The sequence below is a fragment of the Tachyglossus aculeatus genome, chromosome 4, assembly GCF_015852505.1.
Source record: "Tachyglossus aculeatus isolate mTacAcu1 chromosome 4, mTacAcu1.pri, whole genome shotgun sequence".
Lineage (NCBI taxonomy): Eukaryota > Metazoa > Chordata > Mammalia > Monotremata > Tachyglossidae > Tachyglossus > Tachyglossus aculeatus.
Window position 1 is genome coordinate 124,361,547 of NC_052069.1, and position 103,888 is coordinate 124,465,434.

At 51.5% G+C, this 103,888-nt stretch overlaps 1 protein-coding gene across 2 annotated transcripts; it reads left to right on the top strand.

The window, feature by feature from the left end:
* Positions 1-22,093: 22,093 nt before the first annotated feature.
* NIBAN2 (niban apoptosis regulator 2) lies at positions 22,094-91,044 on the top strand. Of its 2 annotated transcripts, XM_038745321.1 has the most exons (14): positions 22,094-22,274; positions 59,712-59,842; positions 70,555-70,683; positions 71,316-71,421; positions 72,037-72,204; positions 80,532-80,647; positions 81,516-81,620; positions 82,635-82,797; positions 83,957-84,144; positions 85,467-85,622; positions 87,647-87,763; positions 88,857-88,964; positions 89,632-89,743; positions 90,294-91,044. In XM_038745321.1, exons 1-14 carry the CDS (start codon positions 22,220-22,222, stop codon positions 90,947-90,949), a joined length of 2,310 nt encoding a protein of 769 aa, XP_038601249.1. In that variant the 5' UTR covers positions 22,094-22,219; the 3' UTR covers positions 90,950-91,044. The 2 variants fall into 2 exon arrangements, with proteins under 2 accessions (XP_038601249.1, XP_038601250.1); XM_038745322.1 differs by lacking the exons at positions 22,094-22,274; positions 59,712-59,842 and adding an exon at positions 62,248-62,320.
* Positions 91,045-103,888: the final 12,844 nt, after the last annotated feature.

Below are 103,888 nucleotides of genomic sequence, written 5' to 3' on the forward strand. Positions count from 1 at the left end.
CGCTTGGGAAGTATAAGTTGGCATCATATAAAGATGGTCCCTACCCAACAAAGGGCTCACAATCTAGAGGGGGGAGACAGACAAACAAAACATGTAGACAGGTCTATTAAGGGGTCCCTCAGTGGACCAGTGGCGGAAGCAGGCGGAATTAGAACCCAGGTCCCCCTGCCTCCGAAGATCCCCACCGCTCCGTCCCTCCCTTCCTCTCTGCCCCCGCCCCGGCACCTCGAGGCTCTCCAGCCGGTCCTTGCGGCTCTGCATGGTCCGGCTCAGCTGATCGATTCATTCATTCATTTTATCGCATTTATTGAGCGCTTACTGTGTGCAGAGCACTGTACTAAGCGCTTGGGAAGTACAAGTTAGCAACATATAGAGACGGTCCCTACCCAACAGCGGGCGATGACCTGGCCGGGCTACCGAGGCAGGTCGCCCATGGTGTCCTTGCCAAACTCCCTCCTCCAGGGCCCGGGCGCCTTTCTGCCGTGGGCCCCACCGCTGGCCAGGCTCTCGCAGCGGGTCAGCTTGCCAGTCAGCTCTCTGATGTCCCATCGCTGCTGGCTGATGGTCTCCCGCAGCTGCAGCACGGCAGCCCTCAGCTCCTCCTCAGGGGTCGGGCCATCCCCCCAGGGGCCCCCGGAGGTGACCGAGAACACGAGGCCAGTGGCCAGAAGGGCCAGCATCTCTCCAGGACCCTCCCGGGCGGGGGTCCAGCTCCAATCAATCAACAAATCAATCATATTTATTGAGCGCTTACTGTGTGCAGAGCACTGTACTAAGTGCTTGGGAAGTACAAGTTGGCAACATATAGAGACAGTCCCTACCCAACAGTAGGCTCACAGTATCAGACCGCCCCCTCCTTGCCCGGCGAGCTGGGCATGGGGGCAAAGTGGGGAGCTCAGCGGGGGTCGCTTCTTTCTCCCCCGACAACCGGACAGCTGGGCTCCTGCGCGCCAAGGCTCTAGTTTGCTGGCTCTCTGTGCCGGGCACCGTCCTGGCTGGGTCTGGCATGGCCGGGTCTTCCATGATGCATCTGGGGCTCAGGCTTCTTCCTTGGCCTTAAGGATACACGTGGTCAGGTCTCAGGGCACCCTTGCTCTGCACCCCTTCTTGGGTCAGGGGGTGCTGAGAGCAAAAGAGAGAGCAAGAGAGAACAGCGGCCTCACAATCTAGTGTTCTGCCTTGGGGTGACAAAGAATATTTACTATTCTATTTATTTTGTTGATATGTTTTGTTGTCTGTCTCCCCCTTCTAGACTGTGAGCCCACTGTTGGGTAGGGACCGTCTCTATTTTGCCAACTTGTACTTCCCAAGCACTTAGTACAGTGCTCTGTACACAGTAAGCGCTCAATACGAATGAATGAATGAACACGCCAGGTAGTCTGGATTTCCCATGACTAGAGTCTTAGCCCCTGCAAACCCACTCCCGAACACACCCACACACCCAGTTCCCCAAGGTCTTACCTTTAAGCAGGGTTGATTGGAAGACTTCTCCAGGTGGCAGAAAGAAGGTGGACTTCTGCCTTTTCCCCTCCTGCAGCCAAGTCCCTGAACACTTACTTACCCAGTGCCAATTTGGTCCTTTACCCCTGCTCTTCCTCCACTCCACCACCAACAGAGCCCGAACGGTGCATTTGACCCCAAATTTGGTCTGAGTTGAGCCAGACCACACCCCTTTAAGCACCCTCTTTGGCAAGATGGGTGGAGGAGACACAGCCCCTGCCCATTGGGAGCTTAAGTCAATCAGTCAATTGTATTTGAGCTCTGTGTGCAGAGCACTGTACTAAATCCTTGGGAAAGTATATGAGAACAATCTAACAGACACATGCCCTGCCTACAGACGAACTTACAGTCTACAGGGGGAAGCAATGACTTCAGAACAACATGGTACAAATGTGTCAAAGAGTTCAACACTACACAGCATACATGGCCCCTACTCTGAAGCAGTTTTCAGGCTACGTGATAGACATTAAAATTGAGTTACACACAGGTGGAATGGCATCTATGAGGTTGGTACATGAAGCTGTGTATGCTGAACCCCAGGTAAGCTTGAAAAGGCAGTATGAGTATACAAAAAAAAACAAAACACCGAGTAAATCAGTACAAAGAGCAAAGGGTGGCAGTATTGCATTAAGATAGCAATAGTAATTATTGAAGTTTCTTGGACAGAGCACTGTACAACAACACGGTGTGGGTGAGAGGCCTCAATTGTTAAAGGATGCCCGTGTCAGTCAGTCAGTCGTATTTATCCAGCACTTTCCGTGGGCAGAGCACAATATCACAATCAACAGACTGATTCCCTGACCACTATGAGCTTACAGTATAGAGCGGGAGATAGACATTAATAGAAATAAGTTACACATATTTCATTCGGAGCCATGATGCATGGAGGGAGAAGTCATCTGAAATCTTCTGCAGAGTATGTTCCGAGTCGGCTTCCCAGTTATTCGGTATCTATTAAATACTCAATGAATGCTGTTGGTGATTCCGTTTCTGCTGCTACAACCGCACCTCGAGTCAGTCCGTCATATTTATCGAGCGCAGAGCGCTATATGAAGTGCTTGGGAGAGTCCAATATAACAAGACACGCATTCCCTGCCCACCACTAGCTTATAGCCCCACATGGGTAGGGCTGCTGAATCCTAAATCATTCCCGGGCTTCTGGTGAACTATAATGGAGTCCCCTGGGAAATGCTATCATTATTATTAAAGGGGAAACGTATCTTGGGGTACAATAATTGGGAAGCCCAAAAAGAGAGAGTCCCCAGACAGCCAGCTGAGGTCGGCACAATGCAGCCCTCGAGGGACTTTCAGTTTTAGAGCCTTTGAGAAGTGCATGAAAGTATCACCACCCCTCCCCCGGCAACGGGTCTCAGATCCTGTGCCTGGGGGTTCACAGTCTGATATCCCGATACTAATGATTCTGGGACTGACCCACGGCGGTGCTGAATCCAACTGCACAAAGGGACACACAAAAGGTGTGTGTGCATGAAAGGGACACAAGATGGCTGAATGTGTGCCCCCTTGGGGATGACAGGGGACACAAACTTTGCAAAAGCAGCCTCTCGCCTTCTAGCGCATTTGAGGCCCAGGATGCAGTGCTGAGATTGTGGAAGGTCACTGGCCTTGGTGACTTTATGGTTGAGTGGGAAAATTCTAGCTAACAAGGGGCTGTCAAGAGCATAAGGAGAAGGGCACAGTGACAAACACAGAGAGACAGTAAGCATGCACACCCATGCACCCCATGGTTTCTGCCCCAGCCCTTTCTCTCCCCTACCAAAATCCTTTTCTCCAAACCCAAGCACCAATCATTTCCCCTACAAATACACTTTGTAGCATCACAACCTCTTAGCTTCCTCCGCTCCAGAAATATTTTGTTGTCCCAATCGGACACTTATCTTCCTGGATCACAGACTTCTCCAATGCAGCAAAAACCAAAGCCTATGTCTCCTCTGGCATGTGTACTGTAACCAGAATCAGAGGCTAAGCCACAAACACTGTTACCCCATTCATCAGTGTCCAATCTGATTGCCTTGTACCTACCACAGCACTGGGAACAGTGTTTGATGCATGGTAAGCCCTTAACCGGTGCCATTATCACCACATCAGCAATATGGACAACTCAGGGGTATCAAACACATTCCTCAGACCATGCCTCAACGCTCTCCACAGCCACACATCATTAATGCAGTCGACATTGCCTTTGCAGCCCTCGTTCCACCCCCAACATACCAACTCCAGCTTCCCAGCGCTTAGAACAGTGCTGTGCACATAGTAAGTGCTTAATAAATGCCATCATTATTATTATTTCTCCACATTCTCCTGGATACCAGTTTTCCCAGCCCCATGTAACAATAATAATTATATTATTTGTTAAGCGATTACTATGTGCCAAACACTGCTCTAATGCTGGGGTAGATACAAGATGATCAGGTTGTTCTACACAAGGCTCACAGCCTTAGATTATCAACCCAAATCTTTCCCCCCTTCTAGACTATAGACCCGTTATGGGAAGGGATTGTCTCTCGATTGTTGTACTGTCCCTTCCAAGTACTTAGTACGAGAAGCAGCATGGCTCAGTGGAAAAGAGCCCGGGCTTTGGAGTCAGAGGTCATGGGTTCAAATCCCAGCTCCACCAATTGTCAGCTGTATGACTTTGGGCAGGTCACAACTTCTCTGTGCCTCAGTTCCCTCATCTGTAAAATGGGGATGAAGACTGTGAGCCTCCCATGGGACAGCCTAATCAACTAGTAACCTCCCCAGCGCTTAGAACAGGGCTTTGCACATAGTAAGTGCTTAAATAAATGCCATCATTATTACGGTGCTCTGTACACAGTAAGCACTCAAAGATGATTGAGTAAATGAATGGTATCAAAGCACACCCAAACTCAGTCATATTGGTGGAGTACTTAATGGGGGTAGAATTCTGTATTGAGCACTTGGGGGAATACAATATAACTCCCAACTGTAGCCCCCTCCCACCACTATTTCAATTACCCACACACTTAGGTCTCCCCTTCCCATCTTCAACCCCTTAAGACCAGGCCATTCTTTAACCCCCTCAGTCACCATAATAAAATAACCAAGTATCCAAACCTTAAGCACCCCCAAGAAGCAGCGTGGCTTAGTGGAGAAAGGACGGGCTTAGAAGTCAGACATCACTGGTTCTAATCCTGACTCTGCCACTTGTCAACTATGTGACTTTGGGCAAGTCACTTAACTTCTCTATGCTTCAGTTACCTCATCTGTAAAATGGGGATTAAAACTTTGAGTCTCACTTGTGACAACCTGACAACCTTGTATCTCCCCCAGTGCTTAGAACAGTGCTTGTCCCATAGTAAGTGCTTAACAGGTACCATCATCATTATTATGAAAAGTACAGGCTTGGGAGTAAGAGAACTTTGGTTCTAATCCCTGCTCCAACTCTGGTCTACTGTATGACCTTGGGCAAATTACTTAACCTCTCTGTGCCTCAGTTACCTGACCTGTAAAATGGCTATTAAAAATGAGTTCCAAAAGGTTCATCCTGATAACTTTGTATCTACCCCCGTGCTTAAAACAGGGCATGGCACATAGTAAGTACTTAACAAGTACTGTAATAATAATAATAATAATTATTATTTAATTATAATTATTATTTAATTATAATTATTATTATTAAGCAACCACATCAGCATCCAACTCATTTGTCAGTCATCCATATAAAACCAATTTCCCCCACAATGCATCCCATCACCAATGTAGATATCAATAAGCCCAACCTTAAGTTGCCCCTGCAAAGCACCAACCCAAATTACTACTGAGCCATCAAAACTAACCTATCTCCACAAAACTCCTCAGCACCACCAATTCAAAAGGCACCAACTAACATAGCTAAACCAAAGAGAAGCTAACCCAAGGCCCTGCTTACTAAACCTCCCAAGGAACATATTCCATCTCTTCTCCACAGACCTACACAAAACAGCAACCATGGGTCCTGTATGGGGAAAGGGAACATCCACCAGCCACTGGGGCTTTAAAGGGGCAGTGCCACTTGCCCCAATGACGGGCACCTAATGGAGAGATTGGGTTCCTGGGGGTGGGGCTGTACAGTCAAGGAAGGAAGAGGCAGAAGGAGATTAAGGAGAAGGGGATTTGCAGCTGCCCATCGTTAAAAGTATTTGGAAAAACATCCTTAATTATATACACCTGCAAACCATTCACATACTTCTTGAGGATCAGGTCTAATTCTCATCTAGTGCTTTTCCAGAGATTAGTACAGTGCTTTGCACCCAGGAGGATACTCAATAAATAAGAATCAATTAATTAATTAATTAGTGATGGCATTTGTTAAGCACTTACTATGTGCAGAGCACTGTTCTAAGCACTGGGGGTGGATACAAGGTGATCAGGTTGTCCCACATGGGGCTCACAGTCTTAATCCCCATTTTACAGATGAGGTAACTGAGGCTCAGAGAAGTTAAGTGACTTGCCCAAGGTCACACAGCAGACATGTAGCAGAGCCATGATTTGAACCCATGACCTCTGACTCCAAAGCCCATGCTCTTCTCCACTGAGCCACGCTGCTCCTCTAATAATGATAATAATGACATTTATTAAGCGCTTACTATGTGCAAAGCACTGTTCTAAGCGCTGGGGTGGTTACAAGGTGATCAGGTTGTCCCAAGGGGGCTCACAGTCTTAATCCCCATTTTCCAGATGAGGTACTGAGGCCCAGAGAAGTTAAATGACTTGCCCAAAGTCACACAGCTGACAAGGGGCAGAGCCGGGATTTGAACCCATGACCTCTGACTCCAAAGCCCGTGCTCTTTCCATTGAGCCATGCTGCTTCAATCAATCAATCAAGTAATGAATGAACTCAAGCTCTTCACTGAGGCCTCCCCAGTCTCCAAGCCCCACTGTCCCCCCCCATTTTGTCTCCTTTTTCTTTTTTGTTTCCTATTTAATGGTATTTGTTAAGTGCTTTCTCTGTGCCAGGCACTGTACTAAGCACTTGAAAAGTACAATTCAGTAACAAATAGAGATAATCCCAGCCCACAATGGGCTCTCAGTCTAGAAGCAGGGAGACAGACATCAAAACAAGTAAACAGGAATAATAATAATAATAATAATGGCATTTGTTAAGCACTTACTATGTGCAAAGCACTGTTCTAAGCGCTGGGGGATACAAGATCATCAGGCTGTCCCACATGGGGCTCACAGTCTTCATCCCCATTTTACAGATGAGGGAACTGAGGCATGGAGAAGTAAAGTGACTTGCCCAAAGTCACATGGCTGACAAGTGGCAGATCTGGCATTAGAACCCATAACCTCTGACTCCCAAGCCCGGGCTCTTTCCACTGAGAATTATAGATATATACACATCATTAATATAAATAAATAGAATTATAAATACATATATATACATAAGTACTGTAGGGCGGGGAGGGGGTAGAGCAAAGGGAGAGAGTTGGGGTGATGGGGAGGGGAGAAGGAGCAGAGGAAAAGGGGGGCTCAGTCTGGGAAGGCCTGTTGGAGGAGGTAAGTACGCTAGTTTGGCAGATTTGAGGAGGGAGGGCATTCCAGTCCAGAGGTAGGACGTGGGCCAGGGGTCGATGGCGGGACAGGAGAAAATGAGGCACAGTGAGAAGGTTAGCACCAGAGGAGTGGAGTGTGCAGGGTGGCATGTAGAAGGAGAAAAGGGAGGTGAGGTAAGAAGGGGCAAGGTGACAGAGATCTTTGAAGCCAATAGTGAGGAGTTTTTGTTTGATACGGAGGTTGATAGGCAACCACTGGAGATTTTTGTGGAGGGGGTGGGTGACATGCCCAGCACGTTTTTGTTGAAAGATAGTCCGGGGAGTGGACTGAAGTGTAGACTGAAGTGGGGAGAGATAAGAGGTTGGGAGATCAGAAAGAAGCCTGATGCAGTAATCCTCTCCGGACAGGATGAGTGTACTAAGGTGGTAGAAGTTTGGATGGAGAGGAAAGGGTGGATTTTGGTGATGTTGTGAAGGTGAGGCTGGCAGGTTTTGGTGATGGGTTGGTTGTGTGGGCTGAACGAGAGAGCAGAGTCAAGGATGACACCATGGTCACAGGCTTGTGAGACAGGAAGGATGGTAGTGCTGTCCACAGTGGTGGGAAAGTCAGGGAGAGGACAGGGCTTGGGAGAGAAGATAAGGAGCTCTGTCTTGGACATGTTGAGTTTTGGGTAGTGTGAGGACATCCAGGTGGAGATGTTCTGAAGGCAGGAGAAGATATGAGCCTGGAGGGAGGGAGAGAGAACAGGGGAGGAGATGTAGATTTGGGTATCATCTGTGCACAGATGATAGTTGAAGCTGTGGGAGCAAAAGAGTTCACCAAGGGAATGTGTGCAGATGAAGAATAGAAGGGGACCAAGAACTGACCCTTGAAGAACCCCTACAGTTAAGGGATGGGAGGGGGAGGAGGAGCCTGCCAAGGAGACTGAAATGAATGGCCAGAGAGATAAGAGTATCTTATGTTGGGTAGGGACTGTCTCTATATGTTACCAATTAGTACTTCCCAAGCGCTTAGTACAGTGCTCTGCACACAGTAAGCGCTCAATAAATACGATTGATTGATTGATTGATAAGAGGAGAACCAGGAGAGGACAGAGTCATTGAAGCCAAGGTTGGATAGTATGTTAAGGAGAAGGGGATGGTCGACAGTGTCAAAGGCAGCTGAGAAGTCAAGGAGGATTAGGATAGAGTAGGAGCCATTGGATTTGGCAAGAAGAAAGTCATTAGTGACCTTTGAGAGGGTGCTTTCAGTGGAGTGGCGGGGTCGGAAATCAGATTGGAGGGGATCCAGGAGAGAGTTGGAGGAGAGGAATTTGAGGCAGCAAGTGTAGATGAGTCGCTTCAGGTGTTTGGAAAGGAAGGGTAGGAGGGAGATGGGGTGATAACTAGAAGGGGCTGTGGGGTCAAGGGAGGGTTTTTTTAATCCCCATTTTACAGATGAGGTCACTGAGTCCCCGAGAAGTGAAGTGACTTGTCCAAGATCACGCAGGAGACAAGTGGTAGAGCTGGGATTAGAATCCAGGTCCTTCTGACTCCCCTGCTCATGCTGTATCTACTAAACCATGCTGCTTCTCTTCAGATATGGCTTGGGGCATTCTGGGAGGGTCCCAGGACAGTGAGGAGCCTGGGGGTGATCATGGCCAAGTCTGCTTTTGTGCAGCCACCTCCACACAAGATCCATAAAGATGTCGGAAAGCCCCGAGGTCATGCCCAACATAGGGGTGAGGGGACAGGAGCAGTGGCAGAGGCCTCAGGCTGAATGTCCTAGGGCAAACAAGGAGGCCTCAATATGGAAGTTTCTAAAATGAACAAGAGGAGAGTGAAATGGTGCAGGACCAAGGGAGGGCAACAAATACAAACTTTCCAGAGGTGCCAGGATAACTCAATACCTCTCTGCCCTACATACGGCCAACTTGGCCCAGCTTGGCCAGAACCTGATAGAGTGTGAGAAGGGTGACCAGGATGGGGCAGCTTCCAGATGAAGTGAGACTGAGTGAGACTGAAAAGGTTAGGACTCTTCAGTATGGAAAAGTACAGTTGAGAAGGGACAGGATTGACGTACATAGGGGAGCCCTTCTAGACTGTAAGCTCGTTGTGGGCCGGAAATGTGTCTGTTTATCATTGTATTGTACTCTACTCAGTGCTCTGCACACAGTATGCGCTCAATAAATACAACTGACTTACTGACTGACTGACCCACTGCAGCTTGAAGGTTATAGGTTCAGAGCAAATTGAAAGGGAACATGCCTTCACCCAGCTGAGTCGGGGAGTGTGAACAGATGGAATGTGTTCTCATAAGAAGTTGTGCAGCTGAAACTAGCGATAACTCCGAAAAGGGCTTGGCTAGATGAATGGGTGAAAGATTCATAATGGATTACTAGGAGGGAGGCTAAGGGTGTTGGCTGGCTCCTCAATCAATCAATCAATGGTATTGAGCATTTACTGTGTGCAGAGCAGTCTACAAAGCGCTTGATAGAGTACACTACAAAAGAATTGGTTGACATGTTCCCTGCCCATGAGGAGCTTACAGTCTAGAAAGGCTCAGCCCTAACAGTATGGATGTGTCCATGATGGAGACCCTTATGTCAAGCGCTGTGTGGCTACTGCTGGAAACAAGAAACACAGGAGATCCTGGGTCAAGCTGGGTGGGTAGCATGAGTCACTGAATAGTAAACATAATCCCAAACTCTCACAATAAAAAAAATTAGTTTCAACCTTCTTCTTCACCATTTTTGTCAGGGCTATTAAGAAATACAAAATGGAGCCAGACTACAGTTGTCATTTGCCCACAGACTCATTGATGATGACGTTGAAGGCAGAAAGGGGCCATATGGACTAGCAGGAAATAGTGGGCAGTTGGTAGATGCTTAGGATGAGACCACATGGTCAGAACAGCCAGAAAGGAAGGGGATTTGTACCAGGATAAACCCTCCACAGAGCTCCCACTTTAAACAGCGATGCTTCAGCTGTATTGTATTATACTCTCCCAAGCACTTAGTACAGGGCTCTGCACAAGTGCTCAGTAAATGCCACTGAATGATTGATTGATTGAGTTGTCTCTTGGTCTTGATTGCCTCTCCCTTTCCCTTCACATCTTCATCCCTCTCCTCCAGTTTACATCCCCACTTCCCAGGTCCTCCAAAGCACCAGAGCAGGAAAGACGATAGATTGAGAGGACTTCAAAAAGATACTTTCATTTTTTCAATGGTAGTTGTTAAGCACTACCAAGTGCCAGGCATTATACTAAGTGCTGGTGTAGATACCAGGTAATCAGGTTAGACACAGTCCCTGTCCCAAATGGGGCTTACAGCCTCTCCATTTTACAGATGAGGTAACCGAGTCCCAGAAAGGTTAAATGACTTGCCCAAGGTTACAAAGCAGACAAATGGCAGAGCCAGGATTAGAACTCAGGTTCTCTGACTCCCGGACCAGTGCTCTTTTGACTAGGCCACACTGCTTCGTCTCCAGCACCAATAGGGTGGAGGCTGTTGGAGCTGACTGCCAGAACCACAGGGGGTAGAAGAGCATGAGGGTGGGCTATTGATTTTGTAAATCTAACTGCAAAATGACTGCCCCGCCCATAACCTAACCCAGACTCCTCCAGTAGTGCTGGGGTCTTAATCACTGAGATCTATCTGGGGAAAGAGCAGAGGGGTTAGGAAGGCTAGTGTGCTTCATTTGGAAATGACTCTGAGTCACTAGCATGTGAATGTCAAACCAGTGACCACAAGCCTCCCTACAGGAAGCCAGGCAGTTTGTCTTTGAAAAATAATTCTGGGAGCAGAAGACTTTCCTAATCAGCTAAGGATGCTGTCAGTAACCAGATTACCAGAGACCTGAGTGCTAGAAGAGTAGTAATAAAGCACAAATCCGGGAGACTAGTAAAACAGCAGGGGAACAAGAGAAACTGGACAAGAGATGGAACTCCACCAAATAAGGGCTTCCTGATCTTTAACATGCATTGACACTGGCTGTCAACTGTGCCTCCTTCTCATCAATCAATTAATGGTATTTAGTAAATATTTACAGTGTGTAGAGTACTGAACTAAGTGCTTGAGTGTACATTACAACAGGATTATCTGACAGGGTCCCTGCCCACAATGAGCTTAGAGTCATATCTCTCACCTCTGTTCCTTTGCTTACACCCTCCCCTCTGCCTAGAAAATCCTTCCCCCCACATCTGGCAGACCACTTCTCTCCCCATATTCAAAGCCCTTCTGAATCAATCAATCAGCCAACCAAGTGTATTTATTGAGTGCACAGCATTGTTCTGAGCGTTATGACAGAGTTGATAGACACAGTCACTTCCCACAAGGAGCTTACGATCTAGAATCTGAAATCACGTCTCCTCCAGGAGGCCTTCCCTGATTAATCTCTCATCTCCCCACCGCATTTAAGAATAATAATATTAACAATAATAATGGCATTTATTTAGCACTTATTATGTGCAAAGTACTGTTCTAAGCGCTGGGGAGGTTACAAGGTAATCAGGTTGTCCCAGGGGGGGCTCATAGTCTTAATCCCCATTTTACAGATGGGGTAACTGGGGCCCAGAGAAGTTAAGTGATCTGCCCAAAGTCATACAGCTGACAATTGGCAGAGCCGAGATTTGAACCCATGACCTCTGACTCCAAAGCCCGGGCTCTTTCCACTGAGCCAAGCTGCTTCTCTTGGCTCTCTTTCTCCCTCCACTGCCACCTCAGCATCACCTAAACGCTTGGGCACTCCTCCACCTCAGACACTTTGCATTTATGTGCATACTGTTATATCCTATTCTTTCCTGCTACCCATTTTAGAGCCTGTCTTCCCCACCAGGCTGTAAATTCCTTGAGGGCAGTGATTGTGTCCACCAACTCCATTGTCCTCTTCAAGGCACTCTAAGCAGGGCTCTGATCAGAGCTAATGCTCAGTATATACTATCGATTGTTTGTGGGCAAACCCTAGTCTCGGTTCTGTTTATTTGTTTTAAAAAAGACTCTGCCTCATAGGAGCTTAGAATCTAGTCAGCAGAAACTGTGACAGAGCAAGGAGAATTACACAACTTGTTCCAGTGTATTCCATGTACTTGTTGTGTATTCCACGTACTTTTGTTGTGCTTTGTTTTGAGGGGGGATTCTGATCCGGGGAGAGTGGGGTTGGGGTTTGGGATACATATGGGTAAGGGGAGTGGCAGACAGTGACTACTCAGTGCCCCTGCCTTCTTTCTCCACTCCTCCAGCCCCTCTGCTCTGCTCTAGGGGTGGGTGGGGCAGGCCACTGAGACAAACCCGACCATCAGCCTGGTGTAGCCACTTCCTGCTTGAGGAGAAGCCAGTGACTCAGGGCTGTAGGTGGCAATTCCCTTACAGGGAAGGGAGGGGAACTTAGGAGAAGGAGGGGAGAAAGGGAAAGGTGCTAGTACAGATAGCAACTCCCACCCCTCCCAGAATGGAAAACAGTTGTTTTCCCTGCTTCAGCATCTAGAAGTTCCCAAGCTAGTGTCTAGGCCATCCCCAGAAAGAGAAGGAGGAGTACTTATTGAGCACCCACTTGGGGCAGTTCACAGTGCTAGGAGCTTGGGAAGGACAGAATAACAAAGTAACCCATTCCCTACCCACAAGGCACAAACCCACACTTAGACTTAGCTCTCCCACTTATTCATTCATTCATTCATTCAATCATATTTATTGAGCGCTTACTGTGTGCAGAGCACTGTACTAAGCATTTGGGGAGTACAAGTTGGCAACATATAGAGACGGTCCCTACCCAACAGTGGGCTCACAGTCTAGAAGGGGGAGACAGAGAACAAAACAAAATAACAAAATAAAATAAATAGAATGAACATGTACAAATAAAATAAATAGAGTAATAAATACGTACAAACATATATACATATATACAGGTGCTGTGGGGAGGGGAAGGAGGTAAGGCGGGGGGGATGGGGAGGGGGAAGAGGGGGAGAGAAAGGAGGGGGCTCAGTCTGGGAAGGCCTCCTGGAGGAAGTGAGCTCTCAGTAGGGCCTTGAAGGAAGGAAGAGAGCTAGCTTGGCGGATGGGCAGAGGGAGGGCATTACAGGCCGGGGGATGACATGGGCTGGGGGTCGATGGCGGGACAGGTGAGGATGAGGCACGGTGAGGAGATGAGCGGCAGAGGAGTGGAGGGTGCGGGCTGGGCTGTAGAAGGAGAGAAGGGAGGTGAGGTAGGAGGGGGCGAGGTGATGGAGAGCCTTGAAGCCGAGGGTGAGGAGTTTTTGCCTGATGTGTAGGTTGATTGGTAGCCACTGGAGATTTTTGAGGAGGGGAGTAACATGCCCAGAGCATTTCTGGACAAAGACGATCTGGGCAGCGGCATGAAGTATGAATTGAAGTGGGAAGAGACAGGAGGATGGGAGATCGGAGAGGAGGCTGATACAGTAATCCAGACGGGATAGGATGAGAGCTTGAACGAGCAGGGTAGTGGTTTGGATGGATAGGAAAGGGCGGATCTTGGCAATGTTGCGGAGGTGAGACCGGCAGGTTTTGGTGATGGCTTGGATGTGAAGGGTGAATGAGAGAGCGGAGTCAAGGATGACACCAAGGTTGCAGGCTTGTGAGACGGGAAGGATGGTAGTGCCGTCAACAGTGATGGAAAAGTCAGGGAGAGGGCAGGGTTTGGGAGGGAAGACAAGGAGTTCAGTCTTGGACATGTTGAGTTTTAGGTGGCGGGCAGACAACCAGATGGAGATGTCCTGAAGGCAGGAGGAGACGCGAGCCTGGAGGGAGGGAGAGAGAGCAGGGGCAGAGATGTAGATTTGGGTGTCATCAGCGTAGAGATGATAGTTGAAACCATGGGAGCCAATGAGGTCACCAAGGGAGTGAGACTTACTTACTAGACTGTAAACCCCATATGGGACAAAGACTGTGTCTAACCTGATTATCTTTTATCTACCCCAGTGCTTAGTACAGTGTTTGGCACATAGAAAACACTTAAATACTATAATTTTCATGATGATGATGATGATGATGATGATTGTCCCCTCTATTGGGGGGAGGCAAACTTAAAAATATTTGCAATAGAGAGGTCTCTCCTCTAGACTGTAAGCTCGTTGTGGGCAGGAAACAAGTCTGCCAGCTCTGTTGTACCGTACTCTTTCAAGTGCTTAGTACAGTACTCTGTACATAGTAAGCGCTCAATAAATATTATTGGTGATGATGATGATGATGATGATGATGGTAAAAATAAGTAGACTAAGAAGCCACTTAGATCTGAGTGCTAAGGAGGGTGAAAACAAGTTCATAAGTGCTAGATCTGGGTGATCGCTTAGGGTTGTGTTAATGGAAAGAGGCCAAACTGACTTGTACCTGCTACCTTATCGCTAAGCAGATCTCCCCAGGCCACTCTGATTCAACTGTCTTCCCCCACAGGGGGACTTGGAGAGGAAAAACAAAGGAGGAAATGTCTGGAGCATCTTTTCTTACTCACCTGGTACCCACTGTTTCTGTTTTGGGAGAGCAGGCAGGATGCTATGTCTTTAGCTGAGCTCCATGTTGTCTTCGGGATTGAGTAGGGGAACCCTGCTGCCAGAACTGGGGAGGACAGTAAGAAGAAGGAAGCGGGGACATGCTGGGAACCAAGAGTTTGGCTGGACTAAAGATTTCAGCAGAATGAGGAAGAGCTGAGTCCAGGAGATGGGCAGCAGGAAGCAGCTGCAGGATTCAATAAAAATCCAGATTGGAGGGCTGCAGTTTGCTGAGAAATGTTAAGTTTGAGCCCATGGTTTCTCTGGTGGGTTGTGCCATACTGTTCCCTGACAAAGGAAAGTGGGGTGGTAGAGAGGGACTTGTGGGGAATACAAGCCCTTCTTTCTTCACTGCTCTGATTTGCACTATCAAATACTGCCCTATAAATAATGTTGGTGATTGGGTCTACGGTAGTCAAAGGCCTGGATCAATTGGGCTAAAGGGGAGGCTGACTTAGATCCTTCTACTCTCAGGGGCCCTGAGAAATAATAATAAATAATAATTGTGATTTTTTAAGCACTTACTCTGTGCCAAGCACAATACTAAGTGTTGGGGGTGCAGATAATCAGGTTGGACACAGTTCTTAACCCACACAAGGGTCACAGCCTAAGTAAAAGGGAAAACAGGTATTGAATTCACATTTTAGAGATAAGGAAATTAAGGCACAGAGAAGTGAAGTGGCTTGCCCAAGGTCAGACAGCCTGCAAGTGGCAGAGTCAGGATTAGAACCCAGGTCCTTTGACTAGGCCTTACTGCCTCCCAAATAATTAGTCAAGGGGACTCATCATAGCCATCCCAAACACAATAACATATACCCCCCCACACACGCACACACATGCACACATGTACACATACACATACCCCTCTCCCCGCTGAGATGACTGTTGAGTAAAAGTAGTTCCAACAACACTGAGGAAGGAGTCCAGGAAGGGTAGCAGGAACTCAAAGACAGGAGAAGGGCAGAATTTGGCTCTGGAACAATTATAATACTATTTGTTAAGTAGGAAGGAAAACTGGTATTAAATCCCCATTGTGTAGGTGAGGGGAATGGGCACAGAGAAGTGAAGTGATTTGCCCCAGGTCACACAGCAGGCAAATGGAAGAGACATGATTAGAACACAGGTCCTTTGACTCCCAAGCTCAGGCTCATTCCACTAGGCCACACTACTTCCAAACTGCTTGGAAGTCTAGAAGTGAACAGTCATCAGGCAACAGTGGAATGTGCCTTTCCACAGGTTTGGCAGAGCTGGATGAATCAATGTTTGTAAAGTGCTCCAAGTTCCTGAGATGAAAGGTGGACGATAAGTGAGAACAAGTGCTTATTCTGGGGCTGTTTTCTCAGCTGGCTCCACCAGAGCTGGGCAAATCACTAGACCTCTGGGCTTCTCTTTCCACATCTGTAAAATGGGGATAATATCCCCAGCCTCTCCCTATCTCTCAGGGATTTTGAAAAACAGGGCAGGGCCGGACAGGGCTGGCAGTTGCCGTAGATTAAATGTCCCAGTGGGGCTACTGACCAGAGATGGAGGTCTGTAAAATACATGCGAAGAGACAAGTGTGAAGCAGGCAGTAGAGGAAGGCTGAGAAATACAGCTCTCCTTTTAATACTTAAGGATTTGGAATATTTAGGCAGGGCCCAATAGGCCCCGATATTAATTCCAGGCAGTCTCTCCTGCCGCTAAGCTTGCTGTGGGCAGGGAACGTGTCTACCAACTCTGTGGTATTGAACTCTCTCAAGCACTTGGTAAAGTGCTCTGCCCACAGTAAGCACTCAATAAATACCATTGTTGATATAACACTAGGGAGTAGAGTGAGGAGGTCTGGGAGCAGAAACTCTATTGTTTCAACGTCATTCTCTTAGCTGTTTTCAAGTTGTTCTTTGTTACAGCAAATTCTAAACAAGCAGAACCTGAGACAGGCATGGTCCCACCCCATGAGAACCAGACCACTGGTTTTTATTCTGTGATCAATCGATTACTTGATTAATTGGGAGTCCAGTGGGCCAGTTCAGCCCTGTGACTCCATGTTTTCCCTCCTGAGAAGATGAATTAGCTCCCATGAATGATTCTGAGAATCATGAGTTTCTGGGAAAAAAAGCATCTTCTGCCCTCATTTATTCTTCTCCCTTCTGTGTCCCTCTTGTACTTGTATTTACACACTTTATTCACTCCATCTTCAGACCCACAGCACTTATGTACATAGCCATAATTTATTTATTCATTCATTCTCTTTTTCAGTCATATTTCCTGAGCGCTTACTGTGAACAAAATTTATGTCTGTCCCCCCTCTAATAATAATAATAGTATTTGTTAAGTGCTTACTATGTGCCAAGTACTGTTCTAAGCACTGGGGTAGATACAGGGTAATCAGGTTGTCCCATGGGGGCTTACAGTCTTAATCCCCCTTTTATAGATGAGGTAACTGAGGCACAGAGAAGTTAAGTGATTTGCCCAAAGTCACACAGCTGATGAGTGGCAGAGCTGGGATTAGAACCTATGATCTCTGACTCCCAAGCCCGTGCTCCTTCCACTAAGCCATGCTGCTTCTCCAGACTATAAGCTCGTTGTGGGCAGGGAACGTGTCTACCAACTCTGTTATGCTGTATCCTCCCAAGCTCTTAGTACAGCATCTTACCTCCTTCCCTTCCCCAGAGCACCTGTATATACGTATATATGTTTGTACATATTTATTACTCTATTTCTTTATTTATTTTACTTGTACATATCTATTCTATGTATTTTATTTTGTTAGTATGTTTGGTTTTGTTCTCTGTCTCCCCCTTCTAGACTGTGAGCCCACAGTTGGGTAAGGACTGTCTCTGTATGTTGCCAGCTTGTACTTCCCAAGGGCTTAGTACAGTGCTCTGCACACAGTAAGCGTTCAATAAATACGATTCATTGATTGATTGATTGATGAATGATTGATTATGGTGAGGTAAGTCAAGATTCAGCAGACAGCAAGGAGGAGAAGCAGGAATTTAGGAAAAGGGTGGCAAAGAAGAGTACTCCAAGAATTAGGAATCCCAAAAATAATTGGGTCCCAAGACAGGAGATTGTTGTTCCTTGGGGATACAGATCATGTATTTTGATTTCTGATATACTTTCCGAAATGCTTAGTGTAGTTCTTTGCACACAGAAAGTGCTTAAAAATGGGGATTTATTGATTTGTTGTGAAAGGGTAGAGGAGGAAGGTATCTCCTTTTGTACTAGGGGAGATGGGAATTTCCCAAGGGAACAATCAGGTAAGGGATGATGGGATTGGGAGGGAAAGGGTACCTGAACCGGAGAGTAGCTGTCCCATTAAAATAAATCTGTTAATCAGTGAAAAGCAGTGAGGCCTAGTGGATAGAGAATGGGTCTGGGAGTCAGATACCAGTCTAATCCCAGCTCCGCTACTTGTCTGCTGTGTGACCTTGGGCAAGTCATTTCACTTCCTCTGTGTCTTAGTGACCTCATCTGTAAAATGGGGATTAAGACTATGAGTCCCGCGTGGGACAGGGACTGTATTGAACCTGATTAGCTTGTATGTACCCCGGCTCTAGGTACAATGCCTGGTACATAGTAAGTACTTTAACAAATACCATAAAAAAGGGACTAAGCACTTGGAGAGTACAATATAACAGAGTTGGTAGACCTGATCCCTGCCCACAATGAGTTTACGTTAAAAGGGAGAAGGCCCAGGACATGAAGAGCCTCCCTGGGGGAGATCAGGAGGCCTGCACTGGGGCTAGGGTGGACCATTCCCTGATTTCATAACACACACAAATTTTCACACAGCTTGTTCCCTGTCTGGTACAGTTTCAGCACCCGAGCTTTTATGTCAGGTATTTTTCTTTGCAGCCCTCAGCCTCCCTCACCCATGCCTCCCGCTGCAAAATTCCAAGATTTGGAAAGGCACCTGTGACATCATCTTCCATGGAGTGTCCAGGATAATGCACGTGACATCGCAGGTGTCTCCTTGTCCAGAATAATCGAGGACCATCAGTCATACTTTGGCCAGGGCACGGTACTCTACAGGAGAAAGGAAGGGAGAAGGGAAGTGTACCCTCTGAGATCAAGTCCACAGGCCTTACATGAGGCCTGAGGGCATCTCCAGTATGGCCTAGTGGCAAGAGCACATGGCTGGGAGTCAGAGGACCTGGATTCTAATCCAGCCCTACTGCTTGCTTGCTGTGTGCCCATGGGCAACTCACTTAACTTCTCTGAACCTCCATTTCCTCACCTGCAAAATGGGGATTCTGCATCTGTTCTCCCTCCTGCTTCAACTGTGAGCCCTGTGGGGCAGAGGGACAGTGTCCCACCTGATCATCTTGTATCTACCCCAGTTTATTACAGTGCTTGGCACATAGAAAGCACTTAATACCACAGCTACTATTATCAATCCCAGAGTCCACCCCAAGTTCACAGAGGGAGGATACGTGTCCCCCGGTGGGGACCAATTCCCCAATCTTTGGTTGTGTTTGCAGCCCATGAAAGCTGCCGTTTCCGGGGAGGACCAGGCCCTTTGACGGGGGTCCCCTTTCTTTCTTCTTCATGAGAGTCCTCTGACCTTTCCAACTCAACCTTTTCCACATGCTCAGTCCTTTGGAATAATGAAAGGTTTTTTATTGGGTTTTTTCCTTTTTCAATTCTCTGCTGATGTGCAGTTGCTTGGAATGTGACCACCCATGGAGAATGACTTGATTTTTTGGTATGTGGAAGGCTACTTTCTAGAGGCAGCTGGTTTGGTCCTGGGGAGTGAGGGAGACTGAGGGGAGAAACTCAGGGGGACAAGTCTCATCGCCTTGCCCTGCTAGGGGGGGGCTATCTCTGGGGAAGCCCCTGAAGCAGGTCTATGAAGATTGCCAACTGAACCTTGACTCTAAGATCTCTTTCCTTCTAAGGTGGAGGAGAGACCACTCACAGAAGCAGAAGCAGTGTGATCTAGTGGGAAGAGCACGGGCCAGGGCTCTAGCCCCCCGAATCTGCCACTTGCCTGCTGCATTACTTTGGGCAAGTCACTTAACTACTCTGGGTCTCAGTTACCTCATCTGTACAATGAGAATTAAATACCTGTTGTTCTTCCTATTAGACTGTGAACTCCATGTTGGAACGGGACTGCACTCAGCTTACTTATCTTGAATCAACCCCAGCACTTAGGACAGTGCTTGGCACACAGTAAGCACTTAACAAAACCACTTTTATTATTGTTACCTGCCACTGCATCACCTGCTCAGGTGTTCCAGGTTCAGCCACACCCAGAAAACAGCTCTGGAAAGGCCCAGCTCAACAGGGAGAACAGCATTCTGCCTCTTATGAGGCAGGAAGTTGGCATCAACTTTTCAGGTCCAGGACTGCCAAAAACGAGCTCCTCCTTGTTAACTCTTTTGGATTAGATTTGCCCCAAGTGGGACAGGGTCTCAGATGTTAAGCTGAGCCCTCAATAGCTTCTGAATGTAACTGTTACTTTTCACTTCTCTGACAAATCAGGCTCTTTACCCATCACAACGCATGCTATGGTAAAGGTGAGTTAGATCAAAAGGGCTTGAGAAAAACAAGCTTGGAGTCCTAAGAAGAGGGGGCTGGTGTTCACAAGTCTTGACTTTTCTTCCACTAACATTGGGCCACTTCCCCATCCCCTTCTCCCTCCCACATTCCAACGCCCTTTCTTGGATGGAATCCAAGATCGAATCAGCTAGATTATAAGATCCTTCAGACCACATTTCTTTACTCTACTGTACTCCCCTAAGCACTTAGTATAGACCTCTACATCCAATATGCGATCAACAAATACTACTGATTGATTGAACAACTGTGTCTCCACATGCCTCCTTCTCAATCGCTGCTCCTCTGCTGCCCAGATGTGGGACGAGGAGGGTTAGTACCAATCAGCAACTAGACCCGCAAACTGATGGGGCCACATATGAGAATCACCCTAGACCCGCAAACTGATGGGGCCACATATGAGAATCACCCTTATAAGCGTGGTGAAAAGGTGCCACTCCCCCCGTGGTCCTCACACAAACCAACCCTTCAGGCGCCTCTTGCACTTATGTATTTATTTATGCCCATCCTCAGCACTTAAGTAAATATGTATATATGAGTGAACATTCAATTTCATTTATGCTGATTCCACTGCTTGTGAATATTTCTGTGTCTCCCCCAACAGAGTGCCTGCTCCTTGTGGGTGTAAAATATGCCCTGAGCTTCAGTCATGCTTCCCACCCACAGAGCACAGCACATCTCATTCAGTAGGTGCTCAATAGATAGCATTAACTATACTGCTACTACTATACTATACTATATATACTATACTAATACTGCTACTATTGCAGAGCCATAGGCGTACTGGGAGATGTAGACTGTAAGGTTCTTGTGAGCAGAGAATGTGTCTGTTATATTGTTGTGTTGTACTCCCCCAAGCGCTTAGTACAGTGCTCTGCACACAATAAGTGATCAATAAAAATGATTGATTGATTAATGTAGACCTAGCACCTGGACTAATAGAGAGGAGAACCAGCAACCCCAAAGGCTGGTTGGTCACTAACAGGCCCTGAAAGCTGTGGGCTGGGGGTCTGCCCAGCTGAAAACATGCAATTTCAGAAGTTTCCAGTGCTGAGGTCTCAGGCCTGGAGAAACCAGGAGTTCGGCTGGGTCTGACCCAGCTGAGGGCCGGTCCCCAAAGCCTCGGTCCCCAAACTGTCCCTTCAACTTCCTTGAACCCAATCCCAGATTTGCCCTCCTTGAGCCTCTGTTTGGCCTCCCCTGAATCAGGGTGAATAAAGTCTAAACTCCAGCAAAGGCAGCAGGTTTCTGTGGGGCACTCTCCCTACCCTGCCCCTCTCCACAAATCTGGGTTTTGCAAGGAACACCTTGGGACCAAGGTAGGACAACGGCCAGATCCCAGAACAGGGAGAGGCCTGGCCGGCGGAGGAGGTGTTGTCATACCTACTGGAGAAATTTTAAAAATAAATATATACAGTATACAAAAGGCCAACAAAGAGCCGCTTGTGTTGATGGCACGGGGGCTGTGCCAGTGACGGCAGACTTCCAGGTTCATGCTGGCAGACTCCCCGGGCTGATATGGGGTTGAGGGGTGGGAGGGAGGAAGGATGAACACAGGCGATCCTCCCCACCCCCAATCCCATGTCCTATTTACGGGCTCATCTCTCCTCATTTCAAATGCACGGCCCGGCTGGATCCCGGCCTGCCCAGCCCTGTTGGGCACGTGAGATCAGGTGGGTTTGTAGGGGGAGAAGCGCTAAGCAGGACCTCAGTAACGGATTGGGTCTCCCCCAGCTGGGCAAGGGGGTGGGGGCTGAAGGAAGAATGGGGGACCCTGAGACAACATCTTCAACCGGAGCAGCTCCCAAATCGCCCGGCCTGCCAGGCCCTCTCTTACTCGCCGAGAGAAAGGGCAGCAGGGCGAGGCGGGGAGGGGGAAGGGGGCGTCCTGGAGGGAAGGGGCGGGGAGGGGGAGGGACCTGGTCGTGTCTCGGAGGGGAAGGGGCGTGCCGGGGGCGTGTCTCGGCTGGCCTGGGCGCGCCCGGGGGACTCAGTCGCCCTCCTCCGAGGCCCTCGGGGTGAGAAGGCAGCGGCGGCGGAGGCGGTGGGGTGCCCAGGACGTCAGCTCCGAGGCCCGGGCTCGGGGGCAGCGCGCACCGCCCAGCCCCGCTCCGGCCCGGCCGGAGGAGGCTACCGTGCGCCCCGCCCGTCCCGGGGGGTCCGGCTCCCCCGTGTCCGCTCCGCCATGGGGGACGCGCTGTCCACGCACCTGGACGAGGGCCGGCGCCAGCACATCGCAGGTGAGCGGGGCCCTGGGCCGGCCGCGCATCCTCCCTCCTCTGCAGGGCGAGCCCCAGTGGGCAGCACGGAGCCCACCACATCCCACCCCACCCCTGCCTGCGGCTTGGGCTTGGGGAGGGCACGGGCACCAACAGGCCCGAGCCCGATGTAAGCGCCCTCCGAGCCCTTCCTTTCTGATCTCCGGACGTGGATCTTTGATTTGCGGCGGCTGGTTTGCGGTTGGAAAAGCAGCCCGATTCTCGACCCGACTGCGGAGTCGACTTTCCCCTTCGCCCGCTGGAAGGGAGGGCTCCCTAGTAATAATCAATCAATCAATCAATCGTATTTATTGAGCGCTTACTATGTGCAGAGCACTGTACTATGCGCTTGGGAAGTACAAATTGGCAACACATAGAGACAGTCCCTACCCAACAGTGGGCTCACAGTCTAAAAGGGGGAGTAATACTAATAGTAGTCTTTGTTAAGCGCTTACTATGTGCCAAGCACTGTTCCAAGCACTGGGGAAGATAGGGGATAATCAGGTTGTCCCACGTGGGGCTCATAATTTTAATCCCCATTTCCCCAGATGAGGTAACCGAGGCACAGAGAAGTTAAACGGTTTGCCCAAGGTCACACGGCAGTCAAGTGGCGGAGCCAGATCAGAACCCACGTCCTCTGACTCCCAAGCCCGTGCTCTTGCCATTAAGCCACACTTCCTCGCTTTCGCCCGAGGACCCCACCCTGTCTGAACATGCATCTCCCACGACGGCCCTCGGTGGCTCTCCTCCCTCTTCCCCTCTCCCACAACGCCCTCCGAGCCCCCTCCTTCCTCCTTTTCTCTCTTTCCCCCCCGCACCAAACTTTCCCCTCTCCGGCCGCTCGGAATGCAACTTTAGTCTGTTACTTGCTTTGGGGTTTCTATTCTTGTGAGCGTGTGTGAAAGAGGGAAAGATCCAGCTCGCATCGGAACCGCCTGGAGGGCAGGGAGGGAGCTTGCCTCACCCTGCCCAACCCCACTCACGGCCTCTTCACAAGCGCCTATGTAGGGAAGGGGATCTTTTGCAGGCCTGCTGCTTCTCGAGGGACAGGCTGATTCCTGCCTTGTGCATTGCCCTTAAAAGTGGATGCTTTGGGGGGCTGGGTTGGGGAGATCAATCAATCGTATTTATCGAGTGCTTACTGTATGCTGAGCACTGTATACTGTGTGCAGAGCAACTGCTTAGGCGAGTACACTATAGCAGAGTAGGTAGACACGGTTCTTGCCCCCTATGGGTTTACAGTCTACATGAGAAGACCTCAAAAAACTGAGGCCAGGTGGTAGATTTCCTCATCCCCTCCTCTCTCCACCCCCTCGAGGCTTTAAGGCAGCCCAGGGCAGGGTGGGCCTGGGAACAGGGCTGTTGGAAGAGTGGAACTACCCAGAGGTGTTGGGGTACTAAACATTCCATGCCGGGCCTTGTTGGGACTGTGAGAAGCCCCTCCTCTACTTACCCACCCCGGGAGAAATCCAATATCCTGGGCACAACTTGCCACATCCAGCTAAAGTTGGTAAACCCCAAAGCTGGAAGAGCTCTGTGGTGGTGTTCGCCACCAAGATGGCCAATTTGGGGAGTCTGTCCTCTAACTACAGATTGCCCCACCTCTTCTCCTCCCCACCCTGCCCAAGTCAGGGAGGCCGTTGGAATCCTGCTTTATTCAGAATCTTTCCCCCTCTTCTGACTCCAGGTCAACTAGGAGGCCAACTATTTCTCTGTTTCTCCCTCCTCCCCCGCCCCCCTTTTTCTCCTCTTGACATTAAGGGCCTGTGGGGCACTGTTCTTCAAGTGCTTCTCTGCTATTAATAACATGCTTTCAAATAACTTAAATTCCTGGTCCCAGCCAGACCTGGGGGGAGATTCTGAAGGGGTTGTAGAGGGTCCTTGGGCAAGCTGAACTGTTAGAAATGCATCTTGAGTAGAGAAGGGGGTACAGTTTGGCCCTGGAACTCTGCTATTGACCCCTGGTTTTCCTGAACTCTACCCTGCCGAGGAGCTGTGGACACAGCAAACCAGTGATTGACAATTAAGATCCCGGGCCACTCATTGCTACTCTGCCACTCAGCAGAACCCCGGCATCGACCAATAGCCGGTCCCTTCTGATCCTCACAAACCATCCTTTTGAACATCCCTTGCCATATTGTCCCAGCATAAGCTTGCGTGTGGTGTTGTGTAGTTTGGCTTTTACAATGAATTTGGCCCACACGTGTGATTAAGCAGGTGGAAGCCAATTGCAAGTCCTAGCAAAGGTCAGCAGCTTTCAAACTGATATTAATGTTCTGTTTATTTAGAACCTTTCATCTGCTGGATTTCAAAGTACTCCTGCAAGTGCGGGCTTGCTCACCCATCACCAGCACCTCGCCTAGTGTTTACAGAACCAGGGCTGGATGAGGCTTCCAAATGGGCATTCCTCACTCCCTCTCAAGCCCATCAACCAACTGATGCACCCTAAACTCCAAGTTGATATTGTATGTGTGTATGTTGTCCCTCTATAATGCAAACCCCTTAAGGGCAGGAGGTAGGAGGTGTACACGTTCTTTTCTGCTGTACAGTAGTATTTGTGTATGTTGTCCCTCTATAATGCAAACCCCTTAAGGGCAGGAGGTAGGAGGTGGTACATGTTCTTTTCCGCTGTACAGTAGTATTTTCTGGTAGCTTTCTGGAGTTCAAGACTTTCACCCAGGATCTAGAGATACACCATGGAAAGGGCAGAATGTGACTATGGCATCTGTGAGTGTGTGAAACAGAGACCAGTGCCCTCAGCATCTAGTGGAGCAGTTGGGTTGGTACACAGTGGCTTTGCCACCTGAGGTCTTTCTGTCCCAGGGGGTCAGGTAAATCTTGCAATTCATTGGAGCCTTTCTGTGCCAAGCAACCTAAATGCAGACTAAGTTCAGAGTGAGGTGGCTGGTGGATGTGCCGGGTCTTCTGGGAAAAAGGAAGAGGTCTTAGCCCCCTGGAAGCTCCGGAGGTGTGCCCGGGCACAGAAATCTGTATGCCCAGAGGGTCTGCTAAACTGCAAATCCAAAGGGAAACCAAACCTGAGCATATTCAGTACACCCCTTGAGAAACAGCATGGCCTAGTGGATAGAGTGTGGCCTTGGGAGTCAGAAGGAACTGGGTTCTTGTCCTGGCTCTGCCACTTGTCTTGGGCAAGTCACTTCACTTCTCTGTGCCTCAGTTACCTTATCTGTAAAATGGGGATTAAGAGCGTGAGCCCACTGTGGGACAGGGACTGTGTCCAACCTGATGATCTTGTGTCTACCCCAGCTCCTTTGAGAAGTTTCTGGCACGTAGTAAGCGATTAACAAATACCATAAAAAAAAAATAGGTGACACATTCCTTGGTCTAGTCTTTACAGAGCCCTACCACTGAAATATGGGAATGAAGCAACCTCTGCTGCCTTGGAAAGGTGCCTTTAGAGAAGCAGCTATGTCTAGTGGAAAGGAGCATGGGCCTTGAAGTCAGGGCCTGGGTTCTCATTCTGGCTCCACCACTTGTTTGCTTTGGTATTGAATAGACCTATTGAATAGATATGGCAAGTCACTTAGCTGTAAAATGGTGATTCAATACCTATTCTCCCTCCTACTCAGACTGTGAGCCCCATGTGGGATAGGGAGTGTGCCCTACCTGACTACCTTGCATCTACCCCAGCTCTTAGTACAGTGTTTGGCACATAATAAGCATTTAACAAATGTTGTTATTATATAATATAACAATAATAAAGGTGGGAAAGAGAACTAGCCCCGTTGCAGTGAGTGGCCTCCGGTTGTTTGTGGTCCGTGGGATTGTGGGCTGGTTGTTACAGGTTATCTATCCCCAATCCAACCGTCGTGCTGGAAGGAAGGTCAACTCAACATTATGTGGGGCACGTGGTACCCTCTGAGGCCCCTTCAGCTTTGACATGTGGAATGAAGGGGTCCTAGAAGTTCTCAGAGGAAAACTCCCACTGTCTGAGATGGATGGATGACCTGGAGAGAATGCAGGGGTGGGTTAGTGGGGGGCAGAAGGGAGTGGGGGGGCCCCTGGCCTCTCCAGATGACTTCAAAAATTCCCCTTTGTGGTGGAGCTTCCTATTTGGGTCCAAAGCAGGGTCTGATGATGGAGGTGGGTCTGGGACTACAGTCAAATTGTCTGGGCAGCCACTCTGGCCTCTCAAAAGTTGGAGCAGCCCTGAGAACAGGGCAGAGATTTGTCCCAACACTGCCATTTCTCTCCAGGGTTCGGTACGGGCCAAGTGTCCTTTTCGGGAGAGGGTGGGGCCTTGAGGCCCTAAAGCCCCAGCTCCTTTCTGGCCCTGGTACTTGGGAAGAGAAGGACTTGGAGGCCACATCTACCCTTGTTCAGATGCCTACTCGGTAGACTGAAACTGGGAGGTCAAATTGGAGGTCAAATGAGTGAGGCACTGGTAACAGAAATACTTTAGGCCAGTGGAGCGAGGGCAGAGACTCTCATGCCTCCAAATCACTTGGATTGCACAAATATATCCCTGCTCACTCTGCTTATTCATGTCTGAAACTTACCAACAATCTCCCTTTGACCGCTGCTGTTCGCCTTTGACACTGCCCCTTCCCCCTCTGGCGTCATCCCCTCATGAGTCATTTCTGTTCGGGTCACCCCCCGGCCTCATCCCGTGGTTTCAGACATTCCTAAGCTGGGTTTTTAGACTGTCTCTTTCCCCTTGTCCCTTCCACTCCCTCCCTGCAGGAGGAGGGGCTCCTGCAGACCATCCAGCCCAATGAGCAGAGAAGAATCATGGGAAAGCCCGTTATGTTAAATCCCTCTGGGCCCTGCCAATCCTTCGTGCAGCCCTCCTGGACATGGAGATGGTGGTGGCAGGTTGGCCCACCTGCATGACTCCGCCTCCATCAGCATTGCCGGGGGGCGTGTGCCGGAGGTTCTGGGGTTGGAGCTCAGGATTTGGGACACACATACACACCTTAATAGTGGATGTAATATACAAAAATCCACTTGCTGGGCTATACCGAGCCTTGCCTTTTCTGAAAAGAGGACCGCGAGATGACAGGTCTCCTGGTTTCTCTAACCTGTCCAGAAAATGTGGATGGACTGTGTATGTGCAGAGGGCATTGGTGAGTAATGGGGTGCTGCACAGAAAAGGGGAAAGAGTCAGCCAGTGATTAGGAAGTGCCCCGAGCCTCCTCCCTCCCCATATCGAAACTGCGGGTGCCTTCTCTCCACACTCCACCCCACCGCAACTAGCAAGTACTGCAAGGCTGACCTGTTGGGCAGGGGGCAGTGAAGCGGACAGGAGCCCAGGCAAACATGGAAATAGTCTTCCTTGCTTGAAGGAGGTAGAAAAATTTGAAACCCACAACAAACTATTTTTTATTATGGTGTCCAGTGTGTTTGTCTCCACCCAGTGTGCCACTGGGCGATGCCAAGTGGGCAGCTAGATGGTTTATGCAAATTGCCTTTTACCTCTTTAGAGTGCCTAGCAGGGCTGGGTCAATACAGTAACCCTGAGCTGCTGTTCACAGGAGCCCACCAAGCCCCCTCCCCCCACACCCGGCACACTCTCCTCCCCACACTTCATGCTGCTGTGCTGGGCTAAAAATAGCCCTGGTTATCCTGGGAAAGGAAGTGAGCTGCTCACATGGAGGTGGGGGCATAGGGTGGCCGTGTACGTGTGTGTGTGCACATGTGTGTGTGCACATATGTATGCAAGAGAGGGAGCCAACTTGGGTGAGCGATCTGGCCCATTGAAGCCCAAGCCGGCCGCCGCCACCCTCTGGACTGGGATCCATCCTGGTCTTGCCCCAGCCTCGGTGCTAAAACTCTAAGCAGGTTTTACTTAATATATGGGCTCTGCCACCAGGAGCTTCCTCTGGATTTTGGCACTCACTTCTCCCAACTGGTCCGCAGGCAATCGGCCTAAAAACCAGCTCTGACCACTGTGTGGGGAGTCCTGCATCCAGCCTTTCCCTTCTGTGGCTTCAGGTCTGGGTTCTTATTTTGCCCCAAGCCTAAAGTACTCACAGTGGCTGGTGGGGAAGGGCAGTCACCAGGGAGCAATCCTGTTCCATCCCCTGACAGTGACTGTGCCCATTGTCTCAGGGATGTTTATGGGGCTGGATAATAGCAGTATTTGTTAAGTGCTTACTTTGTGCTAAGCACAGGGGCAGGTGCAATACAGTCAGATGGGACACAGTCTCTATCCCACATGTGGCTCATAGTCTAAGCAGGAAGCAGAACTGATAATTTAATCCCTATTTTCCAGGTGAGGAAACTGAGGCACAGAGAATTTATTTGCCCACAGTCACCCAGTAGGCAGGTGACGAAGCTGATATTAAAACTTGGCTCCCTGATGCCCAGACCTGTGCTCTTTCCACGAGGTCATGCTACTTCCCAAATGGTGGAGTGGGTGCCAGGGCTGGGGTGGATGTTTGTGGATCTGCTCCTGCCCTCCCTACCCCTGCTGGGACCAGCACCCTCTGCTGAAAGATTAGGCAGCTCGGCTCCTAGGTCCCAACCTGTCTGTGCATCCTTTCCTCCACATCGGCCATCACTTTTCCTTTGGGTTTCAACCACCCACAGAAGCAGCGTAGCTCAGTGGAAAGAGCATGGGCTTGAGAGACAGAGGTCATGGGTTCTAATCCCGGCTCTGCCACTTGTCAGCTGTGTGACTTTGGGCAAGTCACTTAACTTCTCTGGGCCTCAGTTACCTCATTTGTAAAATGGGGATTAAAACTGTGAACCCCACGTGGGACAACCTGATCACCTTGTATCCCCCCTCAGCACATAGAACAGTGCTTTGCACATAGTAAGCGCTTAACAAATGCCATCATTATTATTATTAGATCCTGTGAGTGGGTGTTCCATGTGTAGTGGGAGGAGTAGGAGGAGGAGAAAAGGATGTCTGAAGGATTCAAGCAGGCTTGGCCAGGATCAGGCCCGAGCTTGTTAGGGGGCAATCACATGTCCGGAATAGAATGAGGATGCCACAGCTCAGTCTTCCCTGGTGAGGGAGTCTGGGAGGGCACCAAAGAGTTAATGCTCCCTGGAGAAGCACCCCACCTTCCAGGTTGAGTGATCAGCCAATAAGAGCTTACCCCTGGGGCCAGTTAGGCTTAATTGGCTGAGTGGTTGTCTCTGTCTCTTCAGAGTCTCTTCAGAACCAGGTGGAGCTTATATCCTACTAAACAGGTTCGGCTGTCCCCAGCTCCATTGTAGCCATGCTGGGCAGGGGCAGGTAAGCTCTCTTGGCATCAGTCCTGTGGCAGACACCGTCTTTCTTGGGGCCGGTCACTTACAGTGCTCGGTTTGACTGGGCTTGGAGAGTGGGAGTGCTGACCGCTGCCGTTGTCCCTGAACTACTGTTCTGGAAGGGTCTATGGGGAAGGCAGAGCATCTGCAGAAATGAGTCCAGGGGTGTCTCTGATCCCCAGATGAAGCCTCAAATAACTTGTGCTTGTAACACAAGTTCACAAAGCAGCCCCCCGGCTGAGTTCTCCTTGTGGAATCAAGAGAAACTTTGTCCCTGCCCCCAAAGGCATCGGCCTTGGGAGGAGGCAGAGCTGGCGCTGGCGGCAGCATGCACGGACTGGGTGGGTCCCACATGCACAGGGAGGTGTCTGGTCGGATGCTGAAAAATAGTCGCTTTCTGGGGTTGCTGTTTTTCTTTTCTTCCATATTTAGGATTGGTGGCGGGATAGGAGGAAGGAGCAGAGACGTGGGGAGGGTGGGGCTGGTGGGAGACTAGGTGTATTGAAGTTGTTTGTGCTCGGAGAACATTTTCTTCATCACTTTAAAAAAGGTACTTTCCCCTGTGGCTTTCCCCTCTTGCGTGGTGAGGACTCTCCTGGGATGGGAGGAGGAGGATGGGGTTTCTAGCCTGTTTTTGGCTGTCAAAGGAGTTTCAAGTCCCTTTGCCCCACTGGGAGTCCAGCACAGATTGCCAGCTGAGCAGTGCCTTGGGCAGGATTTAAGGGACTACGAGTCCCCTAGTAGTAGTAGTAGTAGTAGTAGTAATAATAATAATAATTATGGTATGTAAGTGCTTAATATGTGCCAGGCCTGTTCTAAGCGCTGAGGTAGATATAAGATAATCAGGTTGGACACAGTCCCTATCCAACACAGGGCTCACAGTCTTAATCCCCATTTTACAGATGAGGGAACTAAGACACAGAGAAGTGAAGTGACTTACCCAAGGTCATGCAGAAGACATGTGGCAGAGCTGGGATTAGAACCCATGACCTGACTCCTAGACCTGTGCTTTATCCACTAGGCCATGCAGCTTCCCCCAGTAGTAAGTACCTACTGTCCGCAGTGCAATGTACTAGGCACTGGGAAGAAAAAACAGGTGGGAATTAGACAAAGTTGCTTGCCTTCAAGCAACTCACAGTTTCAGACTAAGGGGGAGCTCGGGGTAGGCACATAAGAATAGATGAAGAAATATAGGCAGCAAGTACTAGGTTTATTATAAGAGCATTATGGCTGGAGGAACAGTTTCAGGCTCCTTAAGGCTGAGTTCAACAGTTCTCCACTGCAACCTCAGCTTTCCCAATGATCTAAACATTTGAGAAGGCCTCATGCTGCCATAGGCTCTCTTCCCCATTCTCCTTCCAGGCCAGAATGGGAGCTGATGCGATTCCTGGTGGCAAGGGGTTGGGGGACCTCTCTGCCCCCCCCCAGGGTGCGGTCTAGTGTTAAGGGATTGGTTGGGGGCTCAGTACCCTTGCACCAAGGGGAGGCCTGAATCCTGGTTGCAATTAGTGTTTCCAGGTTGACCAGTCCCCTTTTGGCAGCTTCCCGGGGTGGGGCCCACCTTGTGGCTCTGCTGCTGATGCCAGTCCCACCACAGGCTCCCACCCGGAGCCAAGGGGAAGGTGGGGAGGGAAGCCTAAACATTAAGGATTTTAGGAAGTTTGTCTTGCTTGTCTGGCACTTCTGGGTGAGGTGTAAGATCATGGGCGACACTTCTATTCCCCAGTTCAGGCCAGGGTGGGGCAGGAATTTGGGAGTTCTGGCATAAAAATAAGTGCCAGCCCATGGGCCTGAGGCCTTGTGAGATACGGACAGGGAGGGCCAACGAGAACAAGAGTAGGTGCCGCCTTTTTGTCGTCTTCCAGTGTCTTCCTTTGGGGTTTCTTGAGAATCTGTGTGTTGAGGGGTGTGCGCGAAGAGTGGTCAGAAGAGGAGACTAGGAGTGTTGTTACAGGTGTGCCGACCAGATGTAGAAGGTGGGATTGCCCAGTGGGAGAGGGTGGGGGCCAGTGCAGGGTGGGATGGTAAACTTTACAAGACCAAATTTGTGTTGAGGCAGTTGCTTTTGAGTGTCTCCAAGGTGATGTGGTTGTCCCCACATAGTTCATGTCTAAAAGGCGGCAGAAGTTCCTCATCTTCTGGAGCAGAGCCAGATGTGGGGTGAGGGGGGGAGTGTCTGGCGGGCCTGTGCCTGGACCCTCCTCCCATCTGCCTTTAAGACATGGTGTTCTCACATAGGTTTGCCTCCTTCCCTCCCAGCTGAATGGTGAGTGACTGAACTCTGACTCACTGGTATGCATCCCTTTGTTTGGTTCCCTGGCTGGATCTGGAGCCTAGCAGTGGGAAACCGGGCAGGGTAGGCTCTTAGGCTCTATTGTCCCCGGCTGGTGGTTTTCCAAATTTAGAGCATAACGTTCCAGACACACTTGCCCCTTGCTAGGGCCATAGGCTGGTTCCCTCCGGGCTCGTATACCTCATCCTTGAAACCACTAGCCCTGGATTTCACTTACTCTATCGTACTTTCCCAAGCACTCAGTACTGTGCTCTGCACCCAGTAAGTGCAGAGAAGCAGTGTAGCCTAGTGCTTAGAGCACGGGCCTAGGAGTCAGAAGCACCTGGGTTATAATGCTGTCTCTGTTACTTGCCTGATTTGGGACCTTGAGAAAGTCACTTCACTTCTTTGGGTCTCAGTTCCCTCATCTGTAAAATGGAGACTAAGACTGTGAGCCCCATATGAGGGACAGGGACAACCTGATATAGCTTGTATCTGCCCCAGTGCCTACTATAGTGCCTTGCACATAGTAAGTGTTTAACAAATGCCATTTGAAAAAAGGGGCTTGGTAAATTCTGTTCACTGGATGCAGAAGGCTTCAGCCCTTTGATTTGGTGGGTTCCTGAGGCTGTCCAAGGAGTGTCCTCACAGGCTAAAGATTGTGCCTCACAGGGGGAGTCCAGTTGATGCAGCATATGGGAGCTGAGACAATGGGGCCTGTTTGCTGGGTGATTATGTGCCAATGGGGTCCTTCCTTCTTAGTCTAGAGATCTGTCTCCCTTCCCTCAACCCTCAGCCAAACCTGCCTGGACCTCAGGGCCAGCCTGAGGGAGGGCAGGACTGGGGGCTCCAGCCCCAGATCAAGCAAAGAGATCAACAAAGGGGTCTCTGCTCAGAGGTATGCAGTGTAGTGGAAGAAGACTGGTGTCAGCAGGTGGTACAGATTCTATGACTCCCCCTGCAACGTCCCACTATGTCTCTGGACCAACTAGTCATGCACTCTGGCTGCTTCTGCAGATGGCTACAAAGTATCCCAACACAGCAGCTGCTTACTTAGCTGAGGACTGGAAAATGCCAGTGTGAGAACTGTGTTGGGACCCCCCAACCCGGCCTCCATGCTCAGGATGGAGAGTTGGCCACCTGTAAACTCCAGGCCAGAGTGATGAAACTGATAAACTAAGGTTTGAATCTGATCCAGAGCCTAGGCAAAAATCAATCAGCATTAGGGCAAAACAAGGAATGCCTGTACTCTGTGCTGCTGAGAAAGATGGTGCCCTTTTCCTGTCCTCTCTGCCCACCCCCCTCCCACCCAAATAATCAAGTTAAACTCTCACTTCGCAGGGCTGGCGCTGCCTCTCGGACCACGTGAATCCGATGGCTCATTCTGGAATCTGGCAGTGCCGTCCGTGTCTAACATTGAAGGCTCTCATGTGGAGGCTCTTGGAACAGCTACAGTTTCTCCTTTCAGGACGTTCCCTTCTCTTCCCACCCTCGGCCACAGTTGACTCTGGGCCAAGAATCGGAATGAGGAAACTGAAATCCTCTTTCTTTCCTCTGTGGCACTCTTCATTTTCCACTTCCCAACATACCTGTTGGGCCTGTTTTGACCCAGCAGCCATATTTACTGAAGATCTGCTGTGTGCTGGGCACTGGATTGGGCCCTTGGGAACACACATCAGAAATAAAAGCTGCAGTCTTTGCCCTCTTGCTGCCTCTTGCCTTCCAAAGGCAAGGGAGTTGAGATTGCTGGATTTTCTACTCAGTTCTTATCCTGCCTCTCCCAAGCCCCTTTAAACACAAGGAGATTAAGTGATTTTTGTTTTGTCTTATTATGCTTTCTGCCACCCCATTTTACAGGTAACAGCGCATCAAACCAGAAAACTGTTGTTCTGACAGCCGAACCTCTCACCCACTACCCCCCACCCCCTTTCGAAATTGTGTTTAAGCAGGTTTTGATCTTCAGGGGTGAGGGAGGAGCAGTTATTGCGGCTTATGAAGTGTGCTGAGAGCAGGGTGGTATTCAGAGTCCTGAGGGGTCGTTCTAACAGATCTAAACTGTGAGCCGATTGTTGGGTAAGGACCATCTCCATATGTTGCCAACTTGTACTTCCCAATCGCTTAGTACAGTACTCTGCACACAGTAAGCGCTCAGTAAATACGAATGAATGAATGAATGAACAGAGGAGGTACAAGGATGTAGTCAAAACCATCCCCTGGCCCCAAGATGGGAGGGGGCACTGAAGAGCATGGCCTACTGGATAGAGGATAGGCCTGGGAGTCAGAAGATTCTGAGTTCTAATCCCGGCTCCGCCACATGTCTGCTGTGTGACCTTGGGCAAGTCACTTCACTTCTCTGAGCCTCGGCTACCTCATCTGTAAAATGGGGATTAAGACTGGGAGCCCCATGTTGGACAACTTGATCACCTTGTATCCACCCCCAGCGCTTAAAACAGTGCTCTGCACATAGTAAGCACTTAACAAATGCCATTATTATTATTATTATTATTTGACTTCTAACCCTGTTACCTAATCTATAAAATGGGAATGAAGACTGAGAGCCTAATGTGGGAGAGGGACTTTGTCCAACCCGGTTACCTTGTATCTACCCTAGCATTCAGTACAGTGCCTGGTGCACAGTAAGCGCTTAAATGCCACAATTATTAAGACAGGCCCTAGGGAAGCAGAAGCGGGTGCCTACAGCGGGAAGAGCCAACCCCATTGCAACAAGATGAGTAAGCAGCATCTGCCCCTGCTGGAGGGAACCGTCCGTGGGCATCTCGCTGCTCCAGGCAGGGCCGGCCCCATCCTGCCTCTCATAGTTGGGAAATTAGGTTTCTTTCTGCCTATCCTGCTTCAGTGGCCCAGGTCTTTGCCCGGGCTAAAATGGGGAGACCCAGGCTGCTTGACTGCAGCCCCAGCTACTGCCCCTCTGGTGTAGCTCAATTTCAGGTGGTCTGAATCCATCAACCTGATTTCCCTTGTATAGCTGTGGACTGAAACAGAAGTCCTGGAGATTTAAATGACATAGAAAGGGAGTCTTCCTTGAAAGTTTTCAAAACTATGAAATGTACTTTTCTAATTTTTTTTAAAACAGGTTATATTTTCTTGAGATGTGGGGTTGGCTTCCAGGTCACCCAGCAGGTCTGGGGAACAGCCTGTAAAATACCAAAAACTGGGGTGTCCCTTACTGCTGTACCATACTATTCCGATCTCCCTGGACAGCCAAGGGTAGCACAAATATCTTGGGCCCTCAGCCATTTACATCTGGGATAGGCAGTTTGGGGGACCCAGGGTAATGCTCCCCCAGAGTGCCCCAGTAGTGTGCCACCACCATCCTGTAACTCACCATCCCCCTCTCCCCCCACTCATCTCAGATCATCATGGGACATATCTTGGGTTCGATTAGCTATTCTGGTGTTTCTAAAAGCTGGGTGCAAAGACTTGCAGGAGGGCCAGTCCTCTCCCTGCCTCCCCCACCATGGTAGCAAGTCTCTAAATGAATATGTTTCATGGCCAGATTACAGGACAGCCCTGTTTATGAATAGATAACCCGTATTTACTTCGATAAGGATTTCAGTGCACAGTGCTTGTACAGCCGTACATCAAACAGGATCCAAGAATATCTGCCTAGCTGATTAGGCACTTATCCCTAACCTATCCTGGGGCTAATCAGCTCATTGAGCTCACTGCTATGCCTCCCGCAGCTGCTTCTTGGTGAGTGCACAGACCTCCCCCAGATCTGTCTTTCTTGACCATTCTCATGGCTGTCCCTCAGCTTTCCTGGGGAACACCAACTTTCCACAGGCACTAAGATGGAGACCTCTCCTGGGGAATCTGGGCTTTCTCCTCCTGGCCCAAATCCTCCCGTCATGTAGATGGCACTACCATCCTTCCCGTCTCACAAGCCCGCAACCATGGTGTCATCCTTGACTCCACTCTCTCAATCACCCCACACATCGAATCTGTCACCAAAACCTGCCGGTCTCACCTCCACAACATTGCCAAGATCTGCCGTTTCCTCTCCATCCAAACCGTTACCTTGCTGGTTCAATCTCTCATCCTATCCAGACTGGATTACTGCATCAGCCTCCTTTCTGATCTCCCATCCTCCTGTCTCTCCCCGCTTCAATCTATACTTCACTCTGCTGCCCGGATAATCTTTGTATAGAAACACTATGGGCATGTCACTCCCCTCCTCAAAAATCTCCAGTGGTTGCCTGTCAATCTTCGAATCAAGCGAAAACTCCTCACACTAGGCTTCAAGGCTCTCCATCACCTTGCCCCCTCCTACCTCACTTCCCTTCTCTCCTTCTACAGCCCAGCCCATACACTCTGCTTCTCTGCTGCTAACCTCCTCACTGTGCCTCATTCTCACCTGTCCCATCGTCGACTCCTGGCCCACGTCCTTCCTCTGGCCTGGAATGCCCTCCCTCCACACATTGGCCAAACTAGCTCTCTTCCTCCCTTCAAAGCCCTACTGAGAGCTCACCTCTTTCAGGAGGCCTTCCCAGACTGAGCCTTCCTTTTTCCTATCCTCCTCCTCCCCTCCCCATCGCCCCCTTTTCCTCCCTCTGCCCTACTCCTTTCCTCTCCCTACAGCACTTGCATATATTTGTAAATATTTACTGTATTTATTTTACTAATCATGTGTATGTAGCTATAATTCTATTTATTCTGATGGTATTGACACCAGTCTACTTGTTTTGTTGTCTGTCTCCCCCTCCTAGACTGTGAGCCTGTTGTTGGGTAGGGACTGTCTCTATATGTTGCCGATTTATACTTCCCAAGCACTTAGTACAGTGCTCTGCACACAGTAAGCACTCAGTATAATTGAATGAACGAATGAATTGGCTGTGCTCCAGCTGATGTCGCAAGGCATGACAGCCTATGCAAATGAGCTTTCCTGGTCCTAGGGTGGGAGGACTGAGGAATTAGCAGCCCATCTTTTCTTCAGGAAACTCCTGGGTCTTTTCCCATTAACACTGTGTGGGGTTAGCCTAGCTCGGACCATTTCACTTCCTCTGGTGGAATCGGACACAAGTTGGGGGTGGAATCGCAATGTGTCAAACAGGGCAGTTGGCAGGGGGAGCCCTGGGGACTTGGGGGGGGACCTGTTTTTCTAGGGGCTGGGTGTGGTGAGAAATTAGAGGGTGGGGTTGTGGTTGATGGGTGTTGTGCATAGAAGACATACCTAATAAGTGACTTCAGGGCTTCACAGAGTCCCATCCCCATCACCTTGATAAGGCAACCTCTTCATTAACCAAGGACTGGAAACTTCCACACTGGAGGATTCTGGGCGATGCTTGACTTTGTCGGAATGCCCATTGTGAATGGACAAATGCATTGGCCCCCTTCCCGTCCCCCAAATCCCAGCACCTAATTTCTCATTATTGTTTTGGGAAGAGCCCTCTGCAGAGGTTTGTACCCAACTTCATTATCAGCCCTCCATGCCCTTCCTGCTACCCTCCCAGTGGTCTACCTCGGTCTGGGTTGCCATCATTTCTGAATTGTGTGGGGCTAGCCCTCCGGCCCTGTCATCTCTGACTCTAGGTCTGCTCCAGGTCAGAGGGGAATCTCTGTTTTCAGCCCAAGTTGCATTCATTCGATCGAATTTATTGAGCGCTTACTGTGTGCAGAGCACTGTATTAAGTGCTTGGGAAGTGCAAGTCAGCAACATATAGAGACGGTCCCTACCCAACAAAGGGCTCACAGGCTAGAAGGGGGAGACAGACAACAAAACAAAACATGGACAGGTGTCAAAATCGTCAAAATAAATAGAATTATAGCTATATGCACATCATTAACAAAATAAATTGAATAGTAAATATGTGCAAGTAAAATAGAGTAATAAATCTGTACAAATATATACAAGTGCTGTGGGGAGGGGAAGGAGGTAGGGCGGGGAGATGGGGAGGAGAGGAAAAAGGGGGCTCAGTCTGGAAAGGCCTCCTGGAGGAGGTGAGCTTTCAGTAGGGCTTTGAAGGGTGGAAGAGAGCTAGTTTGGTGGATGCGTGGAGGGAGGGCATTCCAGGGGAAGGACGTGGGCCGGGGGTGGATGGCAGGGCTTCCCAATATCCAGGAACAAGCACAGGACTGGGAGTCAGGAGACCTGGGTTCCAATCCCAGGTCCACCCCTTGCCTGTTGTATGACCCTTGGCAAATTACTCAGCCTCTCTGTGCCTCAGTTTCCTCATACGTAAAATGGGGATTGTAGCTGTTCTCCCTACCCCTTAGGCTGTGAGCCCCATGTGGGATGGGGACTGTGTCCTACCTCTTTATATTGCACTTGTCTCTACGTTTAGCACAGTTCTTGGCCCATAGTAGGTGCTTAAATCCTACATGTTATTATTTGAATCTGTCATTGGCTTACATGTCCTGGAAGAATCTCCAGCTTTCAAGCTCTTGCTGTCTGTCCAGCCTGGCTGGGTTTGGGAGTTCTCTCTTTTGACTGCTTTGGGCTGCTGGTCAGTCCTTCCCAGCCTGCAGCTACAGAAAGTAGGAGACCCAGACTAGTCTCCATGACTTGTGAGGTAGAGACTGGTTTGGCCCCTATCCGAGCTGAGTCTGGTGAGGGCCTGGTAAAAGCGTTAAACCCAAGGAGGCCGGTCAAGAGGTTGGAGTCAGGGAAGAGGTATGAAGTTGCAGTTTTCAGCAGGGCTAGGAGATTGAATTACAGTTTAAGGAGCATTTTACACAAAGTACTTTATAATTCATTATTCCTCTCAACAAAGTGGTGAAAGCTAGTATTATCCCTGTTGTATGGAAGAGTAAACTGAGGGACCAAAAGGTCTGATAAATCCAAGGTCACGGTGCAGGTCAGCAGAGTTCTGGGTCCCAACTTACATGACTGGTTCCTATCCCTCTCATGCCTGAGGTCTTAGTTCCAGGCTGCCTTGTCAGGCCCCTTTTTTAAGAGTATGTTGCACTGGGTCCAGCTAACCAACTGCATCCGAGAGCTGACCTTCCTGCCCCTTGGCTCTCCCATCTGCAATCCAAACTTCACTCTACTGCGGTGATCATTTTTCTAAAAGAAAAATTCAGTCCATGTTTCCTTACTGCTCAAGAACCTCCAGTGGTTGCTCATCCCGCTTTGTATCAAACAGAAACTCCCTTTTCTTAAAGAAGTTTTAAGGCCCTCCACCAGCTCTCCCCTTCTTACCTTACCTTTCTGATTTGCTACTACAACCCAGCCCACACACTTTCATTCATTCATTCATTCATATTTATTGTGCGCTTACTGTGTGCAGAGCACTGTACTAAGCGCTTAGGAAGTACAAGTTTGCAACATATAGAGACGGTCCCTACCCAACAGTGGGCTCACAGTCAAGAAGGGGGAGACAGACAACAAAACAAAATGTATTAACAAAGTAAAATAAATAGAATCAATATTTACAAATAAAATAGAGTAATAAGTACGTACAAACATATATACATATATACAGGTGCTGTGCGGAGGGGAAGGAGGTAAGGCGGGGGTGATGAGGGGGACGGGGAGAGGAAGGAGGGGGCTCAGTCTGGGAAGGCCTCCTGGAGGAGGTGAGCTCTCAGTAGGGCTTTGAAGGGAGGAAGAGAGCTAGCTTGGCAGATGTGTGGAGGGAGGGCATTCCAGGCCAGGGGGATGACATGGGCTGGGGGTCGACGGCTGGACAGGCGAGACTGAGGCACAGTGAGGAGGTTAGCAGCAGAGGAGCGGAGAGTGTGGGCTGGGCTGTAGAAGGAAAGAAGGGAGGTGAGGTAGGAGGGGACGAGGTGATGGACAGCCTTGAAGCCGAGGGTGAGGAGTTTTTGCCTGATGCGTAGGTTGATTGGTAGCCACTGGAGATTTTTGAGGAGGGGAGTAACATGCCCAGAGCGTTTCTGCACATAGACGATCCGGGCAACGGCGTGAAGTATGGATTGAAGTGGGGAGAGACAGGAGGATGGGAGATCAGAGAGGAGGCTGATGCAGTAATCCAGTCGGGATAGGATGAGCGATTGAACGAGCAGGGTAGCAGTTTGGATGGAGAGGAAAGGGTGGATCTTGGCAATGTTGCGGAGGTGAGACCGGCAGGTTTTGGTGACGGATTGGATGTGAGGGGTGAACGAGAGAGCGGAGTTGAGGATGACACCAAGGTTGCGGGCTTGTGAGACGGGAAGGATGGAAGTGCCGTCAACAGTGATGGGAAAGTCAGGGAGAGGGCAGGGTTTGGGAGGGAAGATAAGGAGTTCAGTCTTGGACATGTTGAGTTTTAGATGGCGGGCAGACATCCAGATGGAAATGTCCTGAAGTCAGAAGGAGATGCGAGCCTGGAGAGAGGGAGAGAGAGCAGGGGCAGAGATGTAGATTTGGGTGTCCTCAGCGTAGAGATGATAGTTGAAGCCATGGGAGCGAATGAGTTCACCAAGGGAGTGAGTGTAGATAGAGAACAGAAGGGGACCAAGAACTGACCCTTGAGGAACCCCTACATTAAGGGGATGGGAGGGGGAGGAGGAGCCCGCAGAAGAGACTGAGAATGAACGGCCAGAGAGATTAGAGGAGAACCAGGAGAGGACAGAGTCTGTGAAGCCAAGACAATTCTCCTCTAATGCAACCTACTCACTGTACCTTGATCCTTTCTCACCACAGACTCCTTGTCTACATCTTCCTTCTGGCCTGGAACTCCTTCCCCCTTCATGTCTGACAGACCACCATTCTCTTCACTTTCTAAACCCTCATTTTCCCTATTCTGCGTCACCTATGCACTTGGATTACTGAGCACTATCCTGAAGCACGTGTTATTCACCCCACCCTCTACACACTTGATATTCTCCCTACTCTCAGCCCCACAGCACTTAAGTACATATTCTTTAGCCCTGCCAGGTTTTTTTTAACTTTGCCAGATGCTCTATGTATAATTTATTTTAATGTCTGTCTCCCCTCCTAGGCTGTAAACTCCTTGTGGGCAGGAATCATGCCCACACGATTGTATTCTTCCAAGCTCTGCTCTGCACACAGGAAGCGCTCAATAGATACATTTGATTGATTGAGAGCTGTTTCCTCTGAACTGTCCCAGGACAAAGCCATCAGTGCCAGAATCCAGTGCTAGAACTGATCTCTTGAATCTGCCCCAGTGCTAAGCACAGTCCTTGGTCTGCCATAATAATAAGCACTTATTGCCGTCATTATTGTCAAGCAGTGGTATTTGAGTGGTTCAACCCAAGACAGTTGGCTGGTTCATTTCCGGTGATTCGCAGTAGTTATGGGAGTGGGTGGGGCAGAGTGTGAGCCTGCTGGGAGGGGCTGACTAGGACCAGGCCAACCTGTCCCAGAAAGCGCCCCAGAAGGGCTGTTGGCGTGGTGTCCCAGGAGATAGCACAGACAGAAAGAGTAAAGAAGAAAGCGGAGGCCACCCTCAGAAAAAGCTCTTGGTCAATGGACAGGTTCTTATGCTTTCAAAGTCCAGCGGTCTATTGTGGAAAATGGGGAAACACAATTTGGAATGAATTGGAACATAATCGGAGCTCCCGGGGAGTTGGTGCATCTGCTCATGGTTCTGGTGGATCCTAGACTCTAAGCTTGTAGTGGGCAGGAAATGTGTCTGCCAACTCTGTTGTATTGTACTCTCCCAAGCGCTTAGTACCATGCTCTCTGCACATAAGATGTATTCAATAAATACAATTGATGATGAATTTAGGACTCTGCTTAGCAGTAGTTCTGTCCCCAACCCCCACCATCTACTGGGATTGCCATTCCCAACACTGTCATTCTCTAGACTGTAAACTCATTGTGGGCAGGGAATGTGCCTGTTTATTGTTGTATTGTACTCTCCCAAGCGCTTAATACTGTGCTCTGCACACAGTAAGCGCTAAATAAATACAACTGATTGAATGAATGAATGAATGAATGAATGATTTCCCAGCCCTCCAGTATTCCCACCCAACACTGGTATGGTTCTGTGGGTTTGTGCCCATTTGATAGTTGTTCCGTCACTCACTGGTTGGTGGAATGTGAAAATGGTATGGGTGGAGGAGAACATGAGTCGGCTGACTCTCATGCCGTAGGGGCGACTCTTTCCTGCAGTGATGCGTCCCAGCGGACGTTTGGCATCGTCATTTCTCATCTCTGGACGAGAGGGAGTCCGAGCCAAACGTGGCCCAGTGGAAGGAGCATGGGCTCAAGGATCTGGGTTCCAATTCTGGCTCTGTCACTTGCCTGCCTTGTGACCTTGGTTAAGTCACTTATCTGTCCTCAGTTTCCTCTTGTGTAAAATGGAGATTTAATATCTTTTCTACTTCACCTTAGACAGTGAGCCCTACGGGGGAGAGGGACCATCTCTGACCTGATTATCTCATATCTACCCTAGCACTAAGTACAGTGCTTGACACATAGTTAGCCCTGAACTAATACCGCCACTTTTATTATTGCATGTGCCCCAACAAGAAAAGTGCTACCCTGTCAGAGCCGGTACTCATGATTCATTGTCACAAGAATCGACCAGTGCCAAAATAATAATGATGGTATTTAAGTGCTTACTATGTGCAAAGCACTGTTCTAAGCACTGGGGGGGATACAAGGTGATCAGGTTATCCCACATGAGGCTCACAGTCTTAATCCCCATTTTACAGATGAGGGAACTGAGGACCAGAGAAGTTAAGTGACTTGCCCAAAGTCACACAGCTGACAATTGGCGGAGCCAGGATTTGAACCCATGACCTCTGACTTCAAAGCCAATGCTCTTTCCACTAAGCCACGCTGCTTCTAGACTGTGAGCCTGCTGTTGGGTAGTGACTGTCTCACTTTGTTGCCCAGTTGTACTTGCCAAGTGCTTAGTACAGTGTTCTGCACGCAATAAGTGCTCAATAAATACAATTGAATGAATGAATGACGATGTGTTGGAACCAATTCGTTTGGAAAACCTAGAGGCCGAGGAGTGGCAATGTGGTTCAACACGCCCTACCACTCTGATTTCGAAAACTCAGTAATCTGCAGTTGCAGGGGAACAGGAATTGGCCTCCACCTAGCACACTACAACCAAAGAAGTTTTTCCTCAAATCCATCGGAGAACCCTTGAGAAGTAATAATGATAATGAGGGTATTTGTTAAGTGCTTACTGTGTTTCAAGCACTGTTCTAAACACTAGCGTAGATTCAAACTGATCAGGTTGGACCCAATCCCTGTTCCACATGAGGCTCACAGTCTCCATCCTCATTTTACGGAAGAGGTAACTGAGGACCAGAGAAGTGACGCGACTTGCCCAGGGTCACACAACGGACAAGTGGTGGAGCCGGGATGAGAACCCATGTCCTTCTGACTCCCAAGCCCGGGCTCTAGCCACCAGGCCATGCCGCTTCCCTGTGTATTAGGCGGGTCTGGGTAACAGGAGGAAAGAGCCCAAAATAAATGGTAAATTAATGAATTATAATAATGAGATAAAAATGATTCCATTCATACAGTTGACAAAATGGAATAGTGACAGTTGGCTTGAGGCCGAGGAGAAGGACAAAACCATGGAGGACTTTTTCCACACTTGCAGAACTGTTAGAGAAACAGTTTCATGAGGGTCCTGCAAAGTTACTAATGACAGAAAGGAAAAGTTCTTTCCTTCTGAAAAAGGACTGAGAAGACTAAAGGACTCTATCCAAGATATGGAGAGAAAACTAAACTTTACTGAAAAGAGAAATTGTTTTGGACCAAAAGGGCTCACCCCCGACTTTTCTAAAAAATTCATTTATTAATTTTGGAAGGCGTTTTATCCACAGATTTTTGTCATTTCTTCTGCAGAAAAAGGATTGTCGAAATGGGCAATAATCAATTCTTTTGTTCTGGGGGGCAGGGAGGAGAACAAAACCTGTCTACATGTTTTGTTTTGTTGTCTGTCTCCCCCTTCTAGACTGTGAGCCCACTGTCAGGTCGGGACTGTCTCTATATGTTGCCAACTTGTACTTCCCAAGCACTTAGTACAGTGCTCTGCACACAGTAAGCGCTCAATAAGTATAATTGAATGAATGAATGAACAAAATCGGGAATTGAGGGCCTTAACCACTACTGAATTCAGCTTAAGTTTCAAGGAGCTCCTCTGTAAAAACTTTTTTAAACCACTCTTTACACAAAGCCCCGTTAGGTGCCTAACGCCACTAAAATTATTTTTAATGAAACACTTGGGAAGATAATGAGCTATTCTTTTTCAAGGGAGAGGAAGAATAAACTGAAGTAAAATACCCTTCCATCCATAATCATCTTGCAGTTCTTGCATGGGCCGATCTGGCTGAAAAGCTGGAGAATGAGTGCTTCTGTCACATCTCTGGACAGGTTTCCCACATACAGGGTCTTGGGCATCTAAAGCAGCTTCCAACCATCAGTCAGTAGCATCGGTTGATCCGGCCTCTTCATTCACTGCCTACTGGATGGCAGAAAGGTGTCAGAGAGCCTTCAAGGAGTCTTCAAGAACTAAAGAGTGGCATCTCTTGACTATGTCATTGTGCAACTGCTGGACCCAAAGGAATGAACTGAGTGCCAGACTGATTCTCATTTGACTTGCAAGCTCTCTCTGAAGAAAGGCAGACCATAAAGTGGCTGGCCAACAGAACTATGCAATCATCTCGGAGACCAAGTTCTTGAAGCCTTATCCAGTCAGAGCTCCCCGGGTAGCTCCTTAACAGAACTCTATCTTCCAATGGATGTCAGTATTGACCCTGGCCTCAGTCTGGGATCGTAGATCCGATCCAGTTAGAGCAGCTTAGACATCAAGGGGACAGTTGTCACGAAAGGAAGCAGTGCATCACGTAACACTTAGCAGCTACTCACAATGCCAAACGGTCATGATGTTGGAATCAGACCTGTGGCCTGAAGGCAGAGTTGATGGCATGTTTCACCAAGGAAATGAAACTGGGCTGGGTAATTGGCCCAGCCTAGGTCAGCATGCCAAGGAATTGGGAACTCAGTCTTTCTGGCCTTGGACTACACCTGTGCCCCTTCTGGTCTTTCAGGTTGGAAGCTTTGTTTGAGGTCCTGGAGATATTTTGCTGATGACTGGTGCTCTCTGGAATTGCATTTAATCAATCAGTCAATCAGGGGTATTTACTGAGCTTACTGTTTGCAGAGCACTGTATGTGTATTCTCTCACAGTTCTTAGAATAGTATTCTGCCCAGCAAACACTTAATATTATTACCACTTCTAAGCTACCACTTCTAAGCGCTTGAATGAATACAGTAGAGTTGGTAGATAAGATCCTTGACCACAGGAGCTTGCAGTCCTGATGGGGAGACAGAATATAAGGTTATGTGTTTAGGGGCTCAGGGTGGGGTGAATAGCAAGGGCAAAAACAAGTATGGGAAATAAAAGCGCATAGTACAGTGCTTTGCACATAGTGCTTAATAATACGATTGAATGAATGAATGAGGATTTGGTTGGGGAAGGCCTTTTGGAGGAGATGTGATTTTAATAAGGATTTGAAGGTGGGGAGAGTGGTGGTCTGTCTTATATGAAGTGGGAGGGAGTTACAGACCAGGGGGAGGATGTGGACAAGGAGCTGGCAGTGTAATAGGTGAGTTCAAGGTACAGTGACTAAGATGGCATTAGACAAGCAAAGTGTATGGAGTGGGTTGTAGTAAGGAATCAGCAAAGTAAGGTAGGAGGGGGTGGCGAGCTGATTGCCTTAAAGCAGAGGCTAAGGAGTTTCTGTTAGATACAAGTGGGTGCCCAAGATTTTGGACTCTGAGTAGTCAAGGAATGCAGGGCTAGGATCTGCACAGTGAAGAGCATAGTCATGTACCAGTAGACACCAAGAAGACACTGAGACCCGTTAGTGACAGTGACAGACCTAATTTTGCTGCCTTTGCAGCTTGCTTTCTGATGAGGCACAGTGAGACAGAGTTGTAGAAAACCAGGTTAGTGAAAGGAAGCCCTTCTTCACCCAGCGGTGGGATGCACAGGCACAATCTGTTCACACAAGAAACCATGCATTCAGAAATACCAGAGTTCGAGGGGCTGGACTAGAGCCATAATAGGTTCTTGGAGGAGTTGTTAGCATTTGGATGGTATTCACCTAGCCGTGAGGATGGCTGTTCAGGAGGGAAACTGGCACACAGTTTCTCCGAGCATCCTGGTACCCTGCATCAGAAGCAGAGCCCGGGGCCAGATAGCCCCTGGCTGACCTAGGAATGGCCTTCCTTGTGTTCTTCTGTTGTGAAGAGTTGGAATGTGATGGTGTTTCAAACTCCAAACCAAATTAGGAATAATGATTGTGGTGTTTAAACACCTACTATGTGCCAGGCACTGTACTAAGCCCTGGGGTAGATATAAATTAATCAGGTCAGATATAATCCCTGTCCCACATGGGACTCACCGTCGTAATGCCCATTTTATAGATGAGATAACTGAGGCACAGAGATTTGAAGTGACTTGCACAAGATCACACAGCAGAGAAGTGGCAGAGCCAGGATTAGAACCCAGGTCCTTCTGCTTCCCAGGCCCATGCTCTATCCACTAAGCCGTGCTGAATCCCAACTTCCTTTTGATTGAGAACCCGACTGGTCATGGACATTGCAGTCCTATTTACCTGCGAACTGTCCTCTACACCACGATCTTAGAGCAAAGTATACCTGCATCTAACCAGCTACACGGGACAGGACATGGGCAAGAGGCAGGTGGACACCCTTTCCCCCCACCCCACCTCCCCAGGCAACTGCTTGTGCTTTGCTGGAGTGTTGGGGTGGGGCTGTAGGCCGGGTGAACAGGAGTGGTGCAGAGATTTGAGTTCACAGTATAAGACGAGCAAGCCAGAGATCCTGCACTGTGCTGTAAGTGTGGGGAGCAGTCTCTTCTCCATCTAGCCTTCCAGGGTGCCTCTGGGTAGGGAGGGCTTCAGGTTAGGCCTGATTCTCTGGGGCTACTCTAACAGTAGCAGACTGTGAGCCTGTTGTTGGGTAGGGACTGTCTCTATATGTTGCCGATTTGTACTTCCCAAGTGCTTTGTACAGTGCTCTGCACACAGTAAGCGGTCAATAAATATGATTGAATGAATGAATATAGTGGCTGCTTGGTGTGGTTTACTGTACTTGGCCCTTGGAAAGTACAGAATAAAGAAGTGACCGTTTCTCTGCCCCCAAGAAACTTACACTCCTATTGGGAAGACAAATGTATAAATATGTACAAACTAGAGGGACTAAAATTGATCAGAAAGATGTATATGAGGGTGTAAATAAACTCACAGGTATTAGAGATGCCTAAAGGGATGATATGACTCAGGATACTGGGAACTTAATCAGAGAAAGCTTGTTTAGGAAGCTAAGATTTTACGAGGGCTTTGAATGTAGGGCGAGGCATGGTCTCGCTGACTTGGGGAAAGAAGGAATTCTGGGCCAATCAATCAATCAATCGTATTTATTGAGTGCTTACTGTGTGCAGAGCACTGTACTAAGCGCTTGGGAAGTACAAGTTGACAACTTATAGAGACAGTCCCTACCCAACAGTGGGCTCACAGGGGGAGTCGTGTGATAAAAATGAATAATAATTATAATATGAATGTCTCCCCCTCTAAAATGTAAGCTTGCTGTGGGCAGGGATTGTGTCTGTTTATTGTTGTACTCTCCCAAGCATTTAGTACAGTGCTTTGCACATAGTGTTCAATAAATATAATTGACTGACTGATGAAGGATAGAGTTGGAAGAGTTAAGATACAGCTAGAAGGTTGTATTGGGAGAAGATAGCAAGTAGAGGAATAGAGCAGTTAACCCCTTTCTCTCTTCCTTCCCCTCCTGCACTTGGTGTTGGGGCGGGAGCTGCTTCCTCTGGGTCAAACCTCTGTGATCCCAGCAAACTGGATGCAGCAGGACCTTGGGAAGAGGAGGAACAGTGGAGAGGAAATTGTAGTCTGGCTCTTTTAAAAGTTGAGGCCCTGCAGTCAGCGACTTGACAAGGTGTGAGAGTCAACTTCTAGCTGCGTGAAGAACGGGCTTGAGGGAGGTTTTGTAACTGGAATAAACTTTCCAGCTCAGATACAACACACAGTTCCCTCTGTTTCCCAACATTCCAGCCCCGGAGATTCGGTTTCCTGCTGGCAAAGCGAGCTCTGCCCCTGAGTTGGTCCTCTGGGTTTCTTCACTTCCAGGCAGGCTGGGTGGAGGAGAAGGACGGGTTCTGTGTGGATAGCGGGTGTGGGGTGTTGGCAGGGTTGGGGGCGGCCAGCAAGGGAGGAGGGAGCCAAGCCGGAGTCCTGCTCTGGAGTAATTCATCTTGCAGGAGGCCACGCGAGGCTGATCACAAAGGATTCAGTGTATGTGCCAAGGGTGACATCAGCAGGGCCGAGGCTCAGCAAGATCCAGGATGGTGTTGGGACTTGTCGGAGCCGGGAGGAGTGTCACCTGAGGCTTGGGAGGCACTGGCAGGAGGAGCCTTGGATCTTCCTGTAGAGTACAGCTCTGACCATTCATATATTGGCCACCCTGGCTGATGTCTGGGGCCAAAGCTAATGAACCTTAATTCATTCAGTCATATTTATTGATTGCTTATTATGTGCAGAGCTGTACTAAACACCACGGAGAGTACAATATAACAATAAATAGACACAGCCCCTGCCCATAACGAGCTCACAGTGTAGAGGCCAAATTTACAGTCTAGAGGACCAGTTTACCGCTTGCTGGGCTGGGAGGGTTTGGGGTATTGGCTCTTCAGCCCTGGTCTGTGGGAAGACACCCTTCCTCTTCTATCCCTGTTTAATCCCTAGGTCTCTGGCGCTGGGGTCGAGGGGTACATATGTTGTGGGGAGGGTCTGGGTTGTCTCAGGGGCTACTGCCCCGCACACCCCTCAGAGGGGCTTTGCTGAATGGGAGATTCTTTTTCAGTGGGCACGGAGGTGGCTTTAGTAGTAGTAAAATGCTTAAGAAATACCACAATTATTATTATTAGTAATAATAGTATTTTTGTGTTACTTGTTAAACATTTACTATCTGCCAGGCACTGTACTAAGAACTGGAGTTGGTACAAGTTAATCAGGTTGGACATAGTCCCTCTCCCACATAAGGCTCAGAGTTTAATCCCCATTTTGCAGATGCACAGGGAATTTAACATATGTACCCCTTGACCCCAGTGCCAGAGACCTAAGGATTAAATAGGGATCGAAGAGGAAGGCCGTCTTCTCATAGACCAAGGCTGAAGAGCCAACACCCCAAACTGAGGCACAGGGAATTTAAGTGACTTGCCCAAGGTCACACAGCAGGCAAATGATGGAGCCAGAATTAGAACCTACATCCTTCTGACTCCTAGGCTTGTGCTCTATCCACTAGGCCACGCTGCATCTCAAGAGTTTACTGGGGGCAGAACCCATAATAAGCGCTCGGAAAGAGTACAGAGGTGAGAATTAGATGCCAACCCTGCCCCTGGAAGGGCTTACAATAGCCTAATATCAGTTTGTGTAGCTTCTTTGTTTAGTTTGTTTAGTCCAATCAAACAGGATTGATTGTTCTTCTCCAGAGGGCAGATATGCTAGAGCTGGGATTCCATCTTGGTGCCAGAGCAGGGGGTGGGGGCAATGACCCCACCTGAGAAGCAGCTTGCGTGTCTCCACTGAAGGAGAAGAGCTGGAGTGCTGCAGAGCCCACCCTGTTGTGCCGTAGTTAGGCAGGCCCCAACCCAATTCAGGTCGGAATTCCCAAGATGGGAGTCCCACCCAGGTGAGAGGTCTGAGACTGTGGTTCTGGGAAAGCCCATTTTACAACTGTGTCCTGTTATGTCGGCTTATTTTCCCCCGAGGAAGTCCCGTCTTTGTGGCCAGTTAGCTGAATGACGAGCTCAGCGTGGGGCCTTCCCTCCACTCCTCCGCAGAAGTAAGGAAGTTGAAGGGATTTTCCTGGCAGTGAAAGTCCAAATCAGCTCTCACTGGAATGGGTGAGGTGGGAGTGAGGCAAGGCCACTTAGAGGTGCCTGGCTGTTCCAGTGACACAGGCAGTCAAGACTTAAACCCTTGACAGCGATGAGAGTGGCTCTGGCCATGCCCCGATTCCCATCCCAGCTCTGGCCCCAACACAATTACCTGCAAGAAATTTCATGGAAGTCTCATTTTCTTTTGTATAATTATGGTGCATTTGGTTGCTAGTTATTTAAGAACACCTTATGGGCCAGTAGGAAGGTCTTTCAGAGTGTCCCACGTGAATGTTTTCAGGATTGAGTTTCTCTAACCTGAGTGATTTTAAGTGTGCTCCTTCCTGATTGTGGGGGAGGCGGCTGTGACTCATCACTGCCCTCCCTGCTGTCTCACACCCTGGACCCTGCCCTGCTCACCCTTCCTTCTTCTCCCCCTGCAGAAGGGGCCTGGCCTGGGAGGATCAGGATGGTGGGGGGTGGTGAGGGGGGGAGGGTAGCAAGACTACATTCCTATTGGTCTTGCTGCAGATTTGAGCCACAGGGGTTGGCAGCAGACTGAGTGCACAGATGGATCTCTGTGTCTGGAACAGCCCAGGGGTCCATGGTGGATGATGGGAGGCTGGAAGAGGGAGGAAACCATTGGGAATTCTGCTTGGCCAACAAGCAGCCCCTCTCAGGGGAAGTGAAGGGATGAAGGCAATGGCCGTAGCTCAATAGGTTTAGTGGTTGGAGTCCTCCCAGAAGCCCAAGGCATCAGAGGCTCCTGAGCAGGAGGAATTCTTTTAGAAGCAGTGGCATCTGAGGACCTCTCCACCTGTAGCTGCCAGCCCACGATTTTCTGGGCCTGGTCAGGGCTGCCTCTGGCAGCAGACCATGGGACTGCAGGATTCCTCAGAGAACCCTCTCCCAAGAGCGGTGACGAGTCTGCCTGACTGTTGGTCATGTCTTATTTGGATCCACTGGGGTCTCTCCCATCCCCTCAGAAAGGCCAGGATGAAAGCTGGGCTGTGGGTTGGGCTGTGTCTGGCTGGGCGGAGCTGGTGTCACAGTGCTGTCAGATGTCAGGGGAGTGGTCTTCAGGGAGGAAACCTTTGTTCCCCTCTGGGAGATCAGAATTGACTTCATTCTACTCAGGCAGCCTCAGAAGTGTGAACTGAGAGGGTGGGGTGTGGCCCAGTGTCTCTCGGCCCAGCCCCTTAGGATGGCTTGAGTTTCTGGAGGCACATGTTCAACAATTCTCCCCTGCTCGGCTAGGCTCTGGTCCAGCGTTCACCAAACAGGAATGGCACATGTTTTATTGTCTGTCTCCCCCTTCTAGAGTGTGAGCCCGTTGTTGGGTAGGGACCGTCTCTATGTGTTGCCAACTTGTACTTCCCAAGTGCTTAATATGGTGCTCTGCACACAGTAAGCGCTCAATAAATACGAATGAATGAATGACTGAGCCCCCTTTTTCCTCTCCTCCTCCCCATCCCCCCGCCTTACCTCCTTCCCCTCCCCACAGCACTTGTATATATATTTGTACAGATTTATTGCTCTATTTATTTTACTTGTACATATTTACTATTCTATTTATTTTGTTAATGATGTGCATATAGCTTTATTTGTTCTGATGACTTGACACCTGTCCACATGTTTTGTTTTGTTGTCTGTCTCCCCCTTCTAGAGTGTGTGCCCATTGTTGGGTAGGGACTGTCTCTATGGGTTGCCAACTTGTACTTCCCAAGCGCTTAGTACAGTGCTCTGCACATAGTAAGCACTCAATAAATACGATTGAATGAATGAATGGCACCGAAATGATTTTCAGCTCCCCCTGCCTGTCCCGGGATGGGTCTCTACTTCAGCCAGGCTGAGGCCCAATGTGGTGGGAAGCACGATAGCTGCTGTCTCTGAGGTGGGAGTGGGAAGCATCAGGTCATCTTCCGAGCTCTGGCTGTGTTTCAGAGGGGCCGGAGAGCGGTCTTGGAAAGTGAGGGTGCCTTTCTCCTGCCTTCAGATTGATTGATTCAGAGGCTGCTGCCCTCCCCACCCCTCTGTTGAGGGCTGGGAAGCAGGTCTGGTGATCTGTCGGGTCTTGTTAATAGGACCTAGATTTCCAGAATTTATATTAATGTCAGTCTCCCCCTCTAGACTGTAAACACATTGTGGGCAGGGAATGTGTCTGTTATTGTACTATCCCAAGTGCTTAGTGCAGTGCTGTGGACACAGGAAGCGCTTAATAAGTACAGGTGGCTGACTAGTAGGGTTTCTGTGAAGTCATGTGTTCTATCATTTTGAGTGTTCTGCCTTTCAGGACTGCAGTGCCTTGTGCCTAAGAATCAGCAATCTGCCGCCTTATAATATGAAGAGTTAAAGCTTTGATTGTTAAGGCTGCCACCTGTAGATCAAGTAGCTTGAGCTTTGTTCCAGTGGTTTATTACATGATACTTCCAACAGAACCTGAAATTGCAGGGATGAGTACAGTGTATGCCTATCAAGGTTCTTATTGTCATATCAATTCCTGAGAACGGGCTTTTTCAGTTTAAGTGGACCAGGACCACATAGATCTCCTCCTAGAGAAACAGTGAGGTCTAGTGGATAGAGCACGGGCCTGAAGAGGACCTGAGTTCTAATCCCGGCTTTGCCACTGGTCTGCTCTGTGACCTTGGGGAAGTCACTTCGCTTCTCTGTGCCTGTTACCTCATCTGTGAAATAGGGATTAAGATTGTGAGCCCGATATGGGACAGGGACTGTGTCCAATCCAGTTAGCATTGTACTAAGTTCTGGGGTAGATACAAGATAATCAGATACAGTCCTTGTCCCACATGGGACTCACTAAGCAGGAGAGAGAACAGATACTGTTTCCCCATTTTATGGATGCAGAAATTGAGGCCCAGAGAAGTGAAGCAACTTGCCCAAGGTTTCACAGCAGGACAGTGGTGGAGCTGTTAATAGTACCTAGGTCTCCTGACTCCTAAAACCAAGGGAACTTCCTAGAAAACCCGTATTGCCCTCGGGCACCCTCCCTCTCTCCCCTCAATCAGTGCTTTCCCATTTTATCTGTGAACATTTAAGTTGGCTATCATGGCTGATGAAGGCAGGAGCAGAAACAGCAGGGAACTGATTTTCCCTACCCACAGAGACACCTGGGTTTCATGATGTGCGTTGCTGCAGAATCCCAACTCCTGGCCCCTCTTTCTTTCTTTTTTTTTTTTTTTTGGTTATATTGTATTCTCCCAAACATTTAGTACAGAGGTTTGCACATAGTAAGCTCTCAATAATAGTAATAATAATTAGGGTGTTTTTTAAGCACTTACTATGTGCCAGGACCTATTCTAAGGACTGGGGTGGGTACAAGCAAATTGGGGCGGACACAGTCGCTGCCCACGTTGGGCTCACGGTCTCAATCCCCATTTTGCAGATGAGGTAACTGAGGCACAGAGAAATAAAGTGACTTGCCCAGGGTCACACAGCACACAGTGGCAGAACCGGGCTTAGAACCCATAATGTTCTTACTTCCAAGCCTGTGCTCTATCCATTAGGCCATTGTACTGTTCTATTCCGAGCTTGTCCTACAGTGCTTTGTACACACTGTGCTCATTAAATTCCATTGATTGAGTGATAGTTTGGAGGGACAGCCTTCCCATCACCGTGCTTGTGTGGCTCTTGAAGCTCAGGGACAACTTGTGGGGGCTTGTATCAGCAGACAGCAGCAGCGTGGCCTAGGGGTTAAAGCCCAGGCCTGGGAATCAGAAGGACTTGAGTTCTAATCCTGGCTCTGCCACTTGTTTGCTCTGTGACCTTGGGCAAGTCACCTCACTTCTCTGTGCCTGTTACCTCACCTGTAAAATGGGGAATAAGACTGTGAGCCCTATGTGAGACATGGACCAAGTCTGACCTGGTTAGCTCGTATCTACCCCGGAGCTTAGAACAGTACCTGGAACATATTAAGTGCTTAACAAATACCATAAAGAAAAGGGTTGAAAAAAGTACTAGGGGTGGGTGGGTGTGCATATGTGTGTGTGTGTCTCTCTGACCTTCCCGGAAACAGGACTATTTTATTTTGGTTCACTAATCCCAAGACCAAACAAAGGATCTTGAGTTCAGCATAAATATACCTTCCTGTGGCATGAATACACTGAGGTTTTATGTTGGTAAATTATAGGCCTTTTAGGAACAGGTTTAGTTCTACTGGAGCCTACCTCTTTGCATAAACAAGTGATTCAGGGCTAGATTTGCATGACCCAGTTACTTGAGAGGGCTGCAGATTTCACTCAGGGCCCTCCCACTCTGAGGGTCTGATTCGGCAGCAGTTTGGGTTCTTCCGTCAAGTTTAAACTCACACTCAGTTCACAGACTTGGTATCCTGACAGCCTTCATCCCGCTAGCGGAGGGATGGGGTTCGTGGTCCGTTCCCCATCCAGCCTGTGGCCTGGGACCCTTCAGTGAAGATGCTTCAAGGATCCAAGTGCTGGCCTGAGGCCTGGCTCCGGGTGGGTCCCTGGCCTCTTACCCCACTGACAGCAAGTCTGGCCCCTTCCCACTACCTCTAGGTTTGAGCCTCTTTGCCCTCCTGGTGGCAGAGGAGACTGAATGGGGGAAACTGTGGTCTTGGCCTAGGAGCCCCTAGGTGGTTGGTGCAGAAGTTGGGGGTCTAGAAGCTAGATCTGCCCTGTCCTTTCCCTCCATGTGATTATTATTGTTATTAGTAGTAATAGTAGTAATAATAATAACGGTGATATTTAAGTACTTACTATGTGCCAGGCACTGTACTAAGCACCGGGGTGTATACAAGCAAATTGGGTTAGGCACAGTCCCTGTCGTTCATTCAATTGTTTTTATGGAGCACTTACTGTGTGCAAAGCAGTGTACTAAGTGCTTGGGAGAATACAATATAAAAATAGACATATTCCCTGTCCCACGTTGGGCACTCAATCTCAATCCCCATTTTAAGATGAGGGAACTGAGGTCCAGAGAAATGAAGTGACTTGCCCAAGGTCACAGAGTAGCCAAGTGACAGAGTTGGGATTTGAATCCATGCCCAGGATAATGCTCCATCCACTATGCCATGCTGCTTCCATTATCTTTGTTGTCATTATTACTACTATTTGTTAAGCATTTCTAAGTGTCAAGCACTGTTCTAACCACTGGGGTAGATACAGTCAGGTTGGACACAGTCCTTGTCTTATTTAGGGCTCATAATTTAAATAGGAGGGAGAACAGATATTTAATCTCCATTTTACAGTTGAGGAAACGGAGTCACAGAGATGTTATGTGGTTTGCCCAAGGTCACACAGCAAGCAACTGACAGAACCTGGGTTAGAACCCAGGTCCTCTGACTCCCGGGCCTGGGATCTTTCCACTAGACCACACTGTTTCACCTTTCCTTTCAGTCCTGTGATGGAACGGTCATTGGGATTTCTTCCCCAAGTTCCTTACTCCGCTCATGTCTTTCCTGTGACTTTTTTCCCCATACTGTCTGTGCCCCACCCCCCTTACCTGGCTTGGAGACACATTTCCAAATTGCAGAGTTGGGGGTAGTGGGAGGAGGGAGGCAGGTTCCAGTTTCACCTGGGGAAGAGACCTATACCCAGGTCCTCGGTTTCCTGGAAACCGTCAGCGTGAGAGCCATCCTTGAGAGTGAAGGGGCCAGAGCGGGTGCCCTGGTCAGTCAGTCATATTTATTGAGTGTTTACTGTGTGCAGAGCATTCAGCTAAGCACTTGGGAGAGTACAGTATAACAGGCACACTCCCTGCCCACACTGAACCTACAGTCTAGGTGGTGAGACGGACATTGATATAATTGCATAATATATGCATGCTCTACGCCCGAACACCGTGGCAGATGAGCTGCCGACATTGAGCCAGGAAGCCAGGTGCCTAGCCCAGGTCTCCTCCCCTTCAGGCCCACATGGCCCGAATTTTGGTGGCAGGGAAGAGTTGACCCTTTTCCTGGGGAACCTCCTGTCTGGGTCCTGGGTCCTCAGGGGGATCAACCCCAAAGCAATACCACATCAGCCTGCTGGATCCCTTCAGGGAGAGCCAGGGGAGGCTCTGGGTTTGCCGGGGGGTGGGCAGTGTCAGTGCTATTTAAAACCCTAGAGTTTTACACATGACCTCCAGGGTCCTGTCCCTTGTTCCAGGCTCCCCTTGGCAGAGAACTCTGGTAACGAGGCAGTCTAGTTATTGGGCCATTGCTCCCACAGGGCGGGTCCACAGGGTTTCTGCTAGCAAACCTCCCCCCACTGAAACCTGTCCTGCAGGGCAGGACAGGGAGCCTCTTGGAGGTTTTGTTGTTTGGTGAGGTGTGACCTTGGGGAGCCGGGCCAGGGAAGGAAACCACTGCTTGCTCCGTCCTAAGGGCTTAGCTCTTCCGTGAGTTGGGGCTTGACACAGAGCTGCTCCAGCTGTAGGAGGAGAAAGGTTTTGGAGATTTAATGATAGCGATGCTAATGCGCAGAGTAACAGCCTGGACATGTTAAGGTCCACACCTCCCGCAGGATAGCTAGGAATGGCTACTTAGACTTTGAGCCCGGTGGGACAGGGTCTCCATCGACCCTGATTAACTTGTGTCTACCCCGGCGCTTAGAGCAGTGCTTGACGCGTAATAAGTGCTCAACAAATACCATAAGCACTTGCTATGTGTCCAGCACTCTTTTAAGCACTGGTATAAGTCCAAGCTGATTTGGTCGGACACAGTCCCTGTCCTGCATGGGGCTCACAGTCTAAGTAGGAGGGAGAACAAATACTTAGTCCACATTTTACAGTTGAGGAAACTGAGGCACAGATAAGTTGTTACTTGCCTAAGGTCACACAGCAAGCAGTTGGCAGAGCTGGGATTAGAACCCAGGTCCTCCTACTCTCAGGTGTGTGCTCTTTCCACTAGACCACGTTGCTTCACAGTCACTGGTTTATACTGAATGATAGGAGGGGGCAAGGAGGTCCTAGATGTGCCAGGTGATGTTTCTTTGGTGGCTGTACCTAGAGCTCTGGACTGGCCCATATTTATCTGACTCTGAGCAGTTTTCAGGAAGGGGCAGCACGGTCGTAAATTTGCCTTGCCGGGGAATCTGAGGTTATGCAGATTTTCCTCTCACCAGCCTAGCTGCAGAGGCTGACAGATCTTGAAGGGGATAGTTGGGAGGCTGGTGCCAAGAAAGAGAGCTTCAGTTGCCCTGGCCCATGGTAGCCCAGGACACAGAGTACAGCAGGGATGATGCCCACCTTCCTTCCCGGGAAATAGGAATATGGAGGGTGAAGCAACTGTGCGCCCCCTCCCAGCCCCCACCCTGAGGCAGGGTCAATGGGAGCTCCTTGCTCCACAGCAAGCAAGCTGCAGGCACAGAGCATCTGTCCTCCTTCATCCTTCATACAACACTGTGGACTGAAGGTAATTCACTGACTTTGGGAGATGAGCAGTTGTCAGCCCAGGCAGACAGTGACTAATGGTTGGGGGTGAACAGAAAGCAAGATGGAGAAAACCCTCAGCTCTCCTGAAAACCCTTTTCATCCAGGAGGTGTTCCTTGACTAAGCTCCACCTTCAAAGGTAGTACCCTTCCAGTAGTCATCTTGGATTAATTTACACTCATTCATAGATCTTTTACTCTTAATTAAAATGAATTATAGTAATGCTCATACTCTTTCTCAACAACCGTGGCATTGTTGAATGTCTTGTAACTGTCATTACACTGTAAACTCAAAGTCAGGGTCCATGTTCCCTTCCCAACTGTGTTCTCCCAAGGTCTTAGTACGTTGCTGTGGATACATTTGACATTCAGTAAATACTCTTTTTTATGGTACGTAAGCGACTTACTATGTGCTCGGCACTGTACTTAGCACTGGGGTAGATACAAGATTATCTAGTTGGACACAGCCCATGTCCCACGTCGGCTCACAGTCTTAATCCCCATTTTACTGATGAAGTAACTGAGGCACAGAGAAGTTAAATGATTTGCACAAGATCACAAAGCAGATAAGTGATGGAGCTGGGATTAAAACCCAGGCCTTCTGACTCTCAGGCCCTTTCCGCTGGGCCACTCTTGATTAATTGATGGATTGACAGCGCTAATGTGTGCTTGTCAACGGGTCCAGAGGGACTATTTGGGCAATGAGCCGTCCATTGAAGCACAGTCCTTCAGGGAGTGTCCAACTAGTATGACAAAGGAGTATCGCCTCGCCTTGGGTGACATTTTTGTGGAGAGGGACCAGCTGGGATGGTCACAGAGGGAGGATCCTCCTGAGCGATCCCAGAAGTATTTGTTGAGGGAGCGGCCCTCTCCACCTTCACCAGCTCTGGCCGGGAGTGTCGCTTTGCCGTCCTCACTTCAGAGGAAGCCGACCTGAGGCAAAGGTGATGGTGTGGAAAGCGGGTGCCCTCCTGCAGACCCACCCAGAGCTCTGGACCACACCAAAGTGGGGAATTGGCATCACACCTTGCTCTCTGGGGGTGAGGGTGTCACGGTGTGAACTGCCCGGAGGGCTTGGGGCTGGAGAGACTGACTGGCGATCCCTCAAACTGGAGGTGAACAAAGGCTGCCATGATCGAACCAGACTTACCCATGACTAGCCTATCATCAGTATTTGCTGAGGGTAGAGCCCTGTATTAAGCTCTTGGGAAAGTGCAACACAAGAAAGACACATCTCCCTGACTTCGAAGAGTTGACAATCGAAAGATGGCGAGAGGCAAAAGTGACTTACCAAGAGAAGGAGTCAAAGAAGCAGGGAGTTTTACAAATGTGTCAGGATGAAATGGCTGAATAATGAAGTGAAATTGCAATTGAATATTCATATGTACATAAATGATGAGAATGAGCGTAAATAATACAAGCACTGAGGGTGGTTGTTGGATTGATGTGATTTAGGAATTGTGGATTAGTCAGGGAGGGCTTCCTAGATGGGGTGGAGTTTAGAAAGGCTTTGAAAATGGGTAGAACTGTAATCAGGCACCTTTTGTCTTTCCAGGCTGGGGGAACAGCATTGAGCGAGGGATCAGAGAAAAGAGAGTCGAGAGCAAGGGACAGTTAGAAGTTGATCTTAGCTCTCAGCCACACTGGGAACTGCTTCACTGAGGTAGTGTGGTAGGGATAAGGGACTTAGATTTGAGGGTTCCAACGGCGAGCTGGGTTTTTGGGACCAGCCCCAGCAGTAACTTTTCCAGCTCTGCTCCCTGTAGTTCTTGACTAGGTGTTGGGGTCCACTGGCTCTTCTCCCTCAACCCTGGCAGCTGCCCAGCATGGCCAGGAGCTGATGGAGGTGATCCCTAGGGCTAGGAGGAGGCGGGGGCCTGGAACTCTGCTCACTGTTTCAGGGGGAAGTTACCCAAAGTACGAGACTCACAAGCATCACCCGGCTGGTGAGGGCCACCTGCCCTGCCCGACCAGCCTCTGGGGACCAGTTCAGAGTAATCCAGGGGCCTCTGCTGCTCCACATCTCTTCTCAGAATCCCTAACCTCAGTAACAGCAAACTGAAATGGGCCAGCAAGCACCGTGCTTGACACTGTGGGGGAAAAGAGAACGCAGGGAACGGGGGCAACAGAGAACTGAGACTGGCAAAAGTGCCTCGGAAAAGATCTCCTTCCCTACTGTGCCTTAGTTACCTCCTCTGTAAAATGGAGATTAAGAGTATGAGCCCCATGTGGAACAGGGACTGTGTCCAACCTGAATAACTTGAATCTACCCCCAGTGCTTATAACAGTGCTTGGCACATAGTAAGCGCTTAACAAGTACCGTTATTATTATTACCTACCAGGTTTGAATTGCTGAGGCAGAGGAAAGGAGGGCATATTGTTCTCAGGCATTGCTGAGGGTTTGCTGGATGCTCACGCCAGACAAGGGAGCTTCCCGATCTGAGGGAAGTGGTGGGGGCTAGGGATAGAACTCAGGGGTGGCCTCTCTCGTAATTTCAGCAGTCAGTCCAGCCAGGACGTTGACTTCTCCCATCTGCCCTTTGGCTCACAGCCCCCTACATCTGCGCAGTTCAGACCCTGCTTGTGGCCAGACTGCCATCCAGCAGCCTTAAGAGGGGGGCAGGCTCATGGCCGTGGGAACTGGGATCCTTGGCTTCCTCAAACGTGCTTCTTGGCTTTCTGGAGATGCTGATCAAGCTCCATGTCGCACTTTTTATTTTCTAGAGAAAACGGGAAAGATCCTGAGAGAGTTTTTCCAGTTCTACGAGGCCCAGTATGGCGTCGCCCTCTTCAACAGTGTCCGCTATGAGATCGAGGGGAACGGGGGGCCACAGACTCAGCTCCTCTGGCGGAAGGTAAGGGGAATGTGTTGTGGGCCTAGCCAGGACCACCCTCTGGGTCCTACTGGGTTACAAGCCCACCCACCTGGACCCAGCTCCATCCCAGCTGTGGGGTCCTGGGCCGGAGTCCAGGATGTGCTTTGGGTGGGACAGCGATGGTGTCTGAGCCGATGGTACTGCATCTATATCTACCCCAGTGCTTAGCACACAATAAGCACCTTATTAATACCGCAATTATTACTATTATTATTCCAATGCTCCGGTACCTCTCCCCAGTCAAAGTCAAGCCCTGGGTGTGGATAGATGAACGAGGGTCTCTACCCTTGCTTAGGGAGCCGTCCCAGCCAGGATGCTAGAGAGACGGTTGTAGGGACTGGATTCTTCAGGGTTCAGACTGGCCCTGAGTCATTCCTCACCCTTCAGACTAGGGGCAACCAGCCTATCTCCTGAGGCTTGTGCCCCTGGATCCCTAATGGTGATGCCCTGTGTCACCCAACCCTGGACGTTTCTTGTCAACACAGCGGGAGAACCACCCTGGGGCATGCTGTGTCCATGGGGTCTGCAGACGCAAGCTAATGGGGAGGCCGCATCAGACCGGAAATGGAAAAATGTCCACTCCCCCATGTGTCTCTCCAAAGATGCTGGGGTGCTGGCGTGGGTTCAGGACCTGAGCCCACCACCTGCTAAACTCTGTCCAGGGCCCTGACCTCTAGTTAGCTAAGCATCCCTTCGTCCTCCGGGCCCCCCAAAGGGAGGTGGTCAGGAAGGGCTGGAAAGTGAGAAGGTACTACGGCAATCAAGAAAAGCTTCCTGTAGGGGTGGGGGGGACTCTTATCCATGTTTTAGTAAGCACAGGGCAATAGATCGATGAAAATCACACTACCTCGGGCTTACCTGGTTCAGGAGCCATGTGGCAACAGGGCAGAGTCTCTCCCCTCAGCGGTGTGGACGGGAACCTCCACATGATTTTCTCCCAAGCTGGGTCCAGCCAGAGGGATGTTCTTGGGGAATTGAGTGTGTGAGCAGCTGGGGCTACAGCTGGCCCCCGGGAGCATGAGTGGACGAATTGGGGGCCTCTGGGGTGTCTGGTAGGGAGAGGCTGGCAGCTCCCAACCTAAGAAGGAAGGAAGGTCCTACATCACTGCTTCCTCCCTGCAGCAGTCGGGTGGACTGTGACCGACCCTGAGGGAGCGTTGGAGTGGAATTGTGGGGGCAGTGGGTTGTCTCAAGCCCACTGTAGAGAGCTGTCCTGCCTGCCTCTGAGCGGCTGGGGCTACAGTTGCTCACTGAACGCGGGGGCCAGTTGGGACTCTAATGGTACTGGGAAGAAGTCTCACTGACGGCTTCGCTGCGTCACTTCTGCAGAATGATTTCCGTAGTGGAGCCCCTTGGCTCTGTGAGAATTTGCTCTGATGCCCCAAGGAGGAGATGTGGTGCAAGGCTATAGAGTTCCTGACTCACGACATCTGGCTAGTGCAGAAAACGCAGCTGGAGTGCCCTGGTCTGGGTAGAGAGCTTTCTGCCACTGCTACAAGGTCCCACCAATGATCGATCACGTCTGTCACTGCAGCAGCCTAGCCCCACCTGCAGCCACTCCCACTGTGATAGAAGCCCCTTTGCTGCAGTTCCCACCCTAACTTTGAGCCCCCTCCACTGCCCGGTTCATTCAAATCCCTTCCTCCATGACCCATCTCTTGCTCCTCAGGTCACTGTGCTCTTCCCCAGCGCTTGACCCAACCCGGTTGAGGGTACCAGTAATTTTGGTCTCATTTGCAGCATGGCTCAGTGGAAAGAGCACGGGCTTTGGAGTCAGAGGTCATGGGTTCAAATCTCGACTCCACCACTTGTCAGCTGTGTGACTTTGGGCAAGTCACTTAACTTCTCTGTGCCTCAGTTCCCGCATCTGTAAAATGGGGACTAAGACTGTGAGCTCCACGTAAGACATCCTGATCACCTTGTATCCCCCAGCGCTTAGAACAGTGCTTTGCACATAGTAAGCGCTTAACAAATGCCGTCATTATTATTATCATTATTATTATTATTATTTGTGGAGCATTTGCACCACCCCTCACCCCCACCCACGATCCTCTGTGGGGTCTGCCAGCACTTCCACTTAGTCCCACCCTCCACTCAGCCAAGGAGACAACAAGCAATCTGCTTTTCAGATTCTGGGCTGCCACAGACCGGGGTCTTAGCCAGCTTGGATTCTTGCTGCTCTCTGCTCTCCCACTGCACTGTGTAGTCAGCTCCGCCTCCCCGCTGCCTAGATCTGTGGTGCCACCTGTTCTGATCTGTTCTGTGGGCGCCTCCGTATCTGACGCTTTCTTCCTTCTCACCCTCCCCTTTTTGGAGTCCTCTTTCCTGAAGTTCCTCTTCTAGCTCTTACTGTCTTCTCTCTTCTTCCTTTCCTTAGTCTCTCCAATGCTGTCCTCCTGCGGCCATCTCCACTGGGCTTCCATCTGCCTTTAACCCTCGGCTAATCTCCCCCCATCGGTAAGAGTCAAGTGCTCCCCGCCTCCCCATTTCTGGTGTCTACCCCCTCCTTCTCTGCAACCCGCGTGGGTCCCCTGGAGAAACTCCCATCACCCTTAGTGCCTTGCAGTGGCCACGCATGGTCCCTGGTCTCCCACAGGCACTTGTCTAATTTTTTTCCCTTCCACCCTAAGCAGCCCATCCCTCCTGGTCTGCTCCTTTGGGTTTCCCGATCCCTGGACCATGTGCTGGTATCCTGCTCTTGGACATGGCCTCACTTCCCTTCCTCCTGTCTGGACACCCCACACCCCAGCCCCACCACCTCCACCCCACCAGCGTCCATGCTGGGCCCCAAGATGCCAGGCCACAACTATGCCCTAACCAGAAAAGCTGAGCTGTGCACCTTTCCCCCAACCTCCCCCCACTCCTATCCCCAGCCCCATCCCTCACTTCCTTCTGCTCCTGGCTTCCCAGGCTCTCTGCATTCTGGACTCACATCCCCATTTCAGAGGTGGAGGAGCCTGCCCCAAGGGATGTGTTCAGAGCTTCCCCCCTGAGCAGTGAACAGGATTCCAGCCCCCTGACAGCTGTCTCCAGACTCAACCTTTAGTGGATAACAATGATGGCATTTATTAAGTGCCAAGCAACTATACCAAGCTCTGGGGTAGATACAAGATAATCAAGTTAGACATAGTCCCTGTTCCAAATGGGGCTCACAGTCTAAGGAGGGAGAATAGGTTTGTAGCCCTCATTTTACACTTGAGGCAACTGAAGCACAGAAAAGTTAGTGAGTTGCCCAAGATCCCACAGCAGAGTATTGGCAGAGCTGGGACCCGAATTTGGGTCTCCTGACTCCCAATTCTGTGTGCCCTCCACTAGCCCACCCTACCTCCCTGTTTGGCCCTGCTTTTTTGAGTCCGCTGGAGAGGCCAGTCCACTGAGGTCCAGCTATGTGGGCTGCCAGATCCCTTCTCTCCCCTGCAGTCACTGGGAAGCTGGGTGCTGACCTGCATGGGTTCCCAGTATTCTCCACTGCCTCTGGGCAGGATTTAAAGGGCGGGGGGGGTAGGGGGTTGCTGCTGCCAGCGGTAGGGCACCTGCTCATGAACCCCTGGGTCTCCTCATTGCTCTGGAAGCACAGTTTTGGTGGTAAACAGGGGCTGAGACTTCCTCTTTCCCTCTGGCTGCAGAGGATGCCGTCCCCTAAAGTGCCCCTTTTCATTGACAATTTTCGGGAGAAGGAATTCGTTCTGACTCAGGCAAGAGTGTGATGTGATGTGATGGCTCAGCTCCCAGACTCCTCCCCAGGAAGGAAGGGGAACAAGAGGGCAAAGGGTGAGCAGGGGAAGGGGGTGGGGGTGGGCACTGAGGCCTGGGTGGGCAAGCAAGGAGAGGAATGGTTAAGGAATCTGTGTCTCTGTTGTCGCCTTTCCAGAGATTGAAGCCTGAGACTGGGTAGCCCCACTCCCCAGCTGTGTGAGAGTTGGTCAGAGGGAGTGGCTGTGGCTGGAGGGCAGAGCAGAATGTCTGTGAGGGGAAAGGGCAGGGGAGGGGGCTCAAAGTTAGGGTGGGAACTGCAGCAAAGGGGCTTCTATCACAGTGGGAGTGGCTGCAGGTGGGGCTAGGCTGCTGCAGTGACAGACGATCGATCATTGGTGGGACCTTGTAGGAGTCCTGTTACAGCAGGAGGGGGTGGGGGGGGGGGGGGTGTACGTACATGTACTGAAAGCTCCTCATGGGCATGGACCGCAACACTCATATTACTTTTACAAGTTCTTAGTACAGTGCTCAATAATAATGTTATTTAAGGGCTTACTATATGCCAAGCTGTACTAGGGGCTGATGTAGAAGCAAGCTAATCAAGGTTGGACATAATTCCTGTTCCACATGGGGCTCATAGTCTAAGTAGGAAGGAGAACAGGTATTTAACCCCATTTTACAGTTGAGGAAACAGGTTCAGAGAATCAATCAATAGTATTTATTGACCACCTACTTTGTGCAGAGCACTGTACTAAGCACTTGAGAGAGTACAAACAACAATATAACAGACACATTCCCTGCCCACAGTTAAATGGCTTAGGTTATATAATAATAATAATAATAATAATGGTATTTAAGCACTTAACTATGTGCCAGGCTCTGTACTAATTGCTGAGGCGGATACAAGCAGATTGAGTTGGACACAATGCCTGTCCCACATGGGCTCACAGTCTCAATCCCCATTTTAGAGATGAGGTAACTGAGGCCCAAAGAAGTGAAGTGACTTGCCCAAGGTCACACAGCAGACAAGTGGTAGAGCTGAGATTAGAACCCAGATCCTATGACGCCCAGGCTCTTTCCACTAGGCCACGCTACTTCTCATAAATACCATTGACATTGAGTTCTTTGTTGTTGGGTGTCCAGTAGGCTAAACAGTCTTTAAAACTCTCATTAGCCCAGGAAGTGGAAAGAAAATCAAAATAGTTATTTAAGTGTCTTCTGTATTCTTAAGTACTGTTCTAAGTATTTAGGCAAGTGCCACAGAAGCAGTAAATAACCTGACCTCAAGGAGCTCATGCTCTAATGGACTCTTCTCCTCCATCTTTCCTAGAGGAGAGCACCAGGGACACTGAAGATAGTAAGCGTTCAATAAATACGATTGAATGAATGAATGAATTGAAAGCACCTTCCTCCTCCCTTCAGGGGCTGATGCCATTGACCCTCCTGGAGGTCTTGTTCGTCTTGGGGCTGTCTAACCCACTTCTCAGAGGATTGATATAGCCAGAGCTCGCTGGGACTCCAGGCACAGTCCCTGCACTGGCCCTGAGGAGCTTGCGTTGGCTGCTGAGCCCCAGGGCCGAGCTGGGCTTGGCTGTAGTTCAGATCTACTGCCCCATCCAGGGGAGTTTAGCAACTGAGAAACAGTTTTAAGGGGCTGGATCCCCAGTAGTAGTAGTGGTGGTGGTGGTGGTGGTAGAAGATAGAGGAAGCAATGTAGTCTAGTGGAAAGAGCATGGGCCTGGGATCAGAGGAACTGGCTTCTAATCCCGACTCTGCCACGTGCTCATTTAGACTGTGAGCCTGTTGTTGGGTAGGGACTGTCTCTGTATGTTGCCAACTTGTACTTCCCAAGCGCTTAGTACAGTGCTCTGCACACAGTAAGCACTCAATAAATACGATTGAATGAATGAACTTGCCTGCTTTGTCACATTGGGCATGTTGCTTCACTGCTCTGTTCCTGTTTCCTCAGCTGTAAAATGGGACTCAATACCTGTTCTCCCTCCTACTTAGACAGTAAACCCTATGTGGGACAGGGACTGTGTCTGACCTGATTGATTTATATCGACCCCAACGATTAGAACAATGCTTGACAAATAGTAAGCGTTTAATAAATGCCATAAGAAAAAAGAAGTAATAGTGCCTTTAGCTACCTCTGTTTCATGTCCCTTTCACCACAGGAGTAATGTTTTTTGGTTTTTTGTTTGTTTTTTTTAATGGTATTTAAGTGCTTTTTATGTGCCAGACCCTGTACTAAGCTCTAGAGTAGATACAAGTAAATCAGGTTGGACACAGTTTGGGTCTTACATGAGGCTCACAGCTGTAATCCCCATTTTACAGATGAGGTAACAGAGAGGTAGAGAGGTGAAGTGACTTGCCCAAGGTCACACAGACAAGTGGAAAAGCCAGGCTTAGAATCCAGGTACTTCTGACTTCCACGCCTGTGCTCTGTCTACGAGGCAATACTGCTTCTGGGGTGATAGGGTGATGCAGTCAGGGCAGTTGGCCTGGGGTATGTTTGAATGCCCCCAGGCAGCTGAGCTGAGGGCGATTGGGGGCAGTGAATCTTGATGTCTGTAGGTCCCCCAGCCTCTTCCCCTGACAGTGCCACACCTCCCTTCTCAGTCTTCAGGACCAGAGGGACGTGACTCTCCCGCTGGCCAGGCCCGTGCCAGAGCCCTGGGCTCCATCAGCTACGCAAGCCCATGACAAAGCCCCAGGCTCCATCTGCTGACCTGGGCTGGTGGGGGCAGGAGGGTTTTCGTGGGTGTCAGGGCAGAGGTCAGGATGGGAACTGTGGCTCCTGGGTCTGAATCTGCATCCAGGGAGATGTGGCCTTGCCTGGCGACCTGGAGAGATGTGTGTGTCATTGGAGAAGACAGAGCTCCGGGCAACCTCTGCCCTCCCTTTCCCCCACACAACCTGCCCTCCTGCTGGCCCCCCCTGCGTGCCCCATCCCCATGCCTGGCTGCCCCCTCCCCATGCCTGCCCCCTTGGCTGGGGGCTCAGGAAAGAGGGCAGATTGGGAGGCCAAGAGAAACAAGCTTTCTGCCAGCCAGCTTGCTCCACCCAGATAGAGGTGGCGTCATTCTGTCTCTACTACTAGCTTTAAGACCACCAGCTCCCTCCGCCTTATTTATCAGCTCTCCTCACCCACTCACACATTTCCTTCCTCCCAAGCCCCTTTCTTGGCTGGACCTGACCTCTGATCCCTTGCTCACATTGTCCCCAGGGCCTGAAACTCTGCCCCCAAATCTCCCACCACACAAAAAAATCTTCCAGATCTCCCCATTTTCAAAATCCTACCTCCAACAAGCATCCTGAATCTTATACTTTCAGCCACTGTTTGTGTGTGTATGTGTGTGTCATGCGCGCCTATAGATACTTGATTGACCTTTCACCCTTATTCTGATTCCACTGCTGGTATGTATTTCTACATCTGTGAGTGTAGCTCCTTGCGGGCAAGGAAGGTGTCTCATCATCATCATCATCATCGTCATCAATCGTATTTATTGAGTGCTTACTGTGTGCAGAGCACTGTACTAAGCGCTTGGGAAGTACAAATTGGCAACATATAGAGACAGTCCCTGCCCAACAGTGGGCTCACAGTCTAAAAGGGGGAGAGACTCGGGCTTCCGTTGCTGTTCCCCAGCTCCAAGTTCAGTGCATTGCACCCACGTGGGCACCCAGTGCATACCCTTACCCATACAGAATGTCCCTTCAGCTTTCTGCCCAGAAAGTTCAGAAGAGCCTTGTCAGGCTAGGGCCTGCAGGGGTCCCAAGCTGAGCATCGCCTGGTAACTTTGAGAGCATCTCTTTTAGCCACTGGCAGCTTTTAGATTACCTCCATGAGAGACCTGCAGGAGCCCTCAGCCGGATCCTCAGCCGGTGGGGGCAGAAGCAGAGTCAGATTCCTTGGGAAAGGGATTGCATTCTGATGAAAGCTTCTGCCAGTGGGCTGCCCAGTGTACCTGCTCGGGCAGAGGAAAGAGGAAGCCACCAGCTTCAGCCCTGACCCCCTCGGCCAGTATGGGCCGGACCCAATGAACGCTTAGGGAGGATGGGGCAGCCCTCCTCACCCTGGGCTTCAAGGCTCTCCATCACCTTGCCCCTCCTACCTCACCTCCCTTCTCTCCTTCTACAGCCCACCCCGCACCCTCCGCTCCTCTGCCGCTAATCTCCTCACCGTACCTCGTTCTTGCCTGTCCTGCCATTGACCCCCAGCCCACGTCATCCCCCGGACCTGGAATGCCCTCCCTCTGCCTGTCCGCCAAGCTAGCTCTCTTCCTCCCTTCAAGGCCCTACTGAGAGCTCACCTCCTCCAGGAGGCCTTCCCAGACTGAGCCCCTTCCTTCCTCTCCCCCTCGTCCCCCTCTCCATCCCCTGCATCTTACCTCCTTCCCTTCCCCACAGCACCTGTATATATGTATATATGTTTGTACATATTTATTACTCTATTTATTTTACCTGTACTTATCTATTCTATTTATTTTATTTTGTTAGTATGTTTGGTTTTGTTCTCTGTCTCCCCCTTTTAGACTGTGAGCCCACTGTTGGGTAGGGACTGTCTCTATATGTTGCCAACTTGTACTTCCCAAGCGCTTAGTACAGTGCTCTGCACACAGTAAGCGCTCAATAAATACGATTGATTGATTGATTTTGGGTCTCCATTTCCTCACCTTCTCAGGCCAGACTGGCAAGGGGAGCTCTGGTCCAGAGGGAGAGGTCTCAGTTGGAAGGCAGGAGACTTGGGATTTGGGCTTCAGCTCTGCCACTTAATGGCGTTGGGCTAGTCATGTAACTTCTCTAGGCCTTAATTTCTTAGTTATGAAATGGGGATAATAATACATGCCCCTCCCTTCCTCCCAGGGTTAATAGATGTGGAGATGTTTTGGCAGGGAAAGTGCTCTATAAATACGAGGGGAAGTGGGTAAAGATAAACAACATTATAAAGGATCCGGAGTGGTTTTCTAAAACTAAAAAGCACGGGAGAATTTTCCTTCAAATAAGCTAGCCTCTCCGGGGTTGATAGAGTGTACTGAATCTAGGATTCTCATTGCTTCTATTGTGGTGTGGTTGTGTTGTGCCTCCTGCTGCTGGGAAGTCTGAGGGGAATGAATTAGAAGTCAGATGGGGGAAAGGGCAGGGGGCTTAATGAGGACAAACAACGAGGAGGGGGATGAGGAGGGGGTGCCATTGGGCTGGGGGAAGGAGTCGGAGGGGGTTGGGGCCAATAATGACACTTACAGGGAGACTAGGCCCCACCCCCTCACAGTGAGACTCCAGTTACCAGATGTAGAGTCAGTCCTGCCCGTCATAAAGTCTAAATTTAGACCTCTTCCCCCCACCGACTCTTGTGTTCTAGGCTCCAAATTCCTTTTCCCTTTGGCACAGCCCAAGTCTCAAGCTGCTGCCCTTTTTTGTAAATATTTTTATCCCGGGGTAGGAAGCCTGCACAAGGAGCCCCATTGTTCACACACAATGGGTGACATGAAGGAGCTTCAAACAGGATTGAAACTTCCCTCCCCTCCACCCCAGAGCAGTGAGCCAGTGGGCAGTAGGAGCTGTTTGGATGTGTTGGGTTTGAGAAGGGCCCCATCAGGCCAGCCTCACCCTTCGGGCCTCCAGCGGCCTTTGGTGGGGCAGGGGGCTCCTGGGCACAGGGCAACTTGCCTGACCCCCACCCACAGCCCCTGCCTCCTAGGCACGGCTGTCCAGCTGGGAAGTAGGCAAGGTGGAGTAAGTTGCGGGGAAGGTCCTGCCACTACGAGCAGCCTGTATCCCTCTCTTCGTCCCCACCAGGTCCAGGCACTGGTGCAGACACCAAGCTGGGGTTAGGGGCCAGAGGCAGAGGGGCTGGAGACCTTGCAGTCCTAGCTCCTCCAGGACCCACCACCCGTAGGCAGGGCCCCACTGAAGCTGGTAGGGACCTCGTGAGTGGCAGGGGGCGAACCTTACAGCATGCCGGGGAGGTGATGGGGCTGTGTGTGTTGCCTCCCTCATGCTGTAGTTGACTCTACGTCTACCTCTCCTGCCCCTCTGAGCAGTAGGGGGGTCCCTATCCACTGCTTCTTCTGCCTCCTCTGTCTCCCCAGTCTGCGCTCCAGGAGGCTGTCAGCCCGTAAGGCCAAAGCTTGCCCCATGGACCGAGCTCTGTACTTCACTCCGATTGGATAAGAGTAGACACTACTGGAGGGCAAGGACCATGCCCTCCACTCACACACACCCCCCCCCCCCCCCCCCCCGCCAGCCCCCAACCCTTTTCCTGGCTAATGATGGAGGTGGGACAAGCACAGGGATAAAGTTACATTAAATCTGTGAGTTGGGAGCAGAGAAACACATAGGAGAAATATTGGTTTTGTGCCCCAGATGGTCTACACCAGTTCTGAGAAGGAAGGGAAAGAAGGGGGCTGGGGATCCCCCCCTGCTCAATTTGCCCAGAGTTGCCTGAGGCACCTGTGGATGGGCCACGATCATACCCCAGGAGTCCTGGTCTCCCAGCCTGTACTCCATCTCCATCCCCACCCACCTGATGGGAGAGAGCAATGAAGGGAGGTCCCCCAGGTCCAGGGAGGTACTACACGTACCCTGGATGTGGGCTCCAAACATGTCTGGCTGGGAGAGAGGAAAGGCGGAGTAAGTTGGGGGAAGGGTCTTGCCACTACTAGAAGCCTGTATCCCTCCCTGAACTTTGGATGCGGAGCCCCTGCCCACCGGCCCCAGGAGATGCTGGTCTTGACTTCCTGCCCTCAGCTGCCCACCCTCACCTGTTGGCTCTGGGGGATGACAGCCCCAGCCTCCACTCTCTCCTTCCCGCCCCCACCTTCCGATCCCAGGGAATACAGTTCTGGACTGCCTTTTGGCTCCCAGGGATACCGACCCTGACTGCCACCCTCTCCTACCTGCCCCTGCCTGCCGGCCCCAGTGGATACAGGTCCGGATCGCCTGACGGCTCCAGGGAATACAGGTCCGGTTGACCATACGGTGGTTCTTGGCAGGTGCCGCTGGAGGAGCGGATCATCTTCTCTGGAAACCTCTTCCAGTACATGGAGGAGAACAAGAAGTGGCGGAACCGCTTCAGCGTTGTGCCACACAACTATGGGCTGATGCTGTATGAGAACAAAGTGGTGAGTTGTCCCTCTGGGGACTGATGCTCCTCTTTATGCCTAGGGAGGGAGGCATCAGGAAGGGGACTCTGCCAGCTCTCGCTTTTCCGGGCTGGGTCTTGGAAATCCTCTGTTAATCCAAAGAATTTCACAAATCATTTGGCCTAGACTCAGCTTTGCCATGGGCCTGCCCCCACCCCTACCATAGGGCTTTCCCCCTTTTAGACTGTGAGCCCACTATTGGGTAGGGACTGTCTCTATATGTTGCCAACTTGTACTTCCCAAGCGCTTAGTACAGTGCTCTGCACACAGTAAGCGCTCAATAAATACGATTGATGATGATAGGGCTGGGGAGGGGCCAGAGCTGGGAGGTAACTGTGGAGGGGCCCTCACACTACCCCACTTTCTACCTTTTAGGGAAGCCAATAGCCCTGAGGGAATGAGAAATGGCACCTGTCTCCCTAGAGCCCTGCTGAGCCACCCAGGGACTGACCCAGCCCAGTCAGTCAGTCAATTGCATTTCTAGAGCACTTACTGTGTGCAGAGCACTGTACTAAACACTTGGGAGAGTACAATAAAGCATAAACAGACACATTCCCTGCAGTACAGCCTCTACCCATCCCACGCTGACCCTTTGTGTCCACCCGTTCCAGGCCTACGACCGGCAGGTTCCACCCCAGGCCATCATCAACAGTGCCGGCTACAAAATCTTCACCACGGTGGACCGCTACCTGGAGCTCATCAACCACAGCATGCCAGGTAGGCTAAGGTACCCATTGGGCCCCTGAACGGAGAGGAGAAGTAGCCTGGACTGGCCCATGTGCAGCTCCTTTAGTCCGGGCAGGCGAAATAGGCCCTTCAGGGAATTCCAGCCACTTGTGTGCCCTTTCCCAGCCTCAGTTTGAGTTAATGGGATGACCTGGTCCCGAGGTCGCTGGCCCTCGACCTATGGACTAGCCTGGAATGCAGCATCCATCCATTAGACTCCAGCAGCTTCCCCTGTCTTGGACTCCCAAGCCCCCCAACCCATGGGCAGGGTGCTGGGCAAGGGGTGGAGACCAGAGAGGGACTTCGGGTGCTACCATCTGGGACTCACTCCCACCCTGCCCCTTTGGTATTGCTGCAAACTCGCCTTGCCCTGATAGCTGGCCTTAAGTGGCCCATGGAAGCCTCTTGGGGTGTGCTGCTGATGGGGAAAGGATGGAGATGGGGGGTGTCCCTTCAGGCCACAGGTCACTCCTGAGGGCTAATGAAGTGGGCCAAGAGGCCAGGGCTGGGAGGAGCCTCTGGGCCCTGGTCCCAGGGCTGTGACCAAACTAGGCAGCTAGCTTCTACTTCTCCGTAGTCACCCTACCCATGTGTGTGTCTTGCCAGGAGCCAGCCCCAAGCCGGGCACCGCCCCTATCCTGAAGTGCCCCACAGAGTTCCCCCTGATCCTCTGGCACCCCCACTCCCGCCATTACTATTTCTGTGTCATGACGGAGTCGGAGCAGCAGAAGTGGCAGGCTGTGTTCCAGGACTGCATCCGGCACTGCAACAACGGTGAGAGCCGCTGAGGGGAGGGTGCCGGCTGCCAGGGGAGAGGCTGGCTGCAGGTGGAGGTGGGGTGGGGGAGCTTCAGTCCATCAGTTTTTGGCCGGGAAGGACACAGGACCCTAGGGAGAGTGACCGGAAGGCACAGAAGGCAGAGATAATTGGACCCAAGGCAGAGTAGGGCTCAGTCTGACTAGGGCCCAGCTGGAGGGATGAAACCTGGGGATGGATAAGGGCTGGCGGTTGGGGCTGGGTGAAGGTGTTGTGTAGATTGGGGTTCAGACCCAAGTCGGGGTTGGATGACCTGGTTCCCAGCTTTTGGTACTGAATGTGTAGGAGCAGATTCAAGGTAAAAGAAGGAGGGGGCTGTGGGGAGCCCTTGGGCTGCTGCAGAGGGCAGAGACTCAGTGCTACTGACTGGTCTCTCCCACTGGGGCTGTGAGGAGTTGGGCTCAAAGGGTTCTAGAGGAAAAACCTACTCCCTCCTCCTTCCCTCCTCCCTCTTTCCCTCCTCCCTCTTTCCCTCTTTCTCCCTCTTCCTCCTCCTCCTTCCTTTTTCCTTCCTCATCCTCCCTCTTTTCTACCTCTTTTTTTTAAATTGTGGTAATTTGATTTTTTTATTGGTATTAAGCGCTTACTATGTGCCCAGCACTGTTCTAAGCGCTGGAGTAGATACAAGGTTATCATGGTGTCTGACGTGGGGCTCACAGTCTTTATCCCCATTTCACAGATGAGGTGACTGAGGCATAGAGCAGTTAAGTGACTTGCCCAAGGTCACACAGCTGACAAGCAGCAGAGCTGAGATTAGAACCCAGGACCTCAGACTCCCAAGACCGGGCGCTTTCCACTGAGCCATGCTGCTTGTTTCAGGCACTGTACTAAGCACTGGGGTAGGTAGATACAAGCTAATCAGGTTGGATACAGTCCCCGATCCACATGGGGCTCACAGTCTTAATCCCCATTTTACAGATGAGGTAACTGAGGCACAGAGACTCATCCATGGTCACACAGCAGACAAGTGATGGAGCCAGGATTAGAACCCAGCTCCTTCTGCCTCCCAGGACCATGCTTTATCCACTAGGCCATGCTGCTCCCTCTTCCCTCCTCTCCCTCTTCTCCCATCTCTTTCAACATGATCTCCAGTCCATGGGGATCAGGAACCTTCCCTAGGAGGGCCCCATTGGCTATTGGTGTGACTGGATGAGAGCGTGGAGCTGAACAGCAGTGGGGCTAGTCAGGGGGCGGGAGACCCTGTCCAGTTTGCAGTCTCTGCCATACATTTCGCTTGGCCACTGGACAGCCAGACAGCCCAGGGTGTTCACTGCCAGAGGGAATACATCAGTGCCCTCAGAAAGGGGCCCTGGCTGGTTGTTGGCTTGTCTGGTTTCAGGAAGACCAATCTGGTCTGCCAGGGCTAGCTCTGTGCTGGCCCGGCCTCCAGGGTATTGGTCCAGAGACCATTAGACCACAAGTAACGCCATACGCTCGTCTACCCAGCCCAGGACTCTGCTTTCTGATAAGCATAATAATAATAATAATAGTGGTATTTGGTAAAAAAAACTACTAAGCAGTGGGGTAGATACAGGATCATCAGATCAGGTACAGTCTCTGTCTCATGTGGAACTCATAGTCTAAATAGTAGGGGAAGCAGAAATTTCCTGACTAGCTTTGAAAAGTTATACGACTTGCCCAAGGTCCCACAGCAGGCAAGTGGAGGAGTCAGGATTAGAACCCGGGTCCTCTACCTCCCTGGGGACCATGCTGCTTCTCTGACAGGAATGCTAGATGATTGGAGGAACAAGGTCCTGGAGTCCCATACCTTCAAAATTAGGGACAGACTCTCCTGTCTTGTCTATCCCCTCTCTGTCACTGGCTTTCCCTCCCAGTGCTCCATCATGGACCATCCCACATCCCTGACCCTCCCTCCCTCCATCCCTGGCTGTTTCCCACTCCCCCACCTCCCAGCACTTCAGCATGGACCATCCCATATACCTGATCCTCCCTGCCTGCCCCACGATGGGCCCAGCAGGGATGGGACATCCACAGATCTGCCCAAACCCTGTGGAAGCTGCTGGTGTTGCTTCTGGAATACCAGCTGTCCTGGGAAACAGATTCCACGTGCTTAACCCCTGTTGGGGGGAAGACATGTTTCCTTGTTCATTTTGAAGCAGTCACCCTCCAGCTCCAATGGGTGCCCCTTGCTGAAAGGAAGATGGGATTTGGGGAACAGCAGTTGTGTGTCACCCTACTCACCCTGCTCAAGTCTCCATGGGGTTGGGGGGTGGAGTGTGTGTGTGTGTGTGTGTGTGTGTGTGTACGTATACACACACATGCATGTTCACGCACCTCGTCAGTGCCACTAAGCAGAAGCTGTGGGCCGGGAGTGGTAGAGGCTGCAGTGATGTGCTGTCTTGAATTCTGGAGCCCAGCAGGCCTAACTGCCTGACTGGGCAGAAATCAGGATCTGGAGTCCTGGCTGTTCACATTGGGCCAGCCATAGATGACTGAGGACTAGCCATTCGGGAAGTTTTGCTGCTCGCTTATCCACCCCTGCCCTGCACCCCCCCACCTCACTCCCACCCTTTTCTTGCCTGCTACCATACACCCCCAATAGCCACACTCCCAATTTGTCTCTGCAGGCTGGGCTGAGGCCCTGGGCCCATCCCTATCCCCCAACCTGTCCTGCTGCTACCTCTTGGCCAGTTCACAACTGCCTCCCCAGTTTAGGCTCTGCCTGGCTGGGTGTCAGTTGACCCTGTTGGGGATGGGCCACAGGAATCCTCTCCCACCTCAAGCCAGGCTCTCTGCCCACTGCACAAAGACTAGCTGTTCTTGGTTCCCTCAGACCAGGCTGGAGAGGGTGGGAGGCTCAGAACACAGCTCTTGGGCTCAGCTGGGCAGTGCTGGTGCTCCCATCTTGGTCCAGTCCCTACTGACTGTCTGTCTCTCTGTCTCTGGGCTGCTTGGTCTGTGTCTACAGCCAGTGCCGGGCTTCGAGGGTTAGAGGCCAGGGACTGTGGGGAGGGCAGGAAACAGACCCTTGTCTGAGAGGGGAAGTCAACCTTCCTGGACAAAGAGTAGCCTCGGAGACTTGGCTCTTGTGAATCCCAAGGCCACCTCTGGACTCACCGGTTGACCTTCAGTCTGGCTACTCAGTTCCTCTGGCCTGCAGTTTCCTCTCCAGAAAGTAACCATGCTAGCCCTTGAAGCTCTGTTGGAAAGAAAGGAAACTGCTCTAAATGACAGTCCAGGACTGTCCGACCCTTCGGCCTGTCTTTGGGAGAATGGCCAGAGTCATTGATGTGATCCCATCCACTCAGCAGGTGGTGCAAACTAATTTCCCAGCACGGCCAGGGGCAGGTGGATGGGCAGAGGGAGAATGGCGGTCTGCCCTTGACCAGCCCTAGCCACTCCTGCTTCAGTTCCCCTGTTTAGCCCTGCCCCATTCCTCAGTCACCCGCCCCTGCCCCATGCTAGGCTGTCTACCAGGGACCAGGACTGAGGCAAGGAGAGGGGGTGGTGAGAGTGGCAAGAGCCCCTGTCTCCTCCTCCCTCTCGTCGCAGGAGTCCTGCAGCAGTTGGCAGAGAAGCCCACTACTAGTGATGGGCACAGCAGGGCAGCTGTGTACAGGCTGCTCTCCTGGCATGGAAACAGACCACATGGATAAGAAAACAGGCCCTGGGCCACAACGCTGGCTCAGTGTTGTGGGGAAGCAGACAGATCCCAGGAATGGTTCTGGCAGAGGGCCTATTCGCATCTCAGACTCTGGGGCTACCAAGTGGCTATTGCTGGGTTCAACTTAGCCAATAAATGGATAAGTCCACCCAGAAATTCAAGCAGAACTGGGGTCCCCCAAGCATTGATCCCCAAGCACCTTCCCCCGAACACGTGACTGACCAATGGAGTGATGTATGCGTGAGCCCAGGCACACACACTGGTGCACTGAAGACCAGTGGGCTCCAAAGAGGTTCCTTGAAGGCTGGATACTTGCCTGTGCCAACTGCCCAGGGTAAACCCATTCAGCCTCGGGCATTCATGAGGGAACACTGGCTACCGTTCTCCGGCATGACTAGGAAGCTGAAGAGGCCGTGAGCCAAGGAGGTATTTGTGGTAGAAGCAGAGATCGTATCTTGTCCGGGGATCTCCCTCCTGGGGAAGGGGCCTGCAGAGAGGCATCCTCTAGGACAGGGGAAGCTGACAGAGGGAAGTGGTGAAGTCCTCAGAGCCTGTGTGTGGCTGTTTGTGCCCCCTGCTGCCCCCCCCATATCCCCACCCCTGTTCTGTCCACCCACACACTCTTCCCCACCATTCTGTCCCCCACCATTCTTCTCTCCCTTCCGGTTCTGTTCCCCCACGCTCTTCTTCTTCCAATCCTCCCCACCCCTCCAGAAATCCTAGAGGGAGGGGCAGAGACCAATAGCGCTACTACAGGGGAAACTGGTGTTGTCTGAGACCACAGCAGAGGGGTCCACAGTCTCCCAACAGGATCCCCTCAGGTGGGGCTTCAGTATGGGGAGCTGGGCTGTGGGGCCCTGTAGGACTGAGGCATGGGTGTAACCACCCACCCTGCCTCTCATGTGGCTGGAAGGACAGGCGCAGAGGTTCCAGGAGTAATGACCCTTCCCAGGCAGAGAGCAAGGGGCCCTTGGGGGCTGCTGAGGGGCAACTCTTCCCTAGCTGAGCCTTATTGGGTTGCCACTGGAGTGGGGCACGGTGCACTGAAGGTCTGACCCTCTGTTGTACCCAGGGGCAATCCTCCCCTCAACACCCAGCTGACTGCAGCAGCATCTCCGCCTCCCCGCTGGCAGTGGCAGCGCCACTGGGCACCCCTTCCTTCCTTCCTCCCTCCCTTCCTCCAGGCCATAGACTGACTAGAGCTTGACCAGACTAGGGCTGGCCAATGTTCCTGCCTGTGTCTTGTTTGCTCCCTAACCCATGGACCCCCCCTTCCAATCCACCACCCCCTCGGAGCGGGGATAAATCCATCTCCCATCCAGCTGCCTTTCCTTGTCGCTCATTTGTTCGAGGACTGTGGGAAAGTTCTCCCCTTAGCTGCTCTTAGAGCCCCAAGCAGCCAGGGATCCCCGGTGGGGGCAGGGGAGGGGGGTGGGGGTGGGACCCTGGGCCGGAAGCCCTCGCTCAGCTCAGCTTGGCAGGCGCTGGCTGCGGGAGAACCCCGTGCTGAGTCGCAGTCACATCCTGCTTCCCTACTGCTGGGGCCGAGCCAGGCTGGAGAAGGGGGGCGGGCCGGTAGGGGCAGCTGGGGGAAGGGGAACAAGCAGGTTTGAGCTAGCCAAACCTTCCGAGGGGCCCACCAAAGGGAAGGGCACCCCAGCTGCTGTCAACTCAGAGGCAGAGATGAATGAGCTCCGGCCACTCCTCTGCCTGCCTGGGGCTGACGCTGCAGCCTGTTCATCCTACCACCCGTAGGAAACAGGGGTGCCCTGATGAGTGGACCCTGTATCCCTGGGTACGGAGCTGCTGGTGTGGGAGGGGACCTGAGAGCCACAGTGTCCCTCACAGAGGAGACTCAGCAATTCTCTAAGCAGCCCGGGGCCCAGCCTGGTATTCATCATGGGCGTTGCCCGAGGCCTGGCCAGGGTCCACACCAGCCTCTGTGGGGGCAATCCTCTCCCTGAGTGATATCAAGGAAGTGTGGGAGGTGATATTCTCTCTGCATATTAATGACCATGATGATGATGGTGATTATGGTCCTGATTGAGCACATACTTTGTGCCAAACACAGTGCTCAGCACAAGGATAGATAGATGACAATCAGATTGGACACAGTCCCCATTCCACATGGGACTGACAGACTAAGGGGTTGGGAGAACAAGTATTTTATCTCCATTTTACTGATGAGCAAACTAAGTCACAAAGCAATGAGAAGCAGCCTGGACTAGGGGAAAGAACACAGGCCTGGGAGTTGGAGGACCTTGGTTCTAATCCCGACTCTGCTAATTGCTTGTTGTGTGACCTTGAGCAAGTCACCCAACTTCTCTGTGTCTCAATTTTCTCAATTGTAAAGTGGGAATTTAAAACCTATTTTTCCTCCTACTCAAACTGCTTGCCCCTTGCAGAACAGGGACTGTGACCGACCTAGTTAAATTATACCTACCCCAGCACTTAGTGGTGTTTGGCACATAGTAAGCGCTTGACAGATACCATTAAAGAAAGTGATATGACTTGCCCAAGGTCATGCAGTGAGTAAGCAGTGGACCTGGGACTAGATTGGGGGTATCCTGAGGGTTCCCCAGGATCTGCCAGGAATACCCCACCCCAACCCGACATTGTAGAGCAAAGGGTAGGACCAGCCAGCATTTAGAACACCAGGATGAGGTGATGAGGGCCTGAATCCATCTGCTTTTAGGGACTCAGGAATCTGGACCTTTCCTGCCAGTTCAGCTGTCCTGGCACTTGTACCAGGCCTGGCACTTCTGGAGGGAGAGGTCTGCCTCATCAAGGGATGGCGTGGCTTCGCCCCCAGCCATTATCTTGATTTTTGTTTTTTTGTTTTTTAATGGTACTTGAATCAGGTACTTGTAAGTACCAGGCACCGTACTAAGCACTGGGGTAGATACAAGGTAATAAGGTTAGACAAAGTCCCTCTCGGATTGCACAGTTTGTCAGAGATACAGGATTTAATCTTCATTTTAAAGATGAGGTAACTGAGGCACAGAGAAGTTAAGTGATGTGCCCAAGGTCACACAGAAGTGATGGAGCTGGGATTAGAACCAAGGTCTTCTGACTCTCATGCCTGGGCTCTTTCCACTAGGCCCCTCTGATCTTGAGGCAGAAGGATTTCTGGAGAGGGAGGGAGGGAAGCAAAGGGGAATGAATTTTCTCAAAGCAATCAGTGGGAGTTGAGGTTTCTGAAATACGACTCTTGTCTCCTGGTCCTGGGAAGTCAGGCTCAGGAAGGCCGGTGGTCATGACTCACCCTAAACCAGATTTTCTTGGAATTTATCCACTTTCTCCCCTCGTTGGGTTTCCAACAGGGCCCCCTTCCTGGAGCTGGCCTGGCAGCCCCACCTTCCTCTCAGCAGGATGGGGTTGGAGGCCCGGGGGGCCAGGGCTCAGAACCCAGGACTGGGCTGGTGGCCCAACTGTGTTCTCAGACCTCAGAACTGAGCTGCAGCCTGGCAGTCCACATCCTGTCCTTGGCTCTGGGCGCCCTGGGGAAGCTGCCTTGGGACTCTGGGCCTAGGAGAAAAGGGGAGAAATGGGGAGAGTCTCACAGGTGCCTGAATAGCAGCCTAGTGAAAAGAGCACAGGCCTGGAGTCAGAAGACCTAATCTGGGTCCACCACTTGCTGGCTGAGTGATATGCGGCAAGTCACTTCACTTCTCTGTGCCTCAATTTCCTCATCTGTAAAATGGGGATTCGATACCTGTTCTCCCTCGTACTTAAGACTGTGAGCCCCATGTGGAAAAGGGACTGTGTCCCTGGGGTAGATAAACTCATATCCACCCCAGTGCTTAGAACAGTGCTTGAGACATAGTAAACGAAGAGAAGCAGTTTAACCTAGTGGAAAGAGCATGGGCCTGGAGTCAGAGAACTAATCCCGGCTCTGCCAATTGCTTGCCGGGTGACCTTGGGCAAGTCACTTAACTTCTCTGTGCCTCAGTTTCCTCAACTGTAAAATGGGGATTAAATCCTACTTAAACCGTGAGCTCTGTGTGGGACAGGGACTGTGTCCAAACTGATAAACTAATATCTACCCCAGCAGTTAGAACAGTGCTTGACACACAGTAAGCGCTTAAATACCATCATATGACGAATCTCATAATCATTATTTATTATTGCCAGGTCAGCAGGGCACGGGGGAAGTGTGGAGCAGGGGGAAGCATGGGGCCCTCAGAACCCCAATTTGGGATGTAGGCAGGACCAGCCCCTGGCCCTGGGGCAATGCTGTACCTGCTACAGGGACCCAGAAAGTGTCAGGGAGGAGCTGGGCGGAGAACACGAGAGTCCTCAAGTGGCTGGGAGGCGGGCAGAGGTAGACCACAGGCTATCTTCTGGGATGAAGACCAGAAGGTTCTAAGAGTCCCATGATGCCATTTATTTCCTCTCCAAGCCCCCCGCCCTCTCCCTGGGTAGCTCTACAGAGCTACAGGTTAGGGGAAAGGAGGGAAACTTCTAGCGGCTGAGGCTTGGAAATAGCCAGCAAGTAGAGGGGTAAAAGAGCCCAGATCCCAGCTCAATCTAGAAAGCTCCCCCCGCCAATCACTTCCCTTGTCCCTTTGCCCTGCATATTTACCTGGCTGTGGGTCCCAAGAGTGCGGTGCTGACCCCATGCTCTCCGCCCCCTATTCTCTCTTCTCTCCACCCGCAGGAATCCCTGAGCATTCCAAGGTGGAGGGCCCGGCCTTCACAGACGCCATTCGCATGTACCGTCAGTCCCAAGAGCAGTATGGCACTTGGGAGATGCTGTGTGGGAACGAAGTCCAGGTAAGGAAGTACCCGAACCAGATGGGCCCCTGTCACCAAGCAGCCTGAACTTGACTTGGCGGGTGGCGGCTGGGGGCTTCAGTCCATCACCCAGTGACTTGGCTGGCAAAGAGGGCCAGGACCACCAGGGCTGGGAGAAGGGAGCCTTCTCCCCGGGACACATTCTTCAAGATGGCAGCAAAGACCAGGGTCGCAGCTGAATCCTGTCCTCCACACCTGAATCAAGAGTGTAGGGAGCCACCCTGCCTCCAGTCTCCCCCTTCTCCACTCTGTACCACCCTCCTCTGCCCAGCTCATCTTCACTGAAATGACCCTTGCATCAAGCATAAACTCCTGGCCACTGGTTTCAAACCCCTCCTCCCACTGCCTGTTTACATATCTGCTCTCTTTACTTGCTGCTCCCTTGCTTGTTCTCTGCTCCTGCCAAACTTCCCTTCTTACAGTAACCCGTGCTCCTTTCTCTCCAGAACTCTCTTCCCGTAAAATCCATCAGACCACAGCCCTCCCTGTCATCAAAACTGAGCTCCATCTCCTCCAGGAAGTCTTCCCTGATTAATTCCCACCAGCCTCACTGCCTCTTAGCTTGTGAGCTTGTGCTCTCCTTACTCTCCTCTTAGCATGTATGTTCAATGCTTTTGCACCCAGTAGTTGCCCAACAAATACTGAAAAAATAAACAGCCCCAATCCAAATCTCCACTGGCCTGTGGCCACCACCTTTCCATCCTGAACTGGAGGCAGAGCAGCAGCCCCAATCCCGGCTCTTCTGGTGGGTCTCTTAGTGTGACTGATGGGAGGGTGGAAAGCAGGCAGGGCTAACCTGGGGCCGTGGGGAAGCCTGGCTGATGCCTTTGGTGCTCTGACTGTTCAGATCTTAAGCAACCTGGTGATGGAGGAGCTGTGCCCAGAGCTGAAAAACACAATTGTCCCGAAGCTCAAGGGAAAACTCCAGGAGAGACAGAGGCAGTGGATACAGGTGAGTTCGCGCTGGTCCTGGTGGATGGACCGGGAACCAACCCTGACTGCCCATGCTGGCTGGCATCTGCCCTCCCTAGGTCCCACTCATGCCCACCAGCTGCTGTTTTCCCAGGTAGAGTGGAAGCAGTACCCCCAACCAGGCTCCCTCTGCCCTACTCTTAAAGCAGCTGAGACCATCTGGCCAGAGGACGGGGTGGGAGGAAGCCCGCCACTTTCCAATCAGTCTCTGCCACGGCTGGTGTAACTGAGGCAGACTGAAGCCAGGGCCGAGGGCCACTGGCCCTCACCTATAACTGTGCTTTGTTAGGATGTAGTTTCAATCTGTCAATCAGTTGTATTTTTTCAGTGCTTACTATGTGCATAGCAGTGTACCAAGTGCTTGGTAGTCTATTGCCCAGCCCTCTTAGTGCATCCTGGTAGCTTTCGATGCTCTCCTGGGCAGAACCTAGCATCCACTAGGCCCTGCCTGTCCTTGACTCCAGGTAGATAGAACTTCAAGCCATCTTTATGTGGAATTACATTGCCCCAGTATAATCATAAACACTTTGGTATTTAAGTTCTTACTTTGTGCTTAGACCTGGGGTAGATAACAGTGCAGTCAGATCAGACACAACCCTGCCTCACTTGGGGTTCACAGTCAAAGGAAGAGGGAGTTAGATGGAAATAGAGGCACAGAGATGTTAAGTGACATTCCTAAGGTTCACACAGCAGGCGAGTGGCAGAGCCAGAATTTAGAATCAGGTCTTCCAACTCCCAGGCCTTTGTTCCTTCTACTAGATCACGCTGCTTCTTTGATTCCCTTAAACTCTGAGGGCTGTATGGAGTCCTTACCCCCAGGCTCTTGTACTGGCCTAGGAAAGCCCAATGCAATTGGCCTAAGCCACGGAGAGAGGAGAGTAGGGAGCGCTTGGTGCCTTCAGTCTGGTTTCCAGCCGAGGACAGTGAAGGGAGGCCTGAAGGAAAGTGGGGAGAAGCAACGCTACCCCCCACCCAACCCCATTGTCTCCCGCAGATCTCAGATGCCGTATACAGGATGGTGTATGAGCAAACCAAGGCCCACTTTGATGCGGTGGTGGCAAAGTGCGAGAGCGCCCGACCAGCGATGGAGAGTGCCATCCGCACAGATATGGACCAGATCATCACGTCCAAGGAGCACCTGGCCAGCAAAATCCGAGGTATGATCCGGCCCCCGGCCAAGAGACCCCGTCCCTACTCACTCAGTCCAGGGGAGGGAGGCTGCTGCTGCGGTTGGCCCCGGCCAGTGTGAAAGGTCAGGACAAAATTGGAAACCTGATGGACTGAAATGGCTCCCCCTTTCTATACAACTGGGTCCATAGATGGGTGAATCATCCCTTTGGTGGCTTATCCACAGCAGATTTCCCCACTCTCAGCCACTTCCAGCCTGCCTCCCCTCTGACCTTCTCCAGCAGTAAAGGCCTGGCGGTGTGTACCAGTGGCTCAGGCAAGGCTCTGCTCTTCCAAGGCTGCCTCCTCAGCGGCCCCGGGGGGGCCAGACCCCGCCCCCCGGTCTGGTTTTTGCCACTCTTTGGTTTGAACCAGGCTACACCACCCACCCCACCCCACCCCAATAACAGACTAGATAAGAAGAGATTCCTGCTGAACAGTTTCACATTAACCTTCTGTGTGCCCTCACAGAAATAAAAGATCACTCTTCAAAAGACTTTTGAAGGGACAATTCTCTCTTCTCTCTTGGAAGGCAAATGGGTGCCTTTCCCAGCCAGGGAAATCTGGGCCTGTTCTGGTGTCAGCAGAGCACAAGGAGGCACATCTACAGAAGGCAGAATCCCTATCCACTGGTGTCTATAGCTTTTCCAGCTCTCTCTGGGGCTGGCCTTCTGCAGGCTGGGCCACATGATGGCCAATTTGTTCGGACCAGGAAGAAACTGATGCCCCTCCAGTGGGATCTGTGTCTGAATGTAGAACTGGCCCTCGTTTCCCTGCCCCATTGTTCTTTCCCTGTGGCAGAGCCTCCTTCTTTCCCTGTCCTCCCAGCCTGTGCTGGACAGAGTGCTCAAGAGGGCCTGGAAACCCTCATTGGATCTTGCTGGTGGGGCCACATTTAGCTAGGGGAGCAGTGCTCTGTATCCAGGGCTGTGGAAACTGAGTCCAGCAGCTGCTGCATAAATGTGAATTTGGGCTATGTGGGCAATTACCTCGTTGAATGGTTCCTTGGGGACCCGGAATTATGTGGTAGGGACTCCTGTGCTACAGAGAAACGTTTGACCCTTCAGCGGGCCAGGGGGGCCGGAGGCTGAGGCCGCCACGGGGAGGTTGGGGCCGAGAGGTTGACCTGTCCTGTTCCTCCCCGACCAGCCTTCGTCCTCCCAAAAGCCGAGATCTCTGTGCGGAACCACGTGCAGCCGTACCTGGCCTCCATCCTGGAGGCCCTGATGATTCCCACCAGCCAGGGCTTCGCGGAGGTGCGTGACGTCTTCTTCAAGGATGTGACCGACATGAACATGAACATCATCAACGAGGGTGGCGTGAACAGACTGGGAGAGGTGAGATTCCCCCCCCTGGCCAGCTGCTGGAACCCTGCCCGAGCACAGGCCGCAGAGACCAGAGTAGCCCCCGCCCCAGGAATGGAAGTCTGAAAAGGGAAGATGGGGTTCATCCATGCCCTGCTGCAGGGCAAAGCTGAGCCTCAAGTTAAGGGGAGGGGGAACACAGGTGGGGCTCATTTCCCAGGGTTGGTGCTTGAGTCACCCTCCCCTTCCGAGATAGCACTGGAGCCTTAGAAACCAGCTCCAGCCTGCGGATCCACCCCCCAGCCCGCCCAAAGACCGCAGCAATTCTGGGGCTCCTGAATGGTTGCGGGGAGCAAGCTGTCCCCTGGGCAAGCTAATGAACTTTATTTTCCTTTCTCGGAGCAGGAGCTTGAGCCCACTGTTGGGTAGGGACTGTCTCTATATGTTGCCAACTTGTACTTCCCAAGCGCTTAGTACAATGCTCTGCACACAGTAAGCGCTCAATAAATACGATTGATTGATTGAGAGCATGAGGGGCAAGGATGGGTCCCCGACAGGCCAATGTCCTTCTAGAATCGGGCGTGTTGTGGACAGGGAATGTCTCTTATATTTTACTTTTCTAAGCTTTTAGTGTAGTGCTCTGCACACAGTAAGTGCTCAATACAATTGATTGACGGACGATGGCTGCAAAATTTTCCTGACGTAGGGTGTGTCTGGCACCTGGGGACCAGGCAGCCGGGGCCCAAGAGCATGCATCTGAAGGGGAGGCTACCTAGGCTGCGAGTCGATGGCCAGAAGCCAGAACCAGGCTTTTCTCTGTGCTTTACCGTCGCCTGCTGTCCGCCCCAACCTCTGGTGTAGACACCTGCCCTGCTCTGCCCACTGAAAAGGGCAACCTTCTCCCCTAGCCCCCCATCTCTGACAACTGCCCCCACCGGTTAATGGTGTGTGAAACTTGGGTCCACTTGTTTCAGAAGTTGATTCCCAAGTCCCACCCAACCACGGCCCTGAGGAGCTTTATGCCCAAGGGGCGACAGTCTCCCAGGAAAGACCATCTTTCCCCCTCTGATCCTACCAGTCTCCCAGAGAGGACCCCCACGCCTCAATCCCCGACCCCCGCCGCTGCTGATGCCGATGGAGCTGGAGATGTCATGATCTCCCAGAGGGCCGGGAAGGATTTCCTTTGCTCCCATCCATCACCCCCTCCTTGGCCAAAGTCTCCCGAGGGAGAAAAGTGTACCCCCTTCCCCACTAGGTGCCCCCTGCAGTACGAGTGGCTATGGTGGAAGAGTCCCACCTGAGAGCATGGGGAGAGTTTCCCCTGGGCTCACCCAGCCCTCCCTTTGTCTCCCCAGTACATGGAGAAGCTGTCGCAGTTGGCTTACCACCCTGTCAAGATGCAGATCTGCTATGAGAGGATGGAGCAGCTGAAGCTGGAAGGGCTGCGCCAGCGGTTTGACGTCTTCAGCACGTCCGTGTTCAAGCAGAGAGCCCAGATCCACATGCGAGAGGTAAGGGCACAGGCGTTCCCAGCACCAGGGCCATCACGGCATGGGGTAGACAGGGGCAAGCTATAGGGGGCCTCTACCACTCCTCCCATTGGGCCCCAGAACCAATGCTTCCTAGACTGCCTCTCTGTTAGCCCCCACCCCCTCTAGTCTAAACCCAAGAGGCATCAAGTCCAGGCCTGGCCCTGCACTCAGGCTTGTCCCCAGGAAAGTACCCACACTTAGTTCCCTCACTTTGCCCCCTTTCCTGGACCTACATCCCGTTTTACTCCTGGGATGCATGGGACCCACACTGGGAAGTTGCTGTGAAGTCCGAAAGCTGGAGGGGCCGCCATGTGGGTCAGTGTGGCCATGTGAGACCAGCAAGAGTGTGTAAAATGGGCGGGGGTTGTCTTGGGGAAGGAAGGGTGATGGTTGTGCCAGGAGGGTGGGTCATGGTGTGCTGGAGGCCAGGGTCACGCACATTTGGTCCCTGAAGGAGGAGCCTCCCCCCCATCCCAGGCCCCTTTCCGCCTTTGCCCTCCTGCCCCGGGGGCCTCTGCTGCTTCCCTTCGGCTGCTATCTTTGTCAAGCTTGTTTCCTGCCTGCCTCCGGCCTCCCTGGCCTCCTCTTCAGCCTGACAGGCTGCCCCGCCCCGGAGTCTCCCTCAATCAGCTCTGCCTTGCCCCGCCTCCTCCTTCCCAACCGTGGTCGTGATGAAAATTGAGCGAGTGTGTGTGTATGTGTGTGCTTGTACATACTCACACACCCTCTCAGCCAGCTGAGGCCTCAGGGTGAGAAGACAATCTCCAGCCCCAGATCCAGTGAGCCTGTTCCACTCCTCTTCCAAGAATAGGTCAACCAATGGTATTTATTGAGTGCTTACTTTGTGCGGAGCACTGTATTAAGCACTTGGGAGAGAACAAAACAATAGAGCTGGTAGCCATGAAGTTTACAGCCTAGTGAGGGAGACAGATATCAAACTGAAATGACAGCAGGAAGGATAAGTCTTGGGGTTAGCGGGGAAGGAGGGCACAGTCAGCCAGACAATCCTCCCCTGTTTTGCTGAGGGGGAGACTTTCACTGGTTGTCTGGGCAGCAGGCAGAACTCAGGGCGTGGGCAGAGAGAAGCTGTGGCCTGCCATCCCTTGGACATGCTATGGGATTCCAGGGGCCTTCGCTTTACCATCTGAGGAATGGAAATATTCTGGTCACCAGTGGAGCTTGGAATCGGACCCCTAGAGCCCGCTCCCTCCTAGGCCGCCCCAGCTAACCTAGCACCCAGGCTCAGCCCGGGGCCAAGGGATTTTAGGGGTAGCTTCTCCTCCACCGTATCCACGGTCCTGCTGCCACCTGGTCCCACCCCGGCTTATCTGCTGAGAACAGTGGCTTATTGTGAGCTCAAGGATGGGATTAAGGAAAAAGAGCTAGACAACCCCCATCCCACATAAGTGCAACAGAAGGGGTGATAGGCACATACCCACCTAGACACACTCACACATGGACTAAAGTGCTGGTTTTAGTGGGAAGGTCCCCCCTTGCTGGGCTTGGGAAGGGCCTGAGGTGTCCATTCTCAGTAGGCCAATGAATAGTACTTACTGAGCACCTCCTGGGGGCCGAGCACTGGACTAAGCACTTGGGAGAGAACAGTGCGGCTCAGGCTCTTGGACTCTGACTTGTGAGAACCCCAAAACTCTGCTCTTTCAGCTACCATACCCCACCATTATTATTTTGAGGATTTGGGGAACGTTGGAGGTCGTGCAGCAGAGCAGGCCTTGCTCCAGTCCGTAGCAGGGTTGAGGGTAGGGGACAGATGGAGTTGCGGGGAAAGGAGGGAGCCTGTGGCAGGGGGCATGACTGGCCTGCTTCCTGGCCCAGGAGGCTTTTAGGAGGCTTCCTGGCTTTTAGAAGAGGTGGATCTTACAGGGGTGAAGGGGTGGGAAGAGGGAGAGACAGAAGGACCCAGCGAGTCCTCAGCTTGGTGGGGAGGAGGGAGAGGGTGGTCCTTGGGGGCCATCTCCTTATTGCTGTGTTCCCTCTCCCCCCAGCAAATGGACAATGCGGTTTACACCTTTGAGACGCTCTTGCACCAGGAACTGGCGAAAGACCTGAGCCCCGAGGAGCTGTGCAAGTCCATCCAGCGCATCCTGGAGAGGGTGCTGAAGGTGAGCGGGGCAGGGGGAGCTCCTGAAATGATTGCTGGAAGGGGGCGGGACGGGGAGCCCCTGGAGCGGGTGCTGGAGGGGAGCGGGGAAGGGGGAGACCCTGGAGTGGGTGCTGGAGTGGTCAGGGTTGGGGAGCCAGTGGAATGGGTGCTGGAAGTGGGCAGGACAAGAGATTCCCAGGCAGGGCCAGAAAGTGGGCAAGTCCTCGGGCTTCCCTCCTTTGTAGACTGGCACGCAGGGCTCTGTGGAGCAGGGTTCCCTGAAGTTGAAGGCTTAGTGACAGGTTTCCCTCCACTGCTATCACTCACTGTGACAGAGGGACTCTCCTCTGCCCCACTACCCCCCCCCCAACCCCACAGGAAGCGTAGCGGGTGCCCCTGCTCACTGGGTCAGTCTCCCATTTAGCACAGCTGGGCAGATGGGTTCTCACCCAGGCCTGGTGGAAAAGGAGCCAGCAGGTGGGCTGGGAGCCCCACTTTTGGGTCCTTCTGCTCCAGGGTGGGCTCTGCTACTGAGGCCCTTGTGGGGCAGAATCAGAGCACCAGACCAAAAGAAGGATCCCCCTCCAGACTGCTGCCTTTTGGGTGGGTGAGTTGGGGTGGAGTGTCCAGTGAGACAGAGGGCAGACTGGTGGCAACTTGAAGGTTTTGAGGTGGCGGGATGCCACGTTCACTGTAGAGTAGCAGCTTGGCCTAATGAAAGGAGCACAGGCCCGGGAGTCAGAGGACCTGGGTTCCACCACTACCTGATGTCACCCTGGGCTAGTAATTTCACTTAACGGGGATTTAGAGTGTGAGTCCCATGTGGGACATGGACTGTGTCCAACCTGATTAGTTTGTATCTATTCTTGTGCTTAGTACAACATCTGGCATGTAATGAACACTCAACAAATATCATTAAAAAATAAAGTGGCTGCATCCAAGCCCCAGTGCACCCAAGGAAGTCAGGGCTCCCACCCACTCCTTCCCTTCCCTGGCTCCCAGCATCTCTGCCCTTCTCCCCAACCCCCACCTCCCATTCCCATCATCTCTCAGCTCCAACCCCCGCCCCCCAACCCCAGGGGTCTGACCGCACTCCTCCTGCTCTCTGGCAGAAATTTGACTACGACAGCAGTACGGTGAGGAAGAAGTTTTTCCGGGAGGCCTTGCTGCAGATCACTGTCCCTTTCCTGCTGAAGAAACTGGCGCCAACGTGCAGAGCTGTGAGTGGGTGGTCTGGCCCCTGCGGGCCAGGTTGGGGGACTGGTGAGGGACCTGTTCAGGGTCGGGACTAGGGAGGGACCTGGTCTGAAGGACAGGACAGGCTGCCAGGTCCTGGTCCTGTTGCTTGTCCAAAGCAGGGATTCCCAGGCCAGGCCACTGCTGCCCGGTTTGCCCAACCTGGGCTTGTGCGCTGGGAGCCAGCCCTCCCGGGTGCCAGGTTTTTGCCTTTGCAGGGTTTACCAATTCCCACGGTGTGGTGAGGGAGAGGCAGCCAGGGGGGCAGCCAGCGGTTTCTGCCTCACAGTCCATCCCGCGCAGGGCTTCCAGGAGCCCTTCTCCAAGTTTCCAGCCTGCTCCAGCACCCCACCTCCCGCAGGTCCCTGGCCTCATTCCCTTTCCTCCCAGATAAAGATTGGAAGAGAGCAGAGCGCACCACCCTGATGGATGTGGCCCTTGTTCAGACCCTGCCAGTGGATGGGGGGAGCCGGGATGCACGTCAACAGTGTTGACTCGCTCTGCTCTGATCCGCCCCAGCCCCAGTTTGCACCACACTGCAGTGAGGCAATCCCCCCATCATGCCGACCCGCTGTTCTGTGCCCCTGCCCCAGATTGCAGCGAGACAGTGCCCCCAGTCCCATGCTGACCTGCCCCGCTGTGCCCCTGCAGGAGCTGCCCCGCTTCCAAGAGCTGATCTTCGAGGACTTCTCCAGGTTCATCCTGGTGGAGAACACCTATGAGGAGGTGGTCCTGCAGTCTGTCATGAAGGACATCGCACAAGGTGAAGGCCTGGGCCCCGGGGGGAGGCTTGTGATGTGGTCCGGCTCAGGCTTACTAAGGGGGACCCCTGGGTCTGGGAGTGACGAGCCCTGGTGTGCTCGTCTGGGTCAGCCCTTGGGGTGCCTCTGGCCACCTGTCTTGGGGAGAGGAGTGGGAGGGACTACCCGTTACGGGGGAGTCACGGGGTGGAGGCTCCCAATGCGGGGAAGGCAGTGAAGAGGAGGGATGGGGGTTCCTGCCAGCAGCTGACCCTTCTTGCCCTCTTAGCCTCCAGAGCCCACAGGACCTCCCTTCTGGGAGGGGGCAGAGAAGGAGGTGGCTTGAAACTTGGGTCACCCTGGGGCTGAGCTGCCCTCATCTGAGCGGCTTGAGCCTAGGGCTGTGCTGGGAATTGCCCAGAATGAAGAAGGCCCCCCGATCCTGGAACCGGAATTAGCCTATGGGAGAGTCGAACCCTTACTGGTGGGCAGAGGCAGGGGTGGGAGGCTTGCACTCACGGTAGCCGGGCCAGGGCCCAACTGACCAGCCCCGGTGCCCTCTCGCCCATCCAGCGGTGAAGGAGGCCGCGGTGCAGAGGAAGCACAACCTGTACCGGGACAGCGTGGTCCTGCACAACAGTGACCCCAACCTGCACCTGCTGGGTGAGGGCGTGCCCATCGACTGGGGCGAGAAGTGCGGGGCCGCCGAGCCTGACCCTGCACCAGACCGGCGGCGCCGGGCCAAGCAGGTGGTGTCGGTCATCCACGACAACGACGAAGAGGGTGAGGGCCAACGCGAAGAGGCCACCCTGTCGTACGAGGCCCCCCACGAGGAGGCTGCCCTGGGGGAGGCCCCCGATGGGCTGGGGGTGCTCCGTGGGCTGTTGGGACAGGATCCACCGGAAGAGAACCTGGCCGCTGCCGAGCCACTGCCCAATGGCACCACGCCCCGGGAGGGCCCCTGGGCTGGAGAGCCCGGGCCAACGATGGAGGCCAGCCAGGAAGAGGACAGCCCCGCCCCGGTCCCGCTCAGCCCACCCAGGAGCCCAAGGAAGGAGGCAGCGGCCGCTCCGTCCTCTCCTCATGCCGGGGCTCCCACGAACAGCCCCCAGCCCGGTGACCAGGAGACGGGGGAGGGTGTGGCGGGCCACGAAGCCCCTGCTCAGGGATCCCCCCGCTACGTCCAGACGACCACAGAAGACAGCGCAGGGGTGCAGACTGAGTTCTAGGCCAGACCCTTTCCCTCCTGCCTGCTCCCACCCAGCACGGACCCTGGGAGGCACTCGCGGCTCTCTCCTCCTGGACTTGGGGAGCTCGGGCCAGGCCAGAGGGCTAAATGGCTATTGAAATCTGGGGGAGGGGCTGCACAAGGTGGGCGGAGGGCGGAAGGCCGATCGCATGCAATTAGGACTTTGTTATTGCCTTGGGAAGGAGGGAAGGGCTGGGGGTGAAAATGGGCCCCAGATACAGCTGGAGCAGCCAGGTTAGAAGGGGTGTGGGTGTGTGTGTTTGTGTGTGGATGTGCGGGGATGTATGTGTGCGTGCAGATATGCACTAGTGTGGATGTTGATCTAGGTGCGTGTTCCGGTAGATGCGCCCGTGTGTGCACTGTGCGAGTGATAGTGTGCATATATGTACAGGAGTATGGCTTTGTGTGTGTGTGTGTGTGTGTAGAAGTGCCTGCACTGGAGAGGGTGTGTGTGTCCGTCCAGATGAGCTGTAGGTTGTCAGACACTTTAGCTAAACCATGGCTCGTTCTTTCTAAGGGCTAGGCCCCATAGACTCTGTGACACTGTAGGTGGAGGGTGGGGAGGCCTGGTTTCCTTCCACTTTCTTAGGTGTGGGTAGTTGATGGGAAGTAGTGCTGGCTGGGGGGGCTACCCCTCCCCCCCCCCCCCGCACCTCCCCATCTCAATTACCTCCCCCGACCCAGAAACAGACCCTCTTTCTGCCAGCCTGTCAGGTGACATGTGGGCTGACACAGCCCTCAGCGGTATCCATCCGTCCTGCATCATCCCGTCTCCACCCGAGGGCAGAGAAGTGTCCCCTGGCGCACAGAGGACGAGGTGGCCTCTGCTACAGGGAGAGGCTAGAGCTCAACAGGGCCCCTAGCCAGCATAGGGCATGGAGCAGCAGAGTTGGGAGAGACAGCAAATAACCCCAGACTCTCCCTGCCTCCCCTCTCCCTGGCGGAAGCTGTAACCTTTCTAAGCATCAACTTCTTCCTTCCCCCACACTAGCCCAGGGCAGGAATCCCATGTGTTCCTGCCCTGGCATTCCCACCCCTGTCTCATTCTGCCCCAATCTAGTCCCACTCCAGCTACCCAACCTAGAGCCCCTCCAGGCCCCCTGGATCCCACCGGCCCCCTCAACTTGTCAGCCTCAGCAACCCCCCAGTACAGCCCCATACCCTGGAGAAAAACTGGCCTTTCCAGATCAGAGTGGGCAGTCACTGTTTTCCTCTCCAGAGTGCTACGTGTCTGCTTCCCTGTCCTTTCTCCTGTGCCACCCTTGCCCCATTGCAGGCCCTAGGCTGAGGCCCGCTCGCCTGCCAGACTGGGAATCATGTTGGCATTTTGCTTCTACAGTGGGGAGAGTTGACCAGGGACCATGGGCTCAGTGGGGTCTCTGCACATCCTATTTGCCTGCAGCAAAGCAGCGACCAGAGGTTGGGGAAAGCAGTCAGCCAGGGGGACCCCATTCCCTCTCACCCTCTCCATTCTTAACAGAAGCCCCTCAACCCTCCAGCATCGTGTCATGTCGAGCCTGAAGGCGGCAGCCAGCCATGGCCCTCCCTGAGCTGTAACCTTGTCATTCCTCTGCACTGGAGTTTGCCAGTCCAAAGGCGAAGTGAGGGAGGAAAGGAGACTGCCTGATCCCTTGAATTGACTCTTCACAAATTCCTCCCCCCACTGGAATTAGGGAAACTTAGAGGCAGGAGCAGCCAAGGACAAGACCCCATGAGGTGTGGGGTGCAGGAGTTGAGGCATCGCGGGGGTGGACTGCCTTGGATGTGGGGTTAAAGTTGGGCAGGGTGAGGCCTGGTTCATGGTGCCTTGTGCTGAAAGAATGTCTGGGGTTGGGGAGGGTCTTCTCTGTGGTGATATCTGAGATGGGAGGTTTCTGGATGTCCAGGATGAAGTTTCAAGGGGGAAGGAGGAGTGGATGTAGGGGAGGAGGGGGCTTGGGAGAAAACGGTCAGGATGTTTGTTGCTGAAAGGTAGGGCTGGGGGAGAGTAAGGGAGCTTAGTGGGGAAGAGGAGAAGAGGGGAGTTATCACAGGCTGCGAGGAGGATTTCTGAGGTGAGAGAAGCTACCACAGGAGGGGAAGCGGAGTAGGGATCTGTGCCCCAAGTGTGGGGGTGCTGGATGCGGGAGGCCTGCCGAGGGGGCTGTGTCCTTAGGAAGGAGGGCCCTTTTCTGCCTCCCTCCTTCCCCAGGTCTCTGTCTTCAGACCTCGACCTTTGGCCCTTGGCTGTTCTAACTTGGGTGGGGCTCCTCAACCTCCCCACCTGTACTGATCCCCCAGGAGAAGCCTGGCTTTCTCCCTCACCTTTTAGAGTCCACGTGCCTGGCTGCGGGGATAACCTTGTGCGGGTATAGTGAGCAGTGCTGTTTTTCATCTTCGGGGTCTGGAGCACTTGAGCAATTGCTCCCGCTCAGGAGCGTTGCTGCTGGGCCAGCCTGCAGGATTCCTCACTAAGTAAGGGACATGAACCTTGCTCTAGAGACCTTGGAGAATAAGCTGCAGGCAGCCGGGCAGGACCCTCCCCAAACCAGCCCTGCCCTGGCTCCAGGGCCGATGGTCATCCTGGTCATTCCTTGTGTTAGCTTGTATTTCCTTTTCCACATAAACCATTCCCCTTTTGTTCCTTCATCTTCGTCCAGCCCATACTCTGAGCAGAAGTGAGAGCACGGGTGTAGTGGGACTTTTCCTCTATAGATCCCTTCTAAGACTCGGTTTCCGTGCAATGGCTTCCCGAAATGGGGTCTGGACTCCCCCGCGCGCCTGCTGCCCCTCCAGTGCCTTAGGTTGGGAACTTCCATTTGCCTCTTCTGATATGTATATCATCCTGAAAATATTATACAAATGTTTATGCTTATGCTAATTAATAAATGCTTTATTTAAAACCAGCCCACGGTCTGCTTCTGCCACAGAAAACAGGGGTGTTCAAAGCTGTCTGCTACCAGCTGCAGGGGAAGTCAGAAACTTCTTGTCTCTATGGGGTGTGTTAATTATGGTACTTGTTAAGTGTTTACTATGTGCCAAGCACTGTTCTAAGCACTGGGGTAGATACAAGTTAATCAGGTTGGACACAGGCCCTGTCCCACATGGGGTTCTCACTCTAAATCCCCATTTTACAGATAAGATTACTGAGACCCAGAGAAAGTGAAATGACTTGACCAAGGTCACACAGCAGACATGTGGCAGAGCTGGGATTAGAACCCAGGTCCTTCTGACCCCCAGTCCGTGCTCTATCCACTAAGCCACGGCTTGGGGCTGTAATACCCCAGTGAGGCTCCTGAACCAAAATTCCTGGCCAGGGCTCCCAGCCTTGGGCCCATACAGGAATTTCCCAACTTGTCAGGGTTCACTGTATCCTGGGGTCTCCGGCCTCCAGCACTCCTGCAGAAGAATTCCCCGGCTAGGACATAGTACATTCACCTGAGAAATCACCCACCCCCCATCCTGTGACCGTGGGCCTCACCTGCAAGTCCTCATAGGAAGCAGCTGGGGCTGTGCCAGCCACTCTGCTCTGTGCCAGCTGATGGCTGGGTATGGGGTGGGCTGGATCCTGGCCCCTGCCTCCCCTCAGCAGAGGGCCCCTCTCTGGGGAAAAGGGCCTCTGTTCATAGGGTGCAAGATCTATTCTTCTCTGCAGCTTCTGCAAAAAAGCATTCATCTCTTCCCTCAGAGTTCACCTATTAAATTGAACCACAGTCAGGATGCATGAGTACGTAGTCAAAGAGCAGAAGGCCAAATCAGACTGGACCCACCTGCCACTCTCCCCCTGGTTCTGGACTTGGCCCTGAGCTGGGATGCAGGTTCCCAAGTCTCCCCAAGACCCCATGGTGGCAGGGGCTGTAAGTGGGGACTGTCCCAAGCTGCCGGGGGCTTCCCTTCTCCCTCCTGCCTTGCCCGCATCCCTGCCAAAGTGACACCCTCGGCCCATCTTTGTAGCTAAAAGCCTTGTTCCCGTACCTGGTTCCTTTTGTGCTGTTGCCATCCCTAGCCTTCTGACCCCCTGACCTATTGGGGAATGTGCATCATTTCCTTCAGCTCCAGCGCTGTTGGCACTGTCTGCCCCTCTGCTTGTTCTAAGTGGTCTGAGGCAGACTGTGGGTGAGGGAGCTGAGTCTACCCAAAGACCTTCCCCTCTGCCCTGGAGCCAGGTTCATCCTGGGAGTTAATGACTTCCTCCAGTTTAGAGCTTCCAGTTGCCACGACTTGGAGCCGCTGGCAGCCAGGGAGACTGGATATTAGCTAAGAACTTTGGCCAGCCCGCTCTCCCCTGACCACCACACCCCCCCAGAGTCCATCAGCCTGGGCTCTGCCATTGAGTCTCTGTCCTTTCCCAGTTTACATTCCCAATGTTTCAGGAGGGGCTGGAATAGAACCACTGAGAGCTGTTCCCCAAATGCCTCGCTCCCATGGACCCTCCTGAGTAGCGCTGAGGTGACCGCCCTTCTGAGCCTTTGGGAAGACATCACAGGATGAGACTGCTGAGAGCTGAGTGAGCCAGCCTGGACCAGAGAACCCTCTGCTGGGATCCGGGTAAGGGTGTGTGAGAGACTGACCTGTGATCTGTTCTTCCTGTAGCCCAGGAGGTGGGGCAGGGCGGGGTGGGAGAGCAAGTGCTCCATCAGTCATCGTATTTATTGAGCACTTACTGTGGGTACTGTACTCATTGTTTGGGAAGCTTGCTTCCACCCTATCTGAGTTAGGGGCTCTAATACCTGAACAGAGTGGGGACTCTAAGCTTTGACCATTCCTTCTTGCCCAGTAAGGAAAAAGAACTACGAGCGCCTGCACAGCCTGGCGGCCCAATATACACCAGCTACACTGGGCAAGGCCTCTTTTAGACTGTGAGCCCACTGTTGGGTAGGGACTGTCTCTATATGTTGCCAACTTGTACTTCCCAAGCGCTTAGTACAGTGCTCTGCACACAGTAAGCGCTCAATAAATACGATTGATTGATTTACCCTAACCCACCAGAGCCAGATGTTTGGGAAACGTTTGGCCTTACAGGCTTTTTTCCTTTGAGGTGTTCCTAGGAGACGATGCCCTCTGCCTTGCAAAGTCTCCCTTGTCCTTTTCTCCTGACACTTCCCAAATCCACCCAAATTACAGTTCCCCACCTGAATTACAGTCCTGAGATCAGGCCCCTCCCTCAGACCATACAAGGGAGGATGAGGAGAATCCGGAGGGAGGCATGAACTGGTTATCCTAGGAGGGCTATACCCCTGGGCAACGGATGCCAGGGGGAGGGGAGGGTGCCAGAACTTGTGTTCACACCTGCCCAGAGGTGGGGCAGCAAAGGGAAAAGTTCTTAACGTTGGGTAGGGCTGAGACAGGCCTGGGCCCTGGCACTAAAATTCCAGTGTGGGTTGGTTGAGCTGGAGCATCAGGGCCATCCAGAGACTGAGCAGAGCCAAGGAAGTAGGCTGGCACCGCTTATGCCATCAATGGCCTGGGGACTCTGGTGACTCAGCCCGGCAGCAGGAAGTGACCTCCTGTCCCTGCCTTGGGCAAAAGCACACCTGGGCTGGCCAGCCCACTCGCCCAGGCCTGCCCGGGGAAGGTGATTCTACACGACTTCCTCCAGGAGCTCAGCCCAGCCCGGTTGACATTTCTGAGAAATTCCCTTTCAGAGCAGTCTCAGTCCCTTGACAGCTCATGTGAGTCCATTTCCTGTTCTAATCGCAGTTGATGAAGTCTAACTTGTTCTCCCCTGTCATTATCTTGGGCACCATTAAGCAAGCCTGCCGTCTTCTCCGCCCAGGATGGGCTGTGCCGCTGGCTTTGGCCTTTTTCCAGGGTCTAGGACCCTCAACCCTACCAAAGGGAGGACTGGGCCCCAGTGAAGAACCCTTGGTTTCACTGTGTGAGTTCTGGGCAGTGAATGGGCCAGAAACAGGATTCTGCCTCTACCCTATCTGCACTGGAGAGGTGTTTTTGGTTGGGGCAGGAGGAAAGGTCGGGGGGTGGTGGGGGGGTGTTATTACGGAAGCAGAGAGAGAGAGAGAGAGAGAGAGAGAGAGAGTGTGTGTGTGTGTGTGTGTGTGTGTGTGTGTGTGTGTGTGTGTGATATTACGGAAGCAGCATGTCCTAGTGAATACAGCACAGTCCTGGGAGTCAGAAGGACCTGAGTTCTAATCCCTGCTCTGCCATTTGTCTGTTGCTGTGTGACCTTAGGCAAGTCACTGAATTTCTCTGTGCCTCAGTTACCTCATCTGTAAAATGGGGATTAAGACTGTGAGCCTATATAGATACAATAGTAGCAGCGTGGCTGAGAAGCAGCGTGGCTCAGTGGAAAAAGCCCGGGCTTTGGAGTCAGAGGTCAGGGGTTTAAATTCCAGCTCCACCAGTTGTCAGCTGTGTGACTTTGGGCAAGTCACTTAACTTCTCTGTGCCTGTTAACTCATCTGTAAAATGGGTATTAAGGCTGTGAGCCCCCCATGGGACAACCTGATCACTTTGTAACCTCCCCAGTGCTTAGAACAGTGCTTTGAACATAGTAAGTGTTTAATAAATGCCATTATTATTATTATTATTAGAAGTAGTAGTAGTAGTAAGGGATTAACACATACCATCATTATTATTACTTTGATGTTCAGGACTAGGGTGGCAGTCTGAGATGGTAGCAGGAAAGGCACTAACTCAGTTAAGCACGAGCACTTCATACAGACTGCGTACCAAACTGGGCATTCAAATACTCTCACAATTCTACTCTTCCTGATACTATTACTGATGCAGGGGTGAGCAGCTCTGAGAAAAAGAGAGGAACTTGATTCTAACTGCAGTAGGAGGGATTTGGTTTAGAAACAGGGTCTCATCATTCTGGGAAAGTCTATCTAGTGCTGACCCCAACCAAAGGGATGGACCAGATGATCCACACTGGGCCAGGTGGAGAACGTCTGGTCAGCTCAGCTTCCCCATCATCATTATCATCAATCGTATTTATTGAGCGCTTACTGTGTGCAGAGCACTGTACTAAGCGCTAGGGAAGTACAAGTTGGCAACACCTAGAGACAGTCCCTACCCAACAGTGGGCTCACAGTCTAAAAAGGGGAGACAGAGAACAAAACCAAACAAACTAATAAAATAAATAGAATAGATATGTACAAGTAAAATAGAGTAATAAATATGTACAAACATATATACATATATACAGGTGGTGTGGGGAAGGGAAGCACTGCACCCCAGTGAAAAAAGCCCAGGCCTGGGAATCAGGGGACCTGAGTTCTAATCCCAGCTTGGCTATTTGTCTGCTGGGTTAACTTGGCAAGTCCCTTAATTTCTCAGTGCTTCAGTTTCCTCATGTGAAATTGTGATTCCATACCTGTTGTCCCTTCTCCTTAGACGGTGAGCCCCTGGTGAGAGAGGGACTGTGTCTGACCTGATTAGCTTGAATTTACCCCAGTGCTTAGTTTAGTGCCTGGCACACAGTAAGCATTTAAGAAATACAATTATTGTCCCCAAGTGTCCCACACTGGAGAGACAGCCACTAAATCTCATCCCACCACCCAAAAAACCAGGCAGCGGGACCTCCAAAGCTCCCCCTTGCATCCAGAGGAGTCCAGCATGGTGTCAAAATCAGTTGCAAGAGTAGGGGATCAGAGCCAGCACCCCTTCTCCGCAGTTGCCATCATGCTGGCTGCTTCCACAGATACTTCCACGTTAGCCTGCTCCTCTCCCTGGTCAGCCACAGCCCTATCAGAAACCGCTGGCATGCAGCCTGTGGCCCTGGCATAAGTGTGGCAGCCCCGGAGCAGGCCATCCCTCAACCGCCCACTGACCGCCACCATCTCTTCCCCTGCCCAGGATGCCATCTGGTTAGAGCCCAAGCCAGGGATAGGCTAATTGTAACCCAAGGTCTCCAGGTTCAGACGATGACTCTGGAAGCTGTTCCCAGATCCTTCTAGACTCACCACAGGAGACACGGAGAGCCGCTTCTGGGGGTTCGGGTGACTCATCATCATCATCAATCGTATTTATTGAGCGCTTACTGTGTGCAGAGCACTGTACTAAGCGCTTGGGAAGTACAAGTTGGCAACATATAGAGACAGTGTGGCCTAGTGGATGGAGCACAAGCCTTGGAGTCAGAAGGACTGGGGTTCGAATCCCAGCTCTGCCATTTGTCTGCTGGTTGACCAAGGGCAACTCACCTATCTTCTCTGTGCCTCAGTTATCCGTAAAATAGGGATTAAGACTGGGAGCCACTGTGGGAAAGGGACTGTTTGCAACCTGATTAGCTTGTATTTTACTACAGTGTTGGGCACACAGAAAGTGCTTAACAAAAAACAAACAAAAAACAAACAAAAACCCTTTGTCTTTCCCATGGCTCCAGGGAGACTGGTTCCTCTCCAGAATTGGTGTCCTGGTGACGATGGCACCTGAGAAAGAGCCCCACCCTTGTGACAGGAGCAGAGAGGAGGGAAGGTGAGATCATTGGTTACATCCACCCATTTTCGGAAAGCGAGGGCCTCAGGGCTGGCTTCTGATATCTCTGACATTTCACTGCCTGCTCTGGCCCTGTGTGACATCATTTCATCCACCTGTTGTAGGGTGTCATACAGAAACCCATTCAAAGCCCCAGACTTAGAATACTTTTCCAGGGAGATCCCCTGAACTCCTCCTGGCTCCAGAGCCATGGTATTTTTGTGTGCTATGTACTGGGTAGATATAAGATAATCAGGTCGGACACAGTCCCCGCCCCAAATAGAGCTCAGAATCTAAGTCAGAGGGAGGAGGATTTAATCCCCATTTTACAGATGAGGTAATTGAGGCAGAGAAGTTAAGTAACTTTCCCAGAGTCACACAGCAGATGAGTGGCAAAACAGGATTAGAACCCAAGTCCTCTCAATCCCAGGCCCGGGCTCTTCCCATTAAACCATGTTGCCTTTTTTTTTAAATGGTATTTACTAAGCATTTACTATGTGCCAGGCACTGTATTAAGTGCTGGGGTAAATACAAGCTAATCAGGTTGGACAAAGTCCATGTCCCTCATAGGACTCACGATCTTAATTCCCATTTTACAGAGGAGGTAACTAGGCACAGAGAAGTGACTTTCCCAAGGTCACACAGCAGATGAGTAGTAGAGCTAGGATTATCATTCCCAGGCCCAGACTCTTCCCATTAAGCTGCCACTTGTCAGCTGGGTGACTTTGGGCAAGTCACTTAACTTCTCTTTTCCTCAGCTACCTCATCTGTAAAATGGGGATTAAGTCTGTGAGCCCCACGTGGGACAACCTAATTACCTTGTATCTACCCCAGCGCTTAGAAAAGTACTTGGCACATAGTAAGCGCTTAACAAATGCCACCATTACTATTATTATGCCGCTTTATGGTATTTGCTGAGCACTTACTATTTGCTGGGGTAAATACAAGCTAATCAGGTTGGATGCAGTCCCTGTCCCATATAGAACTCACGGTCTTAATTCCCATTTTACAGATGAGGTAACTGGGGCACAGAGAAGTTAAGTGACTTTTCCAAGGTCACACAGCAGACGAGAGTCAGGATTAGAACCCAGGTTCTTCTGATGCCCAGGTCTGTGCTGTATCCACTAGGCCATGCTTCTTCTCAGGTGTTGCTTCTTAGGGGCTGGCAGGCAGAGGGGCACTTTCCAATTTTTAACCACCACTGCTCTCTTTGGGGTGGGGTGCACCTTGAGACAATTGCCTCACTTGCCTACTTTGAAGCCATCCCCGCTTGAGCCAAGTTTAGTAACCTTTGCTTCTCCAAAAAGGGAAACTGAGAGAAGAGGAGCAATAGAAGAGCACTCTGGGAGAGTCTGCAGCTGGTCCCCAGAAGGCACTAAGCTTGAGGCTCCTCAGACAGGCGGCTGCAGGATGGCGTTATAGAAACAGGCCACTGTCCTGGGGGTCCGAAGCTATTAGATGTTGGGAGGCCCCGACACATGAGTCTTTTTCCAAATTTAAAACAAAGTGATCACCATTTTGGCATCGAGGTATTAATATACTACGGAGTTTGCCTTTAATATAAAGCCAAACTGGGTTTATATTTCAGTGTTAAAATATAGAGAGTTTGAACATATCTCACTTCTTTCCTTGTAACAGGCACACAGATCGAACAGATTGATAAGAAATGGCAGATGATTGGATTTTATCATATGATGATATGATCGGGAAGTTATTTCAACAATATATTCTGATAAAGTAGATTTGTTCTACCCCAAACCTTAGTCCATAGATTAATACTAATGGTATTTGTTAAGTGCGTAGTATGTACCAGGCACTCTAAGTGCTGGGATAGATACAAGTCAATCAGGTTGGACACAGTCTCCGTCCCATATAGTGCTCATGGTCTTAATCCCCATTTTACAGATGTGGTAACTGAGGCACCGAGAAGTGAAGTGAGTTGCCCTAGGTCACACAGCAGAGAAGTGGCAAAGCCAGGATTAGAATCCCAGTCCTGCTGACTCCCAGTCCCAAGCTTTATCCTCTAGACTGCGCTGCTTCTCGGGTGGTGTCACTCCTGAGAAAGGACAGGGGCAAGCAGGGGACGGGGATCAAAGAGAATACCCTTGGGGATGTTTTATTTATACAAGCATATATATTTTTGCATATATGTAATCATAGATTTATTTAGCAGGGAATGGAACAGGGCCTTTAGCCTAAGGCTTTGGAATTCAGCCCTTAAAAGCCCCTGCATTAATCTGGCCCTGGAGGGAAGCAAGTATGAAACACAAAGATGGCCACTGTAAGCACCATGACCCTGAGGCTCACCAATCACAGGGGAGATGAATATTCCTAAGGGGAAAGGTCACACGAATGGACCCGTGTTCCAAAATGAGCCCCAGGGAGAGAATCACATCCACGTCCGCAATTAGGCAAACCTGCTGGCTGCCTTAATAGCAGCCCACAAAACACCAGACACAAGGTTGGGCACATCTGGGCTGCCCATCTTTACCTTTTCAGATGCCTGCCAGTCTACTAACCATGGTGTCTGCAGCTCTGGACATCTTCTTCAGTCCCTGTACTGAGTGAGTAGATGGGAGTCACAGCCCTGATGGACCAGGCCAGCCAAGAGCTTGGTGATCAGGGGAGGCTACTCTCACCTTGGCCACAGGAGCGAGATGACAGGTTCATTCTCCCTTTTGGTGTCTCAACTTCGCTAGAGCCTTGGACATCAGAGGAGGGGTGGAGAGGGGAAGCTCCCACAAACAACCCTTCTAATCCAAAGCCAGAATCCCTGTTAACTTCCTGCGGCTCCTGTGCACAGTGGCCTGAGGTAGAAGGCTTGTGGTCTTCCTGGAGAGGCCAGACAGATTGACTCCTGGCAGCCTCCCATGGCTGGACACCCTCTGGGCTACCCACTGACTGAGGAGATGATTTATGGGAATAATAATAATTACTATTATTATTGTTATGGAATTTGTTACGTGCTTACTATGCACCAGGGACTGTACAAGCAAATCAGGATAAACGCAGTTCCTGCCCCACATGGGGCTCAGTCTGAATCCCCATTTCACAGATGAGGTAACTGAGGTGCAGAGAAGTGAAGTGACTTGCCCAAGGTCACAAAGCAGACAAGTGGCAGAGCTGGGATAGGAACCCATGACCTTCTGACTCCCAGTTCCATCTGCTATGCCATGCTGCTTGGGCCTCCCTGCTAAATTTGTCTGGGAACCCCATGCTCATTGTGCGCCGGGAATGTGCCTATTCTACTGTTGTATTGTACTCTCCCAAGCAACAAATGCCCAAATGCCACGGAAGGGCGATGCTTACTCTGGGTTCTGTTGGGCCCCTGACCAGCCATTGCAGAGGTGAGAAACCATGAAGCCATGGTAGCCACTGGGTACTTTGTGAACACTTTGGGGCAGAAGGGAGCCTGAAGGGAAAGGAACAGACCAGACCCTGGCTGGCCCCGATCTGGAAATGGAAGAATCTTGGAGGAAATGGTGAGGGGCAGGGGAGCGGATGCCATGCCAAGTCCTCAGCCTCCATCCCAGGCTGGGGAGGTGGAGAGAAGTGGTCCTATTCAGGGACCCCACTGTGGACTTGCTGTCACTCAACCGAAATCTGTTCTTTGAGGCCCAGAAGGAGCTCAAGGCCACCTGGTTCTGGGTGACAAGAAAGGAAGAGGGCTGGCTAGAGTCCCACTCCTAAGATTGACAGGGCCTCCGGCCTCTGTTGCCCATTTCCAAAACCTCTCTGGAGTCACCGGATGGAACAGTCCTGTCGGGATCCCGTCGTGGAGGGGAGGAGCGGGTAAGGGAAGAACACTGTTTTGAGGCAAGAGTTAGGGGAAATGTTTAGTCAGTCAACTGTATTGATTGAGTGCTTACTGTGTGCAGAGCACTGTACTAAGCATGTGGGAGAGTACAATAGAACAATATAACAGACACATCCCCTGCACACAATGAGTTTACAGCCTAGAGGAGGAGATAAACATTAATAGAAATAAATAAAATTACAGATAAGTATATAAGTGCTGTGGGGCTGGGAGGGGGGATAAATGGCCAGAGAAAACAATGTGCCCAACTCATCCCTCTTCAGAGACGGCCCCAGCTTGGGAGCTAGCTAGACCCAGCTGGTTGCTAATAGCACAGCTGGGCATCCAGCTGACTCTGGTTAAGCTTTTAACCCCGCTCCCCAGATGCCCTCCCTCCCTCCCTAGGCCCCTCTAGCCAGACTGTCATTGAGAGACAGTTGCGGAGAGCAATTACCAGATAGCCTACTACTGCCGAGCTCGGGGATGCTGTGGACGGAGCCATCTTCTCGGCCCTTTAGAGAAAGGGAGAGGCTGAGGGAATCACACAGGCTTTCCTCATTCTGCTTCTCACAGCCAAGATCTGATCCACACCATCTCTGAAAATACCTGTCTCACTAAATCAAGACTTGCTGATCTGGTTTGTTTTCGGCCGGTTCACTGGTTGAACTTAGCCAATCACAGGATGAAGATTGGTGGTTGTGGTGGCTA

What these genes read in the sequence shown, in the direction of transcription:
- NIBAN2 (XM_038745321.1), top strand. Translation starts at nt 22,220, where the DNA reads ATGGGGGACGCGCTGTCCACGCACCTGGACGAGGGCCGGCGCCAGCAC. An exon ending in TGCTGTATGAGAACAAAGTG is followed by an intron (nt 70,684 to 71,315) that starts GTGAGTTGTCCC and finishes CACCCGTTCCAG; the next exon opens with GCCTACGACCGGCAGGTTCC. An exon ending in CATCAACCACAGCATGCCAG is followed by an intron (nt 71,422 to 72,036) that starts GTAGGCTAAGGT and finishes GTGTCTTGCCAG; the next exon opens with GAGCCAGCCCCAAGCCGGGC.